Source organism: Camellia sinensis, chromosome 2, assembly GCF_055761805.1.
Source record: "Camellia sinensis isolate YWXY chromosome 2, ASM5576180v1, whole genome shotgun sequence".
NCBI classification, from domain to species: domain Eukaryota; kingdom Viridiplantae; phylum Streptophyta; class Magnoliopsida; order Ericales; family Theaceae; genus Camellia; species Camellia sinensis.
The window spans coordinates 205,498,726-205,635,873 of record NC_138962.1 but is presented as its reverse complement, the minus strand read 5'-3'; the positions used below and the strand labels follow the sequence as shown (position 1 = coordinate 205,635,873).

At 40.5% G+C, this 137,148-nt stretch overlaps 2 protein-coding genes across 3 annotated transcripts in view; both read left to right on the top strand.

Annotated features, from left to right (window-relative positions):
- The first annotated feature begins 81,446 nt into the window (after nt 1-81,446).
- On the top strand, nt 81,447-134,617 carry LOC114293925 (WD-40 repeat family protein / beige-like protein). 2 transcript variants are annotated; one of them, XM_082916648.1, is made up of 32 exons: nt 81,447-81,805; nt 82,382-84,470; nt 85,102-85,889; nt 90,265-90,975; nt 91,400-91,534; nt 92,107-92,211; nt 92,398-92,511; nt 103,289-103,365; nt 103,480-103,561; nt 104,121-104,417; nt 105,166-105,788; nt 109,137-109,221; nt 109,376-109,570; nt 111,608-112,153; nt 112,225-112,368; nt 112,462-112,944; nt 113,275-113,417; nt 115,667-115,736; nt 115,835-115,918; nt 116,035-116,091; nt 116,212-116,280; nt 116,369-116,455; nt 116,537-116,653; nt 116,871-117,020; nt 117,267-117,351; nt 117,477-117,597; nt 117,784-117,880; nt 117,958-118,071; nt 120,768-121,140; nt 132,464-133,254; nt 133,606-133,728; nt 134,173-134,617. In XM_082916648.1, the coding sequence occupies exons 2-32, from the start codon at nt 82,445-82,447 to the stop codon at nt 134,245-134,247; spliced, it is 8,967 nt and encodes a 2,988-aa protein (XP_082772774.1). In that variant the 5' UTR covers nt 81,447-81,805; nt 82,382-82,444; the 3' UTR covers nt 134,248-134,617. The 2 variants fall into 2 exon arrangements, with proteins under 2 accessions (XP_082772774.1, XP_082772775.1); XM_082916649.1 differs by having other exon boundaries at nt 81,611-81,805; nt 82,422-84,470.
- Nucleotides 134,618-135,669: 1,052 nt separating this feature from the next.
- The window catches only part of LOC114293936 (coiled-coil protein), a 4,169-nt gene continuing 2,690 nt past the window's right edge, over nt 135,670-137,148 (top strand). Inside the window, exons 1-2 of the mRNA XM_028238025.2 lie at nt 135,670-135,965; nt 136,222-136,289. Of these exons, the coding sequence (XP_028093826.2) occupies nt 135,812-135,965; nt 136,222-136,289 (222 nt within the window). The 5' untranslated portion in view covers nt 135,670-135,811. The remainder of the gene's footprint in view (nt 135,966-136,221; nt 136,290-137,148) is intronic.

The following is a 137,148-nucleotide window of genomic DNA, read 5'->3' as shown; positions in this document are numbered from 1 at the left end:
GGTAGAGTAGATGAAGTGGCAAGGGTGAATGAGAGGTAATGGTAGTAGTAGTGGCAGTAGTGGTGAAGGTGGTGGATAAGAGATGGTGGTGGTGGTGGTGGTGGTGGTGGCGGTGGTGGCGAAGGAGATTAGTGGTGAAGTTGTGGTAATGGTAGAGTAGATGAAGTGACAAGGGTGAATGAGAGGTAATGGTAGTAATAGTGGTAGTGGTGGCAATGGTAGTAGCAATGGTAGTCGTAGAGGTGAAGTAGCGACAGTGGTAGTAATGGTGGTAGTGGAATGACGTTTGTAGTAGTGGTGAAGGTGATAAAGGAGATGGGTGGTGAGAGAGAGAAAAATGAGTGAGAGACAGATAGAGGAGAGAAAGAGAGAGAGAGAAAGAGAGACAAAGACAGAGTGATGAGCGAGAGAGAGACAAAGTCGTCGCTAAAAGTGCATTTTCTTGTAGTAGATAGATAAATCGAGAGGGAGCTCAGTAAATAGAGAAGACAGAAGGGAGAGAGTGAGCAACGCGAACATAGTGGGAGAGAAAGAGAGAGAAAAAGAAGAGAGAGAGGGACAAAAAGATAGAGAGTGAGAGACAAAAAAAAGATAGAGAGAGAAGCGAGATGAACGAGAGAGAGAGATAAAGAGAAGAGAGATAAGCGAGAGAGACATAGAGAGAAGAGAGATGAACGAGAGAGAAAGAGAGAAGAGAGATGAGCGAGAGAGACAGAGAAAGATGAGAGAGATACAGAGAAGAGAGATGAGCGAAAGAGACAGAGAGAGAAAAGAGATGAGAGAAGAGATAGATGAGTGAGAGGCACAGAGAGAAAGAGAGAGAGACAGACAGATAGACAGAAAGAAAAGAATGATGAGTGAGAGAGAGAATGAGAAGAGAGAGAGGAAGATGAAAAAATGGGTGAAAAGATATAGACAAAGAGAGAGGGAGAGAAAAAGAGAGACAGAGAGAGATGAGCGAGGGAGATAAAGAGAAGAGAGACAGAGAGAGATGAGAGAGATAGACAGAGAGAAAGACAGACAGACAGACAGACAGAGAAGAGTGATGAGTGAGAGAGAGAGAGAGAGAAGAGAGACAGAGACAGAGAGATAGAAAGATGAAAAAATGGGTGAAAAAGTTCTGTGTCTAAAGCCTCATTTTCTAGTAGTGAGTCATCTCTATCGTTCATGGGTAGAATGGAGGCGCGGATTTGGGAATTGTATATTTTATATAAAAATCAAATTGAAATATTTTATACAATCACACCTATTTAGGGAGTGTGATTAAAAAGTAGTAATATATATATAATCACACTTTAATTAAAATGTGTGATTAAAATATATATATATATATATATAATCACACTTATTTAAAAAGTGTGATTAAAAAGTAATAGTGTATATATAATCACACTTTAATTAGAAGGTGTGATTAAAAAATATATAAATAATCACACTTTAATTAGAATGTGTGGTTAAAAAATATCTATATAATCACACTTATTTAAAAAGTGTGATTAAAAAGTAATAGTGTATATATAATCACACTTTAATTAGAAGGTGTGATTAAAAAAAATATAAATAATCACACTTTAATTAGAATGTGTGGTTAAAAAATATCTATATAATCACACCTATTTAAAAAGTGTGATTAAAAAGTAGTAGTGTATATATAATCACACTTTAATTGGAAGGTGTGATTAAAAAAAATATAAATAATCACACTTTAATTAGAATGTGTGGTTAAAAAATATCTATATAATCACACCTATTTAAAAAGTGTGATTAAAAAGTAGTAGTGTATATATAATCACACTTTAATTAGAAGGTGTGATTAAAAAATATATAAATAATCACACTTTACTTAGAATGTGTGGTTAAAAAATATCTATATAATCACACCTATTTAAAAAGTGTGATTAAAAAGTAGTAGTGTATATATAATCACACTTTAATTAGAAGGTGTGATTAAAAATATATATATATAATCACACTTAATTGAAAAGTGACATAAAAAATAAATATTATCACACTCAATCAAATTAAGTGTGATTAAAATATCAATCTAATTTTTTTTATCACACTTCCAATAAAAGTGAGATCTTTTTTTTGTCAAAGTGTGATCTTTAACTATTTTTGTAGTAGTGTGGGGATTGAAGAGTGTTTGTACTTCAAGTGACAAAACGCGCCTCAACCCTCGGTCGCCAATCCCCTTGACTCCAATATGATAGGGTATTGGTATTCATGTGTTTTGTTTGCATACATTTTATATTGAATTGCAACCTCGGCCTCTTAGGCCATCATGCATCAAAATGCACAATTGATGGCCCGAAGGTCGAGGGTCGCACTCCCTTGAGTCTCTTGCATGATTGGGAGTGTGATCAAGCTCACATTTGCTCAAAATTCCATACCATGTACTGCTCTGCCCTCTGCTGCTGTCAACTGCAGGTCCCAGCAGGAATTTGTGGCCGATCGACAGTGTTTAGTGCCAACCGGCAAATAATGTGTGGCCGATAGACTTGAAAGAAGCCGATGAAAATTTACCATGGCCGATGGTTATTTCTCTTAGCCGATGGTGTTCTACAGTGTGCAGAGAACATATCCCAAGACTTTGGCAATTTCAGAGGAGCAGGGCAGCATTAACAGAGGCAGCAGTGGCATGGTACGGGTTTCCGGGCAAGATGGATCGAGCATGCATCATTCGCGTGTCCCGAGGCAGGGCTGCGGCCGTCCCTATTTTGCATTTAATTTGCTATATTAGAGGGTCTGTAATAAATTAATTAGCTAGGATAGGTAATTCATTACTCGGATTGTGTTATTCTTTTGGTCCCTCCGAGCGAGGGTAAATTTGTAATAAGTGTGCGTGAGTGTGTGTATGTCTTCCAACCCCACGTCTTTCTTCCCTTTTATTTATCCGCTTATGATGGTAGACTAGGGCATATTTAAATTAGCATACATTATGCTATGCATGCGTGTATCCACACATTTGTCTTACATGCACCAGGCTCGGTACATCATGCTAACTGCATTGGTATTTCAATTCCAAATTGAGTACTTGTTAATTGCAGCATTTCACATGCCACGTGTAGATTAGCCGAGCTTGTCTAGATTGCATCCTTGCATGTGTTACATTAGCCATCTTGAACATGAACTAGGATCATGCATATGATTACTAACTAGTTTCTGTTTTGGCTTGGAGTACTAGGTGAGCTTTTATGCTTTAGCATATCGCATGCGTATGAGTGTTGCTATAATTGCATGATTACCATGAGGCTAGCTGCTTATGTGATATAACTGCTTGAATGCCTGTGGATGAAGGTCAAATTGCTTAAATTGGGATAATTCATTAAAACTGTGAGTTTTAAGCCCACTCGATAGTGGCAAAACCATTTTTTTCTAAAAGTCCACTTAAGGGTGGCAAAACCTGCATTTTAGCCTACTTGCGAGTAGCAAACCATTTTCAAAACAAACATGCTATGTTTTGTTTCAATTTAGGTGATTTGGTCTATACTTGTTTGCTGCGCGCATAACATAGTAATTCTAGGCTAATAAATGGAATAAGAACACATAGCGTTTTCAAAAATGGATATCACGGTTAGTAGAGGCCGATCTTCGGATCGGGCGAGAGGGGGTGCTCATAGCTGACCTATCCCAATCGTACCCAAGTTCTCGAGCCGAGACAACTTTGGTGATGACGGACACGTGGCCTTTGGCACCGAGTCAGGGTTTCCTAAATTCCCCTATAAAATATTTAGGTGGCGACTTTGTATCTGGCAAAGCAGTCCATGTTTGGCACTTCTTTTCAAAAATCTGTTTCTCAAAACGATTTGTCGGATTTGGACTCCTTGGTTCAGATTAAGAACCGTGACACAAATTGAGTCCGAACTGTAGTGAGGCCCACAGGCGCGTCTACAGTTTCTGGCGACTCTGCTGGGGAGTTAGAGAGCTTGACTCGAACCTGTGATATCCTGTTTTGATTTCATTTATGTGTTTCTTTGCATTGCATGTGCATCGGTGCGCCCAGGACACCGTGTTTGCCATCTGCCATTGCTGAACGGTTTGCCGGAGGCTTGTCTTGTCAAGACATGACCATAAGGCTGACCGGTTATGGGCTCTGACAGTATGGGAACACAAACCCCGGTTTTATCGGGGCACCCTTTTCGACCATTCGACCTAGTGCATATCGAAATCTATAGTGACCATTCCAAATTAGGACAGGTTGATTACCCGATGTTAGGTTGTTTGAAAACTGCTGCGTGCATAGTAAAACCCTAGCTCCTGACAAAATAGGACAGGGAAACCCCACCCCAACATAGGGGTGTTTTGGCTCTTACTTATCTGCTATGTGCTTTAGAGTTGGCCTCTACAGGATTGCATGTATCAGTTTGCGAGTTTGTGTATCAGGCCTGTGGGCATCACGATCAGTATTTGAGAAATCAGTTATCTGCGGGTATCAAGTTCAGTTCTAGGAACGGTGGTTTGAGAGCAATGATCAGTATCGGGGAACAGTGTGTTCGGCTTACCAACTGTGTGTTATAAATACCCAACTGTGCGTTGTGTGTGTCTATTTTACGTTGTTACGTTGTCCAATTGCCCATTTATTTATTTTCTTTATTTATCTTTTTACTAAGTAGTTTAGCACAATTGCTTTCAACCCGGTAGATATTCCCCGAGCACTCTGGATTAGAGGTCGTCGGCTCCATCGATCTAAGGATCTGGTAGAAGGACAACCAGTGTACCATTCTCTACCCCCGGTTACTAGACGGAGGACAACTAGGCAGAGGGAATCAATTCAACAGTCAGTACAGAGGGCTTTGTCTACCCCACCGGAGTACAGTAGGGACCAGGGTTCTGTTTCACCCACAGAGAGGGAACATATACCGATAATTCAGTCAGAACAGAACAGTATGGCTAGTTTAGAGAAGATGGTGCGCCAACTCCAAGAAAGCATGAAAGTGATGCAATAGGATGCTGTCCAACAGGCAGAGTTCGCCAAACAGCAGGCCACGGTTATGAATGAACAAGCAGAGTTAATCGTGAGGTTACAGCAGCAAACTGGAGCATCCGCTTCACAGCAAATCCCTCCCCCACTAAGGGTTCCGATACCCGAAGAAACACCGAATGTCCGGAATGTCCAAGAGAATACAGACCTTCCAGCAGGGCCAGCTCCGCCCCCAATTCCACCACAACTATCCAAGGCCCCCACGCCTGTCAATATGCCGGACTCTCCTTTTGAGTTCGAAGTGGACCCCACAGCCTTAAAACTAAGCAAGTTGAAAAAGATGTTTAAGAAGTCCCAAGGAGTCAAGACCATCCCTGACATCGAAGATGGATACACTAACACAGCTGTGACGTTGCCTGACAGATTCAAAATGCCATACATTGATCGATTTGATGGGTCCGGGGACCCCATGGTGCACCTGACGTTGTTTTCAAATATCCTGAGGCCAATGGGCCTCACTAGACTACAGAAGCTGTCTCTATTTGGCCGGACCCTGTCGGGTGTAGCGGCCATATGGTATGCCAAATTGGAAGATGACGTCAAAAGAAGCTGGGACAAAATGGCTGAGGCCTTCATCTTGCAGTACTCATACAATACACAAATCGAGATTATGACCCGAGATCTCGAGACAACAAGGCAAGAACCCAAAGAGAGCTTCTCAGAATTCGTGACCAGATGGCGGGCTAAGGCTTCGATGATGACCTTAAGGCCCACGGACAAAGATCAGATTCGAATGATTGTGCGCAATCTTCAGCCCAAGTTAATGCAGAAGATGATCGTACTCCCCTTTCCTACCTTTTCCGATTTACATGAAATGGGGGTACAGATTGAGGATGCACTGAAGCAAGGCTTGATTGATAATGACCGGGAGCAACCCCGCAGAACTTTCAATCGTAACACTAATGCAGGCCCGAGTGGCGCTACAACTACCAGGACCTCCGAAGTGAGTATGGTCACTACCAACCCTCCCCCAAGAACTGTGGCGGCCGCACCATTCTCCGGTGCATCCGGAAGCAACCCACAAACAGCCAAATACCCACCCAAAAACACCAGAACCTTTGCTCCGCTTTATATGCCCCTGTCCAAAGCTCTGGGGGTTTTAATCAGAAAAGGGCATTTGAAGCCCCTAGAGCCGCGGCCCTTACCAGAAAGACTCCCCGCTACCCACAACCCAGCCAAATATTGTGCATTTCACCAACAGCACGGTCATGACACCGACCTGTGCTTCCGATTATGTCATGAGATTCAAGATCTCATCGATAACGAGGTGATCTTGCCTCCCGAGAAACCCAACGTTACTATAAACCCTCTCCCCACACATAACCAAGCTCTACCACCCAAAAGAGTCAACCTCATCCAAACTGAGGTCATGCCTTATGATCCTAGCATCTATATCACTCATTCCCACTTGCCTAAGCCGGAAGTATTCCTTCCCGATTGCACCGATTTGTGCATGATGGACACCTCCATAACCCAACCTGAGCCAGCGGTGATGACTGTCGAGGACAGGAGAGAGAAGATTCCAAAGGAGAAGGGGGTTGTTGAGCCAGAGTCTGCGGAATCTGGGAGTAGTGTTGAGAAAGCTTATAGCCCAGGTGACTATATTTTGTCGATAGGCCAAGATAGGCCAGATATGGAATTACCAACAGAGGGGGAGCTGTGTGTAATCCAGGGGGATGGTCTGGGACAGGGAACGGATGATTTAACGGCTGTGGAAGAAGACCTTGCCAAGCTCCAGTTTTACAATAACCAAGATCCAGGGGACTCAGCCGTCAACTAGTTCGATTATGAGGAATCAACGGAGGCTACGGGATGGTTGGATGATCAACCAGATGTGGTAGAAGAGTTTCAGCCGCAACAAGGCCCGGCAGGGGGAAGAATGTCAGTGACAGCCAAAAGGGTTGAAGAACAGAGTGCATCGCCGGAGAGCGCCGGTGTCAAGAATTTTGCTCTGGATTGGAGCATTTCGAGTACAGGGATTATTGAACAGTTGGCTGCATTGACACCGTCGGAACAAGAAAGATTCGAAGATTCCGAGAGAATCAGGAAGGCAAAAGCCCATGTGGGGACTGAGACTGCAGTGAGCACAGGAATGGAGAATGCCGCGAACATAGGGATAGAAGATACTGTGAGTATGAGAACAGTTATGCCAGAGCCGGACTGGTGCCTGTCGGCTGCAGACGGAATGTAATGGGAGGACGATGATCTATGTCTTGCCCACACAGACGAAGATTAGGGGAGTAACCAACCAGATAATACCTGGTATATCGGCGAAGTCGATCACATGACTAGGAGTGGACGGTATTTCAAGCCTCCACACCTAGATCAACCAGAGGCGTCTGGAAAAGATAGGGAGGCAGAGAAGCAAAAAGAAAAGCAACTTGAGGATGAGGCCGTATTGAGACAATTGAAAAAGATACGAGCAAACATCTCCATCTGGGGGCTGCTTATGGCTTCTCGAGTACATAGACAGGTTGTCCTTTCAGCCATGAACAAGGCCAAACTCTCGATAGAGACTACGCCGGAGCAGTTGGTTGGATTGGTTTTTCCGGGAGGAGCTACCCCGACGTTGATATTTTCCGACAAGGAATTACCACCCGAGGGGGCAAACCATAACAAGCCGCTCTACATCTCTGTGGAGTGTAGGAATAAATGGATACCGGTGGTTCTTGTTGACACAGGGTCCGCCATCAACGTCTGCCCGGCAAGGACAACCTATGCGATCGGTTTGAAAATCGCGGATTTTGTGCCAACAACCCAGGTGATTCGGGCGTATGACAACACAAGCCGGGAAGTAATGGGAACAATTAAGATTCAAACAAAGGTTGGGCCGGGACAACATGAGATAGATTTCCATGTCTTGGAGGTTCCTACAACTTTCAACCTGCTTTTGGGGCGGCCGTGGCTGCATCAGGTAAAGGCGGTCTCCTCCACCCTACATCAAGTGGTGAAATACCCCTATGGGAAGGGAGTAGCCATTATTTTTGGAAATTCATCGATTCATCCGCCGTCGGACGTATCTACGCCTGTTCTAGAAATCGAGCACGGTATGGAGGATGTGTTCATATCGGGTTTTACCTTGGCTGAGGCTCGGGTTGTACAGGACATCATGGCAGCTAATGAAGGGGTATATGTCAATGCTCAAGCAGTCTATCTCATGAACAAGCTCCAACACATCCCCGGGATGGGATTGGGAAAGAGCGGCCGGAAGGGCGTCGTAGCATTAGCCGAAGTGCCACAAAACCCCCATACCTTTGGATTGGGTTATCTACCCACCAAAGAGGACTGGATAAGGAAAGGAAAGGAAATGGCCAGAAGAGCCAGAGCGAAACAGATGGGGAAGCCTTTTGACTTAATGCACCGGCCCATTCAGGGTACCCTAAACGGACGCTTCGTTCGGGAGGGGGAGGACTTTCCGTTCTGTGGCTTCCCAGAGCCGTGGCTGAACGCGGAGAGGAAGCGCGTGCCGGGGTTTGAGATTTTCTTTGATCTACAGTTACCTGGGGATGACATTGCCGAAGAGCAGACAGACCCATTAGCTGAGGCTGAGCAGAGTAAGGAAGTGCAGTCTGAGGATGCTGAAAATGAAATGGGGGTAGCGCTGGCATGTCTACTTTCAGATCCTTCGATCGAACAGAAGTGCTTGGGGGACAACTCCTCGGTATGCATGATCGGGAATGAAACGGCTGCGGGCCTACCATCAACTATTTTGGATGCATCCATCGCACCCTCTCTCGTCTGGCAATATGAAGAGGGATTTTTAGCAAGCAACACTGGGTCAGGTAGTGAGCCGGAATCTGATTCCACCGAGTCTTGTGAGTCGGAATCAGGTTCCAGCTCGACTGAGTCCAAGTCCGGTATTCCTGGGGGTGATAACCCAGATGCCACAGTCCTGTCTAGGTCGTCATTTTCTTTCTCTTTTGAGTCTGTCGTAACAGAAGAATCGGACAGCTTGGAAGTATTTAATGAGAATGATGTGGATGTGGTTTCTGAGTATTTTTCTGTGCCTTTGATTTATTGCTTAAATTAGGATTTTCAAAATTTTGATGAAAACGACGAGGAAGAAATTCCTCCAGTTTTGCAACGATTAATTGATCAAGAGCAGGAAAGATTTGTTAAACCTTTAATGGATGAAATCACTACTGTGAATGTTGGCACTGAGAAGGACCCGCAGCTGGTCCAGATCGGGTCCACGTTGTCTTCGGAGGAACGCGAGCGCTTAGTCGCTTTATTAAAAGATTTCAAAGACGTTTTCGCGTGGTCCTATGAAGACATGCCTGGAATCGATCCTGAGATTGTACAGCACCGGATCCCTCTTGACCCCGAGGCCCGACCGATCAAACAGAAACTCAGGAGGATCCGCCCAGACTGGGCTCTCAAGATTAAGGAAGAGGTCACCAAGCAAATCGACGCAGGCTTCTTGCTGGTATCCGAATACCCGACTTGGTTGGCCAACATTGTTCCAGTACCAAAGAAGGATGGCAAGATTCGAGTATGCGTGGATTTCAGGGATTTGAACAGAGCTAGTCCGAATGATGACTTTCCCTTGCCACATATTGATGAGTTGGTGGATTTTACGGTGGGGCACGCTTCGCTCTCGTTTATGGATGGTTTCTCAAGCTACAATCAGATAGTAATGGCCCCCGAAGATCGGGAGAAGACTGCTTTCACCACCCCGTGGGGGACATGCTGTTACAGAGTGATGCCGTTTGGGTTAAAGAATGCTGGAGCTACATATCAACGGGCCGCGACCACGATATTACATGACATGATCCACAAAGAGGTAGAGGTGTACGTGGACGATATGATTGTTAAGTCCAAAGAAAGAGAGGGCCACTACACCGCCTTGCAAAAGTTCTTTCAAAGGATCAGAGAATTCCAGTTGCGGCTGAATCCTCAGAAGTGTACGTTCAGTGTTACAGCAGGAAAAATGCTAGGGTTTCTGATTACACAAAGGGGCATCGAAGTCGACCCTTCCAAAATCAAGGCCATCTTAGAAATGCCACCACCGAGGACTGAAAAGGAGGTGCGAGGCTTTCTGGGTAAAGTGCAATTCATAAGACAGTTTATCTCAAAATTAACCTTGACTTGTGAACCACTTTTTGGTCTCCTGAAGAAATGAAGGAATTTCCAATGGGACGGCCGATGCCAAGCTGCTTTTGAACAAATCAAAGAATATTTACAGAACTCGCCCATGTTGTCGCCACCAGAGCAGGGGAGACCGTTGATATTGTATCTTTCGGTGACTGAGACCACCATGGACTGTATGCTCACGCAAGAGTCAGAGGACAAGGTGGAGAGAGCCATCTACCATCTGAGCAAGAAAATACTAGAGTATGAGACTCGCTACACACCGTTGGAGAAAGCTTACTTGGCCTTAGTATGGGCTACTAGAAAGCTGCGGCACTACCTGTTAGCTCACTCCGTAATGTTGGTTTCACGACTGGATCCCATCAAATACCTTTTCGAGAAACCAGCGCTTACGGGGAGGCTAGCTCGTTGGTTGATGTTGCTCTCCGAGTTTGATCTGACGTATGTGACGTGTCAGTCAGTAAAAGGAAGAGCAGTAGCAGAGTTCTTAGCCGATCATCCAGTGGAAGGGGGTGAAGCAGTTGAATACCTATTTCCAGATGAAGCCATTTTGCACGTCGACGACGAGTATTGGACGATGTACTTTGGCAGAACGTCAACTCAGTACGGGTATGGGATAGGAGTGTTGCTGATAGCACCTGACAATTCCCGTATCCCTCTAGCCTTCAAGCTCCGGTTCAAAGTCTTGAACAACGAAGCAAAATATGAGGCATGCATTGCCGGTCTAGAAGCAGCCCTGGAACTAGGGGCAAGACGGTTGGACGTCATCGGGGACTCGAACCTTGTTGTGTCTCAAGCAAAAGGAGATTGGAAAGTCAAAGAAGAAAAGATGATGATGTATCACCGGACCTTGGACTTGTTAATTCCTCGGTTTGAGAAGCTAAACTTTGCTCATTTACTAAGAGAGAACAATAGGTTCGCAGATTCTTTAGCAACTCTATCTTCCATGATAGACATCCCATTCGGAGTCCGGATGCGTCCAGTCATCATTGACCAGAAATTTGCGCCAGCCTATGAGTCAATTGCTGCTATAGATGAGATTCAAGACGAAAACCCCTGGTATTACGACATTTGGAATTTCTTGGAGAAGGAAGCATACCCGCCAGGGGTAAATGCCAAGGATAAAAGGGCAATCAGAAGAATGGCCGTTTAGTTCATTATCTGTGGGGGTAAGCTGTATAAGAGAGGTCATATGGGAATGCATAAGCTGTGTGTTGAAGCCGAGGAATCGAAGCACCTGATGGAGGCCATCCATGGAGGAGAATGCGGTGCGCATATGAACGGAGTGATGCTAGCACGAAAGATCCTCAGACAAGGTTACTACTGGTCCACCATGGAGGAAGATTGTATCGGTTTTGTTCGGCGATGCCACAAATGCCAGATCCATGCAAATCGCATGAATATTCCGCCATCGAAGCTGTACAATATGACTTCGCCATGGCCGTTTTCAGTTTGGGGAATCGATGTGATCGGGGCTGTCACTCCAAAAGGGTCGAATGGGCATGAGTTCATCCTGGTCGCGATAGATTACTTTACAAAGTGAGTCGAGGCCCAATCATATGCGGTGTTGAAAGCGTCGCACGTTGTAAAATTTATCAGAAACAATATCATCTGTCGCTATGGGGTCCCAAACGAGGTCATTTCGGATAATGGTTCCCACTTTAAAAAGGAAGTGATTGACTTGTTGGAGAAATACAACGTGGCTTTTCATAAGTCATCCACATACCGGCCGCAAACCAACGGAGCGGTCGAGGCCGCCAATAAGAATATCAAACACATACTACAAAAGATGGTGGAAACCTGCTGGGATTGGCCGGATAAGCTGCCGTTTGCTCTGTGGGGCTACCGGACGTCAATCAGAACTTCTACTAGAGCGACTCCGTATTCATTGGTTTATGGGATAGAGGCCGTTCTACCTATCAAGATTGAGGTTCCGTCATTGCGAGTATTGGCTGAGTGTCAAATAGCCGAAGCAGATTGGCAGCAGAGCAGGTTTGAGGAACTCATGCTCTTTGATGAGAGAAGACTGAAAGCACTGTACCATGTTCAAGGCTATCAGCGCAGAATTGCCCGAGCTTTCAACAAGAAAGTTAAGTCCAGGAATCTAAAGGACGGAGATTTGGTGCTCAAGGACAACCGAGCTCCCATCCACGACCTAAGGGGCAAGTTCAAACCTAATTGGACTGGTCCCTATGTCATCAAAGCTATCTGGTCAGGTGGAGCTGTGGTTCTGATGGACCTAGACGGCCTAGAATTTTCCCAACCGATCAACATGGACAAGTTGAAGAAATATTACCCCTGAGAGGCTCGCTAGGCCGAAAACCCGAAAGGGCGACCTAGGCAAAAGTTAGAGCACAAAAAAAATTAGAAAATATAAAAACTGAGCTCGCAAGGTTGAAAACCGCAAAGGGCGACCTTGGCAAAAGTTAGAGTGTAAAAGGAGAGTGAAAATACCCGAGTGAACCTTACGTAAGGCTTGATTCCCATCTTCGGGATACGTAGGCAACTTCATCTTGAAGTTCAGCCATAAACTTTTCCCCGATCAACTTTGTCTATTTGATCATCTCGGTCATCTTTGTCTATTCAACATTCAAGAGTCCGGTTATGATCTCCGGTACAGTGTCATTCAGACTAGGGGCAACTTTCCGTTGCCATGCAGTGCCACGGTACTCTTCAGACTAGGGACAACTTTCCAGTTGCAGGGATCTGGGGTTGTGCATCTCAGTGACAGATCTTAGGCGTGTCCAGTTTTGATCCATATCGAAAATGATTCTGAAAAGTTTTAATAAAAGTTGACTTTGTTCAAATTAATCTTTTTTACAACTTAGACCATTTTTGGACCAAAACGAAAAATTTTCAGTGCCACAACCGTCAATTTCATTGATTTCAAAGCAGAGTTCTCCTACTCTTGCATACAATCGAAGTTGCTTCTTATTACATTCATAAAGAAAACTTGAAAGTACTAATAAAGCAATAAATCCGGGGCATAGTCAAGTCAAGTGTTCCTGCGCCCCCTCCCAGAGCTGGTCGAAACCTCTGACGCCATGGTGGGCCCGACCTGTGCCTCCTCATTAAGCCAATCCAAGCACTCATCAGATAAAGTGCAACTGAAAGTAGGAGCGGGAGCTAGGAGTTCTCTCGTCCTCCACGCGGTGGCCTGCCGAGCAAGCTGTGCACCTCGGGCTGGGAATGCAGCAGGATACTCTATCCCCTCTAGCGGGCAGGTCTGATCATGGCTAAATTGGCGCCGAATCCGGAATGGGAAGTAGAATACACAGTGAGTGAGACCGATTAATTGAATCCCAGTCTGCCGGGACATGTTGTAACTCATTGCCGAAAGGCTGAGCCAAGGGCACCGCCAAGCAATACGGTCTGCGGACAAGCGGCACATCCAAGCGAACCACTATCCCTCATCAAGGGCATTGACTAGACGGTGCCGGAAGAAATAGCCGCGAGCTGAATATGCTGGGCAAGAGTCCACAACCTGCAGTTTGTCCATCAACCATACCTGGGAAGGGATGAAAAATCAGAGAATAAAGAATAGAGAGATGTACGATGAGAGAAAAGTGAGAATAGGGTTTTGTGAGAAAAACCGAGCTTGAGGGCCGAGTGATGTGAGCGATACATATGTGAAATTGGGTGGGAAACACTACCTTTAGTAGTAGTGGGCTCCCTGCTAATCTGGTTGTCTCAGGACGATAAAAGGCGTCTAAGCCCATCAACGTCTCAGCCAGAGTCATGGCAATACAGCTCTTGCCCTCCTTCAAGCCTTGGGCAACCTCGGTTAGCCGGACACTAGACCCTCCAGACCCTGAGACAAATAGGAAATGAGATAGCATGCACAAACAGAGGGCGTGTCGCCAGAAGCCTTGCCAATGGTGGTTGTTGCGATCACCGGCATCAGAAAACCGATCGATCAAACTCGGAATATCCAGTATCCCGTCACAAATCAGAAACCGAGCGTCACGCATAGTGAGTCCACACATTTTCCCTAAGGATTGGGCATGGCCAAAATTAAGTTGGGGCAGGAGCTCCCCGTCGCGCTCGGACTCCATTAAGGCTCGAAAATCTTCGAAGGTAGGACATATCTCTTGCCTAGCGAAGCTAAAGACATGCGTCACCGGATTCCAAAATCTCGCCGCGGCATGGAGAAACGGAAGGTGCAACGGGGTACGACCCAGAGTGAATAGTGCATTTAGGCCGAAACCCCGAAAATTCAACTTTTCCGAGCCATCCAAGCTGGCAATCCAAGCTGCGAGATTTTGACCAAGAAACTCTTCCATTAGAGCAAATCAGTGTGGAATTGAGAAAAACTACGAAGCTAAGGTCTTTTGTAGGAGATGAGGTTGGGTGGAGGACAGGTGTCAACATTCTGGTGATTCCTTCATTCATGGCCGGCCGGCCGGCCAAATATTGTGCCGACCAGCCATCACTTTTTGCCGACCGAACAAATTCCTGGCCGATGGCCATTTCTTGTGGCCGATGGCCTCTACCCTTGGCCGATGGTCTTCCTCCTTGTTCTCTGAGCTGTTTATGCTAGGGATTGGGAAACTCCACCACCTCCGATTCCCCCCCAGTGATCGATTCTTGCGGAGTCACACCTGTCTGCTTATCGAGTTATTGTACATTTGCTTATCGAGTTGTATTTCACTCTCTTTGAGTCTTTGATTTGTTTATCGAGTTGTACTCACACTTGTTTGGTTATATCATGCCTTTGTTTTGCTTATCCAGTTGTAAGTCGGTTCACTGCCTGATTATTACGATGCAAGTACTCAATGTTCAAAATAGGTTCAATTTCGTTCACATTGTGGTGTGATACCTTGCGATACGATGCATAGAAAATTTACAAATGCAACATCTTTTGAACAAAATGGTTGTTTCATTCCCATCACGTGTTTTGCAAAATATGTAATTTTGATAAAGAATAAAACCTACCCAAGGTAGTGCAATGTGCTTAAACTACCAGTAAAAAGCAAAGTAAAGCATAGAATGGCAGGGTAGCAAAGTGTCGGAATTGATACCAGTAAAACTCCCCTGGCAGTCAATGCACCTCCCGCACCTTTGTTCGGGTCAACTACATGGTTTGGCACCTTCATCACTCGAGACAATGCGGGAAAACACACTTTTCAAACGTGAACCTTTGAGTTGACCTCAGGCCACGACTTCTACGAGCGATGCTCGGTACGTACGAAGAACGTCCCTTCCCGTATCCTTTTCATGTCTTGTGGATTCCACAAATCGTTTCAATTATGCTGTGTTACAGTACTTTACATTCCAGCATCGTGAATAACATGTTTTTACTTACATGTGTACATTCAACTCTTCTCATACACACTACTTGCGTAGACCGTATGTTTGTAATCAATTTCATTACTTGCGTAGACCATATGTTTTGCTTGCGTAGGCCGCATGTTTGTAATCAATTTCATTACTTGTGTAGACCGCATGTTTTGCGTGCGTAGACCGCATGTTTGTAATCAATTTCATTACTTGCGTAGACCGCATGTTTTGCTTGCGTAGACCGCATGTTTGTAATCAATTTCATTACTTGCGTAGACCGCCTGTTTTGCTGGCGTAGACCGCATGTTTGTAATCAATTTCATTACTTGCGTAGACCGCATGTTTTGCTTGCGTAGACCGCATGCTTTACTTACATGAGTTTAAATTTCTTCATACACATTGTGCACGTTGTCACGTACTTACATGTGTTTGTGCCTTCACGGCATTGTCCCACCCAACTTGCGTTGTCACGCACTTTCGACTGCATGTTATGCATATTGCTAACAATATTGTACCTGTTAAGTTTGCTTTCTTTTCAGGCACGATATTGTATGTGCGGTTCATTTGAGGTTGGTGCAACCAGACGAACCGGACAGGTATTGTATCCTCTGCATGAGACGTATTGAGAATTGCATAATTCTCTTACATCCTTTCTGCGTTGTAGTGTAGTTCGGTGTATGCTAACTTAAAACTGTCGCATGTTTTGCTTCGTTACAGCTTTCTTCGTGTGATCATAAGTCATGTTCGGCTTTGTGCATTGTCTCGCATTTTGCCCCTGCCTTCGGGCGCATATCTTGTTTGTCTTGTATGTTTGTCTGAGTCTTCGGCCTTGTCAAAAATGGGTCGTTTCTGGGCTTTGACATTCACTCCCGTCATTATTATGACTTTCGAGTTCTGTCAAAGAGGGGCAACTGTAGACACCCCATTTTTGACCGTCCTCAAGATTTGGACGTCACCGTTGGAACACTCGGTGATCATCCGTGCTTGTGTTCGTCTCGAGTTCCCGGAGGTCTCGGCTGCGCGCCTCGCCTCAGGATCTCTCGACTCGACTTTTCGGTGTCTGGTTTTTCACCAAACACTTGTGTTTCTGCCTTGGGAGGCAGGGAATGGCTTGTTGGCCATCCCCACACCCCACCGGCTGTCCCCTCACATCACCGGCCGTTTATTGGTTCCACCAGCAGTGGTTTCTTAAGACTAATGGCCAGACGGCACTATATTTTGCCGATCGGCACTTTTCTCTGGCCGGTGACTTTTATTTGCTAGCCGGTGCGACCCTTTTGCACCCTCCAGGCATGGTGCATGCCAGCTGTGCCAGCTGGAGTGCACCATCACTCCTCTCCATGCACGGGGATGACCACTTTGCACCCTTGACCCCTTTTTTCCTTCTAGAAGGTTGACCCCTTTGGCCAAGCTTCTTGAGGAAGCTTGGCCAGCTGTCCTAGCTTCCTCAAGAAGCCTTGACTCCCCTTGCACCCTTTGCCCCTTTTTACTTATCTTCTTTGAGAAGCATAAGCCTTTGCCTTTGCCTATATAAAGAGCTCTCCTCCACCATGTTTAGGGTTAGAGTTTTTGAACATAAAAACCAGAGCTTATATACATATACATCATATACACACTCTCTCTATATATATTCCCCTCTCTCTCATCCTTTGTGTGTGTTTTGTGGCCTAAAAGTGCATTTTTACCTTAGTTTTGCACTAACACACACACTACCACACCTTACTTCAACTTTGAGGGACTTTGAGGGTTGTTTGTTGAGGTTTTGGATTGATGTTAGTCAGTAGAGGGTGGCTGGACCAACTGTTCTTCAAGGGTTCTTCAAGGGTAATCACTTTACTTTAGTTTCCTCAATCTTGCATTGGCTTTTGACCTATCTTGCTTTCTGTTTTAGACTTTGTGTATAACTGAAAAAAGTCTTATATTTTCCTGCTTAAGACATCTCATTGAGGTCATTTTGGCATTAGGAGTCGAACTCCCCCTCTTAGGCCTCTTTTGGCCTTTTTTGGTGCCTTTTCTTTAAGCCTTGTTGACTTTATTGTATTGCTCTTTTCACCACTGAAATCCAGTGGATTTTCAGTGGTGAAGAAGATGGTTTGAGGTCTTGTATAGGGGAGGGACACCCCTCTCCCCTTTGTCTCTCTTTTACCCTTGTTTTTGGCTTAAAGGGCAACATGCATGCTTGACTGATTTTGGCCCTATTTCAGAGGTTTTTAGGTGTCTTTTGATCATAATATATCTCTATCTTTGGTCGGGTTTGTGGTCTTTTGCATGCATAATACCCTTGTTTTGTATCCCTCCCATTTTGCATTGAAATGCATCTTCTATTTAGGCTTCCATGCTTGCATAATTTAGCTTAGTTTGTTGAAGCTTTCGGTCATGATTTGTCATGCTTAAGGTCTGTTGGCCACTGTTTTGGTCATGTTTGACATGCTTGATGTAGTTGCTTTGCATTTTGGCTTGTAGGCCTTGAGTATTTTGGCTTCCAGCATGCTTAACTTAGACTATCCTCATGATTTGGCATTATTTAAGATCATATTTCAATCCATGTAAGATGGTCTTATATTGTCATTTGTGTCCCTTCCCATGCTTTAAGGTGTTGTAGCTTTGTGCCTTGAAATGGGCATTGTGCATGCTTGTATGTTTAAGACATTTTAGGGCTGCCATATCAGCAGGTTTTTGGGTGTATTTTGCTGCATTGAACATCTGTTTTTGGTCCCTTAGTCCATGCCATGAGTGGTCATGATGATTGTAGTAGAATGCCCCTTGTTTGTGCCTTAGCTTTGGACCCCTTTGGCTTGCATGTTGGCATGAGTGCTTGTTCATCATTTTGGATACTTTTTGGTCACTGTTTTGGGATGGACTGAGGTCTGCCCTTCATGGTTTAGCACCACCATTGCATGATCATGTTGCATTGTTTTGGTCCTCGCGCTTACATTGTATCATACTTGCATGTTGGCATGGCATTTATTTAGTTGCATCTCATATACATTGTACCATACTTGGCACATTTAGAATGCACTAACTTAGTTTGCATCTTTAGGTTGCATTACATTTGGCATGTTTTTCATTTTAACCTCATGTTGTGCATTTGGGCCAAGTTTGCATATATGCATTGCATTGCTTGGTTTGGGGTGTCAAACCGGGCATGGGGATTGAGGAGTGTTTGTACTTCAAGTGACAAAACGCGCCTCAACCCTCGGTCGCCAATCCCCTTGACTCCAATATGATAGGGTATTGGTATTCATGTGTTTTGTTTGCATACATTTTATATTGAATTGCAACCTCGGCCTCTTAGGCCATCATGCATCAAAATGCACAATTGATGGCCCGAAGGTCGAGGGTCACGCTCCCTTGAGTCTCTTGCATGATTGAGAGTGTGATCAAGCTCACATTTGCTCAAAATTCCATGCCATGTACTGTTCTGCCCTCTGCTGCTGTCAACTGCAAGTCCCAGCAGGAATTTGTGGCCGATCGGCAGTGTTTAGTACCGACCAGCAAATAATGTGTGGCCGATAGACTTGAAAGAAGCCGATGGAAATTTACCATGGCCGGTGGCTATTTCTCTTAGCCGATGGTGTTCTACAGTGTGCAGAGAACATATCCCAAGACTTTGGCAATTTTTAGAGGAGCAGGGCAGCATTAACAAAGGCAGCAGTGGCATGGTACGGGTTTCCGAGCAAGATGGATCGAGCATGCATCATTCGCGTGTCCCGAGGCAGGGCTGCGGCCATCCCTATTCTGCATTTAATTTGTTAAATTAGAGGGTCTGTAATAAATTAATTAGCTAGGATAGGTAATTCATTACTCGGATTGTATTATTCTTTTGGTCCCTCCGAGCGAGGGCAAATTTGTAATAAGTGTGCGTGAGTGTGTGTATGTCTTCCAACCCCACGTCTTTCTTCCCTTTTATTTACCCGCTTATGATGGTAGACTAGGGCATATTTAAATTAGCATACCTTATGTTATGCATGCGTGCATCCACACATTTGTCTTACATGCACCAGGCTCGGTACATCATGCTAACTGCATTGGTATTTCAATTCCAAGTTGAGTACTTGTTAATTGCAGCATTTCACATGCCACGTGTAGATTAGCCGAGCTTGTCTAGATTGCATCCTTGCATGTGTTACATTAGCCATCTTGAACATGAACTAGGATCATGCATATGATTACTAACTAGTTTCTATTTTGGCTTGGAGTACTAGGTGAGCTTTTATGCTTTAGCATACCGCATGCGTGTGAGTGTTGCTATAATTGCATGATTACCACGAGGCTAGCTGCTTATGTGATATAATTGTTTGAATGCCGGTGGATGAAGGTCGAATTGCTTAAATTGGGATAATTCATTAAAACTGTGAGTTTTAAGCCCACTCGATAGTGGCAAAACCATTTTTTTCTAAAAGTCCACTTAAGGGTGGCAAAACCTGCATTTTAGCCTACTTGCGAGTAGCAAACCATTTTCAAAACAAACATGCTATGTTTTGTTCCAATTTAGGTGATTTGGTCTATACTTGTTTGCTGCGCGCATAACATAGTAATTCTAGGCTAATAAATGGAATAAGAACACATAACGTTTTCAAAAATGAATATCACGGTTAGTAGAGGCCGATCTTCGGATTGGGCGAAAGGGGGTGCTCATAGCTAACCTTCCCCAATCGTACCCAAGTTCCCGAGCCGAGACAACTTTGGTGATGACGGACACGTGGCCTTTGGCACCGAGTCAGGGTTTCCTAAATTCCCCCATAAAAATATTTAGGTGGCGACTCTGTATCTGGCAAAGCAGTCCATGTTTGGCACTTCTTTTCAAAAATCTGTTTCTCAAAACGATTTGCCGGATTTGGCCTCTTTGGTTCAGATTAAGAACCGTGACACAAATTGAGTCCGAACTGTAGTGAGGCCCACGGGCGTGTCTACAATGTTGAAAACAAAAAGAAAAGTGGAATTGCATTCAAAGCCTCATCAAATGAAGAAGAACATGAAAACTCCAGTGAGGATGAAAGTTATGCCATGTTTAGTAGAAATCTCAAAAAGCACTTCAAGAAAAACAATTATGGAGGAAAAGACCTTTCCAGAAAGAGTACAACAAAGATAACAAGAAAGAGCCTATTATTTACTATGAGTGCAAAAATCCTGGGCATATGAAGATGGATTGTTCAAAATTGAAGAATCATGGAAAAGACTACAAAAGAAACAAAAAGGCCATGGTAGCAACTTAGGGAGAAAGTGAAGATGAAAGCTCAAGTGATGAAATTGAAAATGAAGTAGCCAACTTATGTCTCATGACTCTTGAAGATGAAGACTCTACTCAAGATGGGGTAACTACTCTTTATGAAGAACTTAAAAGTGTATTCCATGAACCACAAGATGAATTTAGAAAAGTTTGTGCCAAAAATAATGTGTTGAAGAAATCTGTTGCATCTTTATCTATTAATGTAGAAGAATTAAAGAAACAAAAAATTGTTTTGAAAAATGATTTTGATATTATCTCTAATGAGAAAACTACTTTAAAAAACAATATTGATGATTTAACAAAAACACTTGAAAATTTTGTAAAAAGTAAAAATAATCTCAACATGCTTCTTGGAAATCAAAGATGTGTTTTTGATAAAGCGGACATTGGATATGACCCTATTAAAAACTAAAAGAATCTCAATACAATTTTTGAAAGGCACCTCTCATGACTCACCCTCATATTACTTGTTATTATTGTAAAAAGAAAGGCCATTATATATCTTCTTGTCCATTCAAAAATAATATAAACATGGGAATTAAAAAGATTTGGATTGTTAAAGGATTTAACAAAACTAACCAAGAAGGACCCAAGAAACTATGGGTACCAAAAACCAACACTTGATTGTCATCTTGTAGGTTTGTTTTAAGTCCACAGCTAAAAAAGGGAAGTAGTACCTTGACAGTGGATGTTCCAGACACATGACCGGAGATAATCATTCTTTACTAAACTATCATCGAAAGATAGAGTATTTGTTACTTTTGGAGACAACAAGAAAGGAAAACTCATCGGTATTGGTAGCATCGGTATTTCTCCTAACCCTTATATTGAAAATGTTTTACATGTTGATGGACTTAAGCATAACCTACTTAGTATTAGTCAATTATGTGATAAAGGTAATCGAGTTATTTTTAATAAATCACATTGCACAATTGAAAGCACAAATAATCATAAAGCTTTATTCATTGGTAATCGTCATGATAATGTTTATGTTTTTTATCTCAATGATCTCTATGCTAGTGATATTAAATGTTTATACATTAATAATGAAAATAGTTGGTTATGGCATAGAAGACTTGGACATGCTCATATGGATTTAATTGATAAACTTTTGAGAAAAGATTTGGTCATTGGACTTTCAAAAATTAAATTTGAAAAAGATCATCTTTGTAGTGCTTGTCAACAAGGAAAACAAACTAAAACATCATTTAAATCAAAATCTCATATTTCCACTACTAGATCTTTACAACTATTGCATATGGATTTATTTGGTCCCTTAAGGGCATCTAGTCTAGGTGGTAAACATTATTGTCTTGTTATAGTTGATGATTATTCAAGATTTACATAGGTTATGTTTTTAGCACACAAAGATGAAACATTTTCTTATTTCACAAAACTCTGTCGTAGAATTCAAAATGAAAAAGGCTTTCTTATTACTAATATTCGAACCGACCATGGTAGAAAACTTGAAAATGAGAAATTTGAATTGTTTTGTGATGAGCATGATATTTGACATAATTTTTCAACACCTAGAACCCCTCAACAAAATAGTGTAGTAGAAAGGAAGAATATAACTTTAGAAGAGATTAGTAGAATAATGCTTTGCGAAAATAATCTTCCTAAATATTTTTGGGCCGAAGCCGTTCACACCGCATGCTATATTTTAAATCGTGCATTAATTAGACTTATTCTCAAAAAGACTCCTTATGAACTTTGGCATGATAGAAAGCCCAACATTAGTCACTTGTATGTTTTTGGTTATAAATGTTTTGTGCATAATAATGGTAAGGATAACTTAGGTAGATTTGATTCAAAATCTGATGAAGCAATTTTTCTTGGCTATTGCTTAACTAGCAAAGTTTATCATGTTTTTAATAAAAGAACTCTTGTTATGGAAGAATCTATACATGTGGCATTAGATGAAACTAATATCTCTGCTCAAAAGTAAATTGTTAGTGATAATATAGATTTGGAATCAAATGTAGAAGATTCAAGTATCTACAACGAAGAGAACCAACCATGTAAGTTGAACAAAGAGATTGAACAACCTATTCTCCCACCTCAAGAAGAAGGAGGAAACAATGATGATTTTCCAAGAGAATGGAAGTTTGTTCATAATCACCCTAAGGATTTAATCCTAGGTGACCCCACAAAAGGTATTGAAACTCGCTCTTCACTTAGAAACATTTGTAGTAACTTGGCTTTTCTCTCACAGATTGAGCCTAAAAACTTTCAAGAAGCCGAATTCGATGAACATTGGATGATAGTTATGCATGAAGAGCTTAACTAATTTGAGAGAAACATAGTGTGGGAACTTGTGCCAAAACCTAAAGATCGTACCATTATCGATGCCAAATGGATCTTTCGAAACAAGCTTGATGAATTCGACACAATTATAAGAAACAAAGCTAGACTTGTTGCACAAGGATACAATCAAGAAGAATGTATTAATTTCGATAAAACCTTTGCTCCGGTTACTAGATTAGAAGCCATTCGCATGTTACTTGCATTTGCATGTTTTAGAGATTTCAAACTTTATCAAGTGGATGTAAAAAATGCCTTTCTTAATGGTTTTATAAATGAGGAAGTTTATGTTAAACAACCCCCAGGTTTTGAAGATTATGCTTTTCCAAATCATGTTTTTAAACTATCAAAAGTTTTATATGGTTTGAAACAAGCACCTCATGCATGGTATGAACGATTAAGTAAATTTTTGATTGAAAATAATTTTTCTAGGGGAACGATTGACACAACACTTTTTTGTTAAAACTAAAAATGATGATTTACTTATTGTGCAAATATATGTGGATGACATTATATTTGATGCTACTAATGAAACCTTGTGTAAAGAATTTACTAAGTGTATGTAAGGTGAGTTTGAGATGAGTATGATGGGGGAGCTAAATTATTTCATTGGGCTTCAAATCAAACAATGTAAGGAAGGAATTTTTATCAACCAAGCTAAGTATACAAAAGAACTACTCAAAAAGTTTGGTATGTATGACTAAAAAATTGCTGGAACACCTATGAGCACATCTATTAAGCTAGACAAGGATGAAAAAGGTAAGTCCATTGATCAAACAAAATATTGAGGTATGATCGGCTCACTTCTTTATTTAACTGCAAGTAGACTCGATATTATGTTTAGTGTTTGTATGTGTGCTAGATATCAATCAAATCCTAAGGAATCACATCTCAGTGCTGTTAAAAATATTTTTAGATATCTTGTTGGCACTCAAAATTTGAGACTGTTTTATCCTAAAGGTGTTGTATTTGATTTAATTAGTTACTCGGATGCCGACTTTGCAGGATGCAAACTTGATAGAAAAAGCACCAGTGGCACTTGTCACTTTCTTAGTAACTCATTAGTATCTTGGTTTAGCAAAAAGCAAAATTATGTTGCTTTATCAATGGCCAAAGCTGAATATATAGCTTTCGGAAATTATTGTGCGCAAATACTTTGGATGAAATAACAATTGGAGGATTTTGATTTGCATTATGATCATATCCCTATTAAATGTGATAATACTAGTGCCATCAATTTAAAAAAAAACCCGATTCAACACTCACGAATAAAACATATTGAAATTCGACATCATTTTTTAAGAAATCATGTTCAAAAAGATGATATTGTACTTGAATTTGTAAACACCGACAAGCAATTGGCAGAGTTTTCCACAAAACCCTTAAGCAAAGATTGCTTCAATTTTATTCGTGACGAGTTTGGAATATCGATTTCTACTTAAAAAGTTTTGTTATGACTGTGAAACTTGAATTTTTGTTAAAATGATATATGTGTATTGCTACATTGATATGGAAACATTTATATCAGTTGAATGCTCTCAACTCCTTCATACATTTATTCTCCTTAACAGTTTGTTATTCTCAACTATGCAATTTTTTGTGGATTCTGCATCTTGAGGTAAAATTAACTTTGCATACATTAATTTTTTTTAAACTCTCATGGCATTTTTTTTTGCATTACCATTCCAGTAACATCAACGTCTCATTAAGTTTAATTTATGCTGGTATTATTTTATTTTAATTTATTTTATTTTTTTTATTTTGCTATTAAGCTTAATTTCTTTTATTTTTATTTTTTTTCTTATTATTATTTTTTGTTTGGGCTTAATTTTCTTCTTTTTTTTTTCTTTTTAATTTCATTTTTCAGTACTTAAATATAAAAACAAAAAAAAAATCAAAATACAAATATTTACATTAAAAAAAAACACTTTTCATTTTTTTACGGCCATACGCCGATCAAAATAAACATATTTATATAAAATAAAAATAAAAAACTTTTCATTTTTTTACGACCATATGCCGATCTTACATACTCGCCTCTTCCATCGTTTTCTTCCTCTTTTTGGCCCCGTTTGGTAGAGCTGTGGAAAAGTGATTATAGATTATAGCTTAACATATTATGACGTATAGCTGTGAACATAAGTTGTGAATCTATTTGATGCAGCTGTGGGATTATGAATTTAAGTAGTAGAGTGGTATTTGGTTAATAAGTTGTAAAATAACTTTTTACTGTGTAATTGTCCATTTTGCCCGTATATGATATAAAAATGATTATTTTGTCATTTTTTCAGTTTTAATTTTAAAAAAAAAAATCATTAATAAAAGTTAATATAATTAGCATCAATTAATACTAAAATTAATAATAGTATCAATTAGTATAAATTTTTTCATTTTTTCATTACAAATTAATTAGTGTCAATTAATGGCTTAATTACCATCAATTAATAATAAAATTAATAATAGTATCAATTAGTTTACTTTTTTTCATTTTTTCATTATGAATGAATTAGGTGTCAATTAATGGCTTAATTACCATCAATTAATACTAAAATTAATAATAGTATCAATTAGTATAATTTTTTTCATTACAAATGAAATAGGTGTCAATACTAATTAATATACAAATACTGAAATTAGTGTCATTTATTTTGTCAATTACATTTTTTCATTTAATAGAAGTTATTTCATTTTTTTATTATTTTGTTTTGTTTTCATTAATATCAATTAGAACAATTGTTTTTTATATATATATTATTATTACAATACCAAAGAAAATACCAAAGAAGTTATTTAATTGAAATAAATTTATATTGATATTAACTGAAATAAAATTGTGCAATTTATTTAAATTGTGCAATTTAATCATTATTGTTGTTTTTATTATTTAATTTTTATTTTGTTTTTAATTATTATTTTTATTATTTTGTTTTAATTATTAATTTTTTTTAATTTATTTAATTTCTGTTTTTTTTTCTTCTCTTCCTTCCTGAAACCCTAGCCACCGCCGCCGGTGGTCTGCAACCCTAGCCACCGCTGCGATCTGGAACGGCAGAGAGGGAGTGCCGTCACTCGTCACCCTTCACCCACCTGAACAATGTCGGAGATGGGAACTGGTTCATGAGAGAGAGAGAGAGAGAGAGACAGGAAGACGACGGAAGGACAACGACGATCTAGTTCAAATCGCAATGCATAGGGTTTTGCCTTGAGATCGCGATGACGGCGACTTTGGAAACACAAATCTTCTTCGTTGACGATCAACTCAGGTCTTGATCTTCATCAACGAGCTTCCAAACCCTATCGACCCAACCACAGATCGTCATCTTCATCAACGATCTTCATCTCGTCGTGTCGATTGCAGATCTTCATCTTCATCGATGACCAACCCAAATCTTCATCTTCATCGAGATCTTCATCTTCATCGAGAGACAGAGAGACAGAGACAGAGAGAGAGAGCACCGCTGGAAATCGCCAATCACTCTCTGAGAAGAGTGAACAGTGTTTTGTATTGTAGTTTATATAGTGGTCATTTGGTAATACTTGAGATTGATGAGGGGCATTTAAGTCATTTTGCCCCTCCAAAAACAGCTACGCGCTTGAGCTGTAAAATTAAGCACCCTTGGAGCGACTTTTATGTTTAAGCCAAAAATGGCTTAAATTAAGCCATAATCTGTGCTTTATAAGTTGTACCAAACACACCAATATAGCTTTATTTAAGCCAAAAGCTGATTTAAGTTGAAAAAACATTTTACCAAACACCCCCATTCTTTTTGTCACCTTGGGAGGCCCTTGAAGGCCCTGCTCCCTTGCTTTCGTCGAGAGCGACAACTCCCCACTAACTATCAAAGGCCAATAACGACGTTGCTCCTAATCGGGCCATGGAGGTGGTCTTTCGTTTAAGCTCTTTATTTTCAGCCTTCAATGAGCCAATCTCTGCTCGCGCATCCTTGTACAAGCACTGGAGCAGCGAGAGTTGGGCGTTGACCTGGTGGAGCTCACTCGTCCTGTTCTGCAGTCGGTTAGCCAATTTTGTGACTGCAGTCACCGTCTCCATACAGGACGTTGGTGTGAAATGATTGGCTTCAATGTATGATTGAGTTACCATTATTTGCTCAATCGACATCATAGGAAGGTTGGAAAGAGTAGAAGTCGGGGCACTCGGCCTAGCAGCGCTTATGGGATCATTCAGGTCCGGAAAGAGAGTAAGGGGACGGGACGAGACCATGAAGTAGAAGAGAGAGATGTAATCGACATGAGGGTTGTTTTTGGCAGCCTTTCTGTTTTGCTCAGTCTCTCTGTTCTATCTCTCTCACGCAGAAGAAGAAAGTGATGAAAACAAATGAAGAAGAAGAAGGAGAAGAGAGTGATTCAGAAGAAAACGGATGAGAAGAAGACAAAAACGAGAGAGAGCCGAGGCAACTGATTGACCCGTCTCGTGTTTGTCGGTCGGCTGACGCAAAAGCGAGGCCGCGTGTCCGACGCGATTTTCGACGAAAAAGAGAGACGCGGGCGAATCATATATATATATGTATATATATGTTTTAAATGTTCATGCTTTACACAAGAGTCCCAAAGAGAAAACTCTATTAATCCAAAGCAGTAGTAATCATGAATCTAATATTAATGTTCCTCAAATGATTGAATGAAAAAATATTGATTTACCTGATCAATGGGTTATTGTCAATGAAAATTACAAACTTAATCAACAATAATCCTCAATTCAAGATATTCAAGATATTCAACAATACAATGATGGTACTGTCCGAATTAAATTTAATCGTAGCCAATCCTCTCGACATAGTACATCCAGTGTTCCAACTGAAATTGAAACTGAAGATGAAATATTTAATACTCCATCTCTTAAGCATGATAAAACAGAGGTATTTCTTCCTACTATGGTTAAGGGATTAATACCAACTTGAATTAAACCAATAGCATAAAATTGTAATCATTATTTAAATGTCTTTTGATTAATTTAACATCAAATAATCGACAGATTTCTCTAAAGCATAAACTTGTTCAATAGTTTTAACATGCAGAGCGACTTTAAAAACATTATGTATAAAAGTAGTTTTATAAATTTCTTTAATTGGTAATTTAGGTATATTCCATCCTGCATATATATATACATATATATATATATGTATATATATGTTTTGATTATCTATTTTTTGATGTCATTTATCACTGTCATTTTCCTCCTCTTCCTCCAGATTCTGACCCATGATTTCCTTTTGATAATGTCACAATAGGAGAAATTATATGATGTTATGTATTATGGTATTATTTTGTTATGATGTTATGTATTCTAGTATTATTTTGTTATGATGTTATGTATTATGGTATTATTTTCAAATTATGGTATTATTTGAAAACTAATATGATGATTATGGTATTATTTTGTTATGATGTTATGTATTATGGTATTATTTTTAAACTAATCTGATGTTATGTATTTATAGTTTGATATCTTAGTCTCATATCGTGTCTCTAATTAAAACTTATTTATTACACATGTGCTAACCTATGTATTTAGAAATGAATTTAGGGAGCATGGCTTGAGGGGAGCTTTTCTTACTTCCAAATCAAATCAAAACATCATTTTGTGCCATCATCAAAAAGGGAGAGATTGTTAGACTTATTTATTTTGATAATTTATTTAATTATATTTTAATTTATTTGAAAAAAAAATAGAATCCAAAATTTATTTTGATGATTTATTTAATTATGTTTTAATAGAATCCAAAATTTATTTTGATAATTTATTTAATTATGTTTTAATAGAATCCAAAATTTATTTTGATAATTTATTTAATTATGTTTTAATAAAATCCTAAATTTATTTTGATAATTTATTTAATTATGTTTTAATTTAGGAGAATTGACCAGTAAATCCCATTTTATCATCTTGTAGATCATGTGATCCTAATTGTTTTCTTTTAAACCATTTAGTCCTTTGGATTGTTTGTTTACTATTTTGCCATTAAAGTGTTAATTTGAGTTTGTAGACCCGCATGTATTTATGGGAAGGGGTGTGTGAGATTCACGTTCCAAAAAAAAGGTAATAGTACTCTTTTTGGACGGTGTGGGTTACAGGTGCGTGATGTGGCGCATGTATTTATGGGAAGGGGTGTGTGAGATTCACGTTCCAAAAAAAAAGATAATAGTACTCTTTTTGGACGGTGTGGGTTACAGGCACGTGATGTGGCACGTGTATTTATGGGAAGGGGTGTGTGAGATTTACGTTCTAAAAAATAGGCAATAGTATTTTTTTTGGACGCTGTGGGTTACAGGTATAGGAAGGGGTGTGTGAGATTCACGTTTCAACAAAATGTAGATGGTTTATGATAATTAGGATGTGTGTGTTTCACGTTAATTCAAAAAGTATCCTAGTAACGTTTTTGAGTGTTTGTGATTGACGAAACATGTTGGGATGCTGTAACGTCATCCACAAAATGTAGGCACAACATGTCCCACCCAGCAACCCATATTGACAATCCAATTGAAAATAAATAAATAAATAATTTGAGTGAACCCATGAATTTGTGAATGGTGACAAACAACCCGAATTAGGAGATTCGTATTGGGTAGAATATCCCAAATTGGAAGCATATTATGTTTGTGAAAGTCGACTGGGAACCCTAGATGTATGTGTCTATAATTTGTGGTGTTTGTGAGTGCAAAAAATTCGCCATTGCGTACCACGTCCAAGATTCGGGGGCTAATTTTCAAATTATTGGGTGATTGCAAATAGTTTGTTGGCACATTTTGGTTGAGGTTTTGGTTTTGTGGAACCCTAAACTGGACAGAAATGGTTGCTTGCTACAAAGGAGTGAAAATCGCGCTGTGGGCTGTAATATGTGTTCGTGACTCGGAACGATATAACAACGCAACGTATTCACATCATACACCATTAATACAAACGTGAATGAATGTTTGTATGGGATAAGGTGTATCGAGGTGGAAGGGCGAGAAGTGTAATGGGTCGTTGTTGGGTTGTTGTTCGGAGCTATAGAGAGAGAAATTGAAGGACCTGACTCGTTCTAAAATGGACGGAGCTCGAAGAAGGGGGTGGTGGTGGTGGTGGTGGTATTCGTCGTCCGACGATGACGGCGGTGGTGGTTTGTGGTGGTGGGATTTGAGGTTAGAGGTGATGAAGATAATGCCGATCATGAGGTTGAGGACACAGAAGAGAGTAGTGGGTGTGAACCAGCTCGCCATGAAATCCAACAAGTTGAACACACCACTGGTTCTGCTTCGTCCTTTGCTGGTTAGAGAGAGAGAGAGATGGGTTTCGAGAGAGAAGGGGAAGAAGGGAGGGTGAAAACAAAACACCTAAACCCTCCACCAAACGTGGGATTACATATAAAAAAATCAAAATATAACAACCCATAATGGATGTGAGGGTATATTTATCTCTCACATAACAATGTAATTCAAAAAAGGAGTTATCAGTAAGATATCTCTACTATCATGGACTGTCTAATCAAACAAAATATTCATGGGACCAAATGGAATACAATTTCGCCATAGGGGACTTTCTGATAAATTCCCCTTTAATTTATTTGAAAGAGAAAAATATAATCAAAATTTATTTTGTTTCATTATTTCAGGAATTCATTTCAATCCAAAAATAATGCCCAAACTAGAGGTTCAAACAGCTCAAAATAAAGGTTCAAACAGCCCAACACAGCAGCAGGCAAAAGGTTCAAACAGTCCAGCACAGCAGCAAACTAAAAGGTTCAAACAGCCTAGCACAGCAGCAGGCCAAAAGGTTCAAGTGGAAGATATTCAAATTAGTAATGATGGAATGGAAGATAATCAATTGAATACAACGGCTATAAACGGCTATAAGTTTCATTATATATACCAAAGCCTTTAATGTAAATAAGTTACAAAAAAAAAAAAATCAGAAAATATTCTTTGATCTATAATCACTCACATCTATTCTTTGAAAAATTCTCTGAGAAGTTGTAGACTCGACTTTCTCCGCGCGCCCCCTTTTCGAAGAGGCACGAATTGGTCTCCTACATTTTGGACTCCTGTCACGGTTCTGAATCTAATCTCACAAAGTGCAATGCAAGACTGATAAACACCAAAGAGTCCAATCCGGCAAATCATTTTGAAAAATCGATTTTGAATCAAATAATGTCAAAACTGGACTACTTTGTCAGATTACAGAGTCGCCACCAAAATATTTTATTTTAGAAAAATTTAGAAAACCCTGACTCGTGCCAAAGGCCACGTGTCCGTCATCACCAAAGTTGCCTCGGCTCGAGAACTTGGGTACGAGAGGGGAAGGTCTTGAAATGAGCACCCCCGCTCGCCCGATCAAAAGATCGGCCTCTACTATCATGATATGTTGTTTTATAAACACATGTGTTCTTATTCCAGTTACTAGCTAGCTTACTATGTGATGCGCACACATACAAGTATAGACTAAGTCACAATAATTGGAACAAAAGAACTCATGTTTGTTTTTGAAAATGGTTTGAAAGTGCCACCCTCAAGTGGGCTAAAGCGCAGATTTGCCATCCTCAAGTGGGCTTAAAACATGATAACTTGCCACTTCGTAAAGTGGGCTTAAAACTCGCATTCTTTGAATTGTTCCAATTCAGGCAACCAAGCCTCCACCCATAGACATTCATGCAGTTTATCACTTAAGCAAATAGCCTCATGGCAAGCATGCTATCATGGCAACACTCACACTCATGCAAGTATGCTAAAGTGTAACACTTACAATGTACTCCAAGCCAAAACAGAAAACTAGTTAGAAATATGTATGATTCCTAATTATGCTAACATGCCTAATGCAACACATGCAATAATGCAACTAAATAGGCTCGGCTATCTAAGATGGCATATGAATGCAATAATTTGATACATGTATTCAAATAAGTATTGGAATACAATGCAGTTTGAATTATGCGCCAAGTCCGGTGCATGCAGTACAAATGAATGATGCAAACATGCAAAGCATAAGGTATGATAATTGAAAAATGCCCTAAAACTAACCATTGAAAGTGGTTAAGTAAAAGGGAGAAAGCCGTGGGGTTGGAAGACATGCACACGCGCACGCACGCACACTTATTACAACATTGCGCCCTCGCGAAGGAGGGTCCGAATAAGCTAAGAGCTAAGCTACTCTAAGCTAAGCTAACTAACTAATCTAATTAAACTAATTAGACTAATTATTACAAACCAATTGAATAACTAGCAAACTACTTACTAATTATTACAACACAACATAATGAAATAGCTAAGTTAAAGCTATTTAATTATTACAACACAATTGAATTTGAATAACTAGCTATGCTAAGCTAATTAAAATATTACAACTCAAATTGATCTAAGTAATTACAACACATGTAATAATTAGCAGCTATAGACACCCCATTTTTGACCGACCTTAAGACTCAGACATCATCGATTGAGCGCTCGGTGATGACGCATGTTGTGCTCGTTCTGAGGTTACAGAGTCTCGGCTGAGAACCTTGCCTCCGGACCCCGGGACTCTTTTGTGCTTTGTCTCGATTTGCGAACCAGGTTCTGTTTTCTCTTCTCGAAGGGAGGGAGAGGTCTCGTAGACCATCTGTCAGTGACCGTAGGCTACTTTTCACGGTTGTAGACCACTGTTCCCGTTTGGAGACCAGTTTCCAGTTTTCGGAGCCGTCGACCATACGCCTCGGTTCGGGACCGCTTAACTTTCTCCGTTTGGCACGGTTTTTGGAGAGCTTGAACATTTTGAACCTTCGTTTTAGCTTCTTGAGGAAGCTTGAACCTTTTGAACCTTCGTTTTAGCTTCTCGAGGAAGCTTGAACTTTTTGAACCTTCGTTTTAACTTTTGAGGAAGCATGAACCTTTCGAACCCTCGTTTTAGTTTCTTGAGGAAGCTTGAACCTTTTGAACCTTTGTTTTAGCTTCTTGAGGAAACTTGAATCTTTTGAACCCTTGTTTTAGCTTCTCCAAGAAGCTTGAACCTTTTGCTCTAGCTTCTCCAAGAAGCTTGAACCTTTGCTCTAGCTTCTTCAAAAAGCTTGAACCCTCTTGTTTCTCTATAAGAGAGGGCCTCCCTCTCCTTTAGAGAGGTTGAAAAAAAAAATTGTCTAAGGAAAAGCACATATATCTCTCTATATCTCTACATTCTAGGCTTAGAAAGGGCGTTTGTTCTTGGGCTTTAACACCACACCTCATAGCCACACACCTCCACCATTGATCTAAGGTTCTTGGAGGGTCTTGAGAGGTCTCAAAGAGCTGGTTTTTGGTCCAAGAAGTTGCTGGTTTTGCTGAAGCTACAAGGGTAACACACTATTCCTTCTTTTAAGCTTTATTTTGCTCCATCTTTTAGCCATACTTGCAAGCATATTTGAGCTTTGGTGTAAACTGAAAAAAGTCTTGTTTTGAGGTCCTTTTCATGTTTGTTTAATGTCACTTTGTTGTTGGGGGTCATCTACCCCTTTGCATGCTTCATTTTGTCTTGTTTTGAGCCATGCATAAAGGCCTTTGTATTGATCTTTGTTTGGCCTTTTAACCACTGAAATCCAATGGATTTTTAGTGGTTAATATGCTGTTTTGAGAGCCAAAATAAGAGAGGGGTGACCCACTCTCTCCTTGTCTTGTTTTCTCGCATATTTGGCCTAACAAAGGAGCCTATACTTGCATGCCTCCAAGCCTTGTTTCAGACCTTGTTTGGTGTTTTTTAGGACCTGAATAATCCCTATCCAGAGCTGATTTTGTCATCTTGGATGTCCACCTTGCATGTACAGAGCAATCCTCTTCATAGCTTATCAAAGGAGCATGTCATTCTTGCATGCATTGACCATGTTTCAGTAGGTTTTTGGACTTTATTTGGCATGTCATACCTCTGTCTTATGCTGGTTTAGTGGCCTCTTGAATGCTTCACATGCTTGTAGTGTAAATCCTCTTCACTAGCTTGTAATGCATGTTGTTTTGGCCTTTGATTCTAACATATTTTGGCCATGTTCTAAACTGATTTTGTGCATGTTTTGGACTACCTCAGCTCTGTTTTTAGGCCTCATGGTCGAATGATGTTTTCCATGCATGGTGATGTGCAATACCCTTGCCTAGCTTTGAGTTTTGAAGCCTATTGCATGCTTATATTGAGGTGTTTGCATGTTTTGGGATCATTGTGCATGGCATTTCAGAGCATTTAAGGTTACCATGTTCCCATGTTTTCCACTCCTTATATGCATTTGAGGGTTGTGCTTGTATGCCTCATTTATGGACCATTGCATGAGCTTCATTTCCGTGCCTTTTGAGCCACCATTTTAGTCCATTTTGCCACTATTTTTGGGCCTGCATAGGGACTGTTTGGGGCTGGTTTGGTCATTTGTGCATTGCTTTGCATACCTCTAGTGTAATGTGCTTCACTAGTTTCGGTGTTTGAGCCATCCAACATGCATTGTGTGAGTTGTTTGCATGATTCGGGACCATCTTGTATGCCATTTTAGAGCTAGAACTTGTGCTATTGTATGCCATATTTCATCATTCCAATGCTCTTGTAGAGTTGTGCTTTGTGCCCTAGACTCGGAGCCATTGCACCTTGCATGTTTGCATGAGTGTTGTTGCTTCATTTTCATCATGTATGGCCACTGATTTGAGTGTGGCTAAGGCCCATTCATTTTAGTTTAAGTCCATCTTGCATTATGTATGCCATATCCATGTTGTTGTATGCTTGATCGTCGCATTGTGTATGCCTTGTTCATGTCTTCGTGTGTCCATCTTCGTATGTGCATTGCGTATGCCATATAGTTCATGTGCATTGAGTATGCCATTCTTAGTTCATAGCATTGTGTATGCTAGTTGCATGTTTGCATATCATCCCTCGCATGCTAGCATGATTAGGTTACATTGCGTTTAGGGTTGCATGCTAGTCGTATTATGTATGCCATGTATATTGCATTGTGTTTGGAATAGGGTTTAGTCCAAACACGGGAAACGAGGGACGTTTTGTACTCCAAGTGACGAAACGTGCCTCGATTCTCGGTCGCCAACACTCCGGATTACCCATGATGGAGTTTAGGCCTTGTTGTGTTTATATGTGCATTCATTTTACATCAAGTCGTGCAATCTGACTCCTCGGCCATCATGCATCGAGATGCGTGATTAGTGGCACGAGGATCGAGGATGACACTCCCTGGAGCTTGTGCAATGATGGGGAGAGTGGTCATGCAAACATATGTTGAAAATACTTTGTCATGCCCCTTTCTTGCTCTCTGTTGCAGCAAACCAAAAACCAGCAGCAAAAACTGGTCAGCAGCCTTCTGGAGCTTTGTACAGTGTTCTTGGACCAGTTGCAAACAGAGGCAAATCGGGGCATCGCGATGGATTTCCCGACAAGGCAACTTGAGCATGCATGCATCCCTATCATTCGGAACAGAGCTGAGGCAGTCCATTTTGTTTAATTTGCATGCTAGTTTCCTTACTTGGTTAATTCGTTAATTAATTAATGTTGTGTAATAATTAGTTTAATTAGCTTAGATTAGCTAGTTTATTCTGTACTATTCATTCGGACCCTCCGAGGAGGGCAATGTTGTAATAAGTGTGTGCGGGTGTGATGTATGTCTTCCAACCCCACGTCTTTCTCCCTTTTATTTACCAGCTTATGATGGTTAGTTTTAGGGCACGTTTAAATTAGCATCCTTATGCTCGTATGTTTGCATCCATTCATCTGTTTTGCATGCACCGGGCTCTGGGCATCATGCTAACTGCATTGTATTTCAATTCCAAGTTGAATACATGTATCGATTGTTGCATCTCATATGCCATCTTAGAATAGCCGAGACTATCGTAGTTACATTTTTGCATGTGTTGCATTAGGCATTCTTAGCATAGTTAGGATTCATGCATGATTTCTAATTAGTTTCTTTATTTGGCTCGGAGTACTTGGTAAGTGTTAATGCTTTAGCATCCTTGCATGCGTGTGAGTGACTGCCATGATAGCATGCTTACCATGAGGCTATGTGCTTATGTGATATAACTGCCTGAATGCCTGTGGGTGAAGGTTGGGTTGCTTGAATTGGAATAATTCGTCAAAACCCGTGTCTTAGCCTACTTGCGAATAGCAAACTTCAATCCATTTTCAAAACAAACGGATATGCGATGCTTTGTTCCAACTCAGGCAATCTAGTCTATACTTGTATGTTGTGCGCATTACGTAGCAATTCTAGGCTAATAAACTGGAATAAGAGCACATATGTTTTCAAAAACAAGATATCATGTTTAGTAGTGGCTGATCTTTGATCGGGCGAGCGGGGGTGCTCACGAAGTGACCTTCTCCAATCGTACCCAAGTTCCCGAGCCGAGACAACTTTGGTGATGACGGACACATGGCCTTAGGCACGAGTCAGGGTTTTCTAAATTTTCCAAAATAAAATATTTAGGTGGCGACTCTGTATCTGGCAAAGCAGTCCATGTTTGACACTTCTTTCTAAAAAATAATTTTTCAAAAACGATTTGTCGAATTTGGACTCTTTGATGATTCATCGGTCTTGCATTACACTTTGCGAGATTAGATACAGGACCGTGACATTGAGTTCTGAACTGTAGTAAAGCCCCAATGAACAAAACGGGATTTCCTCCCAGGACGTTCGGGGACGTCTACAGTTTTTGGCGACTCCGCTGGGAAATTAGAGAACTTGACTCGAACTCATGATATCTTGTTTTGTTTGCACTTATGTGTTTCTTTGCATTGCATGTGCATTGGTGCGCCTAGGACACCGTGTTTGCCATCTGCTATTCCTGAACGGTTTGCCGAAGGCTGCGTGCCATAAGGCTAACCGGTTACGGGCTCTGCCACGATGGGAACACAAACCCCGATTTTTATCGGGGCACCCTTTTTGACCATTCGACCTAGTGCATATTCGGAATCCATAGTGACCATTCCAAGCTAGGACAGGTTGCTTACCCGATTATAGGTTGTTTGAAACCGCTGCGTGCGTAGTGAAACCCTAGCTCCTGACAAAATAGGACAGGGAAACCTTACCCCAACATAGGGGTGTTTTGGCTCTCAGTTGTTTGTTATGTACTTTTAGAGTGTGTCTCTACAGGAATGCATGTATCAGTTTGCAAGTTTGGGCATTAGGCCTGCGGGCACCAGTGTTTTGAGAATCAGTATATCCGCGGGTATCAGATTCAGATTTGGAGCAGTAATTTGGGGAATAGTGATCAGTGGTCGAATACAGTTCTTCAGCTATGTCCATATCTGTATTGATTAGGCTGAGATGCTTCCTGTTTTCTCTTTCAGTTCAGAGACTCAGTTCAGAGCAACCAGTGTTCTCCTTTGCTGAAGCAAAGCAGGAAAAGACTCACCGATTCATCAAATCCGTCAGTCACCAGTTACACCACCTCTGTCCAGTTCAGTGGACTTATGACGACCCAGAATTTAGAGGAAATTATGGTTATGGCAGCGCACTAAACCAAGGAATCATCTTACAGGATGAGACCGATGTTGAAGTACCACACCTGCCTAGGTCATCTGCCGCACATCCGATCTGGGAACCCCAGTTATTTCAAACCTGTGAGCCCACCACCTTTGAGCTGATGGGAATGATTGGCGACCTTTAAAGATCTGTGGTTGATCTAGTCTATGGAATGTCGGCCCCGCCACCAACTGCATCGTATGCTGGGAATTTCATGTCGTAGGAGCCCCCGCTACTGGGGCGAATTGTAATTGAGCTCAACCAACCTGAAGCTGTCTCAAGCTCCGGTAATGACATGTCGACGACAACGGGGCTTCGCACTGAAGTAGCAACCCAAACCGTCCACCAAGTTGAGGCTAGTGGAAAGAACAAGGTGAAGGTAGATACTGATCCTATGAACAACTCCAGCAAGCTGTTGAGGCTCTGAAAGCCGGAGGGTTGAATAAGCAGGAAGTACTCGTAGTTGTGGCTAAGACTGTGGATGACACTTTCCCCACTCAGACCGAGGGCAGTTCAAGCCAAGGGAAAAATCGAGAGAAGGGTCATCATACCAGAACCGTTCCCCCCAACCCTAATCCTGCACCCAGGAAAAATCAGCAAGCCAAGCCTGTACCTGCCGATCCTTTTGCTAGTGCATCCGGTAAAAATGCACAAAACTCAAAGTATCTGCCCCGAGGGCGCAGGGTATTCCATGCCCTTTATATGCCTTTGTCTAAGGTGCTTCGAATCCTCACTGAAAAGGGGCATCTCAAACCCCCTGAGCCTCGACTCCTCTCGAATCCCCTTCCAGCTAAGCATGATGGTACCCAGTATTGTGCATACCATCAACAAACCAGTCACAGCACCGACAACTGCTTCCGTCTTCACCATGAAGTACAGGATCTGTTTGACAATGAGGTCATCCTCCCACCTAGCTCAGCAAAGTCTGTCACCACTGAGTTGGTGGACTTCGAGGATAATACAAGTATGTGATTAGGGGTTGGTCCACCTGCGGGCGGCGCTCGGTTTATTTCAGATGTGGCGTTTGGCACGCACTATTTTTGAGTATTTGCGAATGCTAATTTTTGTACTTTCTGACTTGGGTGTTGAATCAGTTCTGTGGTTTTGTTTCGAGTTTGTCTCGTTATTTTGACTCGGTCTTTTTGATTAAGGTATGTCTTGTTGTATCGAGTCAGCCCTGTTGTACAAAGGTCGGGTGATTCCGGGGGCGTTACCTCGGGCATCACCATTTTGTTTTATGATTGTCCGTTTGCTTTCTCTTGAGTCTGCCTCTGCTGTGGGGCCAGTTGCAACTAGGAAATCTGAACGAAACAGCTGTGGCTGTCATGTTTTTGTGCTTATTACTACTATGAGCTTGTTGTGACAGCAAGTTTAGAATGAAATGGTAGTATATTCACCTGCTCTTCTGTGCCTTGAAATCATTGCATTTGACCTAAGTTTTTCAAAACTTTTAGAATATTATGATGAAAACGAAGAGGAAGGAATTCCTCGGGATTTGCAAAATTTGATTAATTGAGAGAAAGAGAGGCATGCTAAGCCCTTAATGATTGAGATCATGTTTGTTAATGTGAGTACTGAGAAGGATTTTGGCTTGATCCAGATTGGTTCTACACTGTCTTCAACACGAGCGATTTATCGCTTTCTTAAAAGATTTCAAAAAATGTTTTGCGCGGTCCTGCGAAGATCTGTGTGGAATCGCTCTTGAGATTGTGTAGCCTAGGATCGCTCTCAGCCTCGAGACTCGGCCCCTTACTTTCGAACCTTGAACTTAGATTCAGAATGTTCAACGGTCAACCACAATGTAAGGCCCGTGTGGCCAGATCAGAAACAGCCCATGAACTAGGAGTGAGAATATCAGCTGTGATCAAAGGAAGCTTGCGAAGCTAGATCAAAAGCAGCCCTTGAACTAGGGGCAAAAATGTCAGATGCACTCGAAGAGTCAAAGATGAGTCTTTTTTTGTAAACCAGGGAAGACTGGCAAGAATGCTAAATCTCAAAAGGGGAGGAAAGAAGAAAGTATTGCTGAAGGATAACCAAGTTCCTATCCACAACACTAGGGGCAAATTCAACCCCCCATTGGATGGACTCCTACATCGTCAGCAAACAACAGTCATTCTCTTGGATTTAGATGACTTCAGGATCTCAAAACCATTTAACATAGACAAAACTACACTTTTACCCTTGAGAGGCTCGCTGGGCCGAAAACCCGGAAGGGCGACTCAGGCAAAAGTTAGAGCAAGAAAAAAAGAACAAAAAAAAAATGCAAAGAATAAAAAAAAATAAAAAATAAAAAAAATGAAAAGAAAAGATGAAAAAGAAGAAAAGAAATGAAAAGAAATTGAAAAGAAAAGAAGAACAAAGCTCGCAAGGTCGAAAACCTAGAAAGGGCGGCCTTGGCAAAAGTTAGAGCGCAAAAGGAGAGGTTAATACTCGAGTGTACCTTACCCCGAACTACGTAAGGCTTGATTCCCATGTTTGGGATATGTAGGTAACTTCATTTTGAAGTCCAGCCATAAACACTTCCAAATCGATTGTGTCCATATAATGGTTTTGATCATCTTTGTCTTATCTGTATCCGAGAATTCGGCGGTAATTGTCACTATGAGAACTTGTTGCCATGTGCTGCGACGCTATTCAGACTAGGGGCAACTTTCCGTTACCGTGCAGTGCTGCGATACTATTCAAACAAGGGGCAACTTTCTGTTGCCATTCAGTGTGCTGCGGTGCCATTCAGGCAAGGGACAATTTTCCATTGTTTTTGGATCTGAGGTTGTGCATCTCAAGAGTAAGTTCCGTGTTGGTCGAGCAGTGGCCATTTGCAAAAATAGTTTTTGAGAATTTTTAATGAAGCTAACTAATTTTCTCGAAAATTATTCCATTTTTCCAAAATTAGACCATTTCTTGGACCCAAAAAAGGAAAATTTTCAGTGCTCATAACCTAACTTGCATGATTTCAAAATAGAAAATTGAATAAGCATGTTAATCAAACTCTCATGTTGGTCAAAATTGTTTTAGTAGAAAACCAAAACAAAAAATGGCCAAAATGATGAATTAGGAGCACAGTTGAGTCAGGCTTCCTGTCTTTACCCCATCGTCAACATACTTGCCAGAAAGGGCGCTATACCTAGCAGAAAGGGCACAGTTGAAGCTATTAGGAAAAGGGTTGAAAACTCTCTCACCCTCCGAGCAGCGAGGTATCAAGCCAAGTGTGAAGCACGACCGGGAATGGATCAAAATATTCCACTCCTTAGTCTGGACAAATCTGATCACGTCCAAACTCCCCAGCAGAGCATCGTCAACCGATGTCAGCTGCAAATTTGCTACACACCCAGTTGTAACGCAACCCATCTGTGGGAGAAATTCATTGTTGTGAACAAGAACAAGAATATGGTAGAATACCAGGGGCAAGAGCCCACAACTTCCTGCTTATCCATCAACCACCTATGGGAGGGATAAAAAAATGAGAGATTGAAGAATAGAGAGATGTGCGCTGAGAGAAAAAGTGAGGAAAAGGGCTTTTTCAGAAAAAATAGAGCTTGAGGGCCGAGTGATGTGAGAATCACAAGTGAAAAATGGTGGGAAATAATACCCGGAGAAACTGGCTCCTCGTGCACGAAGAGGTCTCTTATCTTTATAACACAGCTGAGTGTTGTGTTTGCGTGCTTTTGTTTGTTTCGATTCTTGTTTTGAGTCATTTGAGTGTCAATAGATATGTTTAGGTTGTTTTACCTTGTCTTTCCTTTGTTGAGTTGTGTTTAGGTTGTTCTCCTTTGTTTTCCGTTGTTGAGTCATTTTGGCCGTGGTCAGTTGTAGGCTCAATACCTGGTTGAGAACCCTTTTCTTATTTCAATTTCAAAAATAAATCGTTTTCTGCCCAGAGTACTGTGCCATTCTCCACATTTGTGCAAAAAAGGATTTGTTCTTTCATAAAACTGCAGGGTTCGACCCAGGTCACATGAGAACAGTAGAGCAAGGACCTATCTGAAGCTATATAGATTCCAAACTGCAAAGCAAAAGAAAAGAGGGAAAATTCGGAGCATCTGAGTGTGTTTCAACTTCTGCAAGTTCCGTCGTTGCATCCCGTCCGTCCAGAATGAGCCATGTGTTCAGAATGAGCAGTGTGCTGTTACGGGTTGTGTGTTCAGAATGAGCAGTGTGCTGTATGAGCTGTGTGTTCAGAGTGAACAGAATACTGTGTTGATTGTTTCAGAGCCAGGATGGCAATCAGAAGTGCTCTCCTTGAGGACCATTCCCGTCAGAATAGAGCGGTTTACCGCCACTCATTCCATGAGGTGCTTTCTAAAGTACCGTTTTGTTTGTTTATTGCATTCCTTAAACATCATGCTCTACATTGCTTGTAACATGCATCGTATCATCGCACTTATTGTATTTATTTGCATCTTGTGTTATCTTGTACCATTTACCCTTTTACGCTGAGCAGCATTTAGGATCGTTGCTCTCCGGGGCTTTCTTAGGTTGTGTTGTGCATGCACTTGGGCGATTGTTTTCGGTCCTCTTCTCATGTTTTCAGTGTGGTTAGAGTGTTCTTTTCCTTACACGATTTCAACGTGTTTAGAATTCATTTTAGCTTGCATTATTATGCACGCTCCTTTCCGAAACACCGGGATACGTCCCTATGTTTTTCCTTTTTTTCGAAACACCGAGATACGTCCCTATGTTTCTCCTTCTTTTTGAAACACCGGGATACGTCCCTATGTTTCTCCATTTTCGGTTAAGAGCATCTGGAATACGTTCCAATGCTTGAGCCATTCCGAAACACCGGGATACGTCCCTATGTTTCTCCTTCTTTTTGAAACACCGGGATACGTCCCTATGTTTCTCCATTTTCGGTTAAGAGCATCTGGAATACGTTCCAATGCTTGAGCCATTCTGAAACACCGGGATACGTCCCTATGTTTTTCTTTTTTTTCGAAACACCGGGATACGTCCCTATGTTTTTCCTTCTTTTCGAAACACCGGGATACGTCCCAATGTTTTTCCTTCTTTTTGAAACACCGGGATACGTCCCTATGTTTCTCCCTTTTCGGTTAAAAGCATCTGGAATACATTCCAATGCTTGAGCCGTTCCGAAATACCGAGATACGTCCCTATGTTTTTCCTTCTTTTCGAAACACTGGGATACGTTCCTATGTTTCTCCTTCTTTTTGAAACACCGGGATACGTCCCTATGTTTCTCCCTTTTCGGTTAAGAGTATCTGGAATACGTTCTAATGCTTGAGCCATTCCGAAACACCGGGATACGTCCCTATGTTTTTCCTTCTTTTCGAAACACCGGGATACGTCCCTATGTTTCTCCCTTTTCAGTTAAGAGCATTTGGAATACGTTCCAATGCTTGAGCCATTCCGAAACACCGGGATACATCCCTATGTTTTTTCTTCTTTTTGAAACACCGGGATACGTCCCTATGTTTCTCCCTTTTCGTTTAAGAGCATTTGGAATACGTTCCAATGCTTGAGCCATTCTGAAACACCGGGATACGTCCCTATGTTTTTCCTTCTTTTCCAAATACCGGGATACGTCCCTATGTTTCTCCTTATTCGGTTAAGAGCATCTGGAATACGTTCCAATGCTTGAGCCATTCCGAAACACCGGGATACGTCCCTATGTTTTTCCTTCTTTTCGAAACACCGGGATACGTCCCTATGTTTCTCCCTTTTCGGTTAAGAGCATTTGGAATACGTTCCAATGCTTGAGCCATTCCGAAACACTGGGATATGTCCCTATGTTTCTCCTTTATTCAAAAACACTGGGATTTGTCCCTATGTTTTTCTCCTCCCACCTACATTGTCATGCACACTTTATCTGCATTGTTATGCATCCCCTTCGCATTGTTATGCATCACGCTTAGGTTGCATTGTCATGCATCCCTCGACTTGCGTTATTACGTACTTTTCACTTGCATTACTATGCATATTCATAACAACATTGTACCTATTAGGTTTCTCTCTTTTGTAGGCACGATATTATATGTACGGTTCATTTGAAGCTGGTGCGACCAGACGAACCGGACAGGTATTGTATGTACTCCGCGTGAGACGTAGTGAGAATTGTATAATCCTTTTACATTCTTACTTCATGAAATGTAGTTTGATTTGCATTCTTGCTTAAAATTGTTGCATTCATTGTGTATATTTGCTTCATTACAGCTATCTTTGCATGATCATAAGTTATGTTCGGCTTCTTGTATTGTCGTTTTGCATTTTGCCCCTACCTGCGAGCACATCTCTTGTTTATCTCGCCTGTCTGTCTTAAGTCTTCAGCCTTGTCAAAATTGGGTCGTCTCTGGGCTTTGGCATTCACTCCCGTCACTTATGACTTTCGAGTTCTGTCAAAGAGGGGCAACTGTAGATACCCCATTTTTGACCGATCTTAAGACTCAGACGTCATCGATTGAGCACTCGGTGATGAAGCATGTTGTGCGTGTTCTGAGGTTACAGAGTCTCGGCTGAGAGTCTTGCCTCTGGACCTCGGGACTCTTTTGTGCTTTGCCTCGGTTTACGAACTAGGTTCTGTTTTCTCTTCCCGAAGGGAGGGAGAGGTCTTGTAGACCATCTCTCAGTGGCCGTAGGCTACTTTTCGTGGTTGTAGACCACTGTTCCCGTTTGGAGACCAGTTTCCGATTTTCAGAGTCGTCGGCCGTGCGCCTCGGTTCGGGACCGCTTAACTTTCTCTGTTTGGCACGGTTTTTGGAGAGCTTGAACATTTTGAACCTTCGTTTTAGCTTCTTGAGGAATCTTGAACGTTTTGAACCTTTGTTTTAGCTTCTTGAGGAAGCTTGAACCTTTTGAACCTTTGTTTTAGCTTCTTGAAGAAGCTTGAACCATTTGAACCCTTGTTTTAGCTTCTTGAGGAAGCTTGAACCTTTTGCTCTAGCTTCTCCAAGAAGCTTGCACCTTTGCTCTAACTTCTCCAAGAAGCTTGAAGCTTTTTGCTCTAGCTTCTCCAAGAAGCTTGAACCTTTGCTCTAGCTTCTCCAAGAAGCTTGAACCCTCTTGTTTCTCTGTAAGAGAGGGCCTCCATCTCCTTTAGAGAGGTTGAAAAAAAAAATTGTCTAAGGAAAAGCACATATATCTCTCTATATCTCTACATTCTAAGCTTAGAAAGAGTGTTTGTTCTTGGCCTTTAACATCACACCTCATAGCCACACACCTCCACCATTGATCTAAGGTTCTTGGAGGGTCTTGAGAGGTCTCAAAAAGTTGATTTTTGGTCCAAGAAGCTGCTGGTTTTGCTGAAGCTACAAGGGTAACACACTATTCCCTCTTTTAAGCTTTATTTTGCTCCATCTTTTAGCCATACTTGCATGCATATTTGAGCTTTGGTGTAAACTAAAAAAAGTCTTTTTTTTGAGGTCCTTTTCATGTTTGTTTAAGGTCACTTTGTTGTTGGGGGTCATCTACCCCCTTGCATGCTTCATTTTGCCTTGTTTTGAGCCATGCATGAAGGCCTTTGTATTAATGTTTGTTTGGCCTTTTGACCATTGAAATCCAGCGGATTTTCAGTGGTTAATATTCTGTTTTGAGAGCCAAAATCAGAGAGGGATGACCCACTCTCTCCTTGTCTTGTTTTCTAGCATATTTGGCCTAACAAAGGAGTCTATACTTGCATGCCTCCAAGCCTTGTTTTAGGCCTTTTTTGGTGTTTTTTAGGAGCTGGATAAGCTCTATCCAGAGCTGATATTGTCATATTGGATGTCCATCTTGCATGTGTAGAACAATCCTCTTCATAGCTTATCAAAGGAGCATGTCATTCTTGCATGCATTGACCATGTTTTAGTGGGTTTTTGGGCTTTATTTGGCATGTCTTACCTCTTTCTTATGCAGGTTTAGTGGCCTCTTGAATGCTGCACATGCTTGTAGTGTAAATCCTCTTCACTAGCTTGTAATGCATCTTGTTTTGGCCTTTGATTCTAGCATATTTTGGCCATGTTCTAAACTGATTTTGTGCATGTTTTGGACTGCCTCAGCTCTGTTTTTAGGCCTCATGGTCGAATGATGTTTGCTATGCATGGTTGTAGTGCAATACCCTTGCCTAGCTTTGAGTTTTGAAGCCTATTGCATGCTTATATTGAGGTATTTACATGTTTTGGGCTCATTGTGCATGGTATTTCAGAGCATGTAAGGTTGCCATGTTCCCATGTTTTCCACTCCTTATATGCATTTGAGGGTTGTGCTTGTATGCCTTATTTATGGACCATTGCATGAGCTTCATTTCCATGCCTTTTGAGCCACCATTTTAGTCCATTTTGCCACTATTTTTGGGCCTGCATAGCGACTGTTAGGGGCTGGTTTGGACATTTGTGCATTGCTTTGCATACCTCTAGTGTAATGTGCTTCACTAGTTTCGGTATTTGAGCCATCCAACATGCATTGTGTGAGTTGTTTGCATGATTCAAGACCATCTTGTATGCCATTTCAAAGCTGGAACTTGTGCTATTGTATGCCATATTTCATCCTTCCAATGCTCTTGTAGAGTTGTGCTTTGTGCCCTAGACTCGGAGCCATTGCACCTTACATGTTTGCACGAGTGTTGTTGCTTCATTTTCATTATGTATGGCCACTGATTTGAGTGTGGCTAAGGCCCATTCATTTTAGTTTAAGTCCATCTTGCATTATGTATGCCATATCCATGTTGTTGTATGCTTGATCGTCGCATTGTGTATGCCTTGTTCATGTCTTCGTGCATGTCCATCTTCGTATGTGCATTACGTATGCCATATAGTTTATGTGCGTTGAGTATGCCATTCTTAGTTCATAGCATTGTGTATGCTAGTTGCATGTTTGCATATCATCCCTCGCATGATTAGGTTGCATTGCGTTTAGAGTTGCATGCTAGTCGTATTGTGTATGCCATGTATATTGCATTGTGTTTGGAATAGGGTTTAGTCCAAACACGGGAAACAAGGGACATTTCGTACTCCAAGTGACGAAACATGCCTCGATTCTCGGTCGCCGACACTCCGGATTACCCATGATGGAGTTTAGGCCTTGTTGTGTTTATATGTGCATTCATTTTACATCGAGTCGTGCAATCTGACTCCTCGGCCATCATGCATCGAGATACGTGATTAGTGGCACGAGGATCGAGGACTACACTCCCTGGAGCTTGTGCAATGATAGGGAGAGTGGTCATGCACACATATGTTGAAAATACTTTGCCATGCCCCTTTCTCGCTCTCTGTTGCAGCAAACCGGAAACCAGCAGCAAAAACTGGTCAGCAGCCTTCTGGAGCTTTGTACAGTGTTCTGGGACCAGGTGCAAACAGAGGCAAATCGGGGCATCGCGATGGATTTCTCGACAAGGCGACTTGAGCATACATGCATCCCTATCATTCGGAACAGAGTTGAGGTAGTCTATTTTGTTTAATTTGCATGCTAGTTTCCTTACTTACTTAATTAATTCGTTAATTAATTAATGTTGTGTAATAATTAGTTTAATTAGCTTAGATTTGCTAGTTTATTCTGTACTATTCATTCAGACCCTCCAAGGAGGGCAATGTTGTATTAAGTGTGTGCGTGTGTGATGTATGTCTTCCAACCCCACGTCTTTCTCCCTTTTATTTACCAGCTTATGATGGTTAGTTTTAGGGCACGTTTAAATTAGCATCCTTATGCTCGTATGTTTGCATCTATTCATCTGTTTTGCATGCACCAAGCTCGGCGCATCATGCTAACTGCATTGTATTTCAATTCCAAGTTGAATACATGTATCGATTGTTGCATCTCATATGCCATCTTAAAATAGCCGAGACTATTGTAGTTGCATTTTTGCATGTGTTGCATTAGGCATTCTTAGCATAGTTAGGATTCATGCATAATTTCTAATTAGCTTCTTTATTTGGCTCGGAGTACTCGGTAAGTATTTATGCTTTAGCATCCTTGCATGCGTGTGAGTGACTGCCACTATAGCATGCTTACCATGAGGCTATGTGCTTATGTGATATAACTGCCTGAATGCCTGTGGGTGAAGGTTGGGTTGCTTGAATTGGAATAATTCGTCGAAACCCGTGTTTTAGCCTACTTGCAAGTAGCAAACTTCAATCCATTTTCAAAACAAACGGATATGGGATGCTTTGTTCCAACTCAGGCAATCTAGTCTATACTTGTATGCTGTGCGCATCACGTAGCAATTCTAGGCTAATAAACCGAAATAAGAGCATATATGTTTTCAAAAACAAGATATCATGTTTAGTAGTGGCCGATCTTTGATCGGGCGAGCGGGGGTGCTCACGAAGTGACCTTCCCCAATATTACCCAAGTTCCCGAGCCGAGACAACTTTGGTGATGACGGACACGTGGCCTTAGGCACGAGTCAGGGTTTCTTAAATTTTCCAAAATAAAATATTTAGGTGGCGACTCTGTATCTGGCAAAGTAGTCCATGTTTGACACTTCTTTCTAAAAAACAGTTTTTCAAAAATGATTTGCTGGATTTGGACTCTTTGATGATTCATCGGTCTTGCATTGCACTCTGCGAGATTAGATACAGGACCGTGACATTGAGTCCTGAACTGTAGTAAGCCCCAATGAACAAAACGGGATTTCCTCCCGGGACGTTCGGGGACGTCTACAGCAGCATATAGCTAATGAAGCAATAAAGAAGAGATGGCCTCGCGGGCGGGGGAGACATGCATGCTCGGTCCGAAGAATCCATCACTTTGTCACCGGTTGCCTCTGTTTGCACCCTCCTTGATCTCTGAACATTGACCTAACATTCCAGCCTGCTTCTGCTCCAAAACAGGAGCACCTTTGCACCAAAATGGACTAATGGCCGGTCGGCCACAAAAAGTGGCTGCCGGCCACCCTAACTGGCCAGTCGGCTAGTGAAAGTGGCCGGTTGGCCACCTACTTTTCCAAACTTCTGGTTTTGCTGCAACAGAGAACAACAGAGGCACAGCAATGTATTTTGCTGGAAATGTGTGTACTGCCACCCTCCTTGTCATGTCTCAAGATCAAAGGAGTGTGGCACTTGGCTCTCAAGCCATCAATCAAGCATTTTCATGCATGATGGCCGAAGAACCAAGCTTGTAAAAGCTTAGTGAATGCGCACATAAGACTCAAAGTGCCATCACCCTATCATGCATGATCAAGGGTGATAGCGACCAAGAAATACGACACGTTTCATCACTTTGAGTATGAAACGTCCCACATTTCTTGTGTTTGGATTAACGTCCGATCCAAACACATGCAATGCAACACAAATGCTTATCTTATTCATGTTTTAGTTGTCCAATTCTTGTTTACACATTTTAGCATTACTAATTAATCCTTTAATTGGTTAAGTCCAATGTGAAAGTCCTCTAATCGGAGAGATGGCCTAAGCCACAAGTGCCTTGAGCATGAAAGAAGTCTCATACTGTTGGCTAGTAGAAACCCTCAAGAGAGGATTAAAGCCATTAGGCATGAGAGCCTCAAATTCACACTCAAGCCAACAAGGGGCTCAAGACCACTTTCAAAGCAAATCAAAAAGTGAAGAAGAGAGGGAGGTGGCAAACTTTTCAGTGCTGAAATGGCATAAAAAATGATGCTAAAACATGCAAACAACTCATGTACAACATGTTAAAAGCCAAAAACATCAAAGCTAGTAAAGAGAATTACACAAGAGGCATGCAATACTAAGCTTAAATGACCAAACTAGCTCTGGACAGAGCTTAAACATGTCAACTCAGTAGCCAAAACATGTTGAAATTTAGACACAAAAGACAAGAAAAACATGCTCGCATGGTGGCTCACAAACAAGGCGTAAAGCACAACTCTCAAAAGCAATGAAAGAGTGGAACATGTGCGAGTGTAACAAAGTTACATGCACTGAAATTACATGTTATATGATGCTATAGCATGCAATCATCTCAAGCAAAGCATGCTAGAGGCCTTGAAACACAAAGCTAGTAAAGCCATTTGCACTATAGCTATACAAAACATGGCTCATATGACCAAGACCACTCAAAACAAAGTTCAAGCATGTCAAAACATTAGCAAAAATGTGCTGGAGTCAAGCTAACACAAGCTAGAATGATAGGCTAACTCATTAGGCATGCTAGGCTAACTCATTAGGCATGCTAGGCTAGTAAGCAAAATTACACTACAAGTGTAAGAAGCAAGCAACAAATGACTTAACCAGGCAAAAACAGAGCTAAAGTAAGTCAAAAAAGTAGCAAAAACATGCTGAGATTAAGCCATAAGATGGTAGAAAAACATGCTCACATGTTGGGCCAACAACACTTGCAAAGAAGACACAAGGAGGAGAGGCCACCCCCTCCTATTTGGGACCTCAAAACCAAGTTTTTACCACTGAAATTCCTCTGGAATTCAATGGTTAAAAGGCCAAAAAAAGAGTTGTTTGAAAAGCTTTAAAAGATGGCTCAACACTTAGCAAATAGGCAACAAAAGATGGTGGACCACCGCTAACTCCAAAAAGGCTTTAAACCACCATTTTTAAACCTAAAAAACAGAGGTTTTTGTAGTTGAAAACTAGGCCAAAAACAACATGCAAAGGTGGCCAAACTAGTATGCAAAAATAAGCTTAAAAGGGGTAAGTGCTTACCCTTGAAGCACAACAATAAAACAGCAACACTTCTGAGCCAAAACCAAGCTTCAGACCTCAAACCAAGCTTCAAGGGACCTCGGCTCCAAGGTGAAAGTGTTTGGCTAAGAGTCTTAGTGCAAAAATGTAAAGAAAACTCACTTTCAAGCTCAATATATATATATAGAGAGAAAGAGAGAAAGAGAGAAAGAGAGAACAAATTCTAGAGAGAGTAAAATTTTGCTCCTAAAAATTCTAAACCCTTAAAATGGGAGAGGGACCTCCCTTTATATAGAAAAAGCAAACAAAAAGCTTGCTTCATCCCTCTATACACGTGTATGGAGGATGCATTCAGTGATCAACAGCTGGCACAACTGGCACATAAAATATTTGAAAAAGGAGAAAATTGGCCGTCGGCCACTTCAGGTGGCCGGCCGGCCGGCCACCTCCCCTAGCCGACCGACCACTTCAAGTGGCCGGCAAGGAGGAAAAGTGGCCAACAATAGCCAAAAGTGGCCGGCAAGGCCCTTCTCCCCTGCAAGCAAGAGGCACCAAGGTTTAGCCCAAAAACAAGGACAAACACACAGAGGGTTTAGAGGCTTAGAGACAAGGCACTCAGCCGAGACCTTCGGGCGCTCAAAACGAGCACAAACATGCGCAATCATCGAGTGCACAAACGATGACGTCAAAGTCTTGAGGTCGGTCAAAAATAGGGTGTTTACAGAAGTGTTTCTTCAATTTTTGTTTACATCCTCTTTCAGAAAGTATATACTGAGACGTATAGCTTTAAACCCATCTTTCTTGTGTGAGGTTTATAGAAAAACCAGAGTTTCATTTTTATATCTATCTTTGAGAGATAATTCTTGTAGCTTTCTGTGAAATCAAAAACACCTTCTTTTCAACCTTGTAAGAGTGTAGTAAACTCAGTGTTCTTGACTTAGAAAGTCTGTGTAAAATCCGTGAAGGATTGCTCCATCTGTGAAAAGGTTGCTAGCACCCTGTGAAGCTAGAGAATAGTGGAAAATCTCAAGTGAAGCTTGAGGAGTGGACGTAGGCCAAGTTGAAACCGAACCACTATAAATTTGTTTGCCTCTCTCTCCCTTATCTCTTTATTTTATTTAAATTGCCATAGCTATATTTCATATTTTTATTGTGCTAAAATCATTAATTGACATAATTGTTAAAACACATGCTTTAATTATTTTTATTTCATCAACTATATTTACCTATTGTGCTAGTCATAATTTTTATTAGGGTATTATTATTTTTATTTGCAAAAACCTAATTCACCCCCCTCTTAGGTTGTCTTTTGGGTAACACTTATAATTAAAGAAAAAATAATATAATTTTATACTTTCTGAATTATAACTAAAAAAAAAGGATCATAACGAAACAACATATGAGGCATAACTAAAAATCTCATAAATCATAACTAAAATAAGATCATAACTAAAGAAGAAAATTGATTATTATTAAATAAGAAAATGCCATAACTTATGGTGCAAATGATGAAAGTGTATATAATAGAATTTCTCCATTATTATTATTATTATATTTTGGGTGAAGAACCAATAAATCTCAAAATGTGAGATTGTGAACTGTTTAGTCCTCCATTTTTTTTATGAACCCAAAGGTCTAATTAAAGTGAAAATTACATAAAAGTGTAATCACTTTCATGTTTGAATTTAATTTTTTAAAGATAAAAGTGGGTTTCTCAATATGTAAAATTACATATTTGGGCAATTTGTACTATAGGAGTTTGGGATCTTCCCTCATTCTAGATCAAATCCCACATTATGAACAAAAATGTAACACTTTAATGTAACACTCTAATAACGTAACACTTCAATGTAACACATTAAAAAAACTCCTTCATGTGCTTTTCCCAAACGTAACAATGCAACACTAAAAAAAAAAAAAAAATTCCTTAGTATATTTTTTCCAAACACAACATTCTAATCAGTGTAATCCCAACTGTAACACTCCAATGTAACATACTCCAATACAACACACAAAAACACTAAAAAAGCTCCTGGTGTGCTTTTTCCAAATTAACACTCACAGTTTAAAATTATGCATTTGTCTAAAACTTACTAAGGAATATTTGTACTTGTACGAGCACGAAATAATCTTCTCGTATAATCTTGTTGATCAAATCTGCGCTCCTCCAAACGTCGTCGCTTTACTCCCTGAAAACACAAACATGAGCTAGCCGGCGGGTGTGTGCTGGATACCTCTCCGATGCCTAACTCAGCAAAATAGGCAAATAGAAAAAAGCTCTATGTATTCGGGAATCAAAGTTGTGTTACCTCTACATAGGTTATGTTTTGAGTTTTTATAGGTTTCGCATAGCACAATCCTAGTAGGACTCTTATTTCTCCAAATAGAGTCCTCCTAGGAGTCACACTCTTGAAAGATAATGTTTATCCTTCAACACCCCCCTCACTGCTTAAACCAAGTGAGATGGTTTTACCACGGTTGCATGACAAGATGACCGAGCTAACACTTGCCCTTTGACATACTCAATTCAGTGATTCTGTACGCAGTGCCTAGCTCGGTCCCCCTCCAAGTACACCTCGGTTCTAGTTGTTCGAACCGAGCTAACTGCAGCAGTCCCTCACCGGGCTAACCAGGATGAGGTTGATCACGCAAGGCCCAAGCTCCTCGATCCATAACTCGGTCCAAACTTCACCTGGGTCAAGCTAGCTAGCTCTAAGACTGGGCTACGTTAAACCTTACCCCGGTCCATTGTGCGGCCCTACTCACAAAGAAACCCTTAGCTCGGCCCAATTATAAATTACCCTCTCAATTGTCCCTTAATTCCATCTACGTAGCATGATTGGGATTACTTGTCACCAGCCGAGCTAAAAACTTTAGCCTTTTAATAGAGCTAAAATGCCGCCGGGCTACCGAATAGTACGGTCAAAAAAACGTCTTTTCAGTCGCTGTAAAACTGAATCGCTTTCTATTCCACGGATACGTGGCTGACCCCCATTGGTCAAGCACAGTTGTCCCAGCCGTCTTCATACTTCGCGTATTTTGAACAGTCCCGCTTTTTCCATACGCCTTAAAAAAAAACCCTATGTTTTGAATCCACCACTTCTACTATTCATCATTTTCTCTCTCTCGCTGAGCCTCTATTTTTGCCAAACATAGTGCTTGCGAATCTCTTCCTTGCGATCTCGATCTTCATCCTCTCGTCTTCAAACTGTAAGTAACTCAACCCTACTTCCTTTTTGTTTGTTTAGTTTCTGCAGTATGTAGCATACTATTTGCATATTTCTCAAAACACACTGCTTTGGTTTCCATTTTTCTGGGAAAAAACCTTGTAATAGAACCACTGTATTCATGAATAATCTAAAGAGCGATGCGTTTGATTCAAAATAGAATTCCAACCAAGCTACGAACCTGTTTGGACTTAGGGTGTGCACCTAGCCGAACTAGATTAAGTTCCAATAGGTCTTACCTTCTGTTTCCCTTAGCCGAACTAAGGGACTGTATTAGGTGTGCACACTTACCGAACTAGAAAACCTTAACCAAAGACTGGGCTACCACTTGGGCCCAAACCAGCTTTCTCACTTAATAAAAATGGATCCAAGAATGCCGCATCCTAAGCTTCAACCGGGCTACGAACCTCTCGCTCCACTGAACCGAGCTAACGTCCTTTGCTCCAACCGAGCTAAGGACGGATAGTATCCCACATAGCCAAGCTAGGACTCCAATTATTTTGCCTTTGTTTCTTTTAGCACGGCCCAACAATCTGTGCTTAGCACTTTTCCTTTTCACTTTGCAGACTGACTAGGTTGGCCAGGCACACCTTTGCACGCTCAACCGAGATATTGAAGGTCATCTCAACACCGAGCTAAATTATACATAATTTAAGTCCACATGGGGAAGTATAGATTCTTAGTAAACTCCAGGGGCTATAACCGAGTTCCGAAGGGACTACAACATCCCCGATGATGTCACCTTAGTTTAGCCGAACTAGACACCACTCCCTGGGGTAAACCGGGTTTCGTTCCCTTCACCCTTCTTTTTATTGTAGAAACCGGACTCCGATTCCCTGTACAGCCTCTTCTTTGTGAATTCATCAGACAAACAAGACTTTGCCCTACCTAACTTTCCACCAATTCTTACCAAATAATAAACGACATCGCCGAGCTAAATCGCTGGCTTGGCCTTAACCTCGGTTTAGCCGAACTGTTCCACCAATACTCCCTTGACCAGAAAGAAGATGGCTGGGTATATTACCTAAGAATAAGACGCCGCCGAGAAAAGATAATAAAGAACACCCCAGACAAAGATGTAAATGACGATGATTTTTTCTGGGTTTCTGGTAACTTTGAAGACCATGAAGCCTAAATACCAGGAGACCACATCAACTAAAATAAAGGAGTAGCCGGTATAATTACCTCGGCTTAGTTTTGTGCTTTCTTTACTTTGTTTATAAGTTTGGCACCGTGCTAACCGTTGGCTTCTTCTTATACAGATTTGAACTATCTGAAGTCAGAGTACAGTTACCCCAATCTTGACGCACTCCGCACTGCACTAAGATATCGAGATCAAGGTTGGGACGAGCTACTCAACTTTGAATCGACAAACAGATACAGCAGCAGGAGAAAGACCAGGGTGACAGATTTTCTTTTAGAGCCATCACCTAAGCCTGATCCAACCCTTCCACAAATCAACTTTATCGCATTAACTGCAGAACAAGAAATGGCCAAAAAGAGAACAGTAAGGGCCCTCATCACCGAGACAAATCAGGCCGAGGTACCACTAGCTGGCCAAACACAAGACGCCGTAGTAGCCCTTCCAACCATGCAGCCGTCCTCATCTCAGCCAAGCAAGCGTGCTCGGACTTCCACAACTGAGCTACGCCTTGTTGACGAGGATGAAACCGTGCTTCCCCAAACCACACCACCGAGCCCACAACCTGAGCGCTCAGACCGGGCTAGCCCATCAGAATGGGTGCCCAAGGTCACCTACAAGAATCGAGCTATCACTGACTCTGACTCGGTGGTCGCCAAAAAAGACCATTTGCTAGCTTTTAACCTCGCCAAGAGCGTATGTCTTCCAGCCGACATGGAGCACCATGACCATCTCACCGAGCTGAAGGCCATTCGCTCGACAACAAAATCAATGGTACTGGTAAGTTCTCCTTTTTCTTGCCCTAATTTCTACATCTGTTTACTCGGTTCAGCTCAAAATTATTCCTCTTTTTGCAGGCCCTACAGAAGAACCACGTCGTTCATAAGCGCGTGTTGGAGCTTCGAAAAACTACAAGGCAGGCCGTGGCAAAGGCCAATGCTAAATTAGCCGAGCTGGAGGAGTCCAAAAAGAAAATGGCTTAGCAACATACCGAGATGGCCCGCTTGACCTGTCTTGTCAGCTCGGCTAAAGCAAATAAGCAAAAAGTTGCGGCCGAGTTGAAAGACAAATATCTACGCGAGCTAGCCAAGCTCGAGAGAAAGAAGAATGCTGAGATAACCGAGCTGGAGAAGAAGGTGAAAGACGCGGAAGACCGCGGTTACAAAGAAGGTGAAGCCACGTATATCCTGTAGTGCGAAGCTGCCAAGGATATATTTTTCAAATGTGGGTGGAAGGCAGCCGTGGCGCAGCTCGATCATGGCCAGGAGACCGAAGTCTTCAAAAACCCTCCTCCACATTTCATACTGAGCTACATGGTGTAGTATGCTACTGTCATTCAACAAAAATTTCTTCAAGCTGAGGAAGAAGAGGAGTCCCCCGAACCCAATAATGCTCTGGTCGTCGCCAATGATCCCATTGTCCAGACAGCTCGGGTGAAGCCGCCGGTGAAAGACTTGGTTAAAAGTGTGACCGAGCTACCTACTGAAACTGGGCTTCGAGTTGATCTGGATGTGGATCTCGATGACCTTTTTGCTTGAGCCAATATTTTCTTCTTTTTACTTCTTTGGAAAGAATGTGTAACCGGGCTGAGGCCCTATCTTTTGTACTTTTCATTTGAAATTTCAATGACATCTTCTGTTGTTTGAACTTTAGTTCGGTTAACTCTATGCTTGCACTTATTTTCTTACCATAAATGAATGAAGTATGACATTTTCTGGCCGAGATACCTATCTCGGTCTTAACCTTGTATTCTGTTCTGCCATACCTGCCAAACTCTTCAGCCTGGATCCTTATCTCGGCTGAAGAGTACTTAAAGTTAGTTATTCCAACCGACCACTCTTCAGCCTAGATCCTTATCTCGGCTGAAGAGTACTAAAAGTTGGTTATTCCAGCCAACCACTCTTTAGCCTAGATCCTTATCTCGGCTGAAGAGTACTAAATGTTGGTTTTTTCAGCCAACCTCTTCAGCCTAGATCCTAATCTCGGCTGAAGAGAGCTCAAAGTTGGTTATTCCTGCCAACTTAGAGGAAAGTGTTTGGTTATTCCGGCCAAACTTCCTGCAGCCCAGATCCTTATCTCAGCTTAGGAGAAGTAAGTGTTGATTTTTTCAGCCAACCTCTTCAGTCTAGATCTTGATCTTGGCTGAAAAGAGCTCAAAGTTAGTTATTCCTGCCAACTTAGAGGAAAGTGTTTGGTTATTCCGGCCAAACTTCCTAAGCCGAGATAACCTGCAGCCCAAATCCTTATCTCGGCTTAGGAGAAGTAAGTGTTGGTTTTTCCAGCCAACCTTTTCAGCCTAGATCCCGATCTTGGCTGAAGAGAGCTCAAAGTTGGTTATTCCGGCCAACTCTGATTTCATTGCCCCTAGCTTACTAAACTACTTTTACAGAAGAAAACCATTATGCTGAAAAGGAAACTACTTGCTTTATTGAAAAAACAAAATTACAAGTACTTTAAAGAAAAGCTAAAAATAAAATAGTTTGAGATTGACAGTGTTCCATGGCCTAAGAATGGCCTTGCTGTCTCCATCTTCCAAGTGGTATGCCCCTTTTCCTGCTAATCCAACCACTTTGTAAGGTCCTTCCCAATTAGCCCCTAACTTGCCATCTCCGGGTACTAGGGAGTTTCCCATTACTTTGCACAGCACCCAATCTCCAATCTTGAATTGCCTCGGATGTACCGTCTTGTTATATTTTCTGGATAACTCTTGCTGGTAGGAGGCGATATGAACCAGTGCTCTTTCTCTTCTCTCTTCTGCAAGGTCGAGCTCTAGTGCTATGGCTTCTACATTTAAGTCTGGGTTAAAATTTTCACTTCTAATAGTGGGGAGGCCGACTTCCAGTGGGATTATTGCTTCCATGCCATAGGCCAAAGAAAAAAGTGTTTCTCTTGTTGACCGCCGAGGTGTGGTACGGTAAGCCTATAAAACATGAGGGAGCTTCTCCGCCCACTTGCCTTTCGCTTTCTCCAGCCTTTTCTTCAATCCATCTAGGACGACTTTGTTTGATGCTTCTGTCTGACCATTTGCTTGGGGGTATGCTGGTGTAGAATTGTAGAATTCTATCTTGCACTCCTCACAAAAGCCTCTAAAAATTTTGCCGTCGAACTGAGTGCCGTTGTCAGATATTAGAGCCTTGGGTATGCCGAATCGAGTGATGATATTCTGCCAGACGAACTTCTTCACATCTTTCTCTTTTATTGAGGCGAGTGCTTCTGCTTCCACCCACTTGTATAGTAGTCTGTTGCTGCAAGAAAGAACTTTCTGTTGCCGGGTGCCGTTGGAAGTGGTCCTACTATGTCCAAGCCCCACATTGCGAAGGGCCATGGGCTAGTTAATGGTAGAAGCTCTCTGGCTGGTTGATGTATTTGGTGTGTGAACTTCTAACATTTCTCGCACTTCTTGACATACTTCTCTGAATCTGCTTGCATGTAAGGCTACCAATATCCTTGCGAAATTGCTCCGTAAGCCAATGATCTTCCCCCTTGGTGGCTTCCGCATACGCCTTCGTATATCTCGAACAAGAATGCCTCGACCTTGCTGGGATGGACACATTTCAACTAAGGTCCTGTAAAGGATTTTTTGTACAAGGCCATTGATAGGGAGAGCCAAAATCGTTGAGACTTTGCTATGATCCTGTTGGCTTCTTTCTTTTCTTCAGGTAAGACGTCGTCTTTTAAGAACATTATAATGGGATCCATCCATGAGGGGCCTAGTTCGGCGCAACATACCTCAGCTACCTCGGGTTCTTCAATGCTTGGTCGAGGTAGGAAGTCGATTAGTAATGGATGTGGGATGGATGTATCTGCCATCTAAGCGAAGCCTGCTAGTTCGTCTGCTCTGCTATTTTTTTCTCGGCCGATCTGTTCTATCTGTACTGTTTCGAATCTCATGATCTCCTTTTTGACTAACTCTTGATACTTTGTCATCCTCTCAATTTTTGCTTCGTAGTCGCCTGAAATCTGGTTTACTACCAGCTGGGAGTCACTGTAAACCATTAGCTTGGTGGCCTGCATGAAGAGTGCTGATTTTAGGCTTGTCAGGAGTGCTTCATACTCCGCCTCATTGTTTGATGCTAGGAAGCCAAGGTTGACTGCTTGTTTCACTACTAAGTCGTCTGATGAGATGAGGACTATGCCAAGTCCTACACCGTGCCTATTGGATGCTCTATCCATGAAGAGTTTCCACATCTCTCTAACAAATAGCTTTCAGCAAGTGGAGAGGTCGGATGATGTCTTGGGGTCGTGCGTGTTGCTTATGTTTTCTTCCAAGTCCTTGCCTGTTGTTGGGGTTTGCTCTTCACTGTCTGACTGCCCCAAGTTTTTGCTTTTCGATGAGTCCTCACTGGGAATGGCATGGTTTATTCCTCCCTATTGATCTTCAAGCCTGTGTGGTTTGCAATGTGGCTGGGTATCCTGAATTAGGGGTTGCGCATTTCCTGCGCTGCTTTCTGTCCCCATTCCTGTCGTACCAGTCAAGTCAACTGGGCAGATGTGATGACTTCCTGGTGTGAACTCTGCCATAAACTCTGCCAAAGCTTGGGCTTTTATTGCGGTTCTGGGTTGAAACTTGATATCAAATTGTACCAATTCTACTGCCCACTTCAAGATTCGCCCAGAAAAGTTCGTCCTCTCAAACAAAGCTTTTAATAGAAAAGTTGTCAGGGCGATTATGGTGTGGGCGTAGAAGTAATGCGACAGTTTTCTTGAGGCCATCATCAAGGCTAAGGCTAGTTTTTCCAATGGTAGTGTAGACACCCCATTTTTAACCGACCTTAAGACTCAGACGTCACCGATTAAGCGCTTGGTGATGTTGCATATTGTGCTCATTCTGAGGTTTCAAAGTTTCGGCTGCGAGCCTTGCCTCCGGACTTCGGGGCTCTTGCGTGCTTTGCCTCGGTTCGAGAACCAGGCTCGGTTTTCTCTGTTTCTCTTCCAGAAGGAAGAGAGAGGTCTCGTAGATCATCTCTCAGTGGCCGTAGGCTACGTTTCGTGGTCGTAGGCCATTTTGCCCGTTTGGAGTCCGGTTTCCGATTTTTCGGAGCCGTTGGCCGTGTGCCTCGGTTCGGGACCGCTTAACCACCTCCGTTTGCTCCGGTTTTTGGCATGCATCTTATTTACTCCCTTTTGAAGGACACTGCGGTCCGAAAAACCAACTTCGTGGTCGAACACCACTCCCGATGCCTAACAATCAGTTTTCGGGGCCTCGGGCTGCGCGTTTCGGCCCCCGAACCTCCATTTTGCATCGATTTGAGTTCATTTTTGGCAGGGACCTCTATTTCATTGTTAGGAAGGTCGTAGAAGGGTGGGAGGCTAGCAATTGTTCTAACGACGATGTTTTATTCCTCCATCACCCTCCGTCGCCCGGTTTTCCTACTTGAAAGCCAATGTTGACCACCCTAACGACACTTTTTCTTGCCCCAAACCACATATTTGTGTTGTACACACCTGGGAGGCCACCAATATCATATGGCCGGCCAGTAATTGTGTGTGACCCTTTTGAACCCCTCCTAAAAGTGGCCTTTTCTCTCTCATGGTACATTCTCTCCAGTTTTTGACCACATGGTTGTGTTGTGCTCACATGAGAGGCCCTCTTTTTGGCATGGCCGGCCATTAACCTTCATTGACCCTTTTGACCCTTGGCTGACCGGCCATGGGCAAGGCCGACCAGCCACCTAAACCCTAGGAAACCGGCCGGCCATGATCCTCTCTCCAGGTACTTTACAAAAATGCCCTCTGTTTCCCCCCAGATTTTGTATCCGGGGGGGGCCAACTTTTGGGGGAAAATTTGAATTCCATTCCCTCCCTTTTTTCCCCCTCTTTTGCCTATATATCCAGGCCCTCCAGCTCCCATTTGAGGGGTTAGAAAGTCTTGTCTAAGCCTCCTACATTGTATCTCTCTCTCTCTACACTCTAACCCTCAAAACCCCTCAAATCCCACACCCCTTTCTATACCACCACATAGCACCACACCACCACCATCCTTTCCTACACTTGGAACTGGTTTTCCAGAGCTTAGGAGCACCTTTTCTCAAGCCAAGAGCTGCTGAAGCTTGGTCTACAAGGGTGAGTCTTCATTCTCCCTCTTTTGTGCTTTATTTTGTTCTATATCTAATCCATACTTGCTTACATTTTTGGGCTCCGACCCTAACTGAAAATAGTCATGTTTTGATGTCTTTTTCATGATTGATTAAGGGTCCTTCCATGTTTAAGGTCTCTAGCTACCACTTGCTTCTTTACCTCTCTTGTATGCCTCTTTCTTGCATAGTATTTTAGGCCCATTTGTAAACTGTTTTGAGCTTGGTCATAAACTGAAAAGTGGCTTATTTTGATCCCTTCTTCAACATTGTTGAAGGGCTCTTCACAATTTGAGGCTTCCTTTTGCCACTTGCCTCTTCATCCCTCTTTTGGCCTTACTTTTGCATGTTTTGTTAGCCCCTTGTGCTTGTGTTTTTGGGCCCTGGTCCGAACTTTAAATAGCATTATTTTGACCCCCTCTTCATGTTTGATCAAGGGACTTTTGATGTTTGAAGCTCCCTTTTTTCTCTTTGTGTTTAAACCTCTCTTTAGGCCTTATTTTGCATAGTATTTTAAGCTTGCATGTGCACTGTTTTGGGTTTGTTCACCAATTGTAAAATACCATGTTTTGAGCCCCTCTTCAACTTTGTTGAAGGGCTCTTGGCCATTTAGGGCCAGAAGCTGCTACTTGCTTCATTATCTCTCTTTTGGGGCCATTTTTGCATGTTAACTTAGCCCTATTTGTGTTCACTTTTTGGCCTTGCTTAAAACTGTAAATATGATTGTTTTGGGACTTTCTTGCTTCTGTCTTCATACTTCATGATCAAATAATGCATGTTTTGTATAGCTATAGGCCAATGCATATGCCTAGTTTTGTGTTTCGGGTTCATTCCATGCATCGGGTGCCATGTTTCTATGTTTCGGGGCTGTTTTGCATCATATTTCAGCACTAAAATTCACATGTTTGCATACCATGTTTCATGCCTTGCCATGCCCTGTTAGTGTTGCATGCTATGCCTTGGGTTCAGTCCTCGGTTTGCGTGCATGCGTGCACGCATCTCGAGTGTCTCATTTTCATCTAATGGTTACCAATGTGAGTGCGGCTGAGGTCCACTCATGTTGGTGTAAGTCCATTGCGCATTGTGTATGCCATTTCAATTTATAGCATTGCGTATGCTAGGTTGTATGTTAGAGCATCGCGTATGCCATGTTACATCGTGCATTGTGTATGCCATTTCATAGCATTGTGCATGCTAGGTTGTATATTAGTTGCATTCATGCATGTCAAGCATATTGCATTGTGCTTGGGATAGGAATTAGCCAAAGCACGGGAAACGAGGTACGTTTCATACTCCGAGTGATGGAACGTGTCTCAATTCCTGGTCGCCGACGCTCTGGATTATCCATGATGGAGTCTACGCCTTGTTGTGTCCATATGTGCATTCATTTCATATTGAGTCGTGCAAATCGACTCCTCGGCCATCATGCGTCGAGATGCGTGATTGGTGGCACGAGGATCGAGGACTACACTCCCTGAAGAGTAGTCATGCATACATATGTGAAAATACTTTGCCATGCCCCTTTGTTGCTCTCTGTTGCAGTAAATTAGAAATCAGCAGCCTTCTGAAGCTTGGCACACATCCCGAAAATAATTGCAAACAGAGGCTAATTGGGGCACCGCAGTGGATTTCCGCACAAGGCAACTCAAGCATGCATCATCCATCATCCGGAGCAGAGTTGAGGCAGTCCCTGGCTTGCATGCCAATTTATTGCTTTCCTAATTTAATTTGTTAATTAATTAGGGTTTTGTACATATTTGGACTGTAATATTCATTTGGGACTGTATATTATTTATTCGGACCCTCCGAGCGAGGGCACAACTGTAATAAGTGTGCGTGTGTGTGATGTATGTCTTCCAACCCCACTTCTTTCTCCCTTTTATTTACCCGCTTATGATGGTTAGATTAGGGCATGTTTCAATTAGCATACAGTATGATAGCATGTTTGCATTCATTCATCTGTCTTGCATACACCGGGCTCGGCGCATCATACTAACTGCATCGTATTTTCAATTCCAAGTTGAATACATGTTAGTTGTAGCATTTCATATGCCATGTCTAGAATAGCCGAGCCTGCTATAGTTGCATTTTTGCATGTGTTGCATTAGGCATTTCTGTATAATTAGGATCATGCATGGATTTCTAATTAGTTTCTGTTTTGGCTTGGAGTACTCGGTAAGTTTTATGCTTTAGCATCCTTGCATGCGTGTGAGTGACTGCCATGATAGCATGCTTACCATAAGGCTAATTGCTTATGTGATATAACTGCCTGAATGCCTGTGGGTGAAGGTTGGGTTATTTGGATTGGAACAATTCATTCACTGTGTGTTTTAAGCCCATCAGATAGTGGCAAAATCATGTTTTCTAAGCCCACCTGAGGGTGGCAAATCCACGTCTTAGCCTACTTGCGAGTAGCACCATCAAACCATTTTCAAACAAACAAACATGAAATGTTTTGTTCCAATTCAGGCGATCCAGTCTACACTTGATAGTAAATCTAGGCTAATAACCGGAATAAGAACGCATAATGTTTTCAAAAATAGATATCATGGTTAGTAGAGGCCGATCTTTGATCGGGCGAGCGGGGGTGCTCACGAAGTGACCTTCCCCAATCGTACCCAAGTTTCTGAGCCGAGGCAACTTTGGTGATGACGGACACGTGGCCTTAGGCAAACGAGTCAGGGTTTCCTAAATTTCCCCAAAATAAAATATTTAGGTGGCGACTCTGTATCTGGCAAAGCAGTCCATGTTTGGCACTTCTTTCAAAATTTGTTTTCTCAAAACGATTTGCCGGATTTGGACTCTTTGGTTCAGATTTAGAACTGTGACAAATTGAGAGTCCGAACTGTAGTGAACCCCAATACAAACCGCATGGGACTCACCCTCCCGGGGCGCTCGGGGACGTCTACAGTTTCTGGCAACTCCGCGGGGGAGTTAGAGAACTTGACTCGAACTCATGATATCTGTTTTTGACTACACGTGTGTGTTTCTTTGCATTGCATTTGCATTGGTGCACCTAGGACATCGTGTTTGCCATCTGCTATTCCTGAACGGTTTGCCGGAGGCTTGTCTTGTCAAGGCATGACCATAAGGCTAACCGGTTATGGGCTCTGCCAGTATGGGAACACAAACCCCGGTTTTACCGAGGCACCCTTTTCAACCATTCGACCTAGTGCATATTCGGATCCATAGTGACCATTCCAAACTAGGACAGGTTGGTTACCCGATATAGGTTGTTTGAAACCGCTGCATGCGTAGTGAAACCCTAGCTCCTGACAAAATAGGACAGGGAAACCCTACCCCAACATAGGGGTGTTTTGGCTCTCACTTGTCTGTTATGTGCTTTTAGAGTGCGTCTCTATAGGAATGCATGTATCAGTCTACAAGTTTGGGCATCAAGCCTGCGGGCACCAGTTCAGTACTTTGGGATTCAGTTCACCTGAGGGTATTAGTTTACGGGCAGAATTTTGGGCAGAATTCTGTAGGAGGCACAATCATTCAACTCTGCTCATATGGGTTATCGTGAAATCGGGCTGAGATGCTGCATGTTTTCTCTTTTACTAGGTAGTCTGGGAACCATAGCTTCAGAGGGCTCCAATATCCCCCGGGTACACCGAACTTGTGTTGATAGACTTTGTCGGGTCAGAGATTCAGTTCAAAGGCAATCAGTGTTCCTTTACCAGAGGCAGGGTGAAAAGGTCGGTCAGGCACAGACCACCAGTACAGCAGCTACCAGCTCAGTGGTCTTTGAACAGCCAGGTTGAGATTTCGGAGCCTACTACAGACAAGGTATACCAGTTGCTCAGTTAGATCAAGACAATATGTCAGATCTGGAAGAGATGGTGCGCCAACTCCAGGATAGTATGAAAGCCATGCAGCAAGATGCTGTCCATCAAGCGGAATTCACCAAGCAACAGGCCGTGGTCATAGCCCAACAGGCAGAGACAATTTCCAGGTTAAAGCAGTAAACTAGAGTATTTACTTCACACCAGGCTCCTCCCCCACCAAGAGTTCCCATACTCAGAGAGGCAACCCACGTCCAGGATGATACGGACATTCCAGGTGGGCCAGCTTCGCCCCCGGTGCTACCCTAGCTGTCTAAAACACCCACCAACCTGCCAGACTCCCCCTTTGAGTTCGAGACGGACCCCACAGCATTGAAAGTGAGCAAGCTTGAGAAATTGTTCAAAAAGTCTCAGGGGGCCCGCTCTATTCCTGATATAAAGGATGGTTATACCGACTCAGTAGTGACCTTGCCAGAGCGGTTCAAAATGCCGCATATCGATCGATTTGATGGCTCTGAAGACCTAATGGTGCACCTCCAACTGTTTTCTGATATCTTGAGGCCAATGGGTTTGACCACAGCCCAGAAATTGTCACTATTCGGCCGAACCTTGTCTGGGATAACCGCAATCTGGTATGCAAAATTGGAGAACTTTGTGAAACAGAACTGGGAAGGGTTAGCTGAGGCCTTTATTGCTCAATACTCCTATAACACACAGATCGAGGTCACGACTCGTGATCTCGAAGTCACCCGCCAAGAGCCAAAGGAGGGTTTCTCTAAGTTCGTGACAAGATGGAGAGCAAAGGCCTCAATGATGACTACAAGGCCTTCCGACAAAGATCAGATCAGGATGATTGTTCGGAATCTGCATGGCAAGTTGCTGCAAAAGATGGTCGTTCTACCTTTGTTTACCTTTCTAGCTCTTCATGAAATGGGGGTTCAAATCGAGGATGCCATCAGACAAGGGATCTTTGCAGAAGATAATGAACCTTCGAAGAGGAATGTTGTTCGCGGTTCCAATGCTACTACTGATGGTAGCACAGCTGCGAAATGCTCAGAAGTAGACGCTATCACCACTTCCCTCAATGACCAAAAACCAACCACTTCAACTCGGCCCCAAGCCCGAAAATTGCATCCTCTTTACATGAGTCTCTCCCAAGCTTTGAAAAAGCTGCAAGAAGAAGGGCACCCAGAACTCCTAGAACCCCAACCCCTTCCAAATCCTCTTCCACCAAGATATGACCCAGCAAAATACTGTGCCTATCATCAACAACACGGTCATGATACGAACCGTTGCATCCGCCTCCGTCATAAGATTCAGGATCTTATTGATGAAGAGACCCTAGCTCCACCCAAAGGACCTCAAGATAGTACTGACTCGTCACCTCCCCACCTCAACCTCATCCATACACTACCATCCACCTTCGACCCCAGCATATACATCACCCCAGCCCATCTACCCAAGCCTGAGGTGTTCATTTCAGAAAGCATGGACTTATGCATGATGGATGCACCTGGACCCCAATCATCTCAAACCCGTGAACCCACTACTTCTGAGCTGAAGAGAATGATCGAAGATCTTCAGAGAACTGTGACAGATTTGGCCTCCAGGACATCGGCTCCGTCATCAACCACATCACAAACCAGGGAGTTCATGTCAAAAGGCTCTCCAGTCTTGGAACGGGCTGTATTTGAGGAATGCCAATCCCTTGGCAAAGTGGAGGTGAGTGGAAAGAACAAGATAGGGGCGGACATGGATCCCCATGAACACCTTCAACGGGCTGTTGAGGCTTTGAAGGCCGAAGGACTAAACAAACAGCAAGTGCTTGCAGTGGTTACAAAAACTGTGGATGATACTTTTGCCACTCAAGTTGGGGGCAGTCTGAATCAAGGGGCAAGCCGAGACAAGAGATGTTGTACCAGAAACACCCTTTTCAACTCCAATCCTACACTCGGAAGAGATCATCAAAAGTCAGCACCTACCAACCCTTTCGTCGGTACATCCAACACAACCAGCTCGCAACTTGCCAAATACCCACCTCGGGGCCAGAGGGTGTTCACCCCATTGGACATGTCTCTGTCAACGGCTCTGAGGGTCCTGATCGAAAAGGGGCATCTGAAGCCCTTGGAGCCGCGGCCATTACTGAATAAACTTCCTCTCTCCCACAACCCGGCGAAGTACTGTGTCTTTCATCAACAAGCCGGCTATGACACTGACATGTGTCTTCGTCTTCACCATGAAATACAAGATCTGATTGATAAAAAGGTCATCTTCGCGTCAGGTCCTGCAAAGTCTATCGGCACTAGATCGGTGAACTTGGGGGATAATGTGATGTGATCGGGGGATGAACCAGCTGCGAGTGGCGCTCGATTAACTCTAGACGTAGGAATGGCATGCACTGTTTTGAGCACATTTGCGAATGTTGTTAATTTGTACTGTCTGACTTGGGTATTGGGTCAGTCTTGCTATTTTGTACAGAGTCAGTCTTTTCTTACTGAGTCAATTGGGTCTGTCTTGTTGTACCAAGTCAGTCTTGTTTTGTTAGAGTCAGGTGATTATGGGGGTGTTACCTCGGGCATCGCTGTTTTGTTTTGTGTTTGTCTTTTTGCTTTCTTTTGAGCCTGTTTCTGTCTTGGAGCCAGTAATGCCAACAGATTTGAATAAACAGCAGTGATTTTCACATTCTTGTGTTCGCTTCTGCCTTGTGCCAGTTGTGCCAGAAGTTCTGAATGAAACGACAGTGCTTTTCACCTGTTTTCTGTGCTTTGAAGATCATTGCATTGACCTAGGTTTTTCAAAACCTTTTGAACATTGTGATAAAAACAAAGAGGAAGGAATTCCTCGGGATTTGTAAAACTTTGATCAAATTGAGAGAAAGAGAGGCATGCTAAGCCCTTAATGATTGAGATTATGCTTGTTAGTGTGAGTACTGGGAAGGATCCTAGCTTGATCCAGATTGATTCTATACTGTCTTCAGCGCGAGCGACTGGTCGCTTTCTTAAAAGATTTCAAAAAATGTTTTGCGCGATCCTGCGACGACCTGTGTGGAATCGCTCTTGAGATTGTGCAGCTTAGGATCGCTCTCAGCCTCGAGACTCGACCCCTCTGCTTTCAAAACCTTGAACTTGAATTCAGAACGTTCAACGGTCAACTACAATGTGAGGCCTGAGTGGCCAGAGTCGAAGCAGCCCATGAATTAGCGGTAGGGAAGTCAGATCAAGAAGATCAGATGTCGTCAAAAGAAGCTTTCAAAGCTAGATCAGAAGCACCACTCGAACTAGGGGCGAAAGATGCCAGATTGTGCTCGAAGAGCTGAAGACGGATCATTCCACAAATCAACAAAGATCGACAAGAATGCCAAACCCCAGAAGGGAGGAAAGAAGAAGACATTGCTGAAGGACAACCAAGTTCCTATCCACAACACTAGGGGCAAATTCAGCCCCCGTTGGATGGACTCCTATATCGCCAGCGAACAGCAGCCACTCTCTTGGATTCAGACGGATTCGAGATCTCAGAACCATTTGACATGGACCAAGCTACACTTTTACCCTTGAGAAGCTCGCTGGGCCGAAAACCCGGAAGGGCGACCCAGGCAAAAGTTAGAGCAAGAAAAAGAACAAAAAGAACAAAAAAAAAAATGCAAAGAACAAAAAAAAAAGAGAAAAAGAAAAAAAATGAAAAGAAATGAAAAGAAAAACAAAGCTCGCAAGGTTGAAAACCTGGAAGGACGGCCTTGGCAAAAGTTAGAGCGCAAAAGGAGAGGTTAATACCCGAGTGTACCTTAACCCCTAAACTACGTAAGGCTTGATTCCCATCTTTGGGATACGTAGGCAACTTCATTCTGAAGTCCAGCCGTAAAACAATCCAAATTAACTGTGTCCATGTAATGGTTTTGATCATCTTTGCCTTCTCTGTATCCGAGGGTTCGGTTATAATCGTCACTCTGAGGACTGATTACAATGTGCTGCGGCACCATCCAAACAGGGGGTAACTTTCTATTGCCATTCAGTATGCTGCGGCGTCATTCAAACAAGGGGCAACTTTCCGTTGCCATGCAGTGTCCTTCAGGCAAGAGGCAATTTTCCTTCAGATATGAGGTTGTGCATCTCAAGAGTAGGTTCCGTGCTCGTTGAGCAGTAGCCGTTTGCAAAAATAGTTTTTGAAAATTTTTACTGAGGTTGACTAATTTCTCGAAAATTATTTCATTTTCCCAAACTAGACCATTTCTTGGACCCAAAAAAGGAAAATTTTCAGTGCTCATAACCTGACTTGCATGATTTCAAATAAAAAATCGAACAAGTGTGTTAATCTAACTCTTATGTTGGTCAAAATTGTTTTAGCAGAATGTCAAAAACAAAAAATGGTCAAAATAATGAACTAGGGGCACAGTTGAGTCAGGCTTCCTGTCTTTCCCCCCGTTGTCAGTGCATTTGCCAGAAAGGGCACCATACTGGCCAAGAAGGGCACTCTCCCTGCTAGAAAAGGGCACAACTGAATCTGTCAACAAAGGAGCTGAAAGCTCTCTCATCCTCCAAGCAACGAGGTATCAAGCCGAGTGCGAAGCATGAACTGGAATGGATCAAGATATCTCACTCCCTCATCTGGGCAGATCTAACCACATCCAAACTCCCCGGTAGAGCATCGACAGCCGATGTCAGCTGCAGATTTGCTACACACCCAGTTGTAGTGCAATTCCTCTATGGGAGGAATTCACTAGTTGTGCGCAGAAGAAAGAGAATCTAGCAGAATGCTAGGGGCAAGAGCCCGCAACTTCTTGTTTATCCATCAACCACCCAGGGGAGGGATAAAAAATGAGAGATTAAAGAATAAAGAGATGTGCGTTGAGAGAAAAAGTGAGGAAAAGGGTTTTGTGAGAAAAGCCGAGCCTGAGGGCCGAGTGATGTGAGAATCACAAATAAGAAAGGGTGGGAAACAATACCCGAAGAAACTAGCTCCTCGCGAACTGAGAGGTCTCTCGTCTTGGTAACACGTCTGTGTGTCGTGTCTTTTGTTTTGTTTGTCTCAATTCTTGCTTTGAGTCGTTCCGAGTGTGTCTCGATGTGTTTAGGTTGTTTACCTTTTGTTTTTCGTTGTTCAGTCTTTTTGGCTGTGGTAAGTTGTAGGCTCAATACCCGGTTAAGAATTCATTTCTCAATTTCAAAATGAATCGTTTTGTGCTTAGGAGTGCCGTGTCGTTCTCTACATTTGTGCAAAACAAGATTTTGTTCTTTTAAAAAAAAAAAAAAACGCAGGGTTCTACCCAGGTCATGTGAGAACAGTAAAACCAGGACCTATCTGAAGCTATACGGGTTCCAGACTGCAAAGCAAAAGAAAAGAGGGAAAATTTGGAGCATCCGAGTTTGTTTCAACTTCTACAGGTTCCGTTTTTACATCCCGTCTTTTCAGATCGGACTGTCTGTTCAGACTGAGCTGTGTGCTGAGTAAACCGAATACTGTGTTATGAGCTGCGTGTTCAGAATGAGCAGTATGCCGATACGAGCTGTGTGTTCAAATTGAACAGAATACTGTGTTGACTGTTTCATTGTTTCAAGCCAAAATGGCGATCAGAAGTGCTCTCCCTGAGTACCGTTCCCCATCAGAGTAAAGCGGTTTACCGCCACTCACTCCATAAGGTGCTTTCTAGAGTGCCGCTTTGTCTATTCATTGCATTCCCTAAACATCATGCTCTACATTGCTTGTAACATGTATTGTATCATCGCACTTGTTGCGTTTATTTGCATCTTGTGATATCTTATATCCTTTTGCGCCGTGCTGCATTTAGAATCGTTGTCCTCCGGGACTTTCTCAGGTTGCGTTGTGTGCGCACCTGGGCGGTTGTTGTTTGGATCTCCTCTCACGATTTCAGCGTGGTTTGAGTGTTCCATTCCTTACGCGTTTTCAGCGTGTTTGGAATTCATCTCAGGTTGCGTTGTGTATGCACTTGGGCGGTTGTTTTCGGACCTCTTCTCACGATTTTAGCGTGGTTTGAGTGTCCCCTTCCTCACACGATTTCAGCGTGTTTGGATTTTATCTCAGGTTGCGTTGTGTGCGCACCTGGGCGGTTGTTGTTTGGACCTCCTCTCACGATTTCAGTGTGGTTTGAGTGTTCCATTCCTTATGCGTTTTCAGCGTGTTTGGAATTCATCTCAGGTTGCGTTGTGTATGCACTTGGGCGGTTGTTTTCGGACCTCTTCTCACGATTTCAGCGTGGTTTGAGTGTCCCCTTCCTCACACGATTTCAGCGTGTTTGGATTTTATCTCAGGTTGCGTTATGTGCGCACTTGAGCGGTTTTTCGGACCTCTTCTCACGATTTCAGCGTGTTTTGAGTGTCCCCTTTCTTACACGATTTCAATGTGTTTAGAATTTATCCCAGGTTGCGTTGTAGACGCGCTGGGCGGTTTGTGTTTTGGACCTCCTCTCACGATTTCAGCGTGGTATGAGTGTCCCGTTCCTCACACGATTTCAGCGTGTTTAGATTTTATCTCTAGTTGCGTTGTGTGCGCACTTGAGCAATTGTTTTCGGACCACTTCTCACGATTTCAGCGTGGTTAGAGTGTTCTTTTCCCTCACACGATTTCAGCGTGTTTGGAATTTATCTTAGGGTGCGTGGAACGCGCTCCTGATTTGATTTTCTTTGTTCTTCCTCCACTCACGAGTCCAGCGTGGTTGGCGTGTGTTCACCCTTTGCATCTATTGCACCACATCTATTACATCGTATCTATTTTACTGTCTGGTCTAGGAGACCTTAAATCCTCCGGTCTAAGGAGACCTTAAATCCTGCATCTTTATTCGCACTGTCTTGTGCACTCCCCGGTCTAGGAGACCTTAAACCCTCTAAAGGTGCAATTCCTTTGGTGTTTGTCGTGCCCGAACGACTTCCCGTGGTCTGGTATAGCCACCTGCCTATGTTTGCGGTGAGCTCCTAAGAGACCAACTGAGACAGTGGAAACTAGAGTTCGAATGGCTCATGCCTAGAACACAAAGGTTCGGGATTTCCGAGACTAAAGTCTGGTTTAAATACCCAGAGGTATATCCTCGGCTTGAAATCTGTATGGCAGCCTCATAGATTGAGATAGCATCTGTATGCACCTCAATTCTGGATACTGATCCAACCTAGTCTGTCACCCTGTTGGAGAATAGGGAAAGCTGCGACCATAGTCAGGGAGAAAAGTAATACCTGCAGTTCAACCAAGAAGAAGCGAAAGATCTCCAGCAGCATGAGGTAAGTCATTGCCAATCGCCCATGTAAGGTACCTTTACCTCTTAGCTATTACATTGCATTTTAGCCACTACATTACAGTACATTGCATGAATCCTCAATTTTCAAACCGGCTTCACGTAGCGTATAAGTCCAACTTTCAAAATCGGCTTCGCGTAGCGTATAAGTCCAACTTTCAAAACCGACTTCGCGTAGCGTATAAGTCCAATTATCAAAGTCTTCCTGCATATCATCTGCATCCTGCCCCTGAACTACGCTGGTTTGATTGCTTGCAAAGGGATACGTAGGCAGCCTGCGGGCACAACCATTTATTTATCGGTATTTTGTTTGTTTGTCCAAGTCTTCGGCCTTGTCAAAAATGGGTCGTCTTTGGGCTTTGACATTCACTCCCGTCACTTATGACTTCCGAGTTCTGTCAAAGAGGGGCAACTGTAGACATCCCATTTTTGACCGACCTTAAGACTCAGACGTCACCGATTGAGCGCTTGGTGATGTTGCATATTGTGCTCGTTCTGAGGTTTCAAAGTTTCGGCTGCGAGCCTTGCCTCCGGACTTCGGGGCTCTTGCGTGCTTTGCCTCGGTTCGTGAACCAGGCTCGGTTTTCTCTGTTTCTCTTCCAGAAGGGAGAGAGAGGTCTCGTACATCATCTCTCAGTGGCCGTAGGCTACGTTTCGTGGTCGTAGGCCATTTTGCCCGTTTGGAGTCCGGTTTTCGATTTTTCGGAGCCGTTGGCCGTGTGCCTTGGTTCGGGACCGCTTAACCACCTCCGTTTGCTCCAGTTTTTGGCATGCATCTTATTTACTCCCTTTTGAAGGACACTGCGGTCCGAAAAACCAACTTCGTGGTCGAACACCACTCCCGGTGCCTAACAGTCAGTTTTCGGGGCCTCGGGCTGCGTGTTTCGGCCCCCGAACCTCCATTTTGCATTGATTTGAGTTCATTTTTGGCAGGGACCTCTGTTTCATTGTTAGGAAGGTCGTAGAAAGGTGGAAGGCCAGCAGTTGTTCTGACGACCATGTTTTATTCCTCCATCGCCCTCCGTCGCCCGTTTTTCCCACTTGAAAGCCAATGTTGACCACCCTAAGGCCACTTTTTCTTGCCCTAAACCACATATTTGTGTTGTACACACCTGGGAGGCCACCAATATCATATGGCCGACCAGTAATTGTGTGTGACCCTTTTGAACCTCTCTTAAAAGTGGCCTTTTCTCTCTCCTGGTTCATTCTCTCCAGTTTTTGACCACATGGTTGTGTTGTGCACACATGAGAGGCCTTTTTTTTGGCATGGCCGACCATTAACCTTCATTAACCCTTTTGACCCTTGGCCGACCGGCCATGGGGAAGGCCGACCGGCCACCTAAACCCTAGGAAATCGGCCGGCCATGATCCTCTCTCCAGTTACTTTACAAAAATACCCTCTGTTTCCCCCCAGATTTTGTATCCCGGGGGGGCCAACTTTTGGGGAGAAATTTGAATTCCATTCCCCCCCCTTTTTCCCCCTCTTTTGCCTATATATCCAGGCCCTCCAGCTCCCATTTGAGGGGTTAGAAAGTCTTGTCTAAGCCTCCTACATTGTTTATCTCTCTCTCTGCACTCCAACCCTCAAAACCCCCCAAATCCCACACCCCTTTCTACACCACCACATAGCACCACACCACCACCATCCTTTCCTACACTTGGAACTGGTTTTCCAGAGCTTAGGAGCACCTTTTCTCAAGCCAAGAGCTGCTGAAGCTTGGTCTACAAGGGTGAGTCTTCATTCTCCCTCTTTTGTGCTTTATTTTGTTTTATATCTAAGCCATACTTGCTTACATTTTTGGGCTCCGACCCTAGCTACCACTTGCTTCTTTATCTCTCTTGTATGCCTCTTTCTTGCATAGTATTTTAGGCCCTTTTTAAAACTGTTTTGAGCTTGGTCATAAACTGAAAAGTGGCTTATTTTGAGCCCTTCTTCAACATTGTTGAAGGGATCTTCACTGTTTGAAGCTTCCTTTTGTCACTTTCCTCTTCATCCCTCTTTTGGCCTTACTTTTGCATGTTTTGTTATCCCCTTGTGCTTGTGTTTTTGGGCTCTGGTCCGAACTGTAAATAGCCTTATTTTGACCCTCTCTTCATGTTTGATCAAGGGACTTTTGATGTTTGAAGCTCCCTTTTTTCTCTTTGTGTTTAAACCTCTCTTTAGGCCTTATTTTGCATAGTATTTTAAGCTTGCATGTGCGCTGTTTTAGGTTTGTTCACTAATTGTAAAATACCATGTTTTGAGCCCCTCTTCAGCTTTGTTGAGGGCTCTTGGCCATTTAGGGCCAGCAGCTGCTACTTGCTTCATTATCTCTTTTTTGGGGCCATTTTGCATGTTAACTTAGCCCTATTTGTGTTCACTTTTTGGCCTTTCTTAAAACTGTAAATATGCTTTTTTTAGGACTGTCTTGCTTTTGTATTCATACTTCATGATCAAATAATGCATGTTTTGTATAGCTATACGCCAATGCATATGCTTAGTTTTGTGTTTCGGGTTCGTTCCATGCATCGGGTGCCATGTTTCCATGTTTCGGGGCTGTTTTCCATCATATTTCAGCACTAAAATTTGCATGTTTGCATACCATGTTTCATGCCTTGCCATACCCTGTTAGTGTTGCATGCTATGCCTTGGGTTCGGTCCTCGGTTTGCGTGCATGCGTGCACGCATCTCGAGTGTCTCATTTTCATCTAATGGCTACCGATGTGAGTGTGGCTGAGGTCCACTCATGTTGGTGTAAGTCCATTGCGCATTGTGTATGCCATTTCAATTCATAGCATTGCGTATGCTAGGTTGTATGTTAGAGCATCGTGTATGCCATGTTACATCGTGCATTGTGTATGCCATTTCATAGCATTGTGCATGCTAGGTTGTATATTAGTTGCATTCATGCATGTCATGCATATTGCATTGTGCTTGGGATAGGAATTAGCCAAAACACGGGAAACGAGGTACGTTTCATACTTTGAGTGACGGAACGTGTCTCAATTCTTGGTCGCCGACGCTCCGGATTATCCATGATGGAGTCTACGCCTTGTTGTGTCCATATGTGCATTCATTTCATATTGAGTCGTGCAAATCGACTCCTCGGCCATCATGTACCGAGATGCGTAATTGGTGGCACGAGGATCGAGGACTACACTCCCTGAAGAGTAGTCATGCATACATATGTGAAAATACTTTGCCATGCCCCTTTGTTGCTCTCTGTTGCAGCAAATTAGAAATCAGTAGCCTTCCGAATCTTGGCACGCATCCCGAGAATAATTACAAACAGAGGCTAATTGGGGCACCGCAGTGGATTTCCGCACAAGGCAACTTAAGCATGCATCATCCATCATCCGGAGCAGAGTTGAGGCAGTCCCTGGCTTGCATGCCAATTTATTGCTTTCCTAATTTAATTTGTTAATTAATTAGGGTTTTGTACATATTTGGACTGTAATATTCATTTGGGACTGTATATTATTTATTCGGAGCCTCCGAGCGAGGGCACAACTGTAATAAGTGTGCGTGTGTGTGATATATGTCTTTCAACCCCACGTCTTTCTCCTTTTTATTTACCCGCTTATGATGGTTAGATTAGGGCATGTTTCAATTAACATACAGTATGATAGCATGTTTGCATTCATTCATCTGTCTTGCATGCACCGGGCTCGGCGCATCATACTAACTGCATCGTATTTTCAATTCCAAGTTAAATACATGTTAGTTGTAGCATTTCATATGCCATGTCTAGAATAGCCGAGCCTGCTATAGTTGCATTTTTACATGTGTTGCATTAGGCATTTCTGTATAATTAGGATCATACATAGATTTCTAATTAGTTTCTGTTTTGACTTGGAGTACTCGGTAAGTTTTATGCTTTAGCATCCTTGCATGCGTGTGAGTGACTGCCATGATAGCATGTTTACCATGAGGCTAATTGCTTATGTGATATAACTGCCTGAATGCCTGTGGGTGAAGGTTGGGTTATTTGGATTGGAACAATTCATTCACTGTGTGTTTTAAGCCCACTAGATAGTGGCAAAATCATATTTTCTAAGCCCACCTGAGGGTGGCAAATCCACGTCTTAGCCTACTTGCGGGTAGTACCATCAAACCATTTTCAAACAAACAAACATGAAATGTTTTGTTCCAATTCAGGTGATCCAGTCTATACTTGTATACTGTGCGCATCACATAGTAAATCTAGGCTAATAACCGGAATAAGAACGCATAATGTTTTCAAAAATAGATATCATGGTTAGTAGAGGCCGATCTTTGATCGGGCGAGCGGGGGTGCTCACGAAGTGGCCTTCCCCAATCGTACCCAAGTTCCCGAGCCGAGGCAACTTTGGTGATGACGGACACGTGGCCTTAGGCAAACGAGTCAGCGTTTCCTAAATTTCCCCAAAATAAAATATTTAGGTGGCGACTCTGTATCTGGCAAAGCAGTCCATGTTTGGCACTTCTTTCAAAATCTATTTTCTCAAAACGATTTGCCGGATTTGGACTCTTTGGTTCAGATTTAGAACCGTGACAAATTGAGAGTCCGAACTGTAGTGAGCCCAATATCAAACGGAACGGGGGACTCGTTTCTCTCGGGGCGTTCGGGGACGTCTACAGGTAGGTACCTAGTTTCTGCGCCCAGCAAGGTTTTGCTAACATAAAAGATGGGCAAGTGTTGGATTCCTTCCGCTCTGACCAACGCTGCGCCGACTGCGTGCTGTGAGACTACTACGTATAAAAAGAGCTCTTCTCCAGGTATTGGGGTTACTAGCAACGGTGGAGAAGACATGTATTCTTTCAGGTCTTCTAGGGTGCGATCGCATTCTTCATCCCACTCAAACTTGGCCTTTAATGCTTGGAAAAATGGTCGACATCTGTCTGACGACCGACTTATGAACCGGTTGAGCGCGGCTGTCAGGCCAGTGAGATGCTGCACCTCTTTGCCTGTGTTAGGCCTCTCAAGATCCTGGATTGCTTTGATCTGAGAGGGGTCTACTTCTATACCTCGGTTAGTCACCAGAAAGCCTAGGAATTTGCCCGATCTTACGCCGAATACACATTTTGATGCATTTAGGCACAACTTGTTCTTCTTTAGAATCTGGAACATCTCACATAGGTCCCTGAGATGGTCCTTCTCATCCTTGCTCTTGACCACCATGTTGTCTATGTAAGCCTCCATTGTTCTGCCTAACAATGGCTCAAATATCTTGGTGACCATTCGTTGGAATGTTGCCCCTGCATTCTTTAGACCAAAGGGCATGGCCTTGTAACAGTACAATCCTCTAGGCGTTGTAAAGGATGTGACCTCTTAATCTGGTTCATACATAGTGATCTGATGATAACCTCTGTACACATCAAGGAAGCTAAGTCGATTGTGTCCTGCCGTCAGGTCTACCAGTTGGTCTATCTGTGGTAGGGGAAAGCTGTCCTTTGGGCATGCCTTGTTGACTGTTTTGTAGTCCATACAGACACGTTATTTTCCATTCTTCTTTGGCACTACCACGGTATTGGAGATCCATCTGGGATAGTGCACTTCTCTAATGGCTCCTACTTCCAGCAAGTTCTCCACTTCTTCTGCCACTATCTCGGCATGGTGGAGTGCTGATCTGCGAGTGCGCTGTATAACTGGTCTGGCAATTGGGTGGACGTTCAGTTGGTGACAGATGAAGTTTGGGTCAATGCCAGACATGCCATACGGTGTCCAGGCGAACACTTCGATGCTAGAGGTTAAGAATTCCATAACCTCTATTCTCTCAGTGCTGGATAAAGACGAGCCGAGCAAAAAGAACTTTTCTGGGTCTTTTTCATCTATCCTTACTTGTACCAAGTCTTCCACTGCCTTGCCAACATCCGTAAACAGTTCATTGCTCTCAGGCTCTTCCACCATCTGTACAAATCCTTTTGCAGCGCGGTTGCCATTTACTGTGACGAAGTGCTATTTGGACATAATTTGGTCTCCAAAGACCTCTTCAATTACTCCGGCTTCGTTAGGGAACTGCAATACTTGATGGTAGGTTGATGCTACCGATTGCATGGCATGCAACCATGTCCTCTCCAAGATAATGTTGTAAGTGGAAGGGACTTTCAATACCCAGAATTCCACCTGTTTCGTCATGGTTCCTGCCTTGACTGGGAGGATTATCTTGGCCACTGGCCACTCTGGTATTGAGTTGAATCCGTTCAAAGGAGATGTTGCACGTGCCAAGTCTTTATCCTCAAATTTCAGTTGTTTGAAGGTTTCGTAATACATTATCTCACATGAGCTTCCTTGGTCAATCAAAATCCGTTTAACGTCGAAATTCTTGACGCGTAGAGTGACAACCAGTGTGTCATTGTGAGGACAATATATCCTTGCTAAATCTCTGTCTGAAAAAGATATGACATTTGTAGCCTCTTCTTTCCCCTTTTTGATGGCAGGTTGTGCACTTAATACTTCCCTTAAGTGCTCAGCCTTTTTGATCATTCCCCTGAGCTCACATACCCGCTCAGGATCGAATAATCCATGTATTACGTTAATTACGCCTTGAGGTGGGGCGTCGACTGGCATTTCGTTTGGGTTGTTGTGGTTCTGGGGGGCTGGCTGTGTCCCTCCTTCTATGTACTGGTCCCGGTGCCCAGCTGCCACTAACTCCTCCAAATGTTGCTTCAACGGCGTGCAATTTTCAGTGCGGTGCCCCTTTTCATCATAGAAGGTGCACCGGGACCTCTCGTCATAGTCTTTTTGTGCTTCTCCCAACTTTGCTGGCCATCGGACGAAAAGTTCACTACGTATTTCACTGAGAATTCGGTAGATCAATTTTTTGAACACCGTGGTAATGGCAGTGCGAACTCTTAGCCACCTTTTGTCTGGGTCCTCTCTGTTGGGCCGCCTGCCTTGCTCATTCTTGCTTGGCTGTTCTACCGTGTTGACTTTTGCCATAGTCTTTTTATCTGGCATTGCTGCTATGCCAGATTTTGTTTTAGCATGGGTGCCATCTTCCTCCACGCGAATATGTTGATGTACTCTCTCCATTAAGGCCTCCATCGTGAGAGAGGGAGTCATAGTAATCGAGTCCCTCAATTTGTTGCCGACTGGCAGGCCCCGTTTGTATTGTGCAATGGCGAGGTTCGTAGAGCAATCCCCAATCTAGTTGAAGGTTTTCCAATAGCGACTGTTGTAGGACCTCAACGTCTCATTTTCGCCCATATCAATGGAGAGTAATTGGTCGATCTCTACTGGTGTTTTGGTGTTCGTCTTGAATCTAGTCACGAACGCCTTTGCCAACTGTGCCCATGAGGTGATGCTGCCTTCTGGTAGCCTTTTGAACCAAGTTAAACCTAGGTCGCCCAGGCTAGATGGGAATAGGATACACGTTAAGGCCTCGTTCCGCCGGTATACTGCCATAACTTGGCAAAAGTGGCTTAGGTGCATGTAGGGGTCTGTCTTCCCTTCATAAGTAGTGAATTTGGGCTGGAGAAAGCCCGAAGGTAGTGGTGCGTTCTCTATTGCCAGAACGAACGGCGAGCTCTGTAACCTTGCTAATGTTTTGTCCGTTGGTTCGTAAGTAAGACGAGGTATTGGCATTCCTACCTCGACGCTCCCATGCGTCCGAGGGGCCAACCGCTGAAGGGCTAAAACTCTGCGCGGGTCGCGTGCCCTGGTGTCCTCCTTCCATCGTGCCCTTTCTTCAAGCACAGTTCGCAAGTCAGATGACCTAGGCAACTCCGTGTGCCTAGATGACGTCTGGTGTGTGTGTGAGGGCCGATAGGTGTTTCCCTCAGTATATGACTTCTCAATTCTCGTTCTTTCAGACCTAGAGTAACGAGTCCTGGAAGTCCTTGATTGAGTGTCGCCTGTTCAAAAGCTCTTACTTTCTGCTTACGATGGCGTGGTATGCCTATCACGATCCTCCGAGTGGCGAGGGGGCGTGTTGCCTTTGCGCCCCTCTCCTGTCGCCACCCTTTTTCCTTTTATCTGGCATTTCATCAACTCCATGTCTGCCGACATCCTCCTTATTAATTCGTCCTGCTCCTTCACATGATCTTGTGAGGGTCCATCCTCCACCTCAGTCTTTCAGGACTTTGAGAGCGACGGGGGCTGTTAACCCGCCTACCCCTTGCATCCTTCCGGGGGTTCTGTCGCTGGGGTTTCAAATCCTCCATGGGAGGGACAGAAGGCAAACTTTCACACCTCCCACCCCCTTCCGGGGTTTGCCTATCAATGGCTGATTGCGGCAAGTCTTCATTGTGTGCCATTGCTTCCAATTAGAGAGGAAAATTCGATCAAGAGGTTTTGTTCTTTCTGGAATTCCCACAGACGACGCCAATTGTACAAGCACGAAATAATCTTCTCGTATAATCTTGTTGATCAAGTCTGCGCTCCTTCAAACGTCGTCGCTTTACTCCTCGAAAACACAAACGTGAGCTAGTCGACAGGTGTGTGCCGGATACCTCTTTGATGCCTAAGTCAGCAAAATAGGCAAATAGAAAAAAACTCTGTGTATTCGGGAATCAAAGTTGTGTTACCTCTACATAGGTTATATTGTGAGCTTTTATAGGTTCCGCATAGCACAATCCTAGTAAGACTCTTATTCCTCCAAGTAGAGTCCTTCTAGGAATCACACTCCTGAAAGATAATGCTTATCCTTCAACACTCCCCTCACTGCTTAAACCATGTGAAATGGTTTTACCACGGTTAGATGACAGGATGACCGAGCTAACACTTGCCCTTTAACATACTCAATTCGGTGATTCTGTACGCAGTGCCTAGCTCGGTCCCCGTCCAAGTACACCTCGGTTCTAGTTGTTCAAACCGAGCTAACTGCAGCAATCCCTCACCGGGCTAACCAGGATGAGGTCGATCACGCAAGGCCCAAGCTCCTTAATCCATAGCTCGGTCCAAACTTCGCCTGGGTCAAGCTAGCTAGCTCTAAGACCGGGCTACGTCAAACCTTACCCCAGTTCATTGTGCGGCCCTACTCATAAAGAAGCCCTTAGCTCGGCCCAATTATAAATCCCTCTCAGTACTCATTTTGGAATGGTTTGAAGAACCTCACATTCTTTTTTTTTCTTTTTTGTGTTACATTTAGAAAAAGTACACTAAGATTTTTTTTTAATTATTATTTTTTACATTAGAGCATTACGTTTGGGAAAAATACATAAAAGAGCTTTTACATTAAAGTATTAAGCTAAGCAAATTTTTTGGAATGTTATATTGAAGTGTTACGTTTGGAAAAAGTACGCTAAAGTATTTTTTTGTGTGTTACATTAGAATGTTACATTGAAAAGTTTCTGTGTTATATTAGAGTGTTAGATTAAGGAGTTTTTTTAGAATATTATATTAGAGTGTTACATTTTGGAAAAGTACACTAAGAAGTTTTTTTTATACATTACATTAGAGTGTTATATTAAGAAATTTTTGTATATGTTACATTAGGGTGTTACATTAAGGAGTTTTTTTGAAGTGCTATATTAGAGTATTACGTTTAGGAAAATACACTAAGGAGTTTTTTTGTGTGTTACATTAGAGTGTTACAATAAAGAATTTTTTTGTGTGTTAGATTAGAGCTACTAAGGAGTTTTTTTGGAGTATTATGTTTGGAAAAAGTACAGGAAGAAGTTTTTTTATGTGTTACATTAGGGTATTACACTAAGATTTTTTTTTAGTGTTACATTTGAGTGTTATATTGAAGTATTACAGTTTGAAATTATACATTTGTCAAAACTTACTAAATAGTTTTTGTACTCCTTTTGAAATATTTGAAAAATCGCACATCCTTTTGAAATATTTGAATAATCTCATATTTTAAATCAATTTTGTATTATTTTTAAAATGTTTCCCAAATAAAAAAGATTTTTATATAAAAATTCATGTCAAATTTGATTCCCATATATTGTGTACATACCCTTCTAGCACAAAAGAAAAAAAGAGAGAATATAATAGAAATAAGAGTATACTTGTAAATCTAATTTGTAAATAATATATTAAATCTATTTTTTCAAAATTAATGCGATTAATTGATCTATAAAACTTTCCTAAAAAACTTTTTAGAACTAAATGGACCACTATTTGTTAGGATGAGATTTATAAGTAAATTTTCCTTATTTTTTTTAGACAAATCACTTCATAATTTTTTTGAGCTAAACAAACACAACCTTGAGAGAAAAAAAGTGAAAAAAAGAAGATGAGAGAAAAAAAAGTGAAAAAAAGAAGAAGAGAGATCATAATATTAGGTTGTTAGAACTTGGAAGATTAGAAATGGAGTGGAGATAGCAAATTGAAGAACATACTAATCAGCGATGGGCATTGACTAGGCGAGAGAGGCTCTATTTGTTGCTCTGGCCTTCTCTCTCGCGCTCTCTACTCGCCTTCTATTTCGATCACTCTCTCTCTCTCTCTCTCTCTCCCCTTCCGATTCCGAAATCATCATTTTCGCCATTATCGCTAATCACCCTACCTTCAATACCATCTATCCAAATCACGTTCAGACACACCCTCTCTTCCGATCCAAAGGTAACACCAATCCTCAATCTCTCTCTCTCTCTCTCTCTCTCTCTCTCTATTTCTGATTCTTACTTTACTTTCGTTCTGATCCGCACATCGATTCTACTCGTTTATATGTTTATATTTTGATATGATGTATAATGGGTTGCTTTTAAAATGTGAATAATGATCTATAATTTGATGACAGAATATGTTTAATGCTACAGCAAGATCTGCAACTAAATTGATATTTCAATGAGTATTTTTTTTGGATAAAATCGATCCGATTCGAATAAAGTATCTTTGGTTGCTGAAAAAACCCAGAGTAGGAGATTTGCTTTGTGTTGTACCAATAAATGTAATTAACCAGGGAATTCAGTTTTTTTGGGAATGTTATATTTTTCAATGTTGGTTGGTTCACTTTTGGTAACCAAATCATGATGGGCTTCTCGTGGATTACCCATTTTTGTTAAGTTTGTAATTTTTTTTATGAAGAAGCTTATATTAGTTGTGGAGTTTGTATGTCAGCTAACTGTTCTATTTGATTGTTGGAATTTTTTCAAGTGATTACGGTGGTCTTAAATTTCATTGTTTTATCTTTTTCAGGTGTTGTAGGTGTTAAATAGTTTGTATGCTGATTTACTAGGTTAAGTCCATAGCAATAATATCATGGAAGAGGAAGAAACACAAGAGCTGGGAGAAATCTCTGGGAAGGATTTAAATAATCATGAAGAAGGTAACCGTGTAGATGAAAAATTAGGGACATATCATACAGAAGATACCAACAGCTCCGATGACAACAAAGATGGTATAGAAAGTAAGGTAGTTTTGCAAGGGGTTGATTCTGTAACTATAGTTCCGGATGATGACCACTTTGAGCAGGTATCTTTGAAAGACCAGGGTGGTCATGGGGATTTGTCTCAATCTCAGAGTTCCGATAATTTGAGACACTCATCTGGTGGTAGTGAGGAGGCAGATGAATATTCAGCCGGGAAATTTAACTCAGAGTTTGGTTCTCCCCCGGCTACTGGGGTGCATCATGATTGCCATAGTTCAAGCCCTGGGGCTGAGAGACAACCCGCCTCTCACATTAGACAATCCTCCTCTTCAGCGAGTCTTGAATCTGGCTTGTATTTTTATCGGGATAGTGGACACTCTCCTGTTGGTTCGCCGCAAAAGCCTAGGCCTAAACCTGCGATGCCAAATGTCTCTCCAGAGCTTCTGCATTTAGTGGATTCTGCTATTATGGGGAAACCTGAAAGCTTGGACAAATTGAAGAATGTTGTGAGTGGTATTGTGAGTTTTGGAAATGGAGAGGAGGCTGAGAGTATTGCTTTCTTAGTAGTTGATTCGCTTCTTGCTACAATGGGAGGTGTTGAATCTTTTGAGGAGGACGAGGATAACAATCCTCCTAGTGTTATGCTAAACTCCAGAGCTGCCATTGTAGCTGGTGAGCTTATTCCTTGGCTTCCTTGGCAGGGGGATATGGAGGATCACATGTCCCCCAGGACTCGGATGGTTAGAGGATTACTCGCTATACTGCGTGCCTGCACAAGAAACAGAGCAATGTGCTCTACAGCTGGTTTGTTGGGAGTTCTTTTGATGTCAGCTGAGAAGATATTTGTTGAGGATGTTGGTTCAACAGAGCAATTGAAATGGGATGGAACTCCTCTTTGCTATTGTATTCAGTTCTTAGCTGGGCATTCTCTAAGTGTATTTGATCTGCATAGATGGTTTCAAGTTATCACAAAAACTATTACCTCTGTATGGGCAACTCGTTTAACGCTTGCTTTGGAAAAGGCCATTGGTGGAAAGGAATCAAGGGGTCCAGCATGTACATTTGAGTTCGATGGTGAAAGCTCTGGTTTGCTTGGTCCAGGAGAGAGCCGCTGGCCATTCACTAATGGATATGCATTTGCAACATGGATCTACATTGAATCATTTGCAGACACTTTGAATACTGCAACTGCTGCTGCTGCAATTGCTGCTGCAGCTGCGGCGAAATCAGGGAAATCATCAGCCATGTCAGCAGCTGCTGCTGCCAGTGCACTTGCTGGTGAAGGCACGGCACACATGCCTCGGCTGTTCAGCTTCTTATCTGCTGATAATCAGGGGATGGAGGCATACTTCCATGCTCAATTTTTGGTTGTTGAAGTTGGTAGTGGTAGGGGAAAGAAGGCTTCCTTGCATTTTACTCATGCATTCAAGCCACAGTGTTGGTATTTTGTGGGTCTGGAGCATACTTGTAAGCAGGGGTTAATTGGGAAAGCAGAGAGTGAGCTGAAGCTGTACATTGATGGATCCTTGTATGAAAGCCGTCCTTTTGATTTCCCACGAATCTCCAAGCCACTTGCTTTTTGCTGCATTGGGACTAATCCTCCACCTACAATAGCTGGTTTACAGCGGCGTCGGCGTCAGTGCCCTTTGTTTGCTGAGATGGGGCCTATATACATTTTTAAGGAACCAATTGGTCCAGAAAGAATGTCAAGTTTGGCTTCTAGAGGTGGGGATGTGCTGCCTTCTTTTGGTTATGGGGCAGGGCTGCCATGGCTAGCGACAAATGAACGTGTGCAGAGTATGGCAGAAGAAAGTGCACTTTTGGATGCAGAAATTGGAGGATGCATTCACCTCCTCTATCATCCTAATTTACTTAGTGGCCGTTTCTGTCCAGATGCTTCCCCTAGTGGTGCTGCAGGTTCCTAAATCTGTTCTTTTCCTTTTTAGTTATTTGTTTTTTTTTTTTAATTTTCTAGCATTCCATCAATTAGAATCATGTTTAATTTTGGTGTGCAGTGTGTATAGTTTATCCTTAGCAAGCCCAATGTTGCCTAACATGTGCTACGCAGTGAGTAGATTTTGATGTGTACATGCGAGAATTCTTTTTGTCCCAAGTCATTGTGCCATGCTTGTTATTCTCTTCTATTTCCTCATTTTTTAAATCACAAATTGCTTTTACTAAACCAAACTAAGCCTTGTGTCTCAATCAAGTGAGGTCGGTTACATGAATCCTTTTTGGCCATTCAACTCTATCAGGGGCTATATGCTCAGTTAAATTTAATAAATTCATATATTTTTTCACAATGTGTTTTTGGTTCTCCATTTGCCTGCTTCCAATGATTAATTTTTTTTTTTCTGAGGATATAGTGATATCGATATGGGTTCAAATATTATATATATATATATATATATTAATGATTAACAGAGTATATTTTTAAATGAAGCCTTGAACTCCTTTTCAAAAAATTTGTATTGTTTTCTACTCTGCTGCCATGGCATGAGGAATTTTGCCAAATATTATCTTTCCTTAATAATGCTTTTACTTTCAGGCATGCTTCGAAGACCTGCTGAGGTTCTTGGGCAAGTACATGTTGCTACAAGAATGCGTCCAGTAGAGACTTTGTGGGCACTGGCTTATGGAGGTCCCATGTCTTTACTTCCGCTGACAGTAAGCAATGTGCATGAAAACAGCTTGGAACCACAACAAGGGAACCTTTCTTTGTCTTTGGCCACAACGACTCTTGCTGCTCCAATATTCAGAATTATTGCAATGGCCATTCAGCACCCCAGAAACAATGAAGAGTTGTGCCATACACGAGGGCCTGAGGTGTTGTCAAGAATTTTAAATTATCTTCTGCAAACTTTGTCTTCTCTTGATGTTGGAAAACATGATGGAGTAGGAGATGAGGGACTTGTTGTTGCAGTTGTTGCTTTATGCCAATCTCAGAAATATAACCATGCTCTCAGAGTGCAGCTTTTTAGCACACTACTTCTAGATCTGAAAATTTGGAGTTTATGCAACTATGGACTGCAAAAGAAGCTTTTATCATCACTTGCAGATATGGTTATCACGGAGTCATCTGTGATGCGAGATGCTAATGCTATTCAGATGCTTCTTGATGGTTGCAGGAGATGCTATTGGACTATTCGTGAGAATGATTCAGTAAATACATTTTCGCTGAATGAGGTACCTCGTCCTGTTGGCGAAGTGAATGCTTTAGTTGATGAACTGTTGGTGGTTATTGAACTCTTAGTAGTAGCAGCTCCTCCTTCATTGGCTACGGATGATGTGCGTTGTTTACTGGGGTTCATGGTTGACTGTCCACAACCCAATCAGGTAATGACACACTGTAGAATATACATACACATATAATGTGTACGGGTTAGGCAGGATTATACATAGTTGAGTTCTTTTTATTTTCATTGTTATTTATTTTAATTTTATATACTATTCTGATTGAGGTGATATCCGGGGTTGATATCCCTTTTTCTTTTTGGAATCATGAATTATGAGTTACATTGAAAATTTGAAAATAGATAGAAAACAGCAAAATTTAGAATGTAAAACATAGTAAGATGCAATTTTTTCCCCCTAGTAATGTGATCAGGTTGTATAATGGGCAATAGCACTTGCTGTGTTCGCCAACCCTTCTAACTTTCGCCTTGCCCAACACTGCTTTTTTTTTTTTTTCTTTTTTTTTTTGTGGGAAAAGTAAGATTAATTAAAGATCAAATGCTGCAAAAAAGGGCGTGACCTGTACACAAGATGTATATAAAAAATAAAAAAAATAAAAAAAGTTCACCTATGTATCCACATGGATGTACAATTCCTCCTAAAAGTCCGCAAAATTGCAAAAAGAAAAAGGAAATCTCTCCCTCATCCACAAAAAGAGAGAAACCAAAAAAGTGCCTTTCAGGCACAATGAGAACTTCTCACAACTTTCAAAACATCTCTGATTCCTTTCAGCTCACAAACATCACATAACATGAAGAGGTGCAACTTCCCACACCTTCCTAAAAGGGCCTTTTGGACAATTTGTACTCCACGTAGCAAACACCTCCTTATTCTAGGACTTCAAGTTCTCCTTAAGCATCTCCATCTTCCTAGCAAGTTAGAAGCTTGGGGACCCTTCCGCCCTATAGCCCTTCCACTACCCTCCTTTTATATCCCCAAAACCCTCCTCCTTGAGCCACATATTTTCAAGGTGGAAAGGGCTCGAACCCCTGGATAACCCAACGCAATCGAGAAGGATAGGCACATGATCCAATGTAGGTTTTTTAAAACATGACTGACTCACATCCGGATAGTGCTCCTCCCATTCCGAAGAAACAAGGAAGCGATCTATCTGGGGCATCTAGTGCTATTGCACCAAGTATACTCCATCCTATATCGCTTGGGTAGGAAAAGTTTCTAAGCTATTTAAGTGACTTGATATCCCTCCCTAGTATGGACATGTAACGCTGTGAGGGCCTAGCCCAAATAAGACAATATCATTATTACTTGAGATGGGGGCGCTACAATTGGTATCAGGGCACTTGCCTCACGATGTGTGGGCCATGTTAGGTTATGCAAGACCAATGTGCTGTACGAATTGAAGAGCTGCATTGCGTAGTGAAGGGCATGGTGTGAGCCACCTCTAAAATCTGTATGAACCACCTATGGAATCCTGGTGAGAATACTTGATTCCATGAGGACATGCTGTTCTGTGGGGGGAATGCAGTATCCAGTACCATGTCAGTTAGGTAGGAAAAGTTCGAGGGCTATGTAAGTGTGTTTACATTCTTTCCCAATAACAACACATTTTAAAGTGTCTTAAGGGCCTGGCCTAAAGTGGACCATATCGTTATTGCTTGGGATTGGGGTGTTAAATTCAAAATGCACACCTCTAACTAAATTGTTTGCTTAGTTTGACTATAAATATAATAATGACATTCAAATTAAAAGTGCTAAGGGTGCTTATTTATCCAAAAAAAAGAAGAAAAAAGTGGTACTAAGGGTGCAACCTTTGTACATTGGATGCATATGCTAGCTCAAAACTATATTCCACCTGCAGAACTGAACCCCCCTGTAGAATCAATAAAAGAAAAAGAGTTATCACAAAAATAGACCACATAAGTCATAAAGGAGCTACCATCCATGCTTTTCTCACCCTGTTAGAGTGGCAATCCTCTCTCTTAACTCATAAAAGAGGAGTACTAAATCTAAAATCACCATATTTTACCCAAAAATAGATAATAACATCACAAACCTCTGGCCACATTGTAATGAAGTAATAGATAATTGACTTATCTCTCCCTTCGTGCACACGCAACACCAATTAGGGAGTATAAAATTGCTCTTTCCCAAATTGTCGAGGTAAAAATTGAATCTACAACTTTAGAATTTGTGAGCCGCATGTAATTAGCGACTACAGCTTTTTTACATTGCATTTTGATGTTACTCTAGAAATGCCTTTGAGAGAGGTATATCCCCGCATCATAGATTATGTGTAAAAAAATTCATTGGCTCTGACCAGCTATAAATTTCTCTTTGTAATCAAATCTTACTAACCTTCTTTTATAAGCCCACTTCATACTCCTAACCACCATAGACGTCCAACCTTTCTCTTTTTCAAATCCACCACTTTCTTCCACTAACCTTTTTTTATAAGCCCACTTCATATGATCTCCTAACCACCATAGACGTCCAACCTTTCTCTTTTTCAAATCCACCACTCTCTTCCACTAACAATAAGATGTGATACTTATGCCAATAGTCACTTCCCCCCATAAAACCTTATCAATGTGCACAAATTTACGTATGCTCAGCTTGCCTTTTTTGATTGAAAGAGTACATTAAATTGCATCCATTAAATTATGCTTGAATCTGTTGCGAAGATCTTACCACAGAAATTCCTTGTGAAGTCTCCAATTGCCACAACCACTTGAAGTGTGCAGATAGACACAAAATATATTGCCAAGCTAGAAAAAGCTGCTTTTAATAAGAGTAGCTTACCACCCTTTAAAAAATATTACCAATTCAAACTCACCAATCTCCTCTCTAGTAGTTCGATGATACTTTTGATTCTGTCTTAACTTTGAATGCATAACCAAGGGGGAGCCCCAAACTATAAGATGGAAATGAAACACAATGGAGCCTCGACTAAGGTGGAAAGGAGTCCACCAGAAAGCTCAAACAACTTGCTAAACCATGAATACCCTATGGCCCCGTTTGTTTGGGGTTATAGAGAGGGGATTGAGATTGATAGTGAGGTGGGACTACTATATGGGGTGTTTGTTTTGAGAGATGGGGAGGAGACTCCTAATCCCTTGGCATTAGTAAAGGCCTTGGAAAGGGGATTGTGATGGAGGAGATAGAGATGGTATTAGAAAAATAGTGAGGGGATTAGAATTTTTTTTATTTTATTTTTATTTTTTATATATTGGGAATTTTTTTAAAATATTAATATTTAATTTTTTATATTTTTTATTTGTTTTATTATTTTATATAAAAATAATTTAACAATTCCTACACTAACAGCTATCATCAAAACAAACACAATTTTACTTAATCTCCTCACTATCAATCCCCTCACTATTAACCCCCTCCATTCTACCTCTGAAAACAAACGGGGCCTATGCCTCTCTGACTGGGACCATTTTATTATTCCTCACATTCATCTTTAGGCTTGAGACTACCTTAAAACAAATCAAACACTCTTGAGATATCTCAAACCTTAAAACAAACCAGAATACTTTTGAGATAGCTCAGCTGTTCTTCTTCTGGTCACAGAAAATGTCGTATTGAAACCGGTTCGCTCCATGTTCTACCAACTTCAGAATTGTTAATCACACACCCCCTTGCTTTCTTCGTTGATCAACCTGCTAAGAACTTCCATTACAAAAACTCAAAGAAATGGAGAGAATGGATCCCCTTGTCCAAGACCTATTCACTAACATAGGGCTGCGGGGAGAAGAAGGATTCATGTAGCCGACCTTATTTGATGGGACGTAAGGCTTGGTTTGGTTGTGAGATCACTGTGGTTCTTCCAAGATTCATTTGTTATTGTCAATGTATGTGGCTGAGATATTTTCTTAGAGAGATCGTCTCTCTCACTCTCACTCTGACTTGCACTCTCACTCTCACTCTCACACACACTCACTCTTAAATTTCTATCTTATTCTCATAAAGTTTAATATGTTTAGGTGGAATGCCACAAAGGAGCATATACCTAGAACATGGTGATATCGTAACTCTAGATGCTTTCAAATGCTTAGCTAATTCATATAATTATAAATACAGCAATTCCTGGAGATTCTCGTACCACTTTTTTGTTTGATTTCCTTTCATGCATCCTTTCTTGTGCCAAAACCAGGAGAGGTGAGAGTGAAAGGGGATCAAAATGTCTGATGAATAAAGTGAGCAATTCCTCGACCTTCTCCATCCTCTTTCGATTTGTTTTTCTTTAAGCATTCTTGTTTTGGTGCGAGTTTTAAATCTTTTTGTTAACTGTCTTGTGCACTTCCACCCACTAGTTGAAAATGGACTAGAACAATTTTTTATCGGAAAAAAATGAAATATTATTAATCAAAAGCACAAATAGAGTAAAAACAAGCCCAATTGTATACAAGGTTTTTATATGGATTGGAAGTTCTCAATATATGCATATATTTTAATTCTGATGAGTGAGCTAACTTCTGATGATTTTATTCCTATAATTGTCTTCATCCAGGTTGCCAGGGTGTTGCACCTGATCTACAGGTTGGTGGTACAACCAAATACATCTAGGGCCCAGACGTTTGCCGAAGCATTTATATCATGTGGTGGGATAGAAACACTTCTTGTCCTACTGCAGAGGGAAGCAAAAGCTGGAGACATTGACCACCCAGACACTTCAATTGTGGATGACGTAACATTGTCTTCCCAAGGATCTGGAATAGATAATAGTAGTGAGGTGGTGCAAAACAGTCATGGGGATGATGTAGTAGGATCCCCAGTGGAAAAAGAATTGACTTCGCAAGAAAAGGAACTTGACCTTGAATCTTTCAATCGTAGTGGCAATTCTGTTGGTTTTTCAACACCTTCAAGCATTGAGAGAATGACCTCTGTCTCTGAGAACCCTTTATTAAAAAATTTGGGTGGTATAAGTTTTTCTATAAGTGCTGACAATGCAAGGAATAATGTCTATAATGTTGACAAAAGTGATGGTATTGTTGTTGGGATTATTGGCCTGTTAGGTGCATTAGTTACATCAGGACATCTGAAACTTGGTTTACATGCTCCTCCAGATGCGACTGGCAACCTTCCGAGTTTGTATGAGGCAGGTGGTACCATGTTTGATGATAAAGTTTCTCTTCTCCTTTTTTCTCTACAAAAGGCACTCCAAGCAGCACCAAACAGGCTTATGACTAGTAATGTCTACACGGCTTTATTAGGTGCCTCGGTATGACAAAACTGTTTCTTCTTCTACCAGTTATCAATTCATAAATTGCAGATGCTTTCCCAACAATTTTATTGTGTATAATCTTACCCACCCCCCAATCCTGTTGGGGGAGGGAGGAGAGGTTAAATGGTATCTGTCTCGTATTCTTGGAAATGCAATTTCTCGTTTCTTTTTAAACCACATCACATATTGCTTTGTTAGTTTCTGCTCAAGTTTACATAAAGTTCCATTTGTTGACTTTGTATGTGCTTAGTGTTACTCCAGGATCCCTTGTAAAACATCATTATGAACTCACCAGTCACCATAACAGATTATTATCTATTTTTTAAGCAATCCCAAGTTTATCTTTGAATTTTGCAGCTGCATAGTTATATTTGTTTAATCGACAGATCTGATGTCAATGTATATTGTATTCTGATTTCAGATAAATGCTTCTTCAACGGAGGATGGGCTAAACTTTTATGATTCTGGTCATCACTTTGAACATTTACAACTTTTATTGGTTCTTTTGCGTTCACTTCCATATGCACCTAGGGCATTTCAAAGTCGGGCATTGCAGGTACTATCTTTTGGTTTGTCATTCTAAGTGTGGACTTATTATATTTTTGTTGTGGCCTGAATAGCTGAGACTAGGCCTTTTGAGTTGAATTAAGCATTGTATTTCTATGCTGTGTGCATACAATTCAGTGTGACATTGATATTGTTTGGAACCAGGACTGTGGGATCCTTAAAAATGAGTGAGTTTAATGCAATGTGTCATTACCATTCACAAATTAAGGCCATTGCGTAGTGCTGGTCTTGTCGCTTAGGTTATAGGATGGGTGGATTGGGTATGTATCTATCCCTGGCCTTCTTAAAGCTGCATTTTCAAACTCAACGTTGAGTGATGACTGGATACAAAGCCTCCAGTTATCACACAAGGGCATTGTTTGGACGGTACTATTTGTTCAGCTGGATAACTTGTTTTAGTACAGTCTTTGTATTTGGGTGTGCAGTGTCGCAGGATTGGAAAATTTAGTTATGAATTAATTTGCAATGACGTATTTTTTTCCACTTGATTTGTTGCTTATTGACTTACTTTTTTTATATTTATTTATAGTTTCTTATCTGTTCCCTTTTATTTGATTTCAGGATCTTCTGATTTTAGCTTGCAGTCATCCAGAAAATAGAAGTAGTCTCACTACAATGGAGGAATGGCCCGAGTGGATTTTGGAGATTCTTATTTCAAATTATGAGGTAATTTTTTTTCATCCTCAATGTTGAAAGTTCTTTGTCATTATTGTTTTTCCTTTTTCAAATTTGGTGCTAAAAAATGACACATAATCAGTACTTTCTGGTGGTGATGGTGTTATTATCTGTAGAACTCTTGACTTGGTGCATTTCTTCTGTTATGTATTTTAATTATATTAGTTCTTCCCACAGAAAGGTGCAAGTAACAATTCAAATTCTTCAAGCTTGGGAGACATAGAAGATCTGATACACAATTTCTTGATAATCATGTTAGAGTTTTCAATGCGCCTGAAGGATGGATGGAAGGTTGATTTTCTTTGTCTTTTTTTTTTTTTTTTAATCATATTCACTTTTTTCGTTCTTTTTCTATGTCCCTCTCCCTTCTATTTGAAACAAATCTTTCTGCATATTCTGTACCAATTAAAAATTATGCTCAATATTTAGGCTGTTAGTCCATGGATTATTGTTACAGTGTTGATACTGTAAGATTTCTGAATAGCTTTCTGTATCTCATATATTCAATGTATCAAAGATTACAATCAGACCTTAGATTATATAGCCCTAAATCCTAAACCAAAAAGGAAAATACAAATACAATTATAATTATGTCTCTAACAGGACTCTAACACAACCATGTCTCTAATAGGACTCTAATTTGTACACAACACACAATAATATATTCTATATTCTCACACCCCTGCTCAAACTCAAGGTGTTTTAGCAGAAAACATTGAGAGTTTGCTAAGAAGAAACTGAAACCGAGCGGTAGTGTGAGTTTTGGTGAAGAAATCCGCAAGTTGCAAAGCCGAAAGGATGAAAGGAAGCGAGATAGAGGCAGACTGCAGATGTTGGCGAACAAAATGACAATCAATCTCAATATGTTTCGTCCGTTCATGAAAGACAGTATTGTGGGCAATCTGAACAGCACTGCGGTTGTCACAATAGAGAGGTGTTGGAGAGGACTGAGAGACACCCAAATCAGACAAGAGACAACGAAGCCAAACAATCTCAGCAGTGGCATGAGCCATAGCACGATACTCAGCTTCGGTAGTAGAGCGAGCAACGACTGATTGTTTCTTACTTTTCCAAGAGATCAAGGAATCTCCAAGAAACATACAGAAACCAGACGTAGGCTTACGATCAGTAACATTACCGGCCCAATCAGAGTCAGCATAAGCCACTAAGTCTAAAGAGGAAGTAGAGGACAACAATAAGCCCTGAAAGATGGTACCCCTGAGATAACGAAGAACGCGAACCAAAGCAGCCCAATGGGTAGAGCGAGGAACAGAAATGAACTGACTAACCACATGAACAACATAAGCAAAATCAGGACGAGTGACAGTCAAATAAACTAAACAACCCACAAGTTCGCGACATAAAGTGGGATCATCCAGAGGGACACCATCAATAGAGTTAAGCTTCACATTAAGCTCAATAGGTGTATCAGAAACCTTAGTATCAGTAAGACCAGCACGATGAATGACTTCATTAGCATACTTGGCCTGAGACAGAAAATAGCCTTTGGGAGAAGAAGCAACCTCAATACTAAGAAAATACCGTAATGGACCCAGATCCTTCATTTCGAAGGTGCGGAAGAGATGCTGCTTGACCTCAGAGATAGCAGAAGAGTCCGAGCCAGTGATGATCATATCATCCACATAGAGTAAGAGAGCAACAAAACCAGCCGATGTATGTCGTAGAAATAAAGCAGAGTCGGAAGCAGAAGGATGAAACCCGAGCTCGGTAACAGCAGTCTGAAATCGATCATACCAAGCACGAGGAGACTGCTTTAGACCATACAGAGCACGCCGAAGACGACAAACCTGACCAGAGGAATGGTGAAGGTCAGGAGGAGGACGCATGTAAACCTCCTCAGTAAGATGACCATTAAGAAAAGCATTCTTAACATCCATCTGATAAAGAGGCTAAGAACGAATAGCAGCGACAGAGATTAAAGTACGGACAGTACTCATCTTGGCAACAGGGGTAAATGTTTCCTCATAATCAATACCATACTCCTGAGAGAAACCTTTGGCAACCAGACGAGCTTTGTAGCGCTCAAGAGACCCATCAGAATGAGTCTTGACTTTGTAGACCCATTTATAACCAACCAAGTTCTTACTAGCAGGCAAAGGAACCAGCTCCCAAGTACTAGTTTTCTGTAGAGCAGACAACTCATCGTCCATAGCGTGAATCCAATGAGGGTCCTGACATGCCTCTTTGTAAGACTGAGGTTCTGAAAAAGAGTGAATAGCAGACAAAAAAGTACGATAAGAGGCAGAAAAACATGTATTAGACCAACCTAACCTGTTTGGAGGATGACGCGCTCGAGTAGGATATCGGTGTGCAGCAGGATCAAAGTCGGCAGCAGCAGGAGGATCAACAGTAGGGGTAGAAACAACTGGTGGAGAAGGAGCCTTGCGACGAGAATAAACTAACAATGGGGAAGGAGAACAAACTGAAGGAAGAGAAGCAGCCAGAGGTGAAGCAGGAGGAGAAGATGAAACAAGCTCAGAAGGAACTGTGGGGATGTACTCATCAGACGGTACCTCAGAAGGAAATGGGTCAATGTGAACCAAATCCTCTTTGGAAACCGGAGCAGTGACAGGAGGAAGCTGAAAGTAAGGCAGACGTTCGAGAAAAGAAACATGACGGGAGACATAAAGACGACGGGAAACAGGGTCGTAACACCGATAGTCTTTCTGAGTAGGACTATAACCCAAAAAGACACAGAGGACAGATCGGGCACTAAGTTTGGTCCTATCTTTGCGGGAAAGAAGGACAAAACAGGCAGGCCCAAACACACGAAGGAGAGAGTAGTTAGGAAGTTGGGAGAACAAAGACTCATAAGGAGACCGACTATAAAGAATGGGAGTAGGCATGCGATTGAGAAGAAAAGCAGTAGTAAGAACTGCCTCCCCCCAGAATGGAGCCGGAACTGAGGCAGAGAGAAGAAGAGACCTAGCTGTCTCAAGGAGATGACGGTGTTTACGCTCAGTGCGACCATTTTGGACAGGTGTATCTGTACAGGAAGTTTGGTGAATGGTACCCAAATTGGCCAAATACGCACAAAACTCAGTTTTAAAATATTCCCTACCCAAGTCAGACCGTAACACTTTAATAGTAGACCCAAACTGTGTAGTAATCATAGACTGAAAGGTACGGTATATCTGATAGAAATCAGACTTATGAGTCATAAGATAAACCCAAGTGTAATGGGTGCAGTCATCAACAAATGACACATAGTATACAGAACCCCCTTTGGTGAGAATAGGAGAAGGGCCCCAAATATCAGTATGAACTAAAGAAAATGGTGTATCAGATATAGAAGTTCTTTTACGAAAAGGTAAGGCTGTCATCTTGGCGAGTTTACACCCTTGACATTCAGTAAGTTTACTAGGAGAAACTTTTCCCAAGATACATGATTGAGCCAAAGACCGCAAGCGGTCAGCAGACAAATGCCTTAATCTAGAATGCCATAAGTAGAAAGGACTGGACAGAGAATCTAACTGAAAAGAGGAAAAGGCAGTTGGAGAGGTTGTCAAAGGCAGATGCAAGCTCTCTACTACATAGAGGTCCCCAACTCTACGACCAGTCCCAATCTGCTGCTTAGACATCCGATCCTGCACAGAACAGATAGAAGAGGAAAAGATAACATCAAAACCAAAGGCGTCAAGTTGACTGATAGATAATAAACTGACAGATAATTGAGGAACATAAAGAACAGATGGAATAGAGACAGTAGACATAGAAGACGGTAGGACAGACTTAACAGATATAACAGACATACCAGACCCATTAGCAGTATTGACAGTAATAGGAAAAGGAGGAGGAGTGCAATTTTGAAGTAAAGAGAGATGGGGAGTCATATGATGAGAGGCATCAGAGTCAAAAAGCCAGGCAGACGAATAAATACCTGAAGAAGACCCAAGCAAACCTGAATGAAGAGAGGAAACAATGGAGGTAGATGGGGATGGCTGGGAGTTAGACAATATATGCCGAAGCTGACTAATCTGAGCAGTCAAGGAAGTTAAGTCAGGATCAGGAGTCGGAGCAGATGCTGTAAAATCGGCAGGAGATTGAACAGGCAGACATCTATTCTTGGGATAATGGTACTTCCAATGACCCCTTTGATGGCAGTAGGCACACTCATCTGAAGCAAGGAGCCCTTTCTTGGGCTTTACAGAAGCAGAAACTGTCATTATCATAATAAACTGAAAGCTAATGGGGCAACAAAACCAATATATCCAACATCACAGTATAACAACCAAAAGAGTACGAGGTCTAAATGTAATATCAGAAAATAATATGACAATAATCCAATATTAGAGGATTTCAGATGCAAAAATCCAATGGGTCGAACCAGCCTCAAACATAACCCTTTGGAGTGAGAGAAGCTGAGAGGTAACTTCACTTCGATGCAACCAGTAGATGCGACGAAGCAACCAGAGAACCATACACCAGGGACAATCACAAGGCAAAGAGCAGCGAGAAGAAGTCGCGAGTCAAAGACTTGCGAATCAGCTAGGTCGCGAAATTTGTCCAGAGAGCTTCGAACCAGAGAGAGAACTAGGGGTTTCGACAGACTGAACTAGAGATGGATCAAAGTCTTGCAAAACCAAGATGGGTTGACCACGAAGGAGAGCTAGAGAGAGAAGACGAGCTGTGAGGAGGCGATGACTAGATGGGTCGAACCGTTGGATGGGTGCGACTACCAAATAGCACAAACAGAGAAGAAATCCAGATGGGTTGACGAAGACAAGGCACAATCACGAGCAGATGGGTCACGAACCAGAATGAGCAGATGAGTCAACTGAGATGAGGCACAATCACACACCAAAGTCGAACCAGAATGAGCCTGGGAGAAGCAAGCACAAGCACGAACAAAAGAGTAATGGAGACGGCTCTAGGGTTTCGGATCAGAGAACGGCTCTAATACCACGTAAGATTTCTGAATAGTTTTCTGTATCTCATATATTCAATGTATCAAAGATTACAATCAGACCTTAGATTATATAGCCCTAAATCCTAAACCAAAAAGGAAAATACAAATACAATTATAATTATGTTTCTAACAGGACTCTAACACAATCATGTCTCTAATAGGACTCTAATTTGTACACAACACACAATAATATATTCTATATTCTCACAGATACTCTTGTGGAAGCTACTTGATTTCTTGTGTAATTTTTTAATCCTTCACATTTGACCCAATTGATCTTGGAGCATGCTTCATTTTTCAAGTATGCTGTCAATTATGGTCATCATTGAGCAAGAGCTGAACTGTTGAAAATTCTTGAGATTTCTGAATATTGAACATTTAGAATGAACAACTTTTGACATTTTGGATTATTATATTTATGAAAGTATGGTGAAGTGGAATTTGGCTTTGATGTTGTCTTCTATTTATGATTCTTTGCTATGCATATGTAAATCATGGGACAAAAAAAGAGAAAGAGGTATAAAGTTCAGGATACTCCTTATACAGCAATATATTCAATCATTAATCTTTGTTATTGATTTCTTTCTCACTTCCAGGGTAGCAAAGTGGATTAGGCTGTCTATAAACAGCTTGAGCTGGGTTAGGTAACTAACTTAAATTTTGTTCTCCCACCAAAATAGTTGTAAGCCAAATTTTATAATGGCTTATTTACTAGCTGATTCTAGACATATACAAGCTCGGCTTGTCCAATTCATGACCAGGAGGTGCAGTTATGATAATTTGTCTGTTCACTAGTTCCAATATAAGTAGTTTCCTGCCATCACTCTTCACTAGTGGGCTCTTTCTTTTGTTCTCTGACCATTTCATGATTGTTGTTTTAAATTAAATCTATGGACTCCGACTCATGCAGACCTATTGACTGCTTTCTTCATAGACATGTTGGTCTTAACCTTCCATTTTCTTGAACCTGTTTTTCTCGTCCTTCCCTTAGAGCTTGTAGGTTGATTATTGTTTTAAAAATGCGCTGTTACTGTTACATAATGATTTTGGCCAACATTGCTACTCATTTTTTTTTTGGATCAACAACAAAGCTTTATTGATAAATCAAAAAAGGAAGCGAGGATGAGACATCCTCTTACAAAAGGACAACGAGAATTCAAAAAATACAAAAACTGAATACCCATAACAAGCTAAACAGGGGCAAAATTTTACATATCACACCCCATCAACCAATCTCTAGCTAACAAAAAAAGTGGAACCCCCTTAAATAAACAGTTCCCCGACACCCAGAAAGAAGTTAAGTGACAAAGATTATCCCACAAACAGCCCACCTCTCGGAACCTATTTTCAAACAACCTCGCATTTCTCTCCATCCATAGAACCCAAAAAGGTGCGAAGACGGCACAAGACCATAGCATTTTGGCTTTCTTCGATCCTCCGAATGTGCAAAAATCAACTAGGAGCATATGCACACTACCTTTTGGGGCTACCCAAATAACATTTCCCAAAGAAAACAATCTATGTCATAAATTCAAAGCTATTGGACAATGCAAGAATAAATGATCCACGGATTCCCCATTCTTACAACACAGAATGCACCACTGAAGATTTAGAAAACGATTAGGTCTCTTTTTCTGCAATGTATCATTTGTCAAAATGCCTCCATGAACCAAGTCTCACATGAACACCTTTACCTTTAGGGGAGCACAAGCCTTGCATATTTTTTTGCGAAAAGGAAACTAAGGAACATGAGGATTATCAATGATGTAATCAAAAAAAGACTTACAAGAAAATATCCCGGACGAACTCCAAAAGAGGAGATAAAGAAAAATGATCAATTCTGGCCAGTCAACTGTGAAGCCTCTTTATCATTAAGATTCCTTGAAAAATCAAAATTCTAGGAAATTGGAGCCAAAAGTGAGCAAGCCATAGAAGCAATTGAAGAATTATGAGAACGAGCCACTCTATATAGATGTGGGAAATCAGTAGCAAAAGAAGATTGACCCATCTAAACATCCTCCCAAAATCGAACAAGTTCCCCATTGCCCACCCTTACAGAAAGATGATAAGACCAACATGTGAAAATTTGAGAAATTGACTTCTAAGGAGCACGACAGTTACCCCTCAAAACCACCTTTGAATCCCTACCATTGTCATGAGTCCCATAGTTGCTTCTTATAACCGAATGCCATAGTGAATCAGTCTCAAGTGAAAATCTCCATAACCACTTGCCAAGAAGGGCCATGTTCCTAGCCACAATATTACCGATAGCCAAACTCCCCTTCTCCTTAGGTAGCGACACTAACTCCCAATTCACCAAGTGATTCTTTTTCCCCTCATCCTTACCTTCCCAAAGAAAATCTCTCATCAACTTTTCTAGTGACCTTGCCACCTTAATCGGAACCTTGAACAAAGATAAATAATAAATGGGAATACTACTCAAAACAGTCTTAACCAAAGTGTATCTCCCCCCACGTAATAATAAAGCCTTACTCCATCTTTCCAATCTCTTGCCAATCTTTTCCACCACTAGAGTCCAAAAAACTTCACTCCTAGGATTACCCCCCAATGGAAGACCCAAATAATTAAACGGAAGTGACTCTATACCACATCCTAAAAGTGACGCCCTATTCTGAAGTTGATTTTTTCCCAAATTAACCGTAAGCCCTGAAATAAACCCAAAAAGTCTCAAAATCGAATAAAGATGAACCATTTGACTTTCATCCCCTGAAGAAAAAAATATGGTATCATCCGCATATTGTAAATGAGTCACACTAACTATAGCCCTCCCCACCTCCAACCTCGCAAAAAGACCTGCCTCTTTAGCTCTATCGACCATCCTTCCCAGTACATCAGCCACCAAAATAAAAAGAAAAGGAGATAGTGGGTTTTGTCGTAGCCCCCGCGAAGCCCTAAAGCATTCCCCTGATTTACTATTAACTATGACTGACATATTGCAAGTCAACAAACAGCCCCTAATCCAAGATCTCTATTGCCCACCATATCCCTTCTTGTCTATTACAAAATCCAAAAACTGCCAATCTACATGGTCATATACCTTCTCAAAATATACTTTAAAAATAAGTCCCTCTCTCCCTCCCTGAACTCCTATATTCCTCCACTACTTCATTTGTCACTAAGGCAACATTTAAGATTTGCCTTCCTTTCACAAAAGCCCCTTGCACCCTAGACACAGTATCCCCTAAAAACATCCTTAGTCGTTTTGATAAAGCCTTTCCCAAAATCTTATACAGTGACGTTACCAAACTGATAGGCCTAAAATCGCCAATTCTTAGAGCATTCACTTTCTTAGGAATTAAACAGATGAATGTGGCATTTGAGCTCAAATTAACAACCCCCGACTCATGAAATTCCAAAAACACTCTCAACAAATCCCCTTTCACCACCTCCCAACAATCCTGAAAGACAGCCATGGAAAAACCATCCGGACCTAGAACTTTGTCTCTCTCACAATCAAAAACTGCCTCTCGAATTTCTGTTTCATCAAAAGGCCTTTCCAGCCATGTTGCAATTGCCGGATCAATGGTGGCCCACTCAAATCCTTCAATCTCCGGTCTGTACACCTCTTCCTTCGAATAAAGCTTAGAATAAAAATCATAAATGCCACTGACAATCTGATTCTCCTTTTCCTTCACTATCCTTGGGCTTACTTCCAATCTCTTGATGAACTTCTTCTTCCTTTTCCCGTCTGGAACCTTGTGAAATTTTTTTGAATTAACATCCCCTTCCTTCAACCATTTGATCTTTGCTTTTTATGCCCAAGAAACTTGCTCCCTAAAAGTCAACTCTTTCAATTTCAATCTCAACTCAGATCTTTGCTATTCATTACAACCGATATTTCGATGGGAATAAAAACCAGATATGTGACAGCCATTACAGTTGCGTAGCAGGCCATTATGTAATCGTAGTGCTTTCTTATTCTAATCTGCTAGTGGGAACATAACCTATTAATCCCTTCCTTTCATGTAGTTTGACTAGCACAGGGAATTCCAGGGGCAGGGCCAGAACTTTTGTCCAGTGGAGACAAAAAACTTATCTGGAACTATACATGATTTTTTGTACTTTTTTTTTTTCCTTTTCATATTTGATGTATTACACTTCCAAAATATTCTAAATCAACCAAAGAAATCAACAATATACGCAACACAACATAGAGAGAGGGCAATATGAGAGGAAATAAAATAATTTATCCAAAAAAAATATGAGGGGAAATAAAATAAGTGGGGGAATTTTCAAGGAGCAAAAATAAAATCTCAGAGGGGGAAGTAAAAAAAATTATAAATTCATGGGGGAATATCAGATAAATGGGAAACAGGAAAAAGAATTGCAAATTAATGGAGAGCAAGTGAGACATGTGCCTTATGCAAGTGAGAACTGTGCTAGTCCAGTTCTCGCTTGCACTCTATTGATTTGCAATTATTTTCCAAGTTCCTATTTATTTGAGATTGCCCTAAATTCATAGGTAAAAATATTATTAAAATTTAACAGAGCACATTGAAATTAATTCTAAAACCATAGGTAAAATTTAATATTTCTTGAAGTTTATTGGGGGCAAGTTTACAATTTCATTGGAGTAATTTTGAAATTTAATTCTGAAACTGTATAAAAAGTGAATTTTTTCCCCAAAACTCAGTGGGGGGGCCCTAGTGTATCACTGCACAAGGCTAGTTTGACTATAAAAGGCTCATTTTGTCTAGATTTGTTCATCTTCCGGCTGTTCAAAATGCTTAAGCATTTGATATTAAGAAGGTAGCTTTAGTCGTCTTTGTCTTGTATACCTGTAATCAATCAAAACACAATTCAGAGTCAATAGAATAGCAACAATGGCATATTTTCTTCTTCTTCTTCTTCTTCTTCTTCTTCTTTTTTTTTTAAAAAATAAAAAATAAAAAAAAAAAATAAAAAAAATTAGTAGAAGCCCTTAAAGCTTCCACTCAAAGTTTAAGTTTTGTGTTATTATGCATCCACTTAGATTGGAGGATTTTAAAACCCTTTCAAATATTTAAAAAAGCCTTTTACAAGTATTTTATGACACAATTTCCGTGTTCAATGGTGAATCTAATTTTCCTTTTGAAGTCTTCATTCTCTGTAGAGGCTTTAAAAGCCTAAAATAAAGTGGATGTTTTTGGATTTTCAAGATACAGGCCTCCATTTTTAATGGAGGCTTTCAACGCCTCTAGCTGAAATTGATGCTGTAGTTGAGAATTTTTTTTTTCTTTACAGGACCAAGTGTTGGGCAACTAAGAAATATGTATGTAAAATGAGTGTATCCGAGATGAGATGAGATGAGGATTTTTAGATGGATGTGCGGTAAGACTAAAAAAGATAGAATTAGAAATGAATATATTCCTGAAATGGTAGGAGTAGCACCTATTGAAGATAAGTCGAGAGAGAGAACAGGTTAAGACGGCTTGGTCATGTACAACGACGACCTATAAATGCAACGGTAAGGAAGAGTGATAGGATCACTATAAATGGAGATGCCAGGAGGAGCCCTAAGCTGACATGGGACATGGTAGTGAAAATTATATGAATTTATTTAATTTAACTAAGCATGTAGCCCTTGATGGAGCTGAATGGAAAAAAAAAAATGAAAACCTACCCTAGACTGCGAAATAGTTTTTGGTCAACACTAATTTTGGAAGGTTTTTAAAGATAACAATATTTTGCTCAACTCTGAACTGAAATGAGTAAAAGTTATAGCAATGCAACTATACCAAGGATGTTGATAATGATGGCATAAATTTATCTATTTCTATCCTTTTGGTAAAGTAAATTGTACTAAGTGGTGCTCAATGGGACATCACTCTGGATTCTTCTATATGCCCTGCGCACACTAGATAAGTTTTTGTATCCTTTTCATTTCTACTCTCATTTGTTTGGCTAATTCTTTTTCATTTCTACACTCATTTGTTTGGCTAATTAGCCAATAATGTAGCAGCAAGCTTTTAGGAGAATATGCGGTTGTTAATTTTACTATTCTTTTTTGTGTACCTCAAGATACTTCCTTCTTGTTAAATTGTGTTCATTTGGTGCCATGTAGGTGCTCTATTTTTCTTAAATTCTAGTTTCAATCAGTTTCATTTATATTGTTTGGTCATTACTTCCCTTTGACAGGATATTGAAGCTACCATTCATTGTGCAGAATGGCTTTCTATGGTGGGTGGATCTAGCACGGGAGACCAACGGGTCAGGTACTACTTTATGTCACTAGCAAACGCTAAATTTTTTCTTCAATCATTAATGTCTCGACAATTCAATTATTGAGTTTGATGTACTTGGATTGTTGTCTTCTTTATGTTTTGAAGACGTGAGGAATCATTGCCTATTTTCAAAAGAAGGTTGTTAGGTGACTTGCTGGACTTTGCTGCCAGAGAACTCCAGGTTCAGGTAGTCAATTCAGAACTTCAGTTTTAGTTTAGATCTTGGAAACAATGTAACAGTTCTTTTTTATTGCCCCGCATGGATAATAAGCTAAGTGGATGTATTATCAAAATATGTGACGAAGTACCACAGAAATGAAGCATGAAAAATGCTTCAAATCTAAGGACGTAGAAAAGGGGGTTGGAAAGAGAGAAACAGAAGAAAAACAAATAAAAAAGAAAAAGACAATAAAGAAATAACAAACATATTAGATTCATCAAAATAAAACTACATCTTCCTCCAAAGGCAATGACAAGGGCTTTGACTCTTGAGACAACTGTCTGTTTTGTGCTTTCAGAATTTTATTTTTTTGGTTGTTTGCAACTTTTCTTTATAATACCCTCAGAAATAGTGATCATGACTGGTATTCTTTGTTGTTTCTGCTGGAATAAAAATGAAAAGCTATTTCATTAAAGGAAAAAACAAAAGGAAAAAAAGAGAGGATTTAAATCTTAAAAATTATTTTGAAGTCTACAAACAACTTTTCTTTCTTTCTTTCTTTATTTATTTATTTATTTTGTGGCAGACTCAAATTATTGCTGCAGCTGCTGCTGGTGTTGCGGCTGAGGGGTTGCCACCTAAAGATGCTAAGGCAGGAGCAGAGAATGCTGCCCAACTCTCTGTGGCTTTGGTAGAGAATGCAATTGTGATTTTAATGCTTGTTGAAGATCATTTACGGTTACAAAGTAAACTTTATAGTACCTCACGTCTTCCGGCCGGTTCTGCTTCGCCTCGTTCATTTGTTTCAACTGGTAGACAATCTTTGGAAGTGACAGGTGATAGAAAATCATCGGCTAGTGACTCTGCAGGGCTTTCTCTTGATGTATGTATGCAATTATCTTTATGTGTGCACACAAAAGCTTTATTTGGCTACATAGATAATCTTTGGTGTCTTTACTGTTTTTCTGTGTTCATTTTTCATCTGTCTCCTGCGTATTTTGTTCTTTATCTCTAGGATTGTCTTCAATTGGATTGTGAACGTGGTTTTGATTACTTTGAGCATTGCACATCCACTAGTTTATTCTAAACTATGCCATCACTGTAGATAGAGGCAATGGCAGGAAATATAACTGCTATTCCATTTAGCACTATGACTCTATTACAAATAAAGACAGTGACTTCTAAACCTCCATATTAACCAACTAGAAACCTAAGAAGCATGGATACTTCCGAGAAGGTGCATGTTCTTGTCGTGTCCTTGTCCGTGTCCGACACCCATCAGCACTTCTCAACATGCGCCAGACACGTCCAAATGTGTCATGTTATTTTATTTTTTATTTTTTATATTTAGACACATTTCGGACACTTGGGAAACACATATGTCCATTGCTTAGACACACATAAAACATATTGTAAGTTTGAGCGAAATAACTTGGAGGATAAAATTATAAAAGAAAAACAATGTAGATTTTTGCCTATTAATTTATCTTCCTTTAAATTTTAGCAATTAGTGTTATGTTGTATTTTTTAAAGGGTAAAATCTCATATAGTTCAATTTGTTATTTTAGTCCTTTTCCTGTCGATTTTGGTTCCTCTCTTCTTGGATCTAAACCTATTTTGAATTCAATCAGGTTCTTGCTTCAATGGCTGATGCAAATGGGCAAATTTCCACATCAGTGATGGAACGGCTTACTGCAGCAGCAGCAACTGAACCTTATGAATCTGTTTGCTGTGCTTTTGTGTCATATGGAAGTTGTGCCACGGATTTAGCTGAGGGTTGGAAATACAGGAGCAGATTGTGGTATGGAGTTGGACTTCCTTCGAAAACAACAGGCTTTGGTGGTGGTGGCAGTGGCTGGGATTCTTGGAATTCGGCTTTGGAGAAAGATGCAAATGGAAACTGGATTGAACTTCCTCTAATACAGAAGTCAGTTTCCATGCTCCAAGCTTTGTTGTTAGATGAGTCTGGACTTGGTGGTGGTCTTGGTATTGGAGGAGGATCTGGTACTGGAATGGGAGGCATGGCAGCTCTTTATCAGTTGCTGGACAGTGACCAACCATTCTTGTGCATGCTCCGAATGGTGCTTGTTTCGATGAGGGAAGAAGATGATGGTAAAGATGGCATGCTTCTGAGGAATGTAAACACTGAGGATGGATTATTGGAGGGATCACCTCAACATGCAGGCAACATGTTATCCACAAATAACAATGCTCGAATGTCAACAAGGAAACCACGATCAGCATTGCTGTGGAGGTACTTTCTGAAGGACCAGGCTTTCAGTTGACATGATTACCTATATCTAGATTCGATATCTAACTTTTAGACAAGTTCTTGATTGCCTTCATCACTAACAAACTACTAATAATTGAAATGCATGACTCTTCATTTGTTTGTGCTCTTCATTCAACAGTTCCAGGAAGCAAATAAGCAACTTGTTTCCTTAATAAAATATCCCTTTGGTAGTTTGGAGCAAAGGGATATTAAAAAATAATCTGTGATTAAAGTCTCTTGTTTTTCTTTATCTCAATTTAGTAAGTTTGTAAATATTCTTTTCTCCATCTTTACTATCTAATCTAGTATAAATATTGTCGTAGGCTTTTAACTTAGCATCTCTAATTATGCTTTTAACGTCCTTTTAGATAATTTGTATCTCTTAATTTTTTTTTTTCATTTTTATCCTCTTTCATTTTTTAAAACATTTTGTTTTACTGCGGCTTATATATATCATCACTATTTCACCACCCCAAGTATCTTTACATATAAGATCTTTTTCTTTTGACTCTTTGAGGATTTCTTTCAATATTCTTTTAATGCATTCCACCTTCCAAACTCTACGTTGCTTCTTTAAACATTTTATTATCCCTAAATATTTCTAATTTCTCTCTTTAGATTCCATCATCTGGTTTGTAGATTTTTAATATATTTTCTAGTTTGATTTTGCCTTTTAATGTCTATATCTAGTATTGTTAGCTTAAATTGTGACGTTGAACTTTATTCGGGGATAACCTTGTAATCATTAGGTGATTTGTTTTAAAAGTCGAAAAACATATTAGGTGATCTATTTTCCTCACAAGAAAATAATCCATTTGACTCTTATGTGACCCACTTTTAGGAGTTATTGAAGTGTTTTCTCTTTTAAAAGAAGGTGTTGATTACTATATAATCAAATACTACTGCAAAATCTAATATGCCCTCTTTGGCCTCATTCTTGTCACCAAAATCATATCTACCATGTACCCTCTCATACCCTTGCTTAACTTTTTCTGCATGACCATTGAAATCTCCACTTATAATTATCTTCTCGTTTATAGGTATTTGTTACATTAATCATCCAGTTGATACAAAAATTATCTTTTAATACATTCTTCCAATTCTATTAGGGACACATACGCGCTAATGACATTAATTGTTCTTTCTTCAATTACAAGTTTAATTAGTAGTATTCCTTCTATTCTAGTGACTGTTACTACCTCAACTTTTAGAAGTTTAATTATAATTATTCATACACCATTTGTTTTTACCAGTATAGTAAATTTTATACCTAGTATTTTTATTTCCTTTGATTTTTGATCTACCCACTTAGTTTCTTGTAAACATGCTATACTAACTTCTCTTCTAATCATACCATCCACTAATTCCTTAGTTTTGTCTATTAGTGTTTCTACATTCTAAGTCGCTAATCTAAACTTACCAGCTTGGGCAACTTCTTTACCTGTGCTTGTCCATGAAAGCGCAAGAAGGACCTTGCCTTTTTTCACCACGGCGACCCTTGCCCATTTTGAAACCCTGGAAAGCAAGCACACCACATTACTTACAGGGAATGCCTAGTCTTTACTCGCATATTCATATTCAGATTCATGTTCATAATTTGATGGGAATTTTTATGTATTAGGTGTCATCCTAACACACTACCTTCCTTCTTATCTGGGCTTAGGACTGGCTGTAAATACTAAGCAGGAAATGATGGTTGGAAAAGTAAATATAAATTCACTAATAATAATTAAGAGCAATTAAGCCTCATCATTCAGAAAGCCAAAAAAAAAAAAAAAAATAGCCATTACATATTACACACGGCTTTCCAATCTCTACAAAAACAAAAACATTACATATTTGATATTACATCAGCCTTTCCAATCTCTTCTTTTTGGCCTTTGGTGTCTTCCTCTTTCAAGCAGATGCCAGACCTTCACTCCCCATTAATGCATAATGTGTTAAATGTTTTGTTGTGCTGTTGTTAAGATATGAATGGAAATTGTTATTTGTTAATATAATTAAAAGAAAATAAGCTATTGGAAGAAATTTCAACATCTGTAATCTTTGAGAGTCTGAATAGTAGCTTTGTGTCTCCTTGGTGACTCTAATTGTTCTGTTCTGTGAACTACTATCGATAACCCATGCGAGGTGTATGATCATGACATCACTATAGAAATGATAGTTTCAAGGGTTTTGACCTCATCAAATTTCCAGCTATATGAGGCTAGATCTTGCTCAGATAAAATTCAAATTATGTTAAGTTTGCTATGGCATCTTTCAAGGAGAGGGTATCAGATATAGAGGTCAACATTACGGTGGAGATTGTAGTTCTCCTTGGCTAACTTCGAATTAATTTGGCTGTGTGTGTGTGTGTGTGCGTTTTCCTTTTTTCTTTTTGTTTTTTTCTATTTTTTATTTGAATCGTTTCAAGTCTGTGGTCAGCTGTTTATCTGGAAACTACTTGCTGGAAGTGAGCTTGCTACATGTTTTCTTGTTGGACAAACTGTACTTTTTTCCAGAATTTGTTTTGATAAAACTCAAACAATTGTTTGGAAAAAATTAATTTGGGAAAACAAATTTTGTTAGAACAAATGGAGTCTATATTGAAGTAGACTCTTTCCATTTCTGTGCTTTCAAATCTTTAATTATGGAAAGGTTGGTCTTTTTTTGGACTTCCTTGTGACATGGTGAATGCATCTCACTTGCTCTTGTCATCATCTAGACATCATTGTCACTACTACTCACATTGTCACTTAACCATAAGGAATTAAACTGCTTAATGTCTGCACATTACTTTTTTCTGATATAGATACTTAGCTGGAGATCTATACATACCTGTAATAGGACCTTACCTACTTATGTCCTTCCATCATTTTTTTTTTCTTTTCTTTTCTTTTTTTTTTATTTTAATTTTTTGTTTTTTTTTTACACTGTAGAGATTTTCCAGATCTTTTATGATAAAAAAAGATAACCCTAATTGTCCCCAAAAATTTGAATTTGTGGGACAAAATTTTATGTACCGTTTCCCCTTTTAGTTCCATGTTATTACCCATTTCATTTATTTAATTTTTTTAATATAATTTGCATATCTTCTAGATATTAATTGTTATACTAAATGACCTCATTCTGGACAGTTTTCTTCTATGATCTCATGTGATTTAAGTTAAAATCACCTCTGGGGTACCATATCAGGATAGTAGTGATCGTATAGTACATAGGCTCATTAAAGTTGCTTTACAAGGATTTTGTACCCCCAATGGTTTCTGCATCATTTTGTTGATGTCATGTCTGTAATCATGCTTTCACTAATATGTAGGCGAAAACTGATTTGTACTTAATGATTTACAGTGTTCTTTCACCTGTTTTGAACATGCCAATTTCTGAGTCCAAGAGACAGAGAGTATTGGTTGCATCTTGTGTTCTCTATTCTGAGGTTAGTTTTTTTTCGGGATTAGCTTGCTCTGATAGATTGAAGATTTAGTTACTTCTTTGACTAACTGGTTACTGTTGTCATCTAGTGTTGCATTTGTTTTACTTCATGCACCGTTGGTCCTACCATTTGTGTTATTATCTTATGCACAATGCAGGTGTGGCATACTGTCGGCAGGGATAGAAGTCCTCTTCGTAAACAGTATCTAGATTCCATTTTACCACCCTTTGTTGCTGTTTTGAGGAGGTGGCGCCCTCTATTGGCGGGAATTCATGAACTTGCTACTGCAGATGGTTTGAATCCTCTTGTTGTTGATGATCGTGCACTGGCTGCAGATGCACTGCCTGTAGAGGTTAGTTAACTTCAGCTTCCCTTCGTTTCTAAAGCATGGCATATGAGTTTTCAATTAATATTAATCAGTTAGGCTTCTGTATAGCTATTCTAATTTTTTTTTGATGGAATGGAATTTTACTTTTTTTTGCTGTTGTTTGTAATTCAGAATAAGATGGTGCAAAGAGAAATTGTAACAAGTGGTGCATGGAATGTTACACTATATGCATGTGTATATTCATCACAGAGCATCATGCCTTATTAGGCTGGCAGGAGATTATTCTTTATTCTTAAGTAAATAGTTTTATGGAGAAAAGGTAATCCAGAAAACTAAATAAGCAGGGGCATCCTCAAGGAAATTAAAAAATGTGGTAGGGAAGTAGTGCAGACCGAGATACAAGTCTGCAATTGGAATATTGTTTATTTGTTCTTGGATTTTAAAATTGAAAATTTTTACAATTTGACGTCTAAAACATTATAGATGTTATAAAGATCAAATATAAAGGTTTTAGATGACCTAAGTTCACCTAAAATCAGACCGGACCAACTACTACAGCCCTCTGGCCTATAAATTTAAATTGCCAAAATGGTCTTCACTCACAAAACTTAATAATAACATGAATAAAAATGCACTGGCAGCTGCTGCTGACCTTTAAAAAATGTAAAACTAGTGTCAAACCAAACTAGGACAACCAAATGATGTCTCATGCTTGCTATGTGTGAAATTTACAGTACACCTCTTTATTGTTGTTCCTTCCCCTTCCACAGTGAAAAAAAATTCGACATTGAGTTATGTTAATTGAAGGTCATCATTTGATGCTTTAAATTTTGGAATTCATTTGACTTGACTTTCCCTTACAGAAGCAACAATGAGGAAATCAAGTGTCTACATTTTCTATGACATGGTTCTACGTTATTTTCAATTACAAATCATTGACTTCCTTTATGCCAGAAGCATTCTTAGTTTGTTTGGAACATAAAATTTACCATGTTATCTTTCTTCACATTAATTTTCTTGGATTTGGTGTTGTGTCCCTTGTGCTTTCTTTAACAGAGCAGAGATAAGCTTGTGTTTGCTTTACATGATCTGAAGGGTCTGTATCATTAGTTTCAACAGAGTAGACTTGTAGATATGGATATGGTAGACAACTGTTGCTCCTGAATTTCAGATGTTAAAAAAGTTCTTCTTGCATGTTGGCTTGTCAATATGCAGTCCTGGCTGTTGACAAAGGGCAGCATCAATAGAAGCCTCTAGGAATTGAACTGTAGCTTCTAAAGCTTCTAATCTAGAACCAAAAGGTTTCCTTTGAAGCACCTTGCTTACTCCTGATGTTTCCCTTTGTAACACCTGCATCTCGCTTTTACACCTGACGTACTAGTGACTGTTTTTACTCATGCCTCCTGCAGTTTAAAATTTGAACAAACAGTTGTAATCCTCTGCCTCTGATAATGGTATTTAGAAGGGCAGAAAAAAAAGTCATTGGATCTTTAGGTAGAAAGGGGTTCGAATTTGCAATTAATCATTGTTGGGAGTGCTTGATTGCAATTTAAGGGTTGGGAGTCTTAAATTGAATGGTGAAAGGGTATGCGAATTTTTAGCATTATGGATTGTTGATTTTGAATATAAAATAAACAAAACGGTTTATTTTGAAAAGGAAAATTGATTGCAGTGAATTTGAAATAGTTGGGACAAGGATTTATGGAGAAAAGCATATAACTGAATAATCTGAAAAAGTTAACTTACACAAACCAAAAATTTATCTGAGACATGACCTTTCTAGGTCATAGACATTGATCCATATGGAAACTTCAATGTTGTTCTGAGCAGTTATGAATTGTTACTCATTATGTTTTGACATTTTTTTGGGCTCTCTCTCTCTCTCTCTCTCTCTCTCTCACTTTGAATTTTTTAAATGAATTTATCAACCTCTATGCATTTTTTCATTATTAATGCTGCAAATAGAGCACTCTTTGTCTCTTTTGCTATCTTATCTGCTCATAGTGATGCTTATAATTTTGTTTGCTGGAATATGTGAAATGCCCATATGATATTGTTCAGGCTGCTCTTGCCATGATCTCTCCTAACTGGGCTGCTGCTTTTGCATCTCCACCTGCTGCAATGGCATTGGCAATGATTGCTGCTGGAGCTGCTGGTGGAGAAACCCAAACACCTGCAACAGCTACTCATCTTCGGCGTGACTCGTCATTGCTTGAGCGAAAAACAACTCGGCTTCAAACATTTTCAAGCTTTCAAAAACCTTTGGAGGTACCTAACAAATCGCCAGCCATTCCAAAGGACAAGGCTGCTGCTAAAGCAGCTGCTTTGGCTGCTGCACGTGATCTTGAACGTAATGCAAAGATTGGTTCTGGAAGAGGTCTCAGTGCTGTGGCAATGGCCACATCTGCACAGAGGAGGAGCAAAAGTGATATGGAGCGTGTAAAGAGATGGAACTTTTTTGAAGCCATGGGAACTGCTTGGATGGAATGCTTGCAATCAGTTGATTCAAAATCAGTTTATGGGAAAGATTTTAATGCTTTATCATATAAATTTATTGCTGTCCTTGTTGGAAGTTTAGCATTAGCTAGAAACATGCAACGATCAGAGGTATAATTTGTGCTTCTGGTACTTAGTGAACTAACATATATAAATGGTCCTAATTTTGTGCATTTTTTCAGGTTGACAGGCGGGCACAAGTTGATTTAATAACCCGACATCGTCTATGTACTGGAATACGTGCATGGTGCAAACTCATCCATTGCTTGATAGAGATGAATTGTCTTTTTGGGCCATTCAGAGACCATTTATGCAATCCTGAGCGTGTATGTTAATTGCCTCACAACACTGGCATATCTCTGATTCAATGATCTTACTCTATATTTAATTTTTATTACAATAAAATTATGGATGTTTAGGTTTTCTGGAAGCTAGACCTTATGGAAAGTTCTTCAAGGATGAGGCGATGTTTGAGGAGGAACTACGGAGGGTATGACCATTTGGGTGCTGCAGCAAATTATGAAGATCGTATGGACTTGAAGCAGGATAAAGAGATTGTCATTAGTCCGTCTAAAGCCTCTATTTTGGCAGCTGAAGCTATCTCGATGGAGGACATAGTAAATGAGGATGAGGAGCAGGAAGGCATTGATAATTTAGAGGGTAGGGAAAATGAAGTCGAAAAACATGGGGACATTGAGACAAGGATGTCTGGGATGGCTGAGCAACCCCTGCGGCCATCAGTGGAATCTCAAGATCCTCCAGCTCCTAGCAGACATGACTTGGTGGAAAATCCATCTGCTGTTGCCCCTGGTTATGTTCCTAGCGAACTTGATGAAACAATTGTTCTTGAGCTTCCATCGTCGATGGTCCGGCCATTAAGGGTTTTACGAGGAACATTTCAAGTAAGTTTCCTTATTCATGCATTAATCTCTACATCCTGTTCTTGATCCTTTTTGCTTTTTTATTTTTATTTTCATTTTCATTTTCATTTTAGTTTTATTTTTAATTCTCAGCCTTTACATATCTGATATCTGTGAAATAGATGTGTAAAATGAAAAGATTCAAAGCGATGAGCACGGAAAATAAAGATTTCAAATCGAGTTGTGAATATTTTACTGTTGATACTAATTATTTGTTCAGTAGTGGGAATTTTTGTTTTTGATTTTGATTTATATTTTGATACATGGTCATAATAAGTTCCACTAAACAAAGGAAATGTTGTTCTTTGGCAGATAACAACAAGAAGAATTAATTTTATTGTTGATAACACTGAGAGCAGTTCTGGGGATGGATTGGATCATAGTTCCGAGAGCAGAGTTCAAGAAAAGGATCACAGCTGGTTGATGTCTTCCCTTCACCAAATTTACAGCAGAAGGTGAGTTGAATTTTTTTTTTTTTTTTTTTGGTTTATAGGGTAAATTACACTCACCTCCGCTGAAGTTTGAGAAAAATACAGTTAGCCCCACACTTTTAGCATAATTAAATTGACCTCCCTTTTAATAAGGCTAAATCAACTGAAACTAATGCAAATGGTAAACATTGAAATAAATAAGGATGAATATACATTTTAGTAGATAATAAGAGATGACAACATCATTTTTCATTCGTACAGCTAATGAATTATTAATGAAAAAGGACCTAACTGTTATATAGATTAAAATTTCAAGGGAAATCAGTGTAATTATGTCAAAAGTCTGAGGCTAATTGTAATTGTTTTTAAACCTCAAGAGAGGAGATGTAATTTTACCCTTGTTTATATATTCATTTTTTATTCTACTTTTATTGTCCCACTTCAGCATTCATGTATATTGAGCACCCCATTCTTTGAACTTTTGTTTGAGAATTTAGCATGTTTGACTTGGGCAAAAGATTGAGGATGTAGGTGTAACATCTTGTTTTTAACTTTTAGGTAATATATTGTATTATTCCATTAGTTTTTGATTAATAACCAGAAAAAAAATGATATTGAAAATGGGGTTCTTCTGCAATGTATTTGTTCATATATCTGAGTTATTTGTTTTGTCTCTGGTTTTGTTTGTAATTGGAGAAAGGAGTAAAAATTGTGTTTTATTTATTTAATTATTTTTTTATAAAAAATTTTAATGAAGGAAATGAACTTTCTGCTATATTTTTTATTTTTCTCAAACTTCTGATCTAGTCACAAAATTTTATACAATGCCTCCCTTGCCAAGAAATCCACTTCCTCTATATAATGTATGATCTAGGAAAAACATTCCAACCGATGCAAGTCTTCCATAGTCTCATTAATGTGGAAAAAGAATAGTCCCCTTTCCATAGGATCCAGCCATGAAGTCAGTCCTATCCCTCCACTTTCTTTAGGATTTATGCTCTCAATTACATGATTTACAACTGATCATGTAGTAATACATCACATAACTTGACAAGCACTGGAAGTTTAGAGATAGAGATGTATGGTAATGGTAGATTGGGCACTTCGTGTTCCATGAAATAGTGCCTTCTTCAACAATGTGTAGAAATCTGTAGAGGTATTATTGACAAATTGGAAATTAGGTGCAACACAAAATCTCTCCGATACCCCTCCAATCCTAAAGGCAGCTGTTGTCAACCCATTCATCTATGTAACATTGGCATGGATGCAAGAATACAACATGACACAATACACACGGACATTACAAATCCTAAAGAAGTAGGATGTGTACATGGCATGTACACAACATCTTGCAACATATTTATATATTGTATGTACATATATTAAAAGAAGTAACTGAATTATTTATCTAAATATATGTATTTATAATTTGCAAAATGTGAAAGATGAAGCTCCACAAATTCTACACACTACTATTGCTTGCCTGCTTTCTTACTACATCTTCTTTATCTTTCTTATTGTAAGGGTCAATATTATAAAGAGAATAAATCTATTTTTACGTATCCACATCAAAGTGAAATATAGTACGTAATTCTTTTTCCTTTTGTTAATCGTGAAGACACTTTTGGGGCATGGGTGCATTCTGAAGAATTCTAGACACAGATTCACCACATTGGTGTGTTAAGGAGTGTCCAAATTTTGAATTTCATTTTTGAATTAAGAAATGTCCAAGAAGTGTTGGACATTTTTAGATTGTCCAAGTGTAGGTGGCTCACACGTTTCAACACAGCTCCTCACTAGAAGTGTCCATGGGATGCACTACATGTTTGTGTTTAGAAAAAAGTAACGTCAGAATGAATATGAATGGAGCACTCTGTTGATGGAGCTCAATTGTAGTCACCTAGCAAATAATCTCTGGATTACTGCTACAGGTTCTTTAATATATACTGATTGAACTGAGAAATTAATAATACATTGTGGAGTTTGTTCCAAGTAGTGAACAATAGACAATCATGGTAAAGTTGGTTGATTATCATTTAATACTAATAATAATAATCTGCAGTTCAAAGGTGTTTAGTACCTTGAAGGAATGACCTTGTTATCTTTTTTTCTTTCACCTTTTTTGGGGGGTTTTCTTTTCCGTCTTTCCATTTTTTTTCTTCTTTTTGGGATTGTGACGTCGTGTGATTTTGTCCCTGTTTCTTGGTTGGCCTGTTTATTTGTTTATTTTTTTCTTTTTTCAAACTCAGCTCACGGGTTTATTATTTTCACAGATATCTCCTGAGAAGAAGTTCCCTGGAATTGTTTATGGTTGACCGGTCAAACTACTTTTTTGATTTTGGGGTATTACTTTTTGAAATACACTTTTCCATTTCTTGTGTAAATCATGTTTAATTCTTGGCAATTAACTAATCTGTTGGTTTCTAATCTTTTTTCTCCAGAGTACTGAGGGGAGACGAAATGCATACCGAGCTATTGTTCATGCACGCCCCCCTCATTTGAACAATATTTACCTTGCAACACAGGTTTTATGGCTTATTTTTCTAGACATACTATACATGAATCTTGAGTCTTGAAAGCAATATTACAGCACCTCATTTATTTCTTATCCTAGAAACTACGATATCATATTTTGTTGTAGAGACCGGATCAACTTTTGAAGAGAACGCAACTAATGGAGCGTTGGGCTAGGTGGGAGGTATGAATCGAGAGTGAACTTGGATACATCTTTTGCCTGACCAATGTTACTGTAGTTTTAATATCATTTTTCTTTTATTAAGCATATGAAGAAAATTGCTAACCACTGAAATCTTTACAGATCAGCAATTTTGAGTATCTAATGCAGCTCAACACATTAGCTGGGCGTAGTTATAATGACATAACTCAGGTGAATTTTTCATGGTGATTGCTCATTTTCAAGTTACTCATGAGGATAATTCTGCTCTTGCTTTACTAAGTTTCTTCCTTTCATGCAGTATCCTGTTTTCCCATGGATCCTTTCTGATTACTGTTCTAGAAGTTTGGATCTTGAAAATCCTTCATCTTACCGAGATCTTTCAAAGGTATCGACATTTTGACTTTGCTTCTCAATTTAATGTGGACTGCTGTTTTTCAGCTAACAAATAACTTGCACACTATTTCAGCCCATTGGTGCATTAAATGCTGATCGGTTGAAAAAGTTCCAAGAGAGATACTCCAGCTTTGACGATCCAGTAATTCCCAAGTTCCATTATGGTTCACATTATTCCAGTGCCGGAACGGTAAGTTTCTACAATTATTTTTTTTCAATTGTTTAAAGTTCTTTGGCATATTTATTGAGTCTTTGCCTGTCTGTCTTCCATTTTTGTTTCTAAAATCCTGGTGTATCTCATACCAATTGTGTTTACGATCATTTAGGTGGTTATCTTTATTACCATGCAATTACGATTCTCAAATCCTATATTATTGAAACTATATGATTGCTTTTCTGTTTGGCAGGTGCTATATTATCTTGTCAGAGTAGAGCCATTTACTACCCTTTCAATTCAACTACAAGGTGGCAAATTTGATCACGCAGACAGAATGTTTCTGGATATTGGTGCTACTTGGAATGGAGTTATCGAAGACATGAGTGATGTGAAGGAATTGGTATGAACTTATCTGAAAATTAAGAAAAAGTACACCTTTTTCTAGTTCGAATGCCATGATATTTGCATCTTAATGTCTTCATTTGATTTTGTGTGACTTTTGTCTTTCCTCATCTGCATTAGTCCATCTATTACCAAAAATGGTTTACAAGATGTGTATATTCACAATTATGCATGTATAGGTATTCATTGGGACCAATTATTATTTTTTTAACTTATTATTTTTATTTTTTCCTGTAAATCTTAGGTTCCCGAGCTGTTTTACCTCTCGGAGATGTTGACCAATGAAAACTCAATTGACTTTGGTACAACACAACTTGGAGAAAAGCTTGGTATGCATTTATTTGTTTCGATAGAAAAATTGGATCTATGTTCTCTTTTAGACTATAAATGTAACATAAATTTTTCCTTCTTCTTCTCCTCCCCCCCCCCCCCCCCCCCCCCCCCCCAATTCCAGATTCTGTCATTCTGCCTCCTTGGGCTGAAAACCCTGTTGATTTTGTTCACAAGCATCGGAAGGCTCTTGAAAGTGAACATGTTTCTGCACATTTGCATGAATGGATTGATCTTGTATTTGGGTAAATTCTATAATACTTTTGAACGAAACTTGATTTTTTCTTCAGCTTGGTTTTCTCATTGTGTTAATTTCCAAATTTTTTAGTATGGCTTAGAGTAGATGTACAAATAACTGTCTTTTGTCCATCAATTTTGCATTGTTTTCTCTTACAAAAGTGTTCTACATCTGAATGATTTAAACCTTTCAGGTATAAACAGCGAGGAAAAGAAGCTATAGCAGCAAATAATATGTTCTTTTACATTACCTACGAAGGGACGGTGGATATTGATAAAATTTCAGACCCAGTAAGTCTACACTCTTTCATTAAGTGTTCCTTTGAGTTGTATTACTGCTACTTACTTTCCCTAAATTTCACCGACAGGTACAACAACGTGCTACACAAGATCAAATTGCTTACTTTGGACAAACCCCATCCCAACTTCTTACTGTCCCTCACTTGAAGAGGATGCCACTAGCAGATGTTCTTCACTTGCAGGTAAACCTTGATTTATTGTTTGTGACTGGATCTTTGTACTTTGAGTTGTCTTATGGCTGTTCTTGCATTATTGCATGTGTTTGTTCATGTGTACACTTGGACCTCTCATCATGTTTTTCACTGTGCGTTATCTACCCTATACAGAATTTGGTGTGAACCATGCCAATATTTTATTGTAATTTTCAAGCTGACTGCAGTTTGTAATTTATCATTGATAATTACAAGTTCACATCACATAAACTTGTAAGCTACGAGTTGGGGTCTATGAAAAACATAGCATGGCCATTTGTCTAGAGGGGCATTTGCAACATGCAACAATAAGGGAGTTGTTTTGATGCAACTAAATCAAGAAGTTTATTGAGAGAGAGAGAGAGAGAGAGAGAGAGAGACTAACAGCTCATGTATAGCTCTCCCAAGCTAAATCACAACTCCAACTCCCAAATCTTACCACATCATGTTACTTCTGTTTGACAAAATAATGGAAGATAGATGAGGGAGTGGAAGAAGCATGGTTCACTCACTGGACCTCTTTTGGTTCTCTACGAACCTTGTCAGAGCTCTTGTTGAAGCTTTAAAAAGTTGGAAACAGTAAAAATTTTTATCAATTCATTCAAACCTCAGTAAATGAGAGGGGCCCTTTCTCCTCTTGACACTTGTTGGAGCTTAATGTAAGAAATGCAAAGAACCTAATAGATTTGTTGGACCACACAATAGCTGAGAAGGCTATCTTGTTTTCTTTATGCATTTCTATCCCACCTTCTGAGTAACTTGACCCATGCAAGTAGCGCTATTAATGGAAATAATGACCCTAAAATAGTGGTGATGAATTGAAATGACACCTTATATTTGTTAATTAAGGGAGTTGATATTTTTTACAATAATGAAGATTGTTGTTTTTAAATCAGATTATATTCACAAAGTTAGGAAATAATGTTCAAACTACAGAGGGCATACCCTAGCTAACAGGACATCATCCTGAACATCTAAACCTTCATCAAGACAAAACAAAACCCTATTGATAACAAGAAAAATCAAGATTACTAATGTCTAAAATAAAAACTACCCTCACATGCTCAATATAAGCAAACATCAACAATAAAAATTGTTACAGATAATGGCATAAGCATCAACAGAAATAACTGAAACAATGTAATGAAACAAAGCCAACATCATAATAGTAGACCACCAATCCATTACAGTATCAGCAATCATACCTCAAGCATCACCTCATATTGGAGAAGCTACTAGCAGCAACATCAGGTGTAGACAACATAAACATACTCAACAGCTGCGGCAATATTACTCGCCATCCAAGCTTAGAGACTAAACAAGCCAAGCTGCCCATAGTAGCAACAGTTTCCTAAGCAGCATTATGACCTTGAACACAAACTCTAAAGCAGTGAATTAACCTGGTCTGTTAGCGGATAAACAGCATTTGACATTGAGGATAATTTCATCCAGCACCACCTTGTCAATTCTGACTTCCTGTTCGAAAGTTCAATTATTCCTCTCTTTCTAAATGGCATACATTCTAGCAGTAAATGCAATTTTCTTAGCAGTGATCGCAGTAAATTTCTGTATTAGATAACGAAATAGATCCTTCAAGTTCATGCTAAGCTTCTTTAGGAATAGTTTCAATTAAAGAACAAATGATCATTAGATTCCAACTCAGTCTGACATAGACTGCACTTGAACACTTTGTCACAGGTCCTCTGTTCTAAGCTAGTCTCTCATTGCCATCCGCACTATGAATTGAAACCTCCGTATATATTTTGGACACCACAACAGAGAATACCAATCTACTTTAGGCCTCTTGATTCTCAATTCCTATCATGTGGCCACGACTAAATAATTTCCAGACCTCCCTAAAGTCCGAAAAACCTTACCAAGCTTCCAGTCATCTGGTTTGAAACTCTGGGGGGTTTCCCTTCTCAATTCTATAAGCTTTATAGTCTGGGTCGTATGCCATGTCAACTACTGTCCTTGAACAATACCGCAAACTCAAGCATTTTTTCCCAGAGCAGTCTCATAGATGATTCTGTCTCCCTTCATTCTGATTATTGGATCTGTGGTGGCCAGTTGTCATACCATACTGTAAAGTTTGTAGCAGCATTGCCAATTTTTTGTTTCGGAAATTTCCTCCACACCCAAGGCGTTCTTAGGAATTGGCACAGCTCAAAAACTGGCTTTATGATGTAGCACCATGATGAGAAAATTGTGTATCTGGTGGAAAAATGTAACTGCTAATTTTTATGAAGTAGCACCATCATAAGAAAATTGTATGAACTGGCTTTATGAACGTCAAGAATATGAAATATTAACCCGTAGTTGCATGACTATTATCTTTATTAAGCTATCAAATATTATTTCACTGGGATTGGATAGCTTACTACTGATCAGCAGAATCCAATTGTGTGTATCTGGTAGAAGTCCCCTTACCTCACAAGGATTACAAGCCCAGAACCTCTCAACTAAGCGGTCCAACAAAACCACAACACATCATGTAGAAAATGCTACCCAGAAAATGTACTAACAACCTTGGCCTCTCGCCCTCTGTAAAATGCCTCTTACAGTTACTCTGAGTGTACAGTAAAAAATACAAGACACCTCACAAAAATTGAGACCCTTTTCTCCTCTCAGCTTCTTAATGTTGGGATAACGTCAGAGATAACTAACGTATTGATTTTTCACTTCAGACCATCTTTCGGAACCCGAAAGAAGTCCAACCCTATGTTGTTCCATCTTCAGAACGCTGCAATCTACCTGCTGCTGCTATTCATGCATCACAAGATTCTGTCATAATTGTTGATATGAATGCTCCAGCAGCACATGTTGCACAGCACAAGTGGCAGCCAAACACACCAGATGGCCATGGGTTGCCATTTCTTTTCCAACACGGAAAGGCCAGTGCAGGCTCTGCTGGTGGAGCGTTCATGCGCATGTTTAAAGGACCACCAACCGGATCTGGCTCGGAGGAGTGGCATTTTCCCCAAGCACTTGCATTTGCAGCTTCTGGAATTAGAAGCTCAGCAGTGGTTGCTATCACAAGTGACAAAGAAATTATCACAGGTTAGTTTACATCTTGTTGAAAATTGCATAATAAAATGCTTTATTTTAAATTTCATGTCTCATGATACTTCGAATCATGTGGAGAAACTGTTATTTGTATTCTAAATTTATAATGCTAAGCCCATGCAGTGAAAGTAGCTTTTAGGACTAACCTGGACAAAACTAAGATTCTGTGCTTGCATATGCTAACGATCATATAAGACCACATATTTTTTCTGCAAGCACAGAATCTGTTTTCTTTTGGCTCATTTAGAATGTGGGGCATAAGGATGTTAGCTATATTATATCATTGTAATCATATTTTTTTACGTTATGTTTCAATTAGTGTTTTTTATTTCTGCAAATACTGCTGCGTCCCCAATTCTCTTCCCAGGGATATAATTGAATGAAATCTTGACTTTTTGGAAGGTTGACTTTTTGAGAAATGTTATGTGAGTTGCCCCAAAAGGGAGTGCGCATATGCTTCTAGTTGATTTTCGTACTTTTGGAGATCGAAGAGAGCCAAAATTCTATGATCTTGTGCCGTCTTCGCAATTTTTTGGGTTTTATAGATGGAGCGAAATCAGAGGTTGTTTGAAGAGAAGTTTCGGGAAGTGGGCTGTTTGTGGGATCATGTTTGTCACTTATCTTCTTTTTGGGCGTTAGGGAACTCATTATTTAAGGGAGTTCCACTTTTTTTTTTAGTTAGAGACTGGGTGGCAGTGTGTGCTATGTAGTCTTTTGTCCGTGTTTAGCTTGTTTCGGGTTATTTTTGTGTTTGTATTCTCATTGTCCTATTGTAAGAGGATGCCTTATCCTCTTTTCTTTTTTGTTTTATCAATAAAGCTTTTGTTGTTGATCAAAAAAAAAAAAACAATTGACTATTTTTTGGTGCTCTTCGAATAGGTGAGATCTCATCTGAATTTTTGCGCTTCAAATTTTAGCATACTTTTTAATGCAATGTCCTCTAGGAAGCATGGGTACAGGTACGAGTACATTATGCTTAAGCTGATACTGGGGAGAAAAAAAAAGGGAAAAAAAAAGAAGAGGATATGGGTATATTATTATTTTTTTGATCATCAACAAACAAGAATTTTATTAAGGCACAAAGCCAAAGATAGGAGGATGAAGCATCCTCAGAAAAGGGGAACAAGTGAAAAAAAAAGCAATGAAAAAAACAAAACGAAAAAAGTCGGCTAAAACAAAGCCAGCACTACATATCGCAAATTGACACCCATTCTGCTGCAATCAAAAAAAGAGGAACTCCTTGAAACAAAGGGCTCACCGTCACCCAAAACGAAACCAAATGTCAGACTTTTTTCCACAAAAAGTCAATATCCCAAGATTCATCTTCAGAGATGCACATTTCTTTCCAACCAAATGACTCAAAAAATTGCAAAGATAGCACAAAGCCAAAGCACCTTGGCCCTCTTCGACTTGCCCAACACTTGAAAATCAATTAAGATCATTTGAGCACTATCTTATGGAGCCACCCACATAACATTCCCAAAACAAAACAACTTTTGCCACAAATTTGCTGCCATTGAACAATGCAGAAATAAATGGTCCAAAGGTTCTCCATTCCTCCTACACATGATGCACCATTGAGGATTTAGAGAACGCGAAGGCCTCATTTTTTGCAATGTATCATTGGTTAAAGTGCCTCCATGAACCAAAATCCACATGAACATCTTTGCCTTAAGAGGAACACAAGCCCTCTAAATCTTCTTGTGAAAGGAAACAAAGGTATGTTAGGCGTATCAATGAGTTTGTCAAGAAAAGATTTACAAGAAAAGGAGCTCGAATAATAAATAGCCCAGGCCCACTTGTCCTCCAAAGATGGAACCAAAGAAACATGCTCAAGCCTTGACAATAGGATCATAAATTCCCCAACTTCCCTATCAGTAGGATTTCTAGGAAAATTAAAGTTTCAAGAAATTGGAGCCAAAGACGAACATGCCAGGGAAGCAATAGAGCAATTATGAAACTGAGATATTCTATACAGGTACGGAAAAGAAACAGTAAAAGAAGAAGTACCCACCAACCATCCTTGCAAAATTTGGCAAGTTCCCCATTACCTACTCTCACAGAAATAAAACGGAGCCAAATTGGATAAATACGAGAGATTGATTTCCAAGGAGCTCGACCATTACCCCTAGTGATGACCACTTGTGAGTCTTGACCGTTAGCATGAACCCCGTACTTGCTTCTAATAACCTTATGCCATAATGAATCACACTCATTTGGGAATCCTCGTAATCACTAGCCAAGTAGAGCTGTGTTCCTAGCCACAAGATTACCAATGGCCAAGGCCCCTTTCTCCTTGGGAAAGGAAACTGTCCCTCAATTCACCAAGTGATCCTTTTTGGCCCCATCCTTCCCTTCCCAAAGAAAATCCCTCATCAATTTTTTTAAAGATCTTGCCACCTTGATTGGAATCCAAAACAGAGACATAAAGTAAACTGGAATTCCGCTTAGAACTTTCTTAACCAAAGTGTACCAACCGCCTCGAGGAAGTAAAGCCCTACTCCATCCTTCCAACCTTTTTCCAATCTTCTCCACAACTGGGGTCTAGAATGACTCATTTCTAGGGTTATCTCCCAATGGAAGTCCCAAGTATCTAATGGGAAGTGCCTCAACACTGCACCCTAGAAGCTCAGCCAGTCACTGGAGATGATGACTCTCTACATTAATACCAACCACGCTCCTTTTTTCCAGATTAACCTTGAGGCCTGAAATCACCCCAAAAAGTTTCAACACCAAAAGAAGATTTCACATTTGTCTTTCATCCCCCGAAGAAAAGAAAATAGTATCATCTGTGAATTGCAAATGTGTCACACTAACCCCATCTCTGCCCACAATAAAGCCTTCAAACAAACCTACCTCTCTAGCCCTGTCCACCATCCTACCTAGCACATTTGCCACCAAAATAAAAAGAAAATGAGATAAAGGATCCCTTTGCTTTAGTCTTTGCGAAGCCTTAAAGCTCTCCCCCAGATTACCATTAACTATTACCGAAATATTACAAGTCTCCAAACACCCCATAACCCATGATCTCCATCTCTCACCATAACCTGTCTTTTCCATTACAAAATCTAGAAACTCCCAATCCACATGATTATAAGCTTTCTCAAAATCAACCTTAAAGACAAGCCCTTCTTTCCCTAAACTCCTATAATCCTCTACCACCTTATTTTCCACCAACACCACATCTAAAATCTGTTTACCTTTCACAAAAGCCCCTCGTGATGGGGGAAACCGAAGCCTCCAGTGAAGACCTCAACCTTTTTGATAGAACCTTCCTCAAAATCTTATAAAGTGATGTAACCGGGCTGATGGGTCTGAAGTCCCCAATTCTGATAGCTCCCTCTGATGTAGGACGAGTAGGGATTACTTTCCTACAAGTAGTGAGCCCAAGTTAAGTATACTAGCAGCAGCAACGGTAGACTTGTAGGGCTGGATTTGGTGGGATTTTATGACTGCAGAAGTATTTAAAAAATAGGAGTTTAAGGGTTTGTGAAAAGGCACAAGTGTTTAGGGGCAGTTAGGTAGTTGGGTGGCTGTTCTAAACACTGTGAACAGTAACTTTGCTGGATAGAAGAAGAAGAAGAAGAAGAAGAAGAAGAAGAAGAAAGAGAAAGAGAGAGAGAGAGAGAGAATTGGTTCACCCTCACAAGGGATGGGCCAATCACATAAACACAATCTCAAATTTTCATAATATTAACTCTTTTGTTGAATCATTGAGATTACACATATTTATAGGCGAAAAACTCACCTAGTTCTATAAGGACTACTACTCAAATTTAGAAACTAAAAATATTTAGCAATTACTAATATTCTAGACTAACTATGACTTTCAATTCTACTCCAATCATAATAGGAAACTTTAATGACTTCTAATTCTACTTCAATATCAAAATAGGAAACTTAGATTTTTGACCACTAAGATTATTTTAGACATAATAAAACCTATATATAATAATCCATTTGATAACTTAACTCAAAATAAAACCCATGGGCAACCTTACAGCCCATTTTCAGCAAAATTGAAACTACCATAATATCCTTAACTACTAAAACCTACTATAACGACATGAAGACTCAAAATAATTCCAAATCTTTAATTCTTGATGCCCTAAATGTGCTTATATGTGAAATTTCAGATTTGTTCTTTTTCTTCTTTCCACACTTCATCATTCTCCCCTGCATTCGAAAATCTCGACCTCAAGTTTTATAATGTTGAAGTATAAGGATTATGGAATCTTGCACTTGCAACCATTCTACTTGATTATGTTGAACGAACGATGAAAAAATCAAAAAGTTCAATGTTTTCATCACTCCATTGACCACATCGAATTTGTCAGGAATAATAAACTTAATGTAAACTTCATTTTTCTTGTGAAGAGCAGAAAGTTCGGTTCCATTCTCCCCATTCTCTTTGGCTTCCTTGGTTTCAGAACATTGATCATGATGATCTTTCATGCTTTCTTTACTAAGCAAATTAATTTTCGCCTTCCTTTTTTCAATATCCTCAATATTAGCATCATGTTCATCTTGCTCTTTCATAGTTTCTTCAAAATCTTCACACTATCAACCTTTTGCTCCTAGATATTAGTATTCTCTAAACCAGCAGCCAACAATCCTTTCATGGAAGCTTTCAATCCATTCAAAGTTGTCTTGATAGTATGCACATCACTCTTTATTGTTGCAACATCCTCCTTGATTATCGCAAAATCTTCCTTTAACATCGTAACATCTTTGTTAGTAGCTCTATAATTTGTTGATAAGGTTTCAAACTTCCAACTTAATTCAATGCTTGTCAACATTGTAATAAAGAAAGCAATTTCATCAAAAGATTGGAAAAGAATAAGGTAGGATCTTGAAGCTCTGATACCAAACTGATGTAGGATGAGTAGGGATTACTTTCCTACAAGTAGTGAGCCTGGATTAAGTATATTGGCAGTAGCAACAGTAGACTTGTAGGGATGGATTTGGTGGTATTTTATGACTGCAGAAGTATTTAAAAAAATAGGAGTTTAAGGGTTTATAAAAAGGTAGGGTTTTGGGAATGAAAACAAGTGTTTTGGGGCAGTTAGGTAGTTGGGTGGTTGTTCTAAACACTGTGAACAGTGACATTGCTGGATAGAAGAAGAAGAAGAAGGAGAGAGAGAGAGAGAGAGAGAGAGAGAGAAAGAATTGCTTCACCCTCACAAGGGATATGCTAATCACACAAACACAATATCAAATTTTCATAATATTAACTCTTCTATTGAATCATTGAGATTACACATATATTCATAGGCTAAAAACTCTCCTAATTCTATAAGGACTACTCAAATTTAGAAACTAAAAATATTTAGCAACTACTAATATTATAGACCAACTATGACTTCCAATTCTACTTCAATCATAATAGGAAACTTTATTGACTTCTAATTCTACTTCAATATCAAAATAGGAAACTTAGATTTTTTACCACTAAGATTATTTTAGACATCATAAAATCCATATATAATAACCCATTTAATAACTTGACCAAAAATAAAACCTATGGGCAACCTTACAGCCCATTTCTAGCAAAATTGAAATTACCATAATAGCCTTAACTACTAAAACCTACTATAACGACATGAAAATTCAAAATAATTTCAAATATTTTGATGTCCTAAATGTGCTTCGTGGGAAATTCCAGATTTGTTCTTTTTCTTCTTTCCATGATCTTCATCACCCTCTTTCTTAGGAATTAAACAAATGAAAGTGGCATTTGTGCACAAGTTAACCACCCCCGTCTCATGAAATTTCAAAAAAATTCTAACTAGATTCTCTTTCATCAGCTCCCAACAATCTTGAAAGACAGCCATGGAGAAGCCATCCAAACTTGGGGCTTTGTTCCTTTCATAATCGAATACACCTTCCTAATCTCCAACTCCTCAAAAAGGTCTTTCTAACCAGCTCGCACTTGCCTGATCAATAGATCCCCACTCAATACTTTCTAATCCTGGTCGAACCATCGCATCCTTTCAAGTACAACTTGGAGTAAAAATCAAAAATTCCTTTTGACTATATGCTCCTCCTTATCCTGTACTACCCCCAACCTACCTCCAATCTTTTGATGAACTTCTTCCTCTTCCTGTCTGCCACCTTATGAATTGTTTTTGAATTAATGTCCCATTCCTTTAACCATTTCACCTTTGCCTTTTGGGCCCAAAAAATTTGCTCCCTAAAGATCATCTCCTCCAATTTCAGTCTAAGTTCATATCTCTCTCTCCTCATTGATCCATCTATCTCCCCTTGCATTTCCTTCGCATCAATCTCCTCAATCCTATGCTTAACCAGAGATTTTGAAGCTATCAAATCTCCAAAAGCATCTCTATTCCATCTCTTCACATCCACATTAATCAATTTCAATTTTCTCATGAATTTAAAACCCTCCCACCCATGACATCCAGCATTATGCCACCGTCCCGCGAAATTTTCCTTGAAGGATTGATGATCCAACCACATATTTTCAAATCTGAAGGAGGTCGGACCCCACCTAACAGGACAACTTTCCATCTTAATAGAACAATGATCAGAAACTAATCTTGGTAATGCTTCCTACCTCACATTGGGGAAAATCCCCTCCCATCCTGATGAGAACAAGAACCTGTCCAATCTATAACATACCAAATTTTCCTGCAGATTTGACCAAGTGAACCTAGCATTAGAGAGAGGAGGATCCATCAACTCACACTCTCTAATAAAACCATCAAAATCCTTCATTCCTCTATTAATCCTACTCCCCGTGCTCTTTTTCGAAACCTGCCTAACCACATTGAAAATCCCCCCCCCCCCCCTCCCTCCCTTTAAACACCAATTTGGTGAACACAACCCGTTAAGCCCATATAACTCCTCCCATCATTCCCTCCTCCTAGAAGGACTGTTAGGACCATAAACCTCGGACAACCACCACTCACTATTATCCAGATTCCTAAACCTAATTGATAGTGAGAACTACTCACATTCTGATACTACCCTTTCATCCCAAATTATTAAAATACCCCCAGACCGTCTCTCAGAAGGTACAAAAGCCCACCGCTTGTGCCTAGACCCCTAGATGCTCTTAATAAAATTCCTATTGCAAACTGCCACCTTAGTTTCTTGAAGAATGACAATATCTGGTTGATGTTTCTTCAAAAAAATTCTTTCTAGAGCCCAAACCCCTCACATTCCAGTTGATAATCTTCATTAAGAAACATCAACACCCCTAACCTTCTCCTGTCTCCTATCATAATTGATGGTACTCACCAAGTTCTTTTACTCCCTCGCCCCTCTCTTTCCACTAACCCCCCTTTTCCCACTCTTCTTCCCTTTATAGCCCTATTTTCCTTAGTACTTGAACCGAACTTTTCATTAATACTTACCAGCGATAGACCCATAACCTTAAGTAAATTCTTAAATTGAGGCACTTCATTTTCCTCAATTGGGCATGATGGAAAATTGCTTAATTCCTTCAGCCATCTCTCTGTTTCAACTTCACTATCATTCAATCCACTAAAAACACAACCCCTCCTAACTCTATGATTGGAAGAAACCCCCTCCTAAGTATCATCCATCAAACCTTCAGTTATATCAACATTACAAAATTCATGATTAAGAGTAGAAACACTCGGAATGTCATTTGGATTTTCTGGATTGGCTCCCTGGTCATCAACAGAAATTAAAGGAACAGGACACTATGATACCTCTTTTTCCACCCCAGGACAAGAAGAGAAAATAAGAGCATTGTGATTCCCCCGAGGAGATGAACCTGGGACATTATGGTTAAAGGAGTCACTTACCTATTCCATTGAGTTAGTAACCCTCTCGATCTCCTCCTCCTCAATAGCACATCCTCCTTAAAGAAAATATTAAGTTGCAAATCTTGCTCCACATGATCATCGCCATCACCCTCCTCATATTCGAAAGCAGAGCTCTCATCTAACCCATACTCTCCCAAAGCTTGCAACACCTCGTGAGGCTCGAAATGGCCTTTGTCCACCTTGCAAATGAAGTTTTCAGCTTCACTAGCAACCTCTGACCTGTCTTTGACCCAATCATCCATGTCTTTCCTTGTTTGCTGCAAATCCCCACCTCTTCTATCCATCTTATCGGCTAAACCCAACTAAATCTCTCCCAGATTGACAGAGATATGTTTTTCATTCTGGAAATCCCTTACTTGGTTACCCATTTCAGCTCCTTACATCCCATTCGAGTGACGCTGACGATGAGATTCCTGTCGTAACCCAGGTGATTCGCTAGCAACACAGATCCTTTTGGTCTGCGATCCATCTCACCGGTGCAAATCCCCCTCTTCGTCGTCTCTTCTCAGTCCATCCACAACTTGAGAATCAACCAATCTACTCGAGTGATCTGACCCATAGGTTGAGAACCCCTCTTCTCTTGTAGGCCTAGGTAAAATAAACAAAGGTGACTCAGGCCCATTTGGATTTTCTGATTAAACAACTTCTACATTGAAATTAAATAAGCCCAAATAAAGATCATCCTGTGGCCTTTTAGCAGACGTTGGCCCACTAGCCCTTTGTGGCCCATTTGGAATTCCACCCAATCCTTCACCCCTTGGTCTTCCCATCACTCCATCATCTGCTCTCTGTAGATCATATGCCCTTTCGACTCCAATGCCATTTGCACGTCTCCCCCACCCAAGGTTGCCACGTGCCCACCCTGTATCATCCGACTCTCATCTCTCCTCTCGCCGATGTTAGCTTCAACAGGGGAGCCTTGCTTGAAAACCTTTGGCCACTTCTCCACTTTCCGGCCCACTGGTCTAGATAATGGCTTCAAACGCACCATAACAGATGAATCTCCTGCCTTCACCTCCATAAATGCTGGTAAAAAACCTGTGTCAAATTCTCTGATTTCAATCTTACCTCAAAGAGATTAGCCATTGAAATTGTCCTCCTATCAACATCCAATAACCCACCACACCTTTCCCCGATCATCTTGAAGATCTGGTCATCCAAAGATTAAACGATAGCTCACTTACAGCTATCCATCCCCCATACGAGACGATAACGTCAGATTTAACGTGATTTACCTCTGACCACTTCTCCAATTTGACAGCCATTCCTTTGTCAAAAAATCTCCAGCCCATATCTCCTAAAGAGCTCACTTCTTCGCTTCTAGTAGTCCAAACAGAGCTCGATTGAGATGAAACGGGCGGAGAGTGATGCCTTGTTTTTGAGTATTTGCTTAACTCCTCAATATGAGCCCAACTGTACAAAAAATCAGTTCTGGTACAGACCATTGCCCTTTTTAAGTCAAAATGTGGATGAGGTGACATCGTTGCTAGGAATATTGCTCTTTTGGGCAAGTGGTTATGGAGATTTTCTATTGAAAGTGACTCGCTATGGTGTTCAGTTATTAAAAGCAAGTACGACACTCAATCTAATGGTAGAGATTCTAATGTGGTTAACAGTGGCAATTGTCATTCATCGTGGAAATCCGTTCTCGTTTGTATCCACTTGTGTCTAATTTCTTTTCATTGAGAATGGGGAATGGGGTGAATATTCGTTTTTGGGAGGATGTTTGGTTAGGGGATATTTCTTTTGATAGATCTTTTCCTCTTATTTACTGATTGGTTCGTTCTCGAAATGTTTCAATAGCGTTGGTAGCAGGCTCTTCTATGGATCCTATCTCTTGGTATTTTGACCTCATTAGAAACTTGAATGCTAGGGAGGCGGTGGAGTTGGCATCTTTGTTGGTAGTGCTTCAGGGGGTCTCTCTTTCATCATCTTTTAATATTAGGGTGTGGAATCTTGTTTTCTCAGGGGTCTTTTCATGTAAATCTTTTTTTGATAAGCTTATTGATAATCCTTCTATTCCATTGTTTTCTTATCATAAGAAAATTTGGAAAGCAGATGTCCCTCATAAAGTGAAGTTTTTCATGTGGTCTTTGGCTCAAAAGGGTGTCACAACTAATGTTGTTTTCCAAAGGAGAAGACCTAATCACTCTCTTTGCCCTCAATGGTGTGTGATGTGCAAGAGAAACTTGGAGGTAGCGGATCATCTATTCCTTCATTGCCCAGTGACTTGTGTATTATGGCAGTGTCTTCTCAGCTTATGTGATGAGTAGTGGGTTGCTCTGTGGGATGCATTCAGATGCTTCTTATTCGGTTTATAGGGTTTGGAAGAGCCAAGAGAGCAAAAACAATGTGGACCAATATTGTTTTTGGTATTTTTTGGGCTATATGGTTGGAGAGAAATGCTAGAATCTTTGATGGCAAGGAAGCAAGTGTAGAGGCTTTGTGGGATAGGGCGGAATATTTGGCATCTTTTTGGGCATTTGTATCCCCTCCTTTTAAAGGCCTTTATTCTTGATCTCTAGGGATTGGGCTGTTGTTTGCCATCCCTAAGGCTAGGAGTTTTGTGCTTTTGTTTTGCTCTTTCTTTCTCTTTCTTTGTTTGAGGACTTCTTGTCCTCTTTCATTCCTGTTTTTTAATACGATTTTTGTTGATGCTCAAAAAAAAAAAATCTGGATGAGGTGACGCACTTCCATTGAACAAATCAACAAACCTATTAGCTCTGTTCGCCCCTGTTTTCTGGTTCAAGGCAACCTCATTACTCTTCCTCGTCATTGTTCCTTCTATTTCTTTAGCACTGGCCTTTTTGCAAATTATTTTCCGAAGCATGGTGGATGTGTCAATCCACCCCCCCGGCGGGGAATAATAATGTTGCCTTTTTTCACTCCTCCCTCCCATTTTGATAATTCAATAAAAACTCCTCTCTTGTTGCTATACTTCTGTAAGCAAAACACCGCTGAACTACTGGTATACTTGCTGAAAAACGATCCTCCTTTGATATGTTTCACCACCTCATGTACTGGTATAACAAACAATCCTCCTAAAAAAATGTAAAATACAGGGACAGTCCGATACCGTTCATAACTATTTTTATAATTTGTTGTAGTGCATGACATATAACAAATTAAAAAATCAAATTCAAAAATAATTGAAGTATTTTTGTAATGGTAAAAAAAAGAACCTAAAGTATTCTTTATATTTTCATAATTGCAAAAATACCCTACATTTTTTAAGTTCACAAAATTGGACACTATAATTGTTCCGATTTCATCACATTCCTGAAACATAGGCATTCCGTACCCGTCTCATTCCCAATGCTGTACACTATGTATTTCGTTTACCGGTACACATATTTGTGCCAGGTAAGTACCCGATACTCGTACGGAAATATTTTCGAAATGCTCATGCATGCTTCATAGAATGTGCTACAATATTACTACTATTTACTTTTGTTAAGTGTCGTTGAACTTTACTGATTTCATATCTCTGCGCCTGTAACTAGGTGGGCATGTGGACAACTGTGTCAGAGTCATATCGTCAGATGGAGCGAGGACTTTGGAAACAGCCAGAGGGCATTGTGCTCCAGTGACTTGCCTGGCTCTATCACCTGATAGCAACTACCTCGTGACAGGTTCTAGGGATGCAACGGTTCTAATCTGGAGAATTCATAGGGCATCGACTTCTCTTTCAAGGACTACATCGGAGCCGTCCATGGGCTCAGGCACACCAACTTCAACCAGCAGTAATACTCTAGCAAACATCTTGGCAGACAGAAGCAGGAGGCGACGTATTGAGGGTCCCATACATGTTCTCCGGGGCCACCTTGGGGAAATAATCTGCTGCTGTGTCAGTTCAGATCTTGGAATTGTTGTCTCGTGCTCCAACTCGTCAGACGTTCTGCTCCATTCGATAAGAAGGGGTCGCTTAATCAGACAGCTGGTTGGTGTGGAGGCCCACGCAGTCTGCCTTTCATCTGATGGGGTCATTATGGCTTGGAACAAATTGCTTAATACTCTCAGCACGTTTACTCTTAATGGGACTCTGATAACCAAGGCACGACTTCCATTCTCGTGTAGCATTAGCTGCATGGAGATTTCTGTTGATGGACAAAGTGCTTTGATTGGATTAAACTTGTGTTCGGAAAATGATAGAACCAGTGACAACAGTAAGCATTTGAAGCCTGAGAAATCAGGGATTGGAGATGATAATGTGGAGTCATGTGAAACAAATGAAGACAATAGATTAGAAATTCATCCACCTTCAATTTGCTTCTTTGATATGCATTCTCTAAAGGTATGGGAAACAAAAGCAACAAATAAATAGTAAAACAGTGATCAAACTTAAATATGTTTCATCATTTGTTGATATGAGCAATGCAAAAGGTTTTGAAGCTTTGTAACTCTTTTTTCTCCCAAAAAAAAATTCCTATGTTATTAATTGATTCAAAAAATTACTGTCAGCAGTTATCAAATTCAACCCATCTTCTTCACTCATCAAATTACCAAAAAAAATTAGATGTAAAATTGCAAACGCAGCGTTTGCACCCACTGCTAGTCTATATAATCTATTAGAGAAACCACTCATTTACCATTTCCCTATGCAGCAATCTGCTTTACTAACATGCGGATGTCATTTTTCTTGCAGGTATTTCATACATTAAAACTGAGTGAAGGGCAAGATGTAACGGCTCTGGCTCTAAACAAGGACAACACTAATCTCTTGGTGTCAACTGCTGATAAACAATTGACAATCTTCACTGATCCAGAAGTAAGTTCAACATTCTCTATACTTAAGATTTCACTTTAATTGTCATTGTTATAGTTGCATATTCATGTTAGATTTGTGACTGGAAAAAACGCTCTGTTTACATCAGAAGACGTTTACCCTGGTCAACAGAAAACATGTCTATTTGGGAGGGAAATATTTTTTACGTTTAAAATGTAAAGGACATTTTCCGTGTAAAGTTTTATCAATGCCACCACCACCACCTCTGCCCTGTTGCCACTGCCACCACCACCACCACCACCACCACCACCATCATGACTAATGCAACCATTAATACATTAGTTTCAAAGATGCAACCATAGGAAAAAAATTTCTCCGGAAAACATTTCCTAGACAATTCATAGAAAATATGTTTTATGCCAAAACAAATGGAGAGGACGTGTTGTAAATGTTTCCTAATTGAACTCTTATTTTTATTACTTGCAGTTGAGCTTGAAGGTGGTAGATCATATGCTGAAGCTGGGTTGGGAAGGTGATGGGCTCAGCCCCCTCATAAAGTGAAATTTTCGTGATTTATTGGTTTTTGATTTGTCGGACCAATTTTGTACAAAGGAGATTACCATCAATATTTGAAGGCTACAAGGGCAAGCTGGCTAGCCATCCTGGTCTGAAATCGAATTGTTTTAACCATTTGCGGCTCTGTCTTTGTGGGTGTAACATTATGTATCCAAGAAATGGAAATGACTTTGATGTATTACACTAGTGTGAAATATTAGATTTAAGCAGGGTTCTGCAGTTTTTGACTTGATTGAGTTGTAAATTTGACATCGTCGGGCTTCGATCTATTATTAGCCTTAACGAGCTGTTCATTTTTGTCCCATTTTTTGATATTATGAAAATTCAATAGTAATATGGTTTTGTTTGATTTATAGATGTTCATGTCTTTCACAAAATCATGAATCATGGAATGCTTTACTATTTCTTGTTTCCGGAGGACTTTGATATCTCTGGAACCAAAATTGATGCCACATGCGATTCTCAACGTCCCTTCAACTACTACTTATAAATACCCATTTTTTTTCAATAAAAAATATAAAAAAAGGGGGGGGAGGGGGGGGGAGAGAGAGAGAGAGAAGTTTTACACTGTTTTCTTAGTTTAAAAAAAGAAGATTTATAAAGAAATAGTGTTTTCTCATGTTAATTGAAGTTTTTATTTCCGTCACAAATGGATCTATGAAGAAATAAACTGTTACCACTACAATAGCTCTAGAAATAATATGATTGTGACTGTTTGAGAAGTTTTAAATAACTTGCAATTTTTTTTCAATTTTTTTTTTAAAAATTAATTTCTCAAACTAATCTAAAATGTAAATAAAAAAGTAATTAAAAAAAAAATAAGAAGCCAAAATAAGCAAAACAGAATCCCCCAACTTTTGAATTTTTTTAAAAATAAATTAAGTTTTTGATTCATCAAATATGATTTAGAATTTTCTTTTTTAAGTTGCTAAATACGAAAATAAAACAACAAAAAAGCAAACTCTACACAACCACAAAATCAATATCACAATGTTAATAATTGTGTTCAACGGTAAAAGATGTCGAGGTTAACATACGTAAATCTTGACTAATCTCCTTCTCAGTTCAGTTAAAAGCAAGCCATCCATACCTCGACTAATCCCTTTCCTCCCCAATTCAGCTAAAGTCTGCCATCCACACCTCAACTAATCCCTTTCTTGGTTCGTCAAAGGCACCATCCACGCCGAGACTAAAGGCAGGTCATCCACGCCATGCCGAGATTAAGAATTCACAAAAAATTTATTTATTGTGGTCTAATTCTAAGAATTGACCTCTAAATAATTATACGGGGAGTATACTCATCAATCATTATTATCAATGTTGTAATAATTAATTATGAACTCAATTTAATCTTGCTCATAAAAATAAAAATAAAAAAATACCAAGGAAAGGTTAAACAACGAAAATATCGTATAAAACGCAGCCAAACAGGGTCTAATTTGCAGGAAGTTGAGCCAGACGAGGGTTTAGCAGAGCCACCGTTGCATTGGCGTCCGCGGCTATTGTGTGTGTGTGAGAGAGAGAGAGAGAGAGAGAGAGAGAGAGAGAGATGGTAGGGAAAGGTAAAAGGAGGAGAGAGAAGAACTACAGAGCAGCACATGGAGGCCACAGTCTTCTTCCCCCACCTCCTCATCCCTCCTCCCTCGACGCTCTTCCCTCTAAACTTCGCCACCTCATGTCCTTCACCAATTCCTCCCAACTCGGTTCTCTCTCTCTCTCTCTCTCTCTCTCTACATGTATATATATATAGAGAGCTGCCCTAATTCGTTTATTACTTTCGTACAATTGGGTAAAACTTTGAGTACAACACAATTCGGTATATGTTTGGATCAAGATTGGACGATAATTTTTTTAATTTTTATTTATTATTATTATTATTATTTTGAGTATCTGATTGAGTGATTTTTTTTTTTCTTTTTTTTTTTTTTTTTTTTTGTGTGTGCGTGTGTGTGCCTTTAGGATCTGCAAAGACATCAGTGAGTAATGAACAAAGCACTGGAGGTGGTGTTGGCAGTGGAAACACCAAGGTAATCGCTTACAGTCTGTTGTTATTTATTTATTTTTCCTGTTTTTAGTCATTAATTTTGTATTTGGGAACCTGAAAAGTTCATAAATTTTGGATTTTTTTTACTACCTTATGAGGTGAATTAGGCTGTCTTGAAATTATATTTGTCGCCCCTGTAGCGATTACACCAGTAAACAAAATTGGTAAGAAAATGTGGTCATTCTAAATAAACATAGCTTGGCTCTGATTATTATTTTTTATTTATTTTTAATTTTTTAAGGTTTCTCATGAACTTAGCTAAACCAGTGTTTTAGGCCTGATTGCAAGAGGATGATTGTTATCCTTGGTTCTCTTAATGTGAGGATTTTCTTTTAATTTATTTATTTTATTTCTGACTACATTTTCTTAGCAATCAAATGGGGAAATTATTTAGCCTCCTAAGGCAAGGACTTGTGCTCCAACTCGATTTTTATTGGTTTGAACAGTGAGACCCACCACTTTCTGAGACCACCAATGCTCTAAGACCACTAAATAGCCTCTCAATCCAATGGAGCAAGGCTGACATATTAGAGGCCTTTTTGTGAGTTCTCAGTGGATTATGGTTGTCTTTATTAGGGCATATTTACTGTCTTTTTGAAGTTTTCTATCTTTCACTGGCCTTTTGTGTGGTGTGGGTGTGGAGACAAGTATTTTGTAACATTTGTGAACGGTTTAAGTTTCTTATTCAGGAAGCTGGAACCTTCATTTAATGAACAACAAATGTGTTGGTGTGAAGAGGAGAATAAAATCTTGTCACATTGCTCACCACGTGTGTGGTATTTCAGTACAAATATGTAGAAAATTGGGTTTGTTGAAGGCTCTAGGCTAGGATCAATTTATTA

What these genes read in the sequence shown, in the direction of transcription:
- LOC114293925 (XM_082916648.1), top strand. Translation starts at nt 82,445, where the DNA reads ATGGAAGAGGAAGAAACACAAGAGCTGGGAGAAATCTCTGGGAAGGAT. An exon ending in CCAGAGAACTCCAGGTTCAG is followed by an intron (nt 103,562 to 104,120) that starts GTAGTCAATTCA and finishes ATTTTGTGGCAG; the next exon opens with ACTCAAATTATTGCTGCAGC. An exon ending in TTGATATGCATTCTCTAAAG is followed by an intron (nt 133,255 to 133,605) that starts GTATGGGAAACA and finishes TTTTTCTTGCAG; the next exon opens with GTATTTCATACATTAAAACT.